Below are 144179 nucleotides of genomic sequence, written 5' to 3' on the forward strand. Positions count from 1 at the left end.
GCAGCTCAACACCTATCACGTTCTGTCAGCTCAAACGACGGTGTGGCTTTGAATCATGGACAAAGACACAAAATAGTATTGGATTTATGTAGCCACTTGGTCCTTCTCAAAGAATATTTATTTTGAACGTGCGATGAGCACTGTTAAGAAAACAGTGTTTGCAGTTTTAATGAAGGGCAGTGTTGGCTGGAGCCCAGGTGGTGTTTAAGATCACACAGTGGCAGCTGTGGTTTTGGGGCAGCAGCTGGGAGCACAGAGGGAAATCTTGGCAGGCCAAACTGGAGGTGGGGGGTTTATGGGGGTGTGGGGTGGGGGGTAGTCAGAGACCTGGAGTGGACACTCCTCCAAAAGGATTCCGTTATTTCTTGGATAACCCACAACATACTGGTCTCTGACCTTTCGTTCCCAGTGAGAGATAAGGACTTTTTCTTCCCCTAGTCACAAAACTGTATAGTTTTTTTCTGTAATATTTAAATTGCCTGATCAATGACCATTATGCTGAGCTGTCTTTAGTCACTAAAGCCAACACACTGGACTTTTGTGCCATGGTATCCATCTGTCGGTTGGTTTTCTCAGCCCCTTTCCCAGAATTTTCATATCTTTCTTGCGACAAAGTCATAAAGAAACTTTTTGTCAAATAATGATACTTTAAATCCTTCTGATGGAAATTCCTCATTGGAATAATCCAGTCTTGTATCCTATATGTAATCCATCTCTTGGATAAACTGATCCTTCTGTTTTGTTTTTATCTGTAGCCTACATGAGATGATTAATGACTATCTGAGTCTTTGACATAGCGACTCACAGTGACATGAATTGCCTGGTAATACTATCCCACAGAGATGGAATTTCAGCATAAAATTAGCAACATCACGTACCAAAAATAAAAAGAGAGACAACAGAGATAAACCTTAGGGACGACAGCTTTCAACAGAGCCTTTACAACACAGGCTGCGAATACTACACGTTCTACCAGGGGGCAGTTCCACTTTTTATGGAAATCCCTCACATGTCCACCAGAGACACACACACACACACACACACACATATTCCCATCATCTCTGTGTGGAACCTTCACTGCACATATGCCCATGCATGCACGTGCACACTCACACACACACACACACACAGATATATTCCCATCGACTGTGTGGAACCTTCACTGCACACATGCCCATGCATGCGCGTACACACTCACACACACACACACACACACACACACACACACATTCCCATCACCTGTGTGTGGAACCATTGCACGTATGTTTGCGGGCACGTGCACATGCACACGCACACGGACACGGACACGCACACGCACACGCACACGCACACGCACGCACACACATTTTCTTAGAATAATACTCGTCAGGCCGGCTGAACAGCATGAGGCTATGCTAATGACAACAGCTCCACAGGCATGGGCAAGTCCCAGAGAGTAATCCCAGAGTGTGGAAAAAACGATGCGTTAATGGATCATGGTTGGGGTCAAATGATCATAGGTAATAGTGCAGTGCAGCTGTGAGGTTATTGTCTGTGGAGTAGATACAGATAGAGAGTGGCCACACCGATGATTACATGAACTGTATCAGTAAACGGTGAAAATGAGCTTTTAAAAAACACAAACAGGGAGATTGTGTTTCACGGGGCTGTAGGAATGCACCCATTCATTTGTTTGGTTTCCCTTTCTAAGGTTTGGTGAATGCGGGTACCTTGGAAAAAGTATTTTCAGACACATGACTTAAAGTGATGAATGATTATCTCTAAGCAGTCTTAATTCAACAGTAGCGCACTGAAGGTTATGGAGAGGAATCAAACAAACAAACAAAAAAGAAAGAAAAAGATAACTCGATGTGCGTGTGAACTCACACTGAAGAAACAACAAAAAGGAAAAAGAAAGAATATAATCTGTTCGTTTTACATACAGTGCCACAATTGTCAGGATTACTTTCAAATTTGCAAATTATTCAAATATATCATCAGCAGTTCTGGCTGCAGGGGAGAGTTGTGTTAAAGAATTACTGTATGTGTGGCTGGACCCATTGTCTCCAGTGTTCCCTTTCCTTCTGACCTCACTCCCTTAATTAACAGGATAAAAGTCTGTTTCCATGGAGATTCTGTAGGACGTTCGTCTAGTGTTTGGCTGGCATTTCTGCAACATATGCAGTTTTCACATTTTAGTTTAGTAAATGTTCTAGTAAAAGGCACAAAAGCCAAGGCAAAAGCTCCATTCTTGACGTGTTTCAGATGCGTGTTTCAGACCCAGGTGTACATTCCTAAACTACTTTCACATCGAAATTATGAGGGGGGGGGGTTGTTAAAGTTAGAGATTTATTGAATTCAGTGAGCAATACCAATGTTCTCCAGGACTCAGAGTGCCTCATTAATGCCTGCTCATTCATGTTTCGATAACTAACAGCCTAGCTTACCTTCACAAACAGACCTCACAGTTCACATTCAGCATCACATCTGATAGAGATTAAAAAGACAAACATACACTCCTGGGCAGGAAGAAAAAGATATGAATGCTAAATGAATCGTAATACCTGTTGATACATTCATAATGAGAGAGAGAGGGAGAGAAAGGGGGTGGGGAGTGGGAGAGAGGGGGGAAGAGAGGGATAGAGAGAGAGAGAGAGAGAGAGAGAGGGAGTTGGAGAGAGGGGGAGTCCGCTCAGAGACTTTGGGCCTGATATATAATCAAACCAAATTATGACAAACTACCGGAGTGCCGATGCATTTTAATAAGCACCACTGTTTAAAATGTGGACCAAGCACATTTTTTCTCATTCCAACAAATATAAGATGAAGAAGAAAACAGCTTTGTTTTTACAACTGCCTTTTTTTCTCTCACATTTCTCCACATGATTTTTCACAAGTCTTTTTAGAGAAGATTCTGGATCCAGTGCCGGTCCCGGCCTCTGTCTTGGACCTGCCTTGGACTCAGTATCTTGTGAGAAAATATTCAGATGCGTTGATAAATTTATCAGCTATTATGAGCTTAACTGTCACTTTCTCAGTTCCAGAGAGAAAAGCAAGAGGAAAAATATTATAATCTGGGTCATACCATACTGTAAATCTATCACATCCATGGCCTCATCCCATTGCAGACGCAAATCCACCAAATATTCAAAGAATTTGGCATACTCATATTCAAGGGCTTATTCATATGTCTGAGGACACTATTAGCATTAGTAAAGATTGTCACCTCTCCTCTGTTCTGTGAGACAGGAAATTGTTCCCTCAAGTCCTTCACTATGAAATTAAAAAATCAAACAAACAAAAATCAAGCAGAACAGTGTATCTGAGCCACTCATCTGAATTGTGCTGATAGATTAAGGTAAATATTGACTGTTTTCTGTTGTCACAGTGAGGAGAATGCATGTCTCTTTAAATGAATAATTTTCTCTGGATCTGAGTGAACTCCTGTCAGTTAAAATGCAGTGATAAGTGTGATATAACTGTAACATTAACCCTGGCTTTCTACGGAGACTACAATTGACATTTCTGAGAAACTTTTTTTTTTTAAGGTTTTCCCTTTTTGAGTCAGGATTGGTGTGATTTATTTCTGGAATCAACCAGCTAAATTATGAAAGCTGTCATCTTCTATAAGCATGTAATTTAGTCAGAGAGACTGGGAACTATCACCCAAAGCACTCATTCTTTAAGACTACTTTGGTTCACGGAAATGGGAAAAAATATGAGAGCATTTCTTGTGAAAATAGCAAAAATAGACTGAAATTGCAATCACACATGTAATCCAATCAGTGTCTTACAGGGCTACTATGTGTCACAGCCTGCACCTCACGTTTGGACTCTTATTTTGATATGTCTTTGTGTGCCTGTTCTGTGTCTGTCTCCGCCCCTCACCTGTTCCTGTTTGTCCCAATTATTAACCTTGTTAATTTGAACCAATCCTGTTTTGCCCTGTTTAGTTTCCCTCTGTATTTACGCCCTAGTGTTTGCCTTGTCCTTTGTCTATCGTTGTTTGTGTTTTGAGCACACTGTTATGCTGCACCTTTTTTGTTATCGGTTTTGTTCCTGTTTTGCACTTGTGTTTTCATCTTTATTTTGTCAGTAAAGTCCTCCTTTTGTCACATTCATCATCGTGTCTTGCGCATGGGTCCTGCACCACACCGCCAGTGTGACACTATGAGATAACACACATATGGATCCAGACCTTCACTCCCATTATGGAAAAAATGCTTGAGTATTCTCAATAAATGATTATTTTACTTTGGCTGTTTTTTCATCTGGAACCCTTATACAGTAGTCTTAACTGTATACATCTCAGATCTTTGGACTATTTGGATAAATTTGACAACCTGCAGGGAGATGCCTGTGATACTGTGGGCAGAGAAGACCTGGGGCAGGGTAAGAGTGTAGAAGACCAGGGTTAAGCAGAGGGTGAAAGGGGAATATATGACTCATTTCCACCTTCTCTGTTCCTGTGTCTGTCGGTCTCTAGTCAAACACGACAAACAAACACAGAGCCACTCAGACTGTACACTACACTGCTTCAAATATGCAGTCAGCACTAATAAACAGACAGCTACTACAAGCATTTAGCTTGAGACACTTTATTGTGCAAAACTGCTCTAAAGGCTTGCGATTGGCCAAAGTTTCTGTAAGAGCCCAACCATAGGTCCTCTCATTGGTCTATAACATTCTATGAACACAGATGAATCCTAGGTAATCACTTCCTTTATTTCATGTATACTCATATACATAACTCCTGTTTGTTTAACATAACTCTTGTTTGTGTTTAATATTTACATATTAACAATAACATTACACTATTGTTACCATGCTGTTACTTACAGTTCTGCTAAGAACAACTGTAAAATTCAGACTTCAGGATACACATTTAAGATTATTAGAATTCTTTCTTTCTTCTCATGGGAGAGACTGTTCTATTTCCATTAACCTTTTAAATGGCTGTAAATGGCACAAACAGCATGTTGTGTTAGATAATTAAACAGCAGGGAAAGTGATATGGTGAGAAGAGTCTGACCTCCAGTGTCAGAGAACCCACACAGAAGCCTTAGCATGTTGTTTTCTTGGTCAAAATGGTAATTATAGATATGCTGAAGTGTATTTTAAAACCACACACACTTTGATGGGTGTAATGACCAAGGGTTGCGTGTTTTTTGAAATAGATGATGCCTTGCAGATAAGAGTTTAAAGGACAACAACATGCTATCTGTTTCTGAGGGGTGTATGATCACACTGAACCAGATAGGAAAATTACACCCACATTCCGCCTGCCACCAACACACTTATTCTCTCTCTCTCTCTCTCTGTTTCTCTTTCTCACATTCTCTCTCACTCTCTCTCTCTACTTGATCTGCTAGACATACATACACGCACACACAAATATAAAAACATAGAGAACAGTCAGATCCATGCTACCCCACACCAGTGCCCAGTATTATTAAATTCACACACACACACACACACACACACGCACACACACAAACACACACACACACATACACACACACACACACATACACACACACACGCACACACTCCCACTACAGCACAGGATCCTTTGGCAGTGTTGTTTTTGGCACGCTGAACGGATAGCAGCACATCCTCCGTGTGGGAAAAAAAGACACATTTACTTGGAATTTTACGACCAGTCAAGCGTTGAGAGGTCCATCTTGTTTACTCGGAAAATTTTGCTTTCTTTGTTCTGTGTAAAAGTGCTGCTCCAATAGAACAACGCAATTAAAACTATTTCATGAATGACACAAAATGACTGTTTGGATAATGACATCATATTTGGGAGAAATCAATATTCACAGATCAAATGAAAGCCAAATTACAACTTCCTTTCCATGTGTTCAATTATATAGCTATCAACTTAGCCGTTCTTAATGAAGATTTGGTTTAAATTGAGTTTGAAGTGATAACATATGTTTTATAAACAGGAATATAAAAAATGTAAAACAATAAATATGCAAACAACAGCATATGCCATAGTTTTGTGTTCTACTCATGGCATTGGCTTTGATAATCAGAGAAGTGATATCATGCTCTGTGCATAATAGAGATGTTATAAAGGTATTCATTCAATCTGAGTGTTTAGATTAAAGTTCAGTTGTTTTGGTGGCAAAATTTAAAAAGAAAAAAAAAACCCTATCTGCCTTCACTTAAGATACTATTTCTCAGCTTCTTTTTTAGCCTGTCTTTTCCTGCAACGTTAGTTTATCTATTAGTCAGTGAAATGCACTCGAATAGACTAACTGTAAACTTGGGGGTGGGTCTTATTAGTTCGGAGAAATAATAAGGTCACAAAACATCCATTTTTTAGCAGATGTACAGACTATTGTGCGTTTGAGTGTAAAGTAAAGGTTCCTACTCCTTTGAAAGCAGCTCCTTAACACCGTGTCTGAAAAGGCATTCAGGCCGTACATTCAGGGTTTACAGCGATCTGTTTGGTATGCCATTTCAAAAGGATGTTTGGTTAAAACACAGGGGAATACTTCAGTGTTATTGCCTCAGCTCTGTGTATACAGTACAACTGAACGAAACCTGAAATGCGGCAGATTTTGAAGGAAATGTAGTTTTTGAAATGAATGGGTGCACTTAAGATGTGGAGAATATGAACAGTTGGGACTTTGATGTTTTACACCTGTAAAATAAACAAATCGTGTATCAGAGAAGATTGCCCAACCCCTGTGCACTAGCTTTTCAGGACTTATATAGGCTGAAAAAGGAAACATATATCTCTCCACCTGAGGTTTTTCTTATGATAGGTGAATGAATGTTGTCATGTTGGTCATGAGTCATATCTCTGACCTACTTTGTTTCTCAGAGGTCACGGCGCTCAAGAAAAAAAAAAGAATGAAAGAAAACTGCAGACAGGCTTCAGTGATACACAGAACGTTCTGGCATGGGGTCCATTTCTGTAGAGAAGAGTGTCACAGATCAGATTGGGTGTTAGTATGGCAGTAGGTCTTTGGTTTAACTGCTTTTGTTCCACACGGTTTCAGACACATCTTTTTTTTTTTCCCACTGCACGCTATCGACATCATTGTTATCACTCCCAGCAGCATATGCAGCAGTGAAAGCTACTTATAAAGGAAACATCAGTTTGACAATGGTGCGCAATGTATTATAAAATTATGTTCCCCTATTTTCTCTAATTGTTTGAGTGTAACACTGATTTTGCAGTGGTTCCTGCCCAAAATAGACACTGCAAAGCCCAAGCAGAAGCTGAATCTTTTCCCCTGGAGTATGTGACCCATACACAAGTTTAATTCGATTAAAATGGCACAAGTGAACAAACAAACAAAAAAAGTAATTAATTCAAACTGAAGGGAAAAAACCCTCAGCTATGTACTATGTAGTCAAAAGAAAACAACACTTATATGTGCCAAGAGCCTCAACTAGCCTGTCACAGCCACGATTTTAGCCACGAAAATGTGAATTTCATTTTTGCTTTTATTCAAACCACCCACAAACACCTCCAAACTGTATTTTCCATGACAGTTAGAAAGTAAGATGAGCATTCACCCTGTATGGAAGATCTGTTTTAACTGTGGGATCTTCACTGAGTCATCTGAGCACATGATGCCCAATGAGCAGGCTTTTCACTGACTCTGACAGCTGGAGAAACCCTCAGACCATGTCCTCTCTGAGTGCCACGGTACCTCATGTCACATTAATACATAATTTACACCTGTCTAGACTCACATTCATAATTCATATCTGACTCAAGCATTAAATAGAGTAAAATTACGGAACTGGGGATATTTATTTTAATGGATGTAGCAATTTATTCAAACTTCAGTCTGTTCATTTGCACTGTTGATGAGGATGGTAGGTGTTTATTAATGTAAATAAAGAAAGAGAGGAGAAGAAGAAGAAGAAGAAGAAGAAGAAGAAGAAGAAGAAGAAGAAGAAGAAGAAGAAAAGGGAGCTATCAGATCCAAATGAGGCAGTTAAATTAAAATTAAAATTAAAATTAAAATGTTAAGGCAACCCACTACAAAGCCTTCTGAGGTATATTCAGTTTTATTCAGGATTACTGTCTTGCACAATCTGCCCTCATGTTGAGTAAAACCAAAATGACAAGGAAGTGGGGTTCTGTTGGGTTGGGGTGAAGTTTGTTGTTGTTGTGGTTGCTTTACATTGCCAGTGTATCTGTAATGAAAGGACAACGTTTACTGAGCAGAGGTACAATCTGAAATAACCTAACATGACAAAACACTTCAATTTGAGGGGACTCACACATTGTTTTTGTGATAATTACAGCACCCTCTTTTGACCTATATGATTTGTATATAAGATGCTGTCTTGCAGCCCTGACCTTACAAAGAATGTCAAATTAGCATATAAAGTACATAGGCCCATCCATCCACACATGCTTTTACCTCCTCTGTCAAACAGGTCATTACATTGTCATTAGTGAGAATGTGTAGGACGAGACAGATATTTAACCACTACGCAAGTCCTCATACCATGAGTAAGACTTCAGTCAGGAAACAGACCGTGAATGTGAACAGTCTTTTCTCAGAAAATGGTCTTTTGTTTCTCTGGTTCTTAGGAGCACTGCTGAGACATGGTGGAATAAATCAGCATTCTGAATAATTGAGAGCAAAAGAAACACACACACACACACACGCGCGGTGGAAGGATGATGGATGTAGGTGGATGAGGGGTTTGTGGAGTTAGCCTGCAGTCACGAGGCGAGTCACAGTCTCTGGTGCCCTCTGTCTGTAGTGACTCATGACTTTACAGGCCTCCTCACTGCAGAAGCCTTGAAAACATAAACTAGAAAAATTGGCCGTACCTCCTGTGTGTGTGTGTGTGTGTGTGTGTGTGTGTGTGTGTGTGTGCACGTGTGTGCACGTGTGTGTGTGTTTATCTGTTTAAGTGTATGTGTGTTTGTGTTTATTTGTTCGTGTGTGTGTGTGTGTGCATGTTTGTTCATACATTCCTGTAGCTGCAAAGAGATAAATAAGTTATTTAATTTCAACATCAATATATCAATATGTCATCATCAGCAGAATTAATTTTTTCTACTTCAGGATCTGAATTTGTATGTCAGATATTCTCTCGCAGGTAGTCTTTGTTTTACAGAGAAAAGATGAACTGCTTCATGAGTGTGATCAAAGGCAAATGTAGAAATTGTAGCTTGATGTGTTTATTCAGAGATTACTGAGAAGGATGGCGGTGCACATCTAAAACTAGAGTCATTAGCATACTTCATGTTGTTAGAAATTAACATTGTGTTTTGTGTCTATGGTATACTCTGATTCATCTGATAGTCAACTGTACCAGATCCACCCAATAAGTTGTTATTAAAGATTAACAAAATTGAAATGTTTTGTGGAAATAGCTGGAGCTACCAACTGCCTCAAAGGCACATCTCTCTCTCTCTCTCTCTCTCTCTCTCTCTCTCTCTCTGTCATCCAGGAAAAATCACAGTTGACACACCAAAGAACATCGATCTCTCCGCAGAGACCAAACAGACGTCAGCATGAGGTTAAGGGGACTGTGTGGGGAGGCTTCATTCTCTGCTGTCATTAGAATGTCTTCTTTTGGCCAACTTACACATAGCCCTCCTGGTGCTCATTCTGTGACACTGCATCTAATTCAAATGGAGAACATAACCATTACTGGTAGCAAAGCTTTTGAAGGTGTACTTTAGACTGCAGTAGAGTCGTTTAGTTGTATAAAAGCACAACGGCACATCTCAGTGGGAAAGTTGACAAATGTTGAAGACAAATACGTGTGTATGCTGAATTCTTTCAGGTCCTTCACTGACGTGTGTATAAAGTCAAGCCCAGAATCTCTTCCGATATTCAACCGCAGCACCACTAAAACGGCCTCCAAATCCCCCTGTGGAGCGTCACAGCAGGCTATGCATAGAAAACCCAATAATTTGGTTGTGTGTCAAAGTACAATAGCTAAAAACAGACACACTCAGCCCATAAAAAAAAAAAAATTACAGAGCCAAATGTCATGCGTTAGAAATGTATTAGTGTCAGTGGGGTACATTTGCTCTCCTCTTCACAGTGCAAACAAAATTAAAGTTTATTTCAGACAATAAAAACTCTCTGATATTACAGCCTGTTTATGCATAGGCGTGTCACACTCTGTTAGCATAGGCTGGGATATATGGGCAAGTGTATAAAGTGAGGTGTGTCTGGTGTGTGTTTTCTGAGGTACTGTGCTTATGGGCATCATCCATACACAGGAATGGATAAACTGCAGATTCCACTATCCACAATACACTGCTGTCCATATCACGTAGATTTTACTAATGCATTTTCCTATAGTTTTCAAACCAGAATCACCAAATTTAGCTAGCAAAATTCATTGCTGTTACTTTTCACCCTAATGTTCCAAACATTTTCTGAGATATTAACAGTTTCATACCTAAAAATATCCCATGGATCTACGATGGTGAAATGTTCATAAATTCAAACTTCCTACAATCTCACCAGCCGTTGATGATGTCACAATGACCCCACAGCTCAGTCCATAGATAGGCTGGTTCCAGCAGGACATACGAGGCTGTGTGCCTGAAACTGGCTATGCCCAATGTCTACATTTTATTTTATTTGCTTTGCTTTCTTCTCTCAGAAGTACAAATTTACCCACTATCATTTCATTTATGCCTCAGTCTAATATAATGTTAAGGACTAGTTTAATTAAACAAGCAAATAGAACTGCTACTGTTAATAATACTGTTGGCTTACCTCCATATTATGATTTATTGATGAAAGCTGTTATGTTATCCTTTCTTTTCTCCATCCATCCATCCATCCATCCATTCATCCATCCATCAGCATGTTCACTTTTGAATTTGCTTACATTATTTTGCTTGTTACTATGAAGGTAACCCACACCTTTTTTCTGTACCCTCCCTCTTTCCTTTCATATTACACTTATTACACTTTTAATCCATTCCTTCTTTTCAGTATTTTCAGTCATCCATCCATGCTTAGTATAACTTCATCAATGTTACTTATTACTCCAAAGCAGCAAACAAGCAACAAGTTTTACCTTTACTACCAAGAGACTTTGAAGACTGGTGTCACTTCCATAGGCTTAGTTTTACCAAATTTGAGATCAAAATTTCATTCCTAGCTCTATTTGCTGCTTGTATGAAGTTAGTCTCTGTGATGTATACTGAATTAATGACGGATTACACCATTTTCTCATACTGGTTATTTTAAGACATCGTTTAAAGCTGCATTTCCACCCTGAACACTTGGCAGGTTCAGTAGATTTTTACAGAGGAACAATCTTTAGCTGAATGGCTGATTAAAACTTTATTGTCCTCATTTTTGCCATAAATGCCTGATCTGAAGTCAGTTCTTAGCCAATGCACCTGGGCTGTTCTAGTCCAGCATGACCAGATGGTGAAAAATTGCATGTACTCCGCATTTGGAGGCTTCTGAGTCCTGAAAATACAGAGTCCTGGAGATTACAGCGACTTTCGTATAGAAAAAATTTGCAACCCATCCAGCAACCCTTAAAGACAGAATAGGCTTTTATTTTGCAGTGTATTGTTCCTCTCAAAAATTACCTACTTAACTCTTCTTCTTAAAAATTCTTCATCTTACCATTCTGTGTTTTTAAAAAAAATGCTGTTTGTAAGCAAATCTGAGAGAATTTAAGAGACCACACTTTTCAAATGCATTCACACAGAGGTAGGTGAATTTTAGCTGTAAAAAGATTCAAAATTACCACTCACCTGCCAAGACAGCAAATGTAAAGGCAGTCAAGCTTTAGCACGGTGCATAACACTATGTTTCATTGAGAGCTGTTGACAGTGGTCCTGCCTAACCTGCTCCACTAGCTTGCTTACATCCACCCACCACTTCACTTTCTCCCATTATCACCCCTACTGCTCCATGCTATGAGCAAATAATATCTGGCCCACGACGCCAACTTAACAATAACTGCTGAAAGACACAACAGCATCTTGTTCCTAAGGTACAACCAACGAGCACTTTGACCTGGTTTCACTCCTACAGCCCTGGTTACTCATGTGTATGTAATGACAATTTCCATCACTCCTGGGACCACTCAAAGTATGCTGAGAGTTATTGATGAGAGATGTCTCTACCAAAGATAAAATTATAATTATAAATTAATTAAGCATTTTGTGTGTGAGGGACGGCGGGGAGGATAGGATAGAATTAGTCTGTATGCTACCCGACAAATTTGACTGTTTTGTTGCAGTTTCAAACTTTAGGTGTCTCAACAGATTCAGCTGCTTGATGGTCTGTGTGTAAAAAGAAAACAAGCGCTTGCAGGAAGACAAGACCAACTGGCCTGATACGCCACATCTTATAAACATGAGGTGACCGTGTGACCAAAGACAACGACAGCAGTTTGAAAAGTATCAGTGTCACCTGTTCCTTCTAGAGACATTCATCTACTTAAGGTCACTACTAACTCAGGAAGGCTTGGGGACTCTGGCATGCCTGTTTACACTGGAACCCTAGTATACAGCTATAACCAGAAGCTTCTGGGAAGACACTGCCCAAGTCTTAGTCTTCCCAAAGACTCCCTGCTTCCTTTAAGCTACCATCTGTCACTTTCATGCCTACCCAAGCTTCCTTTCAATTCCCTCTTTAGCTTTGTCCTGTCCCTATTCATGTATACATGAATGAATTGACTCTGTTGAATCATGCAGACATCTGTGTCCAATACAGCGAATCATATTCTTATGATTTTACACAGAAGATAAAAGGGTCTTGATTTTATGCATGAGAACACTGGGGCTGATCAAATGGGAAAGATCACAGGGAAAGAAAGAGAGAATGAAATAAGCATAAGAAAAAGAGAGAGAGATTACATCCACACTCTCCCCTCTGATAAAAGATGAATCCATTTCATAACCGCCAGTAAAATGAGCTTAAACGACACAAAACAGGCTTTCACAAGATATGTTGTGTATAACAGAGAAGAAGTTATGACATTCTTATTTTTTGGCTGATGTGTTAAGGGTTCTGAAATCACATGTTATAATGTCATTTATGTGCATAAATGCATCATACAGCTGTCAGGTGCTGTTGTGACTAAATTTTATATTTTTGTTTTGCACATTTTCATTCGCTTACACAGCAAGTCTTGTTGTCCCACTCAGTGCCATTACATGTCTGTACTAATACAGGGGTGGTCTAAACCACTGCCTACATTCCATTCAGTCCCCACAAGGGTGCCCGAAGGCCTGCCCATCCACAAAGGGCAAGAGAAAACTCATTTCAGACTCTGGAAAACAGATTAGTCACGTTCATAATTTAAGGATGATGAGTGGATTGGCTTGTGTGAGTTTTTCAGTGCTATGTTGGAGAAATACCAATTGAATCAAAGCAGAGAACCCAAACATTAAATATTTATCAGAATCTGATTAGAGGAGAGGCAGCAATATTGGACCGTACAGTAGGTCAGAGCGTTCCAGAAAAGAAGGATGACTCAGATGAAAGATTAGTAAACCCTGATACTCACTTGAACTGCAGTCCTACATTCTAACACAATGGATTTTGCCAAGGCCATGTTCTTGCTATTTCACAAAGCCAAGGGCATCAGATTGATAATGCCATCAATTATCCTTCGACAGATTTCATTTTCTCATTTGTCTCTCTCTCTCTCTCTCTCTCTCTCTCTCTCTCTCTCTTTCTCGTTTTGTTTTGTTTGTTTTGAAATTGAATGTTTTCAGATTGCATGGTTAATGGTTAATTAGTGAACCGTACCTAGGGAAAACTGCTCTAAAATTTGCATTACACACTTGTCTCAACTGTTTTGTAAAAAGTCTAATTATCATTGGGATGTTTTAAGGAATTCCACACTGCATTATAAATAATAAGGGAAAAATACAGCTAAACAAACACAAGTTCTTCATTTCGTCAACACCTGACATGGATGTTTACAGCTCTTCTCAGTCAGAGAGAGGTGTCTTTAATGATAAACTGGATACCTTATCAACAGCCATCCAGTACACATTTAGTCTGCATTTATTCACACTGATATGTCAGTTAGGGGAAGAATCTGCAGGTTTTGCTCAAGACATGAAAAAGATTTTTCTTTTTCTTTTTTGGCAAACTAGATGAGATCTTCTTTTAAGAGACATCATGTTTTCCATTGGCACTTTTGGCATTAACACTTTCAACTACCAACAACTACCAGACAACTGCCTGAATGTTTTTTGGACATAGAGCAGCTACATTTACATCTTGCGGATGACAACTCTGGTTAACCAGCGGAGTCTGAAATTGGAGGCTTCATTGCGGCCTGTGGAGCGAGTGTAGCATCTGGGAGCAGTGTCCAGAGGACATGCTCCTTGCTTCACTGACTTTATCTGGACTTGGATCCACCAAGTGTTGACCAGCAGATTGAGAGTCATAGGTAACTACTCCTCACAACAGCACTCAAGTTTAATGATCTCCTTGCTTTCTGGCAACTAAAGTTCTTAAATGAGGTGACATTCTGGCAGTACTGGCATTTTGGATCTTCAAACCAAAGTTATGCAACAGATTTAGTCATGAATTGAATGAAAATTAAATTTAGACAAAAAAAAGAATTGTTCTTGGTCTTAGAAGCCAGGAAAAGTTTTTAAAATAGTATCAAAATACCTAATTTCTGAAGAAAATAAATCGTAATTTGTGCATGACGTTACATTCATGGCCTTTAACAAACACAACTGTTTCAACCTTTATCTGTCTACACAATTCATCTAACCAGAACCTTTAAACCTAACTGGAGAAAACCTGACAGAGGATGTCCTCTGTACAATGAAGCAATATCATTGTGCATGGTTTGTGGACAATGGTGGGTGATTAAGCTAAATTAATTGCACAATGCTAACTGATTAATGGTTACACTGAATGCTACTGCACTATTGCCTGATAGGTAGCTGGTGTATTGGAGCCTTAGACTCGGAGCCTGGGTTTGCTGGTTTAACTGGGAATCCACTGGTTTCTGCAGTACTGAGGAGCCACGGTCCTAGTGAAGAGAGCAGTCATTGTGCTCCTGAGGAAGACTCCTGTCTCATTCTCCTGAGGATGAGCCGCAATATGGCACTGCTGTCCTGTCCAGTCACCACACAGCATACTTTCAAAAGAGCAATCTGTTCAAAGTGGACCTCCTCTATTAAAATAAACAATCAAATAAAAAGAAAAGAAAATCTACAAGAAAATATATATCAGATTTAATGGTACTGATGGATCCTGCATTTCTGGAGGGGCCAAAATAACATAGATTTCCAATATAACCCCCCTCAAATTTGAAATCTAGTGATCATGCATTATCTGCATGAGACAATGTATTATTTACAAGGTAGAAGGAATCGGGTTTGGTAACAGAAGAAAATATGGAAAAAGTTCGTTTCATTGCAAGTCAGTCTATTTATATAATGCATTGCAGAAGTCTATTTAACTGAAAGAAAAAAACCCCTCATAGATCAGATATACAAGCACGCGAGACGCTTTTCTCTGAAGCCTCAAACTTGCTACAAGTTTCGCATTTTCACCTCCTCATGGCTCACACCTGTTTCGACCCCCTGTCAAATATTTAATTTTGCCTCCAGTAGAGGGCTGTGTTTGAGCATGCGCACAAGCAGATTGAGGGAACCCTATTTCTCCTGTCACAACGTTGAGGGGCATAAGCGACTGTCGAGTGGGTAAGGAATTAATAATTTCATACAACCAATGAGTTACTGCACTTTGTGTTTTTTAAACGATGATGAAACACACACACACTTTAGGAAAACTCCAGTATTTGGCGCGAGAGCCATGCGAATGTGAAGTCGTGTTTTTACCCCATCGTATTTAAAATGCGTTGAGATGGCTATCCTTGCTAATCTCTCATGTTTTCTCTTGTTAAGCAACCTAACATGAAATGAGATGCCCTTTCCCCAGAAGATATTGACCCAGCAGATATCAAGAACACTAAACAACGTCGTTTAAACTCGTCAGTTTCTCTACAAGATACGTTTTCCAAATAGAGACCGTTTAGAAGGGGGTAAACAATACGCTGCTAAGCTGTCTAGCCAAGTGAAACTATAAATTTCAGCACTCGGAAATGTTTCCTTTTCATATTTTTGGACGTTCGTAAATTCGGTTTGCCTCAATTACAACTCTTCCTGATGTTTGTTTTCTTTTCGTGAAGGGACTTGGCAGTACACTAGTTAGCCTAGCTTACTGTGCTGTTTTATTTTCTATTTTGCTTGACTTCTGCCCTCAATTTCAGTTTTCCCACTTTGTGTGAAGCATTTCCTCTTCTATTTAAAAATATTTGTTTGCATTAAGTTTCATGTGCTCTTGCTCTATGATTAGTAAACTGGATATTTTAATTAGTGGAGTATTTAACGTGTAGTTCCTCGCCGAAAGAACATTATCTGATTTATTTTCATAGCATTGCCTACATAAATGTACGGTATATACGAATTATTTTTATCACTGTGTGTTTATTCGAAGTTACTGTATCTGTGACAATGCATGAACAATTATTTTTAATAAACCCTGGAGTTCCAGTTGAAACTCAAAACAGTTTTAAAAATTTAACGGTAAAACAGACAAACCAAAAACAAGCTATAAATAGCTTTTGTTACTTTGTTGTTACTGTTATTAGTGCAAAAACACAAAAAGTTCATCTTAGTTAATGAGAAGATGAGAATTGGAAATGTAAGGTTGGCATTACACCTGTTGAGTTCAGTCACCAGAACTGCTAGGACAAAAACTCACTATGAGTTTAATTGAAGTCATTTAGAAATGTCTTGGTACCAGTAACAAACAGAAATGAGACATGATGCTTTACTATTGAACATTCATTGTTTAAGTATTCATTAATGTTGTGTTTATTTAGTAAACCTGCACTAACTAAAGTGCCAAACACCCTCCAACTCTGAACCTGCTAGCTTTTCCCCCTCTTTCTTTCTTTCTTTCTTTCTTTCTTTCTTTCTTTCTTTCTTTCTTTCTTTCTTTCTTTCTCTCTTTCTTTCTTTCTTTCTTTCTTTCTTCTGTCACTTCATTTGGCTGGCATCACTCTGAGGAATCATTTGATCAGCATTCTGTGATGTAATACTGAATTTCTGCTCCAGTCCAACATGTGTTTTCTTCTTTTACCTTATTGGGTAAAGGAGGGGTTTTTTTGTCTTTTAATTGTTTTCTAATGGTTATTCTTCAGAAATGATAAGAGCAGATCACAAGACTTGGTAAGAATTTTATATTAATCATCTTTGTCGGAAAGTCTCTCACATGCTTCCTGCTCCCTGCACCAAGTATGGCTGCCTCACAGCACTTCCTGTTCAGCGTGATCTTTTCAGATTAGTGCAAATTTTATGGTTTTGTGAAAAGGGAGAGTCCCATTTTTATGACGTTTATTCCTTTATTTTACTGGTTGTTGCTTATTGTTAGGGGTTTTTTTTGTTCCTCAGACATAACCTAAACAGTTTAATCTATTGTTCTGGAATAGACTTGGAACTGCTCTTTTCAGCTTAAATTTATCTACACATTACTTTTTCCATTTTGTCCTTCCAGAGCAGTTGGAAAAAAAGAGAATGTCTTTATTGGTTCTTGTTTGGCTGTTTTGTTGGATTTGACTGAAAAAAGCTCTGCTCGCAGTGGTGCTCAATTGATTTAGGGGTTTGAAAGAAGGCTACTGTTAAAACGACTCAATTATCAAGCTTCTCTGCTGCATGCCATCAAGATCAATTGTAATTGGCGGTTACAGTCAGGACTTCAAGCATGTACAGTTTTAGAAGTTGATGCCAGTCTGACTTTGAAAGAAAGTGTGTGTGTGTGTGTGTGTGTGTGTGTGTGTTTTAAATCCACAAAAACTAGTGAGGATCAGTTGTCTCTGTTCTGAGGTCTAGCAGACTGCATTAATTTGAACTCTGAACTCTGTAGATCAGAGGAACGTGAAGTAAATCAATTTCTCTTTGTATCACAATGAAAGGCTGATGTAGAAAGAAATTCCTAGACACACGCACAGACACACATGCACACCTGTTCTGTATGTGCTGTTTCTCTATTTCAGTCTTAAAAGTTTTCATAATCTGGGATTCCATCTGAATTCACCACACATACAAGTAAACTTGAACTGAATTTAAAACAAGATCATGGCTCTCAGGGTTTAACTTTGTCTGTAAGGTGAATTTGCCTGTTTTTGTTCCTTATTAAATAATGTGACTTTTTTTCATAGTTTAGTAGTTGGCTGTGAAAGATTAGATGACCTTATAATACAGAATACACAGGGGAAGTTGTATTCATTTGTACAACACATCACATGACTGATTTAAGATCAGTTTTGTTGCCAAACCTGATAGTGGTAGGAAATACAGCAGTTTAACTTTGTCATTTTTGTCTTAATCCTGCAGTTTTGTTATCTTGTTCTCACCATTGGTTTTGTCGTTCACTTGATAAATTACTGAATCCTGCTTTACCAAGCCATCATATTGGGCAGCTCCTCTGTTGACTAGTCAAGTTTTTGTTACTGTTCAGCAGAAGACAGGTAAACACTTCAGGTCTAGCTTTTTGTTTTTTTGTGAGTGCTTCACCGCCATAAAAAATATTAAAGATAAAGATTAAAAATATTAATCGTAAAAAACAACTTATTGTTTGGAAGAGACCTGGGTTTAGAATGTAGGGTAACTAGACAGCCAATAGTGTGGAATAGAACCAAGCTGAGGAATTCTAACTGAGACTAAAACAACCCATAGTTTGGAACAGGACTGGGTGTAGAGGTGGGAATAAAAACAAAAACAGCCCATGGTGTGAGGACCAGAATCAGGTTCAGGTGTGGCACCTGAACCAGTGTGAACCAGAATCAGTTTCAGGTGTGGCACTTTGCTGTATGTAGTTATGAGTATCACTTCACTTAATTTCAAAAGTGTGTTCTGTTCTTAGAGAAGGAGATAAAAACCAAACATGCTGATGCATTTACACATTTCATCAGAAAGGCATCAGAGCATGAGTGTTTTTGTTTGTTTGTTAGTTTTTAAAGAAGAGAATAAACATTTGGATATGTTTTGAAGTTTTACATGTCTCAGTTAAACTCCTCTTGATTTGAAAAGTGGAAGAATTGTTTTGTTTTGTTTTTTTATGTTCAAGTTTTCTTTGAGGACTGTAAATGATGAACCTTGGTTAAATCAGCCAACAGTGTTAGTTTGTGTAGGACTGGGTTGCAGGGGAGGACAGTTAGCCTTGTCGTCACTGATTGATTTGTTTTGGTTTTACACACGTCAGTTCTGTGTGGACGCCACACTTCGCAGGCACACTGACCACATTCGTTTGCCTCTGCTGGGCCGTACCTGACCAGTTTATTTCCTTTAACCTCCCTGACTACATCAGGATGAAAGATGGTTATGTCTGGTACAATTAGCAGTCACGGTTTTGCCTGGGACTTTGGTTGTGAGTCCAGAGTTTTTTCATTATGTTTGCTGCTTGATTGAGAGTGGTAAACTGCCTGTGTACTCTCCTCTGAGGGAAAAGGGGTGGTTTCCAGAGAAACAGTGCAATGTGATTGAGACAGTTAGGAAGCTACTGATTTGAGCTATAATCTAAGGTGTTGAATTTAGAAAAAAAAAAAAAAAAACTCTTTTGTTAGGTGTTTTTTTTTGTTTGTTTGTTTGTTTTTTTAAACTCCAAGTGAGGAGTTTCGTTCAGATCTTACGTTTTGACTTGGTGTCCTGATTTTGAAGTTCAGAGTAGACCACCTTTTTTTTGGTGTGTTCACCACGTTCTTCAGACACTAACAGTTGGGCTGAAAGGAGTTGTTCCAGGTGGTAGCACAGGTTACTGTGTTGAATAGTTGAATGAATGATGAATGGGGGATAGGATATGACCTTTTTTGTTGTTGTTGTTAGCCTGCTTGATTTTTTTTTTCTTTCCTACATTGTTCTGCATTTCAATAGGAGGAAAGCAAATCACACATTACAGGGGCCAAACTTTTTCTCTGTAACAACAACAAAAAAAAAATGACTTCAGCTGTCAGAACCAGAATACTTTAGGTCCTACGCTGAATTCCACTTGTAACCACAAAGATTTAAGTAGAGCGCTGTGCTCCTTTTCCAAGCACAAACCTTTGTTCAGAAGAGAAAAAAGGGTAGCAATGCTCAGACATCTAATGAATTCACTTAAACTCATCAAAGGATCGATGAGTTTAAGGGAGTCCTTGAGTCTCTTAGTTGGCAGACGAAGCATCCGTCTTCACAAATACACATAAATAAGGAGAAACATTACTCAGAAAATACTGGAATTGAGAGGAAATTTTATAGCCAAATTTAGGAATTCTAACTTGAAAATATTCTTTCACCTCTTAAGGGGTTGCCTTTGACCTTCTCTGTGTCCTGCTTAGAATTGTGGGGTTTTGGGTTTGTATTTAGTATGTTTATGGGTTATAAAACTTGTCTGTATGCAAATCAGGGATCTGTTAATGTAGTCATCCTGATCTCTACTCTCCCTCTCTACATGTCTGTCTTTCTTTCGCTGACAACAGAAAGTGGTCGATAATGCATACATGCAAGAATTCGGGATGTTTTCTTTAAGTGACCTGTTAAAGGGTAGGCAGCTGTCAGAGGAAAAAAAATATCAGACTACATTTTATCTGATATGCATTCAGAAGAACCCTTCTGAGAGACAGTGTTTGGAATAAATGTGTGGACATTCCAATAGTAGTGGAACTGGAAGTGTCTCTGTGTTATGAGGCATAGAAGTAACTTGTCTACTATATAAACTATGCTAAATTATACATGCTGAAATGTGGCTGAAGCAACAATTGATGTAAGATGAATTGAGGCCACAATTGTAAGATTAGCAGAAACTTGGACAACACGATGTGTAGCTACACAATTTCTCTTCTCTCCTTGTGTCTGTCCATCTCTCTCTCTCTCTCTCCCTCTCTCCCTCTCTCCATTTCTTTATGTCTTTCTCTTCCCTTGTTTCTTTTGCAACCACTCCCCCTCCATGCTGTCTCGCTCTCAGTCCTTTCTCTTTCCTCTGTATGAAGAGAGGGAGAGGTGATGAGGTTTGTTTGATCACACAAGTATGTCTTTTCTAAGCCATCTTGAAAATGTTACAGCCCAAAAATTGCCTAGAGTTTTGTGAGCTCTTGTTTGGAGACTGTTAGTTAGAACTTAAAGCCCATGTTATAAAAGCATAGCAGTAACACATCCGCTTTAATAATTATGTTCAAGAAGTGAAAAAGGACACCTCAAGTTTAGCACACCTAAACTTAGCCCTGCTGAGTGGCAGTCAGTCCTCTAAATACCCCTCTTTTCTTCAGCATGAGCGTAAATAGCCAAACATGGAAAAAGTCATAATAGGACAATAAAACCCATGACGTCCATTCCCACCGTAAACCCAGTCACACGCACGAGACATACTGACTCGGATCAGCAGGTGCATTTGATTTCACTATTACGTCAATATTGATGTTATAGTGCATAGTAAGTTTACGTCATCCATCCCATTCTGACGTTCCAGACTGAGAACAGATAGAGATTTATTATCCTGTTTGAAGCACCTGAAGGTTTTGTTTCACTTGAAGCCAGGAGTTATTAGAAAGAATTCAACAGACCAGACTTCATTAAGAAAAAAAAAAAAAAAAAAAACATTAAACAACAGTCAGGAGCCTAAAGCCACATGGAAAAGGAAATATAGTAAGATTCAACAGAAAACCACAACATTGACACAGTTGGTTAATTTGTCCTCTGTTTGACTGGCTTCATACTACATAGGGTTTCTTTAGCCTATGTCTTTGGTTAAGACAGTGCAGCGACTATCTCTGATTAAGACATTCATTTGTTTGGCCCCATTGTTCCTGTAGAAAACTTCACCAGATGACCTTTTGCCCGATACCCTATGCAGCAAGTTAAGGGCTTATCTTTCCTTTTCTTTTTTTTCTCTCTCTCTCTCTTTTTTTTTTTTTTGATTTAGGAATATCTTTTGTGGTTTGTGGTCAGAGTGAATTTTGTGCCCTAAATGAAGAGCATGGCTGCATTAGAATGTGTGATCCCCGATACAGATGTGACTGGTAAATGTGTGACTGAGTCAGAGGCTTTAAGATCCCGTACACAGTATCAGCCAATGCAAAACTCAAAGAGATGCAGCAGTGAGATATCAGACATTTCACTCTTACAACCTTTAGGTGTCTGGTGACACCCGCTAACACACACACACTCACTCTGTTTCACTGACACAACACGCCTACAGTAGAGCTGTCATAGGGGACTTTACTACTACTACTATGTAAAGACTTGCAGTTTTATTAGCAGGTTTTACTAATCATTTGCCCCTCTTAATTTGAACATTCTAAGTAGCTACGTCCTTTCTTTTTTAACAGATCAAATAAACTGCCTTTTTTCTTGGTTCAGTTATCCTGGAGTGCTTAAGTGAAGGTTTTAATGATGTCCAGTGGACAATTTGTGATGAAAACAGAGAGAGCAGCAGGTCTTCACTTCCTGGAAACAGAAGATATGTTTCAGCCAATTCAAAAACATTCTAGTAATTTTTCATTAATCCAGGGGAAGTGGAGTATTGAATATTAATTGTGTAGTTTTCAACATTGACGCATTCCAGTAATCTGACTCTGAATTATGTTTTATTAATCCGTATTGATGGGTCTCAGCACGTCTCATAATCTGCAAGTCACGTCTCAGCTTTGTTCGAAGCGGAAAGAACATCACACACGCTTTTTTTTGGTCTCATTTCTGAGCAGAACTGCGCCAGATTATAATAATAATATAAGTTTATTTAGAGCCCTATATCACTATTTATAGTCTCGATGGGCTTTACATGTCTATAACAAAGTAAAATAAAAATTATAATGCATAAGTTCAAGAAAATAGATAAGTCTTTAGTCTGGTTTTAAAGGTATGGGGAGAGTTTGCCTCCCTAACTTCTGTAGGTAAACCATTCCAGAGGAAGGGAGAGCGGTAGGAAAAGGCTCGATTGCCAGACTTTGATCGACATCAGATCTACAATTTTTGTGGATACGCATTTTATAGCCAAAAATTATTCAACAGACTCAGCAGACTTCCATTTGTTTAGACTGAAATTGTCTAGCCTACCTGCTACACCTTGTAAACGGTGCCGGAGAAGGAAGCAGGGCAAGAGAGCTGGAGCACTGGTCAGACAGAGACAATAGAGGCAACGAGAAAACCGTTGCCCTCTTCGAAGTATCCTTTTAACGAATAATGTTCATTGTAATGAACATCATAATGTTAAGACTAATATGACTGTGTATATAGCTGGTAGTGGAATTTTTCCCATTAGTGTACTTTCATGAGCACGTAACTCATTTTGGTCTAGAGTCAGACAGACCATATTTCGTAGCAATGTAGTTCCAATTCAACTGACTCCCTCCTCCGATATGATCACTGTAAGCCTGGTAACGCTGTGTAGAGATCCAGTTACTGTGTTTGGTCCAGTTTGCTAGAGACGGTCAGAGTGTGGAGTGTCTGTGAGCCCAGCTCTCTCCCTGATGAATAAGTCCCCCTCAGCTCTGGCTTTTCATTGAGCTTTCTCTCTCCATCCCAAAGCCCAAGAACACCCTTCACTGCCCGACTCGTCAGTGAGGCAGGGTATGAAAATGTGTGGTTTGTAACAGTCTCCCCTCCCGTTTCATTGAGGAGTGAGGAGGTGGTTCTCAGGGAGATGTCAACTCCATGCGTGAGAGTATTTGTACGTTTCGAAAGAGAGAGAGAGAGAGGGGGGAGAAAATTAGGCTTAAGGTAAATACTCAGACATATGTAGAATAAGAAAACTGTACTGCTGGGTGGAGTTTGGTCTACAACAGCTACAGCACACAATACTTCTCTCCCCACACAGTAGCATTAAAAGCAATGATTAATAGAAAATCTTTGTGAGATACCATTTCTCTGTCGGTACCATTTGTGTTCAGTATTTAGAAGGGCAGGTTCTTGTTTTGACGATCAATGCAGAATGATGTTGATTCTGACAGCCTCTCACTTTGTCACAGCCATGTTTAGTCTAGATGTTCATTTAGTCAGTGAGTCTAAATATAATAGTCCAAATATAACATTGCTTCCATTTATCTTTGCACAAGCCCCGGAATAGCCGAAACCTTGTTTCTCAGAAAGGTTAGCTTGTTCCAGCGGCCCGGTTCCCAAGTAGCCAGAATTCACTTCACTTAAGATGAAGGAATGACCCCTGAGCTGGTTCTCTAAAAGTTTGGAAGAACGTTCTTCTCATATGATTTGGAGATGAGGCCAGCGTTGCCTCTAAAGGGAGTGACTGAGTGCAGGGCTTCCCAGCACGTTAGAGAGAAACTGTAACCCCATCTCTCCAGCTGGATGGGTGTACTTGAACCAGCATAGTGAGATTAAGACAGATTACGGTGTATCTCTCTCTGGTCCCACTGAGACTTATGGTATTTAATTCAATCTGCCCTGCCAATGGGCTGGATTAAACGACTGCAGAGACTGTATAAAGGAGCAGAGAGGAGAGGTTAACGAGGCTATGGGTCGACTCCTCTGAAATGTTGGAGAGGCTTTTACTTGGCGCATTGGTTTAGACGTTGGCTTTGGTGAGGAGATGTTTCAGAGGCATTGTGAGATGTAAACAGGGGAACTGATGTTAGTTGTTTTGTTTTTCAGGGGTGGGAGCCGGTATCACAATAAAATAAGAGTAACTGTTTTTTTTGTTGTTTGTTTTTTTTTTTGGCTCTTAAAAATCTCTGTGGTGAAACTATCTTAAAGCTGTCACAGTGAATGAGCATCATTAGCCAAATAGACAATAAGGATCAAATGTAGGGACTGGAGCTCAGAGGAAAAGCATTTGAATTATTCAGTGGCTATCTCTCCCTGCGTGTTTCACAACTTAGCCCAGAATGGTTCATCCAGTCTGGATTTACAGCCCTTCTCCACATCACTGTTAGTCATTTATAAATCAGTGTGTGAGGGTGTTTGTTTTGTCCTTTAGAAGAAAAACCCCATGGTCTTCACTAAGATTAGGATAATATAAGTGTCCAGAGAGACAGAGAGATGAGAAATGATCCACTAATAGTGGATTGTGTCCTCCAGTGTGGACCATTCCATTAAGTCAGAAGGTAAATTCTGGACAGTGTATCCCCCTCCCTTATCATAAAGTATGATTAGCATAGCGTGCTATCCCTTGACTTGGGGGGGGGGGGGCTCTGATAGGAAAAGGGGCATAGGAGGATAAGAAGAATGGAAATTTGAAAACATATTTTGATGAGACTTGGTGTAGTCATGCAGTGAACTGTCCTGTGAACTACTTTGGTCTTACTTTTTTTTTGTATAATGAAAGTGGTGAATCTGGCATCCAAAATAATTCTTATGAAGCTGAAATCATAATGCTTTTATTTAACATTGATGTCCCAGTCTTTTTCCCCAGATCAATCGATTGATTGATTGATTTTAACAGGACCTTCCCTACCACTGCTCTGACTTAATGTAATGATGTTACAGTGGCCATCATTTCTAATAACACTCATAACTGAAAGCTGTGCAGGTCAGAGAGGTTCTGACAACACTGCATGTTTAAGTAGAGACGGACACATCTTATGGCTCCTTAATGGTCCTTATCCAGATTAAATGGAGAGAGAGAGAGAGTGTGTGTGTGTGTGTGTGTGTGTGGTTTGTGTGTATAACAGGGCCTGTTTTTGATGAGTGAAAAATACTGAAACTCTAGATCTCTTCGTTAGGCTATTAGATAAATTGAACTGATTTGCTGTCTGGTGATGGCATGAGCTGCTTGGTCTCTTGACAATGATGTTTAAAGAGTGTCTTTCATCCACACAGTTCATCTCTCTGAACCTGACCTTTTCCCACTTATTAACCTGACTGGCCGCAAAATGAGCGGCTCTTTTTGCTAATAAGCAACACACCACAAGAGAACTGCTGAGGTGTTACTTAAGTTTTTTTTCCATTTTTTATGGGACTCCACAGGTTGGGAAAATGAAAGGGAATGTGTTTTTATCTGTTTTCTGATTCATTCAATGCTATTAGTTTATGTAGACCAATATTTTATTTAGAATTCTTTAAGTTTATTTAGAATAGTTGTAATAATGGTCATAAAACATTTAAATTGTGAAATGTTAGCTGTGAAATGTTACCATAACAGCACCTCATTGATTTTTCAGTTTCATCTGCTGTAAATGGCTTAATAGAAGTTGGCTCTTGCTTAAAGAATCATGACTGCGTCTCCTGCTCCTTGACTCTGGTTTTAATATTATGTGGGTGATCAAAACTGAAAATCAAAATGACCTGTTTCTGAGCTTTGTTGAGTCAGGCACACCAATATTTGCATGTTTCTGAGGTCAAACAGAGAAACAGTGAAGAAACAGTGTTTCAGTGTGTATGTAAATGAAGACAGTACTCTTTGAGTTTTGGTCAGAAGTCTTAGCATTCCACCTGTGTGCATTCATGTGAAGACTTTGATTTAGTCAGTCTAAATATAGGTTAATAGCTCAAATGTGAAACTGAAAATGAAAGCAATGTGTTTCGTCTGCATAATCGTCCCTGCAGAAGTTCCCTCTGCGCTCACTTTAGCCTACAGCTGTAACTTCTCTGCTGTTAAGAATCATTAGACCTGTCATTTCTCTGTTTAAACCTCTTTCCTTAAGGTCCTGCATATCAAAGGGCTTTGATAGCTATTTACAGTCAGGTAAAACCGTCTGCTGAATGTTACTGTGTGAAAAGAGGCAAAAGTAGCTCTGAAACCATGTGAATCAAGAACTGGAGGTTTAACATATCTGAATGATCGTTCTCTCTGTCTGTATATCCCACCAGAGGAGAGAATGGTTCTTTTGCATTAATTCAAATAAGCAGATATAGACTGAGAGGAGATGGGTTTTTAGAAGAAGCAGTTTTAAAACAGTACCTTTTCCCCTGTGTCTCTTGCAGGCTGTGGATTAATCCAGTGAAGACACAGGGAGTGTGATTGGAATGGCTTCTCAGAGGGTGAATGCCTGAGACGGAGGACTGGGTTGGCGCCGATACCGAGAGGTGAGTCTGAACGGCGTCAGTGCTGGGCCACGTTCGGTCTCACCTCAGACAGAGGGACTCTCGCTGGGCTGTTGGCATAGTTACGCTTTACCAGACTTTCCAATGTCATAAACCTGCCAGAACAGACAACGTGATCCGTCAGCGCGTCTTACAGCAGCGTACAACTGTAGCTGTCTATCTTACCATTGGCATTTCTCCTGGCACTGTCAGGTTAGAGGTTCTTAATGCCATCCAGGCTTCAGCAATAGCTCTGTTAGGGCGCAGGACTTTTGAACAATGTGATTGTACATTTTCTGTACTGTGGCTTCACAGCCTAATTCAATGCCGTAATTTACGATATGCTTTAATTATGACAAACTCCTGCAGAGGCTTTCAGCTCAGTTACAAAATTTATGACAAGTTGTTTGAATGTAGCGTCTTGGTAATGGTTAATTTAAATGCCCTCATTAGTGCAGACACACGGGCACTGAGGCTTTAAGGAAATTAAAAACTGCCCTGTTTCCCAGTCACTAACATAACATAAAGCATTAGTGGTGGGAAAAAAAACCCATCTGTGTCTGAGCGAGAGTCTTAATTTATTAATTTAATAAAAAAAAAAAAAAAAGCTTACAGTCAGATCCAGATGCTTTCTGGGAAATGCGGTTCCTCCAGGTCAGCCCCTACAGCCATTCTCTTTTATTTCATTCTGTAATGAATTCTGTATTCGCCAAGATCAGGTTATGTCAGACATTCATTTTCTAACTGATGTAATTAATCAATCCAGTGTTTCAAACATTCAGCTTTCATGCACTTAACGTACAATAACAGTAAGCTAACAGGCCAGGCTCTCATACGTATTCTGAAGAGCTCGAGGTTTTTCCCTAGGCTGTAGAGCTTTTATGTAACCGCTAACTGCTGGAAGGTACATTGACTGTCTTAGTGTCTGAATGGCATTTGCCTAATGACTGGGACTGAATAGAATGTTCTGAGGCTGTGAATACAAATGCTCTTGAGCAGAAGAGAAGGTGTTTGGTAGATCTGATGAGCAACGGCCAGATAACTGACTTCAGTCGCATTATGTAAGTTGTTGATGTGAAAAGGACTGACACTGGGTTAAAGAAAACTGGAATGATCTTACCTCACAGCTTGTCTTGCAAGTCTTTATTTTCCCTAAACTTCGTCACTGAGTGGATTTATTTATTTATTTGGTTATTTATTTATTCATCTGTTTCATTCTAGAACCAATCCTTTCTCTAATGATGCAGGGAGAGGACAGAAAGAAAAGGAAGCAGAGTTTGAATTCCCGAGGAGTGACAGACGAATATTGTCTTAGAGTGAGTACCACAGAGAAATCTCTCTCTCTCTTTCAAATAACATTTAGAAAGTGGCTTTTCAGTCATTTGTAAGAGTGGGTTTCAGATGTCATGCCCTTTTACAGGAGAGACCAAAAGAAGATCCAGCAAAGATGAAGAATAAAGTGTCCACATCACAAGGTAGGAGTGTGTCCAGATTCAGCCTATTCAACAAGACCATAAAGTGAATGTACTGTGTGTGTGTGTGTGTGTGTGTGTACGTTTGTGAGATGCTGGGGTTATGTTTGTTTATTAGCTTGTTTGTTTGTTTGCTGTATTTCAGCGGTAAACAATAAGAAGAAGCCATGGTCGTGGGACCATTATTTGGATGAGGAGAGAGCTATGGCAGCCCCTCTCAGACTGTTTACTGAGGTAAAGATCATCTCCCCACGCAGTTCACTCACAGACGACTGGTCGGGCACTCAACAGGCACCACACACGTACGCACGCGCTCACGTACGCACGTGTTGGAGAGCCTTGAATAGAAGTGTGAATTACTGCCCTTGGTCTGGCTGATAGTTTACATAAAGCTTGGATGGCTTACCTTAACATGTGGAGCTGCCTTTTGTCTGAGATAAAATAGCTTGTGTTTTCATTGTTTCTTTGTCAGCAATTGAGAATATTGGTGGTACACTAAATTTGCTGTAGGGTCTTTAGCTGTTTTGTGCTTTATTATGTTTGTTTGCTTGGCATTGTAAATCCTCACTGAAGCGGAGACTCAGTTCTAAGTTCTCAGTTAACTAGCCAAGTTTGCTCAAAGCTGAACTTTGCAATATATTTGCATAAACATACTCCATCCTGTACAGCTCTCAAAGAAGCTCATTTCATAGCATCAACAACAACAAAAAAACCCTCTGGACCAGATTTGCAGAGGATGAATAAAGTGTTCTGTCTCCTACCTTTTTTTTTTTTTTTAAAAGATAATTTTGTTATCCTGGAAATGGCAAACAGTCCAAAACAATATAAATCAATATTTCATACATAGTACAGCGCTGCTATTGCTCTGCTTTTGAGATTTTCTCAGCAGGAGGTGCAAAAAAAGGTGCTAAATCAGCAGGTTTTCTCACCTTCTCTTTCTCTCTCCTTGCTTTTTCTCCTTCTTTTTTTTTTCTCCTTAACATTTTGTCTCCTTTTCCTGGGCAGGCCATTGTCGTAGCAGTGTGCAGTGGCTGTCGCTGGTGCAGTGTGATGAAAGTGTGCAAATGGTCATGTTTTTCCCTGGATCTCTAATGTTCTCACAGCAGCAAACACAACCCACAAGCTTACTCTGTGGTTTTCTGAGTCAGCCGCAATGCAGTGTATTTCTTTTTACTATAACTTTGCCCAGGACTGTTCAGTTCTATTCATTGTTGCAGAGTTTGAAACGTTGATTAGTGAATTAACTCAGTCTGCACTGCAGTAACTTCATGCTCAGTAATGTTTGTCTCCAGAGAAATTCTCCCCTCATACTGTGTTAGAGTTCATGTCAGCAATGACTCTAGTCTGGAATAGCTTTTAAATGGCTAACAGCTACTTGGAGACTGTTCAGTAATGGCCTTATACCCAACAGAAAACAGGAACTGATTTTCTGTGCCTTGTGGAGCCTGGTGCCTTATCTTTCTGCTGACTGTGGCATTTTGGCTGTGAGGCAGTAGCTCTCAGATAACTGTGCCGTGGTGCAGAAACGCTCCCGCTGCAGGTGCTTAGTGAAAGCATCCCTGAATCGGGCAGATATAAATAAAACAAGCACGCCACATCTCTCATCACCTGAGCCATCAGAACCGTAGACCCACTGTGGGAGCATTTAAAAGAGGTGAACTGTAGTATTATGGTACTGACTCAGGGGAAAGGTGCGACGTGTGGTCGTGACTGCCTGGCCTCTTTGCCTCACTGTGACTCACGAAGGGCCCAAATCCTCTCCTCGCGCACCACACGCAGATGAATTTCTCTACAAGAGGATTTGACGGGACATCTGTTCCATTCCAAGGCACGAGCGGCCGTCTCTATGACAACCGGCGGGGTTCGCGGCGGAATCGCTCGCTTCAGAAGAAGTTGTGTTGCCTGGCGGCGAAAACAAACGGAAATGTTTAATTGAGTTATTGTATGTTTGTGTCGTTTTGTTTCAAAGGCTTTTAATCATTTTGATTGTTTATCTGTTTCTCCATGTCTTCTCTCCTACAGTACCAGTCTTTCCCTCAGGGTCGGAATGGCTTTAAAGTGGGTATGAGACTGGAAGGAATCGACCCACTGCATCCTTCCATGTTCTGCGTGCTCTCTGTGGCTGAGGTAAGCCCCTCAGCGCTTTGGTAGACGTAATGCTTTTACTCTGATAAAACCTGAGGCTGCTATTAAAATCATGTTCTGATCCCAGCATGTGGCCAGGATAAGGGAACATTGTGACATAGTTTGGAGAACTTTGACATTCTTTCAAAGCACTATGCATTTTACCACACTTGTAATATTGAAGGTTTTTTTAACGGATTTCAAAGGATAATACATTAAAGGTCAATCTTTTGATTTATTCATTTGTTTTTGTGGTGTGTTTTTACCATAAAACAGATCTTTAGTGTTTTAATGAAGTTCACTGGCTTTCATAGCTGAGTTTTAAGTAGTGTTATTATAGCTGGAGACAAAGGGTAAATGGGTCCATGAACATGTGAGTCTGTGAACTGGAACCACCCAGACTGTGGCCACATGGTCTCCCTTTGTTTCCCAGGCAAGGATGGCAACTGTTAAAATTGCTGAAACTCATCCATCACAGCCTGGGAAATGCATCAAATCCTCATTCACAGAGAAGCAACCCAATGGTTTATATAAAATCAACAAGAAAACAGTGGAATCTTTTATTTTCGATTGGTTCCAAAGTGCTAGGTTGCTGAGGAAAGGCATGTTTAGATTTGCTAAAGTGTAAATGGGATTTTACCATTTATCGTGGACCTAAATGGTCCAGACCAATGGGTAGTGCTTTATTCACTGAATTTTCTTTCTGGCTGTTGCACCTTGAATTGTTTTCTTCAAAGTGAATGTGTGATTTGTTTCCTAAAAGGTGATTGGGTTCCGGATGCGTCTGCACATTGATGGTTATTCGGAATGTTATGATTTCTGGGTAAACGCTGATTCCCCTGATATCAGGCCGGCAGGATGGTGTGAGGCAACAGGACGCAAACTGTACCCTCCAAAAGGTGAGTGGACACTTCCTTTGCCTTTCCACAAACACGCACTGTTCTCATTTGTACACTGCAGTCTCTATTATGGTGTATGTTTAGCACTGTAATTATCTAATGGTTAATTACACTCACACAGGATATACACATTCAGTAATCCAGACGTTACCGTGTGCGCACCGTGTATTACATATGAGTTAGGCGTGATTAATTATTTTTAAGGGAAGAATTCTCATCATATAAAAACTAACTGCAGTTAGGTTTTTTGTCCTTGAATAAAGTACTTTGAATTCAGTGCTAGGTTTTTTTTTCTTCTTTGTAATTTTTCTCTCTCTCTCTCTTTCTTTCTCTCTCTGTTTCTCTCTCCCCTCCCCCCACTCTCTCTTTCTGTCTTTCTGTTTGCAGGTTACAAGGCAAATGAGTTTAACTGGGAGAAATACCTGGAGGCTTGCAGTGCTCAGGCCGCACCAAAGAATCTGTTTAAATCCCAAAACAGTGTAAGTGTTCTCTCCACTGCTGACTCAACACACACACACTAAGAGCAAAATGCTGACCCTCATTCTCACCAGAGAACAATGCTTTTTATTGGCTCTTTTACAGCTATAAGGAGAAACCATGGTGGGAGCCTGTACATTTGGCTGTAACTGGTCACAAGAGACACATAAGAGGGCGAAAATGAATTGGGGCTCAAACATACAGATTAGGAAAACAATCACAACTCCCTGAAAAAAATGTTTACTTTTGAGTTCTGTGTATGACGTGCTTATCAAGTGCAAATAAATAAAAAAACATGAAGACCAAATGACTTCTCCTGATTCCCACAATGCACAACATCAGTGTCACATGTTAGCTTCATGTGACTTTTGCAAAACCAATAATATGACTAGTGAGAGCTGTATTACTATGCTTTATACAGTTACAGTTCCATTCCTCTGGTCTGGTCTTTGATCTGTGTGTTAATCTGCGTTTGATATAATGAACAGCTTCTCTAATGGTACATCTCAATTCAGGGTCATGTTAAAAGCATAGTCTAAAGCTTTTATTGGCCTTTTTTTTTTTTTTACACTTATTGTTAGCTAATGAGTCACATCTGTTTTGTCTTGTAGTGGTGTAATTTTTTTCTTTTTCTTTTGGGGGGTGGTGGGGGGCCGTAATATTTCCACGTTGTGATTTTTCTGTTGTTAGCTCTCTTTTTAAGACAGTTTTCTGTCTTCTAAACAGACCACAACCACCTCGAAATTCAGAGTAGGAATGAAACTGGAGGCGGTGGACAGAAAGAACCCCTGTCTGGTGTGTGTGGCTACAGTCGCAGACATCGTGGATAATCGCTTCCTCGTTCACTTTGACAACTGGGACGACACATACGACTACTGGTGAGGCTCAGAAAACTTCCCTTTATGCTTCAACTACAAGCTTGTTCCCATTAAAGCAATCACACTCTCACTACTCTGCAAACATAGTTTAGAGTAAAGGGATGTTCTCGCCGCTTTACATGTTAGGAAAAAGAGTAAACCTGTGGTTATTCTACAGTTGAACAGGTGCCTTACTTCTGATGGTTTTCATTAACACCACTTAAAATGAGAGATGTGTGTACTGCTTAGGGAGACAGGTGGTCTTAATGAAAGAGTGACGTGTGGCATATGCTGTGTTTAAATTACTGCTTCATTAGTTTTCTGTGTCTCTCAATGTAACATTATGAAATTCACAAACACAGCCATCTGTTTAGAGTAAAATCATTTTATTCTCGCTCTCGAGTCTCGACAGGGAGAGCACACCTCCCTATTCCTCAAACAATTTCCCATTGTTTACTGAATCATTTCACAGGTCTTGCGTCCAAGCTAATTTTGTTGTGCAAATCAAGGTCTACTTTTTTCAAATGTTTTCGGTGGGTTTACAGCAGTTTGAAATGGCACTTTTAAAACAGCTGGATAAAATGGGGCAAAGACATTGTCATTAAACTGTTGTAAATGTGCTGCGGTTTTGCACATTTTACACGTACTAAATTTGTAAGTTTTGAAAATGATTGGCAAATTCAAGTTTTATCAGGGAGACAAGCTAAGTTTGAGCTCTTTCTTTAATTATGTTGTTTTAACCTGTCTGTCTTGTGACAACCTGTTGGTTTGGGTATTTTTTGTTTGGCTGTTTGTGTTGTTGACATGTCTGCAAATTCAGTAGAGTTTTGATTACTGGTGTGTTATTTAATCGAAGCTTAAGTTCTTGTAAACCAGAACAGAAAAGACATTTCACTGTCTGAGGTTTGCATCCGTTTTAAATATGAGCTCGAAAAAGTCAGCTTGAAAACACAGTTTCAGCGAATCAGAGACAACGATGAATGAATGCTTAAGGCTGAGTAGCTGCATGCCTTCTGTAACATTATCTTGTATGTTACAGATATCCTGGTTATGGGATGTCTGTTTTTTAAATGGAGCGTTTTTAAGAGGATGCAAATGGCTGTTTTGAATGTTTTTGGGTGTTATATCTCATTAAGTCTGACTCCTGCAGAGCTCACTATTTAAAGAAAAGTGACACTTAAAGATCTGCCTTTTGCTTAGGTTTCAGTCCCCCCCCCCCCCCCCCCCCCCCACCATCAAAGAATGAAGAGACTCGCCCTGTAGTATTCTTAGAGACGCGGTTTCACTTTCGCCTCAACATCTTCATTGTTCACTCTGAATTCAAACCAAAGTCATTTTGTGTGTTAGTCTCCAGTCTGGTCAGATAAAGGCCTAAATGAATTCTCAATGCATGTCAGGGCTGATCACTAGCATTCTGGAAAATCCCATGAAAGTTCTTGTTTTTGTCTTTGAAACTTCAAGGGCAGTCATTTTTTATGAAATCCTCTCCTCTGAAGCAGTCACTCAAACAACATGACATCGGACATTTATGCTGTTCATATGCTTTCAACTCATCAGTCTCTAGGGAAATTCACATATGATCAGTCTCTAAAAAGACTGCTTGTATAACAGACACATTTCTGTTACACTGTTTTGGAACAGGAGGTTGAAGCTGTGGTTTATAAATGACTGCTGATTGATTCAAACGGCTATTTTTAGTTTACACACAAGCAGGAAAAAGCCAATGATTCATGTCTTTGCTTTACATAATCTGACACACAGTGCCTGAATTAGCTAATGAAAAGCCCCCTGAGAATGGAGCTGGTAAAATTTGACGTCGTCCAATTGAACAAGAGGCCACTCCACACAAAATGGACCCCTCAGGAAAGCATTTAGATTGCTGAGTCTCCTGTTAAGTGGACAGAGTCTCTGTCCACGACTCCTCCTCCTCACTCTGTTATACTGATGATTTCCAGCAGGAGAAGCTCCGAGTCTGTCTGCCTACTTGCAGATTTTAGGATTATCTCACTCAGGAGGACTGCAGAGATGAACACTCATACACATACTTGTTTTTCTTGCCTCCTGGGAACATACAAGCAGACATTGCCTATTAGGATACTGCTTTCTCTACATGCTACTGCCTAGCTCATAACATGCTTGAGTTTCTTGCACTATTGATATTCCTCTTAATACAAAAATCAATGTGAGCATGAAGAGTAAGTTAAAACAAGTTTATTGTTTGTTTTTTTCTCTTCCACACCCGAAAAGGAAGAGAGCATAGCTTTGGGGTGTGCCTAGGCCAAAATAATAAACAAAACAAAACTAACTAGTGAGAGACCCTACCTATCCTAAACAAAAAAGACAAAGCTCTACCCTGGCTCCCTAACTAACCAAAAACAGGAGAAAAAGATGACAGCAAAAAAAAGTGGCGGCTCACCCCTACAGCTCCTAGGCTGAAACGGTATACAGATTTACAGACACACAATCTTACACCCATTCTTGGACACGAACTCGTACAATTTAGGATGGGTTTGACAATCGGCTAAAGTTTGGACATGGAGGAACACTTAAACAAGTACAACACAAACTACTCCTCTCTGAGGTGCAGTGTCTCCTTCTCTCTGAGTCCGTCCCACTCTCTCTGCTGGTCGTCCATCTCTTAAACCCTTACCCTGCAGCCCAAAGGAACCAACGGAGTCCCACGTGGCTTTGTGGATCCAGTCCCGTCACCGCACATCTGCAGAATTTTGGGGAGACACACACCCACACAACGAAACAACAGCAGGATATACAAGAACTGACAACCGAGGGTCTTTGATGAAAGGGCCAGACAGCAGAGACCTCATGTCAGCAGAGAGAGTTCTGGGAAATTTGATCTCCTCCATCAGAGTCAACTCAAATAATTTTTCATGGTCCTGATTATAGAGGGTTGACCGCACATCATTTCGTACATGACCACACCCAGTCCCCACCAGTCCACTGCACGTCCGTAATTGTTGACCTCCAACACCTCAGGGGCCATGTGCTCAGGCGTACCACAGAATGTCTTCATGGTGGCTGCGTTGGTGATGCCCTCTTTGCACAGTCTGAAGTCAGTGATCTTGATGTGGCCGTCTTTGTCCAGCATCAGGTTTTCCAGCTTCAGATTACCATAAACAATTTTAGCAGAGTGCAAGTAGTCCAATGCAGAAATGATCTCGGCACCATAAAAACGTGTGCGGTTCTCAAAGAACGTTTGCTCTTGTGACAAATGGAAAAAAAAAAGCTCACCCCCATTGATATATTCCATCATAAACCACAAGCGGTCCTTCGTCTGAAATGAATACTTCAGTGAAGTTAAAAATGGATGTCTAGTGCTTTTCAGTACTCAGCTTTCAGTAAGAGTAATGGATCAGTGAAAATTGCTTATCATGAATTTTGAGGAAACTTTAAAAAATATACTGATTTCCCATTGTTCAACTCAAAATTAATAATACTGACATTACCCAGACATAATTCTGTTGTAATAGTAAAATTACATCCGGGATGCCCATGACAAGCAGTCCAGGGAAATAGTACTGTCTGTTTTCCCTTGGTTAGATGTGTTGGCCTTGGTCATGCTCTCTTTCACTAGTGATGGTCAGGCACCTACATGGTTACAGGATTATGAAAATAAATGACAGTGTCCTCAGAGCACGCTATGTAACTGGACAGTGCTGTATAACTCACAGTTTAAAAAACACTGTAACAGCCTCACATCTGCTGGAGGAAGCTAGAGAGAACCACCAAACACAAAAGATTTACAAGAAAAATGGCCAGCCTGTACTGGTGAGAAAAACAGTTTCATAAAAGAACAGTGCTGTTTACCAGACTCCATCCTGCCACTGCAGGAGAGGACACAAGTGGAGTAAGTAGTGATGCTTTCTCAGGAGGGGCAGCTACCTGCGAGTTATCCTCACTGCCTGATAGATCAGTGTTTGCGAAGACTGGCTTTCAATTAAGAGTGCTCAAGTTATCAAGACAGTTTCCCAGGCAATATGGCATAGATGGATAATATTGGACAAATCCACTGTACACAAATATCCCAGGCATATTACAATTTTACTATCACCAGTATTATGATTTGGTGGGGAACTGTTAATGCACAGGATGGGTTCTAGACAGCTCAAAGCAATATTTGTTTTTTTTTAATGTACTATAGTACTAACCTCAAAGGGCAATACCAATTTGCTCCAGATTCTTTCCTCTGCATTCCGATAGATTTCCTTGTTCCTTTGCCAGCTGCAGAGTGTCCGCTGGTAAATGGTAATATTTCCTATGAACTCTTGTATCATGTCCCAGGTAACTGGCAAGTTGATCCACATCAGTACCAAACAGATTTAGAACCTTTGATAAGGATGGCTATATGCTTCCTCTGTGTTGTCGTCAACAACAACAACAACAACCCAGGGTGTCTTGCTCTACATTCTTGAGTATAAGACCAAATGCTGTCAGACCCTCTGAAGTAGGATTTTCCTGGTTATGCAGACATGGCATGATTTGTCAAGAATGGCTCAACAGTAGAGACAACATCATAGCTGGTGTGAGGAAGACAGGCACCTTTCTTCCACACATTCCCCTTATCTCAGGCCTTTTGAAGTGTTTGCACAGTTTCTTCTTTGTCAAAGCATCAGTAATCTCAGCATCTCACTCTGTTGTGTGTCTTGAGGTGAATGCTGTCAAAGGCATTAATGAAACTACGTTCTTCTGTCTCCTGTTAAAAAAAAAATGATCTTGGAAAGGGTTACTTTGATAAGATTAGCCCAGTGTGTTGGGAGTGGTTCTTTTAAAAGGCAGCTAATGTACTCTTTCTGCTTTTCCTCCAAATGTAAATGCATCTTCTTAATGTGTTGAGCAAAGGGTAGGAGTTTGATTCTTGAAGTGCCTTTAGGGCAATAGAGATCATTTTATTCCATCTAGTATTATAAATTTGTTTAAACCTTCTGGCACGGTGTGTAACTTCCTCTTCCGTTGAAATCACAGTGTCACATTCAATAATGCTGGCAAACTTTTTAAGACTATGGCCTAGTTTCAGTGCCAATGATGGCACTCTTAAAGTCTGGGCTTCTTCGCAGGATCCAGCAACATGCTTGACAGTGTTCACAATGTGACAAACTTGCCCCCCCCCCCCCCCCCCCCCCCCCCCAAAATAACATGCTGATCTGCAACATACTGATTTCACTGGTTTTCCTTTGTGAGATCCCACGTTACTGTAGAGGTGCTTACCTAACTTAATTGTACCCTGGTCTTGCTTTATCTGTCTTTTTATCCTGATGCATCTTACTCATGATTTTTTCGAGATTCTGGGTGCACCCATCTGGAACAGACTGTGCGTAGACACATACTGCCAGCACTCTAGTTTGGCATGGCCACTGTGTGCTGCATTTACGAGTCAAATGACATAGGGACATGTGCTTTCTTTTGAAAAGGGACTGACAGTTTACACGGTCCATGTAATCTCTTTAATCTCCCTTCAATTCAAAAACCTGTTTACATGGAACTATAACTCCTTTTGTATCTTTGAAGATTCACCCCTTTTCCCAAAGTAATCTAACTGTATTCTTCTTTCCTTTGTACATTTGTCATTTTTCAATATGGCTTTGAACAAAATAGGCTATAATACTTTTATATTTTTGCTCTTTATACTTTTGCTTCCACAGTCCTCTTTCTTTGAAACTTCCATGACTGATATAGAGGAAGAGTCAGGCTCACCAACAGCACTGACTTCAGTTTGAGCCTTTAACTTTTTTGTCTGGGTCCCATGAGCAGTGTTTTGGGTCTCCACTTAGATATTTTTTAGTTTTGTCAGTTGAATCTCCTTCTCTGATGCAAGGACATGCCCGTCATAACTGCTCTCCAAACTGCTCTCTGACCCATGGAACAGAGCACTGGAAGAGCGTCTCTCTTTGGCTTGAACCACAAAAGAGGTGGTGTTACATGATGAGTTGGCATTAACTGTACTATATCCTAAAGTTGGACAAAATATTTCAACATATGTTAAGCAGCTCTGCAGTTAAAATTCAGTATAACCAGTTGTACAAGATGTGTAGGAGATACTAGTCAAAATGATTTATTTTTCTTGGTCAGAATCAGAGGGATTTCAAGACAGACAGATCTATTCCATAAATCTGTAAATGTCCAGATACTGCTGGACCTTTGGCACACAACAAGCAAAGTAGCTGACATTTGTATTACATTTTGTAAGAGGCACTATCATGGGAGATACCCTGTCTTATGCCACAACAACTTGCCATTTATTCATCCATTTTATAGAGATGTATTTATTAAAAATAGCATTCAACACTTAGATCTATGCTGAGCACTAACTGTAATTAGCTTTATCAGGTTAATATACCTTTTAATATACCTTTCCATGTAGAGGACACATGCATTTGACACAAGCATGATTAAAATATTTGTAATCTTAGCACTTTTCAGGGAACTGCATCAGCGAAGATTTCAATGGCAAGAGGACTGAATCTGCCCAAAGCAGTTCAAAGGCTTGTTAGTTTCTTAGGATTCAGCTTTAAAATAAAATAAAATAAAAAAATACTTTGTTTTTAAATAACGCTACATTTGTTCATTTTTCAGTGTGTTAAGATCACTGATTTAAAGCTTCATCATTGCATAACTTTGTTACAGCACAAGGGTGTATGGGCAAGGCATAGCCTATCGGAATTAGCTAGCAATGCTAGTCGATCATGTTGAAAATCGCTTAGATACATTACATCATTGGTATTTCATTTCTGACTACACGTGTAAACGATTATCAGAACTCTTTAAAAAGTATTTTAAAAAAAGCATTTTTAAAATATATTTTAAGATAATATTATTGCCATCTTTTAAATTTAATTTAATAAGTTATTTTTAAATACTTAGTTCCAAGTTCAGTTGTTCTGACTAGCACAGTTGTTTACTGTAATGTCTGTCCTGTGCTTGACATATTTTCCTTAAAGATAGGTCACTTGGTGAACCCGTTCCGTTTTTCACACAACACTGGCTAACAAATCTATTCACATGGTTTAAGCTTTCCATGCTAATCACTGAAAGCTAATGTGGCTAACAACACACAAAATGCTGGTTTATATGTCAATATCAAGGCCATGAGTCATTTTTGGAGGGAACTGTTGTTGAACAAAACTGCACAAAATGTTGGCTGTGTCTGAAATGGCATACTAGCGTACTGCACACTACTCCACACGCTAGCATACAGTATGGTATGCAATTATGAGAACTTTCGTTTGCTATCGGTTGGGCTATCTGTTCTGTTAAAATCGAACAACACACGACTACCACAAATATGTATCAAAAGTACCCCTATAAGAAAGCGTATGAAGACTTATTACACCAAAATATGCAACTGATACATTTATATTCGAAACTGCAGCTACAGTTGAAGCTGCTTCGGTCGCTGTCCGCCATGTTTTTAAAAATTTTTGACAGTTGGAAATCACCGCGTTGCTTCATGGGATGCAGTACTCAACGAAGTGAGCTCCGGTTGTATACTGCAAATTTTCGCCAGAGTAGTACATCATCCGGGTAACTGTCGTATACTGCAAAATTTTTATTTGTCACATACTGCATACTACTTACTACTTTTACGTCAAAATTAGTATGCGAGTAGTATGTAGTATGCCATTTCGGACACAGCCGTTGAGTGGTTTTTAACATTGTTTTTATCTCCATCATGCCAATTAGTCACATAAGACTGCTTGTTAGCCTAGTCCATCATGTTCAGTTACAAGAAATAAGATCTGTTGAGCTTTCATGCATACTGAGATTTGTGCTGTTTTATGCATTTTAAAAATGGTAATGTTTACAAAAGCATGTAGAAATCTAGAAAATGTGACCCTGATCACCTCATCAGCATAAGCTGTTGAATGCAGTGAGTGCTCTGTTTATCATAAAGTGTAAACTATAGCTCTAAATTTCACAGCTGCAAACTGAACACATATACTGTTAATTTTTACTTACCAATAATTAACTTGAAATACTTTTTCAACCATTACACAAAAGATACCAGATCTTCTCTGTCAAAAATGAACTAACGTGATCTGTTGCTCCCAGTCCTTCTCCAGACTAGCATTAGGCTATCGCTGTTGCTCCTGCATGTCTATCTAATTTGAGGCCCTTGATTATACGTTGAAGGAGGGAGGGGATGGTTTGTATGGGCATGGTTTATTTAGGGACAAACACACCAGACAGTGTATGAGACCAGTGCCTCACTTCATTAGCAGTGGACGGAAACTCCTTGATGGGAATGATGTTGGGAGGGGGGAGGCTAAATGTGAGGAGTGCATTCGAGATATACAGTGTTTTTTCCACAGAGTTGGTGGATGTGTCCAGAGATGTTTTAATGGATTGTGCTATGTGACTTTAGGATTGTATTTTTGCAGTTTGCCTTCACTCGAAAGGCAAGCAGATTGCTGCCGTTCAAAACTAAATTTCTATACTATAATATTGCGAATTATAAAACAATGCTTTGTTTATATTCTTGTCTATTGGAAAAACAGTTTATTTAAGCAGAAAACTTCTCGTAATTAAAGAGTTTACTGCCTGCTTAGCAACATTTTATGGCAAAGCTTTGGTGGGACAAAGATATTAAACATATAAGTAAATTTTAATCTATACTTGCGTAGATATGAATGCACACTCATGACTGTATTTCTTTTTTTTATTCAAATTTAAGTTGAACTGTAATGTTAATTTGTGGTACTGCAGAGGAGGATGACAGGAAGGACATGACAGTTTAGCAAAGCTTCTTGAACAGGAGAGAGAGAGAGAGAGCCTGTGAAGGCAAGATGCAACTAAAGGGTTTTTACACAGTGGCTGTAGCTAGAGCTGTAACAATTCCAAATGTTGCTGTACAATTAATTGTCTCAGAAATAATTGCGATTAACAACATAAATGTCTCTTTCAGTCAAATTTAAAAAAATATTTATTCATTGATTTATTTGTTTATTATTTTTCAAACAAATTAAAGTTTTGAATGAATTCCAGGATCCATCTTTTGGTTATTTCACTGTTACGTGACCCGGATAATGTAATTAATCTCCACTGTATTGCATGGCCGCATCTCTTTTGCGATTAAACGATTAAAACTTTGTCTGTGAATGTGCACCATTTGAAACTTTCTCGTTTATATTTCGTCTGTCAGCTGAACGACTCAGCAGTGCCCAGTTGCTGGGATGGACCAGCCACTGTTGCAGCGGCACTGATCAATTTGTTTAATTTTACAAATTGGATGGGATGGTGATTTTTGAGGTGTTGTTTTAAATTGGTTGTGTTGGCATTTTTGACAGCGACCATTTTCTTACACAGCCGGCAAACCGCCTCTTCCAAATTTGCAGGTTCTCCCTTCTGGTTTGGCTTGAATTCAACATGACCCCAAAGCGGTGAAGTTGTACTACATTTTGAGACAAGTTCCATCTCATGTCACTTTTTCTGCCCCTCTCTCTACCCAATGTAGGCTACTGTCCATTTGCCGAATCCAGTGTCAGACTGATGCTCTAACTAACAGCAGGCTGACAGTCTAATCCCTCCACAAATGCTCCTAGTTTAGCTGCACTCAGTCGGGCTTCCAGACTACCCAAATTTGACGGCACTAACAGGAGAGTGTCAAGCGACTTTTTTATGCCAACACTACTAAATGAAAATGCCAGTGAAAATTGTGATCAGTTTAACGTTGTGGGCATTCTTCAAAGTACAACACCACCTCTCAAGAAAGTACCCAATTCTGTTTGGATTTTTAACTTTCAAAAGCCGACCTGACTTCGCAACTGTAAATCAATGTGAGTGGGGCGTCCTCTGATAGAATAGCCACCATTCTGTCGCTTTACAGGGTGCACGCGGGCGTTGGAAACGTGTTTAATGGATGCAAACAAAAGTGTGACCATGCCTCGACCCATCTCATAAAAAAAAGTTTTAACGCGGTTCAACAAACTGCAAAAAATTCAAAATTGTTACAGGCCTAGCTTTAGCCCTTGATGGCTTCCTATGTTTTTGTGCTTTTTGTCAACAAGCCGAGGGGCCATTGAATTGCACCAATGTTGCATTTCAGGCTCACTCGTAAAATACCAGTATACAGCGACGTTTGGGAAACACACTTTGATGTTTTTGGTATGTTCTCTACATTCATCATAAACTCATTCATTACTCTGTGTACTCTCTGGCTTTGCTGTTTGACAGATATGAAAGTTCCACCTATCGCAAGCATTTTGCTTAAGGGCAGCTCAAGGCACTATCTAATGCTATTCTCAGTAAAATACAATATGTATATTTAAATAAGTGGCAATTCAAAGTTGTTAATTTTGCATCAGTGTCAAGTTTTGACACTTTCTTATTATCCCTAATTATTTTTTAAGTTACTATGTTTTCTTAAAAGAGATACATTTTAAGAGGCATTTAAAACATGTCTTAGCTTCTCTTGACATGCTACTGTAGCTGAAAAATTCATTTACTGCTTGACAAGTCAAGCTGAAAAGAGAACCAAGCAATCTTATTTCAATACAGAGTCTTTCTCTCAGCTTGAAAAGGTTGCTACATAGTTCCCATATGATTTCAGTGGCAGTAGTGTAAGGGCTTTGCTATGTACAGAACAAATAGTCTTTCTTGAGTCATTATAACATGTATAAAAGAGAGATGAATGGTCTTTGCACTGTAGCTTTGTGGTCACATGATGCACACGTTACTGACATCATGCATGTGAGAAAGCCTTGTGACATTATAGACACTGTAGTTCCATAATTTGACCAGAGGGGGAGTTTTTCAAAAATCCTGTACTCACACCCTCCCATATTCTAAAAAGCCTTCTCATAGGGACAGTCTTGTTTTTTAGCCTAGACATGATGACATGACATTTTCTATTCACTCTAATTGTCCTTCAGTGGGGATCAGGCTTTTTGTTCCCACAAGGTCAGAGGTCCCCTTTTGGTTGGTGTGCAAACATACCAATAAACCCTGGATTTAAGTAAAAGAAGTGCACGCACACACACACACACACACACACACACATATGCTGTCACACATGCTCTCAGTCTCCTTCCCCGTCTCCCTCCACCACACACACAAACACAGAGGCAGACCGTGGTCCCGCTGCACTCGCATCATTGAGTGAATTTGATCCTCTCTGATGGCTGGAGATTATAGAGCAGATCAGACGTCAGTCTGGCTGTCCATTGTTCTGTGATCACATATTTGTATTCAGACTGACTTTCTACACACAGACAAACACAAAGTGACTGGTATGCAGAGTGTTTATCTGTGTGTGTGTGTGTGTGTGTGTGTGTGTGTGTTCATGCTTGCTTGATTTCAGGCCAGATGGAGAACATGGTCAGCATGTTACCTGTGATTAACAACTGTCTTTTTGAACTTTAACAAAAATTATAACGTTTAAAATGGTAACAGCTGTTTTTTTGTTTAATTTTATTGCCTGCGCCTCCACATTTGAAATGAAATGTCAAGTCACCCCTGAATGAACCCTTCCCCACTCTCGCAAAGCAGTTCATCTGTACAGTAGGGTTAGTCTAATGCTCTCCTCCCCTGAAACATGTAGACCTGACCACTCCATCTCTTCACTCTACACACTGCTTAACTTCACCAGCAAAACTCTTACATCCTGTAAAAGTCAACACTGCTCAGCTGTTCACATAACGGTAGCGCAGGCACCTACTCACTGGAGATTACTTCCGAACACACCCACTAAAGGGAAACAACCTCTGACTATGTTTCCTTGTGACACTGACCACAACAACTGACAAAAACATTTTTGTTTTTGCTCATAAATGTCCTCTGAAACTCATGATCCCTGAATTTCACAGAAGTTGGTTTTTGTTTATGACTTGGTTAATGTGTTTTGTGTGTGTGTTTGAGCTTTTATGTGCTTTACATCAAAACAAACCTGTGGAAAATAGTTTCCGTTGATAAACCTGCTCTGAGCTTTGGAAGGGTTCGTGCAAAGCTGTATTGCTCAGTTGTATGGAGGAAGCATCCTTACTAACAATTACACAGACTCGCTGATCCTAACTGAGCATTGGACTGAATCCTATTCATCTTCCCTGCTGTCTTTGTTCTTGTTTGCACTGTGGAAGGTCAGTTGGGTGTGAAACAGTTTTTTTGTAGGTTTTTCTCTGTTGTGTGGGTCAGAAAACCAATAAATAATCTAAAATATCATCAACAGTAGGAGCACTTTGAGGTCTTGGGTGCAGTTTGTGGGTCTCTTCATTCACTGCGTTCTCCGTAGTCCAGTTACCTCTGGACTGGTTTTGAATGTACGGCGAGGTCAATCGCATTAGGGATGCTCCGGTCAGGGTCTTTGGGGCTGATGCCGATCGCAGGGTGGTGGTGTGGGAGGGGTGTTCTTAGTGTTCCATTTTATGAGTAGCATTATTTATTTATTATTCATAGCAACAAAAGTGACTATTCTTAACAGTATTACAGAAATATTATAATTAAGAGCTGAGAAAGTATCATAAATTGACAACTGTTTATTTATTGGAAGGCAACATATTCCATTCTCTTATTAGGTCATGTAGATTATGAAGAAACTGAAACCAGGATAATTGCCTATGCTCGGCTAAAGAGCAGTTTAGCAAATAGTTGAGCCTTCCTATGGAGTAAAATGGAAATGTGCTCAACACTATGCACTGTGTTTCAAAGCATAAGAAACCATTATAGCCTATATAAGGCAATACATTTCACTGAATCCAGTGAATTCCGTTATCTTGGCTGATATTTCTTTTGACGACTTTTGATTTCTTTTGGTTCCTGCTGTTGAAATGTCTCCCTAACTGACAACTGAGTGACGGACGACTGAGTTGCTAAAGGGTCAACTTGTTTTACTGACTTTGCACTGGCTTGCCTTCCATACTCGCCTTATTCTTTGACGTGACAAATTCTCAAATGTCTAATGAGGTTCGTGGTATTAATGTCATTGTTGCATTCTACCACGAGGGATTTCTGTGTCACACATATTGCAAATAGTGATTTTATTGTCTTATTTAGACACCTTGTAGAACTTCCAGACCAGCGCAGTCATTGTAGCGAGCGTCTTTTGCCGCGCACAGAGAAATGTCATCTGATCGGCTCTTCTGGTCGGCCCTCATAGAGAACCCCCATCAAATCAGCCGATCGATCGAAGGATCCCTAAATCATATACATCCATAACTTCATCTGAAGTCAAGAGCAGCCAGTTGGAGTGTTCTTTTTTCTAGTCCAACTGACCAGTGTTGATTTTCAGCTTTAGTTATAAGACTAACTAGCGAGTGGTTTGAATAGCTTAGCCTTCCTTGGTCATTACATACGTTTGTGGATCCAGACATCAGTGGTCAAATAAAACTCCTGGTGCTGGTCCTGATATCTCAAATTCTGCGCTTCTGTCATCTGTTGTATCATATATCTCGTTTTTAGTAGATAACTTGTTTTTTTTGCTGGCTTTCTGAAATGGGTGGCTGATTTTTTTTTTTTTGTCATCTTTTCCTGTGTGTTTGTGTTTTTTATGTAACAGGTGTGATGCCAGTAGCCCCCATATACACCCTGTGGGATGGTGCCAGGACCATGGACGACCTCTCACAGCGCCTCAGGGTAAGGACCATACTCTGACTCTGACCTCTGTCCTGTTCTTCACCCCATATTTTATGATACAGATTTTATTACAAAGGAGGTGTTGTCTAAGGAGGAGCAGTCTAGTCACAGACCACACATAGTTCAAACCTTAACCATGTCTTTTCCCAGTAGAGGACCACAGGCTTCTAACAGCAGGAGTTTCGCAATAAAGTGTCGCCAATCATGTTTTGATTTGGGTTTTTTTTACATTAAGAACTTGTATAACCTCTGTACTTTAATTATTCCTGCATACTGGACTGTAGTGTAGTGCAGTAAAGATACACAGACTAATATTGTTCCATGTTTATCGTTTACATTGTTATTGTTAGTATGAACTTGAGGTTTGGTGTAAATACACAGAAGTTCTGGACGTTGATATTTTTTTGTTTATTTTGTTGTTTTTGTTTTGTTAAATACTTAAACATTATGGTATGTTACGGGCTCATTATAAAGCCCAACTCTGGAGTGTCCTGAGATTACGTTAAACCGAGACTGAAAGTGGCTGGCCATGCTGTGGGCTGCAGCCAAGTCTGGAGGCTGAAGTCACTTGGTTTTCTTGTTTAAGTAAGATCGATGGAGCCACGTCTTATTCTCTGGGGTCGTAAGTGTGCCCTCCACCTCTCGTGTCCTTGTGCAAAACCATTAAAACAGACATTACTCATATTCCCCAGCAAAGTAGCATCACAAACCTCATCTTGCACTAGAACCTGCTTGGCCAGAGCCTTCGTGCATGCCAACTTTAATATGACCAAATTTCATATGATGAATGAGTGCAATTAGCCACATGAAAATAGAGAATCACAATACAGAAATGATTCTTCCTGTTCAATAGCAGTGATCTGTATAAAATAACTAAGAGCAGAGAGGACCATAAATGTGTTAGTGTGATTTCTGTGACCTTGTTCAGTTTTGGTTAACACATGGGTTAAACAAATCTCACATAAAAAAAATGAATAAATAAAAAGGGAGAATTATTCATTCTGATCGTAAAGGAAAAATATTATCAAGCTAAGAATAATTTTGAGAAAATGGGTTCAACTTGACAGAAGTTACTCGAATTCATGGTTCAGTCAACAGAATTCTCTTTGTGGCAGTCTGTCAGCCTCTTCACATTGGGCCATATATCTTACACTGAACTTGTTTTTGATTTTTCTGGAGCGTTTTCATTTGTGTCCTAGAGAGAATTACAAAGCATATTTCCTCTGAAGAGAACCCTTGGCAATCTTTGTTTCTTTCAGGATAAAGCTGCCACAAGTCCTCTGTGTGTGTTTGTTGTGTGTTGGACTAGTGCCAGTGTATAAGACTGGATGATTGTGCTCTTTAATGTAATAGAGAGTCACCTCAGCATGGCCCCGGGGCTTTGACACCGACACTGACAAATCTTAACGCAGCTGCTTCCTCTTTTGTCACAGCTCTCATTTCTGCTGCCCTGTCACCCTCTCAGGAGCTCTCAACCAGCTTCTCCAACTCACACACAGCATTTCACACAGATGGGATATAATACCACATATAACCTTGCGTTGTGTAAATTCATTCGTAATACTAAGTGTAAAGGGAGTACTGATATAAAGTGTTGTACAACAGCGCTAGGTCAAAGTCACAGTCATCAAAACAACTTTGCTCTGCCTACGTGTAGATTGTAGAAGTTTCTAGAACTCAAGTGGAACGATACAGGCATTGAAAAATATTATAACAATGCTTAACCCATGGGAAAAAAGCTGATGGCTTAGAATAGTTTGTGTTTACTGGTGTTTGTCTTGCCCTTTGCGGTTTGAAGTGGAAAATGCCCCACGCATGAACTTGTTTGCTTGTTAAAATCAAATGGAGAGATCATTCAATCCCCCCCCCCCAAACACACACACACACACACGCACTACTCTGTAGACCACATGCCAAGCCCTTTGTGTCATTAAACATGCAGATTGGCTTTTTAGATGTAAGAAGAAGTTGTTTATGTGTGAAGCCAGAGCACAGTAGCCCTTTCTGTAAAGTTTCCAGTGGACAGTTGATGATGAGCCTGCCTCTACATGCTGCAGATTAACAGTCAGCTGCCTGAGCCTCTTTTGACTAGCGTCTCGATACAGTGCACACACATCTCAGTGGAGGAGTGTGTGTGTAGTCAGATGCAGCCAGCTCAGTGTCTTCCCCTCAGACCTCCACAGTTGGGCTGTCTTTGACTGTCTTTACTCCAAGCAAAGACAACTTAAAAGAAAAAAGAGATGTTCTCCTCCAGCCAACTGTAGCTAAAATACCAGCCACAAATCCTGCCATGCCCAGCCTTTTCATATATGACCCAAGATATGATTGGCTGTTCACTGCATTCGTCGCTCTCTCTGTTCCTCATTAACTGCAGAGGTTCTTTTATTTTGGTAGCTAGCTGTGGGTGTTGTGTTCAGGGGAAGGTGACATTTACATGCTGCACAATTTTTCCCTCCATTGATTTCTGCTGCAGCATCACAGCAAAGCAAAATATTCGTATTTTAGAAATATGTAAACCCATGTTTATGGAATTGAATGTTTGTGTGGCCTGAGTTGCTTGTTTGGTCTTTATCGTTTTAACTAAATGTTAACAGAAAAATTCCCGTTACAGCACTGGCAGTATTGTAGGGGAGATTTTTGTGAGTCACCAAAACAGTACCATAAAGTTTTATGGCCTTAATTCAAAACTACTGCACCCACAATGAAAACGATGGTTTGCTCCCAGCCAGAGTGGGAAGAATTCACAGCATTGCAGCTGGACACTGTCTTTTTGAATTAAGACTTTTCGGTTACATGTCTATTGCACCTGCAAACTAATAATTTAATGGATCAATAGAGGAGTCCACATCCAGCATCGTCAGGATCATACTAATATTTCTGGATGTCTTATGGATGGAGAGCTCTCTCTTAAAGTCAGTTTGACTGAGAATTAGCTAGTTTTGAAGATTGCATTTGTCTTGTGATGTCCACTTTCTCAAAATTGAAAGTACAGTACATACCCTCATAAAGATATTGCTATTTGGTTATTTTTGGTATAGTAATGTAGAATTGTAACTATGTAATGTTACAATTCTACATTTGCTAATGTTTCAGATGTATTTTCATTTTGGAATAAAAATCCATCTGAATTCATCTGGATGTTGGGGGGGAGGTGTTTTTGGGTTTGTCTTGTTTTGGGGTTTTTGTTTTTTGGGTTTTTTTTTTTTTTTTAGAAAACAAAGATAATAGTATTGAGCATTGGGAAGATGATTTAATGCCATGCTATTGTGAAACAGCAGAGCCTGTGAGGACTTTTCAGACTTCTGCTATAGATTGATGGTGTCCATCTAAACAGTGACAAACTCACTGCTCACAGATGACACAGAAAATAAGTTTCTGCCTAGTGGCGGTCCTGATGGTGTCCTTAATCAGTCGTCACGGCGATAAGAGCTGGAGGAATCACTATGCTTAGATTGGCAAATCCGCGACTGGTTAAGAATCCAGGGAAGTGTATCTGCAGCAGGGCCATTGCTGTGGGCTTTTCAGTCTTTTGCTGTCTCCTCCAATCTGCCATGTGGTGCTGCAGCTTCCCCTCCACTGCGCGTGCCTCTGACTCCTCAGCTAAAGTGCATCTCACATCACTTCTGTGCTTAAGAGCAGGAAGCAGTCAGGGTGTGGGGTTTTAATCCTGGAGCACAGTCATTACACATCAGATCATTTGCTCAGTGCCGTATGTCTGAGGAGGGAAAACACACACACACACACACACACACACACACACACATACACACAGCGTACTGATCCCTGTAATCACATCTGTTTTGTGTGTAATAATGTGGAAGCTGTGGGACCACGGTTGGCCCAGAGTGCAGGAGATAAGGGAGGCTGTGGACCCTGTGAATTTGGCGTGGGGAAATATGGGCATGACTGATAGCAGCTTGTGCAGCTGAGTCTCCGGAGCTGGAGCTTAGCTGACTTAGGCAGAGCGAGAATGAACGCGATTATATCAGCCGCTGTTCGGAGCACATTTTGAGTCTGCATTGATTATGTGTGTGTCTACATGAACCGTGTCTGACACATATGACTGTCTGAATACACAGACCACAAAAAACGAGACTGTGAAGTGTATGGGACTAGCCAACACTTGTAAAAATCATTAGAGTACAGAGATATCCTCATGCAAATATTGATTTAACTCTCTCCTAAGCACACATGAGAGTTATATTATGTAAATATAGTGAGTCTTGTGCTGATTATAGCCGTTCTCTGGTAGAGTTATGGGTGTTTTCACAGGAATGGTGGAGATGCCAGTGCTTAACATTGGAGAGAGACTTCTCGCTGTAACAGAGCTGAAAGATGAAATACACTGGCCATAATCGCTTCCAGATGCTAGTTAAATTAAACTGCCGTTGTATTAGGCATGCTCTCTAGTGCACAGTTCAGTGCAAGCATCTTATCTGGAAGGAAATAATTTTCTCTTCTTGAGTTTGGAGGGACTCTGAAGGATATGCAGTCCAGTACGCTGGTGTGGTGCTTAGGCAGTCCAGTACGCTGGTGTGGTGCTTAGGCAGTCCAGTACGCTGGTGTGGTGCTTAGGCAGTCCAGTACGCTGGTGTGGTGTTTAGGCAGTCCAGTACGCTGGTGTGGTGTTTACGCAGTCCAGTTCGTTGGTATGCAGGCGTAGACTATTAGTCTCTGGCTGTATTTGTACTCAGTCATCTAATCAAGTCATTCTGCTCTCACTCAGAGGTGCCATTGTCATTTTTAGTAATCTAACGTCAGAGGGTTTTAATTCAACGCGCTTCTGTTACTGTCAGCATCTGTTCATGCTGAATATGTCATACTTCCAAGACTAAACAACCTCAGAGAGACACAATAACCCAGGGACACCTGTTTCAACAATACCCAGCTCTGTATCTGCTCTTCTCACCCCCCTCCATCTCTGCAGTCACTGAAAACATGTTTAATCTTCCAAAGCGGTGCAGTATGGTTGTGCACAGTGCTTCACAGTAATTACAAGAGCCGAATGCCATAGAGAATATCAGCACAGTGGCTATGTCCCACCCTATAACTCCACAAAAACAGCACACATATGGCTGAGAGTGTGAGTAAACAGGGTCCCAGGCCTCAACAGTCCACAAACCCCCCCCCACAACCATTTTCCGTGTTCTCTTCTCCCATGTGGTTTACACTGTACTGAGGGTTGTGACATGCAGTCTTTGTACAGTAGTTTAATGCTCCCTAGTTTGTTTATCTGCGTTCCTATGTCATTGGTATATTAATAAATATGATCCACGAATAGGAGCATTTGGAGTCTCTGTAGGTGGTGTGTTTTATTTCCGAGAAGGGACAGTGTGTGCGATTGTACAGAATTGACATTGCGTCTGCTTTATTAGTGCACTCTGTCTGTTTATATTCAGTTAATCTGTCCAGAGATGCTGTAGGTCTTTGTCCTTTAGTTTTCTATGATTCGTGCTCCTGTTCAGATCTCTTCCAACTCTGTCGCAGCAAATCCTGACCTCTTTCTTTCTTTCTTTTAACTAATTTTAAATGGTGCTTATTAGAAAATGTGATTTGTCTTTTTATAGTCACAGCCTTTTTGTCTGTTGTTTTTTGTTAATTTGTTTTTAACTGTACTCAAGGACACCCAAATCCAGAACATTTTGTATGGGAGGAGTACTTGGAAGACAATGGTGCATCTGCTGTTCCAAGCCAAGCCTTTTGTATGGTAAGCGCTCTCTACAACACCGCCACATTTATCATCTGTATGTGTGTGTGTGTGCGCGCGCGCGTGCATGCGTGCGTGTGTGTGCGTGCAGCAACCACTGATGTGAAACAGTTTCTCCGCTGTGCTGCATTCCTCTGAAAGCTTAAATGTTCAGTAATGTCTTTGCATTATTGAAAAATTCTAAATGCACACACACCATTTGAAATGACGGCTCTCTGAACCCAGACCTGCTGTGTGAGTATAATGAAACTGCAGGCACATGGTGCATGTGTGCTTGTGTGTGTGTGTGTGTTCGTGAGAAAGCGTTTGGTGATGGTTCTGTCACATTTTCTCCATTGTCAGAGAGCCCCACACGGTTTCCAGGTGAATATGAAATTGGAGGCAGTGGACCGGAGGAACCCCATGCTGATTCGAGTGGCCACTGTAGTTGACACTGAAGACTACAGAGTGAAGGTGAGAAGACAATACATTACAGAACAGAAAATAAAATTTTTTCTGATTTCTGAGTTCAGTCCGACATCTCTGGAGTCCGCGTCTCTGGGTGCCTGTGAGAAATGTCAGGTTTGGCATAATTGTGACCTCTTTTAACCTGGCATTTTTGTCTACAGTACAAAAGAATTCAGTTCAAGTCACCTGGGTGAGGACATCGGCTGAATTTCAATTAAACTCATAACTAATACAGTTAAACAAAGTGAATTTCAGTGTTCCTTTACCTGCCTGAGCTGTCGCACAGTAGGCCTCAGTTTTTTTCTGGTGTTTATTCACCCTGTGTTTGGATTGGACGAGCCGTGGTACTTTGCTCTACTGTCATTGGCCAGTGGAATAGAGCTGTGCTGATATGTGAGAGCCTCTTCCTGGCCTTATTAATAGCTGATTGCATGATGAGACAAGCTGTTACACATGAACGGGTTGAACGTTCTGCCTGCCGTCCTTTAAAAAAAGCAAAACAAAACAAAGCAAAACAAAAAAGCCATCTCTCTTAATGAGCTGTGCTCTTGGGTGTGTCTGCAAATGATGATGATGGTGGTCTCCAATGGGGCAGGAAATTATCAGGAGACTTGAGAAACTCCTTCAGTCCTCCTCTGTTCGTGCCTCATTTAAAAAGATCTATCTGATAGGGATTTGTTCTTTTGAGGTTCCTCTGGAAAAGGAACCATGATCCTCCCTTTGTAAACAGATGTCATCGTGTTAAATTTGATGCTGTGTCAGAGTATAGACAGTTCAGACAGGTTCTTTTCACATATTTCTCACGGCCAATCTGAAAAACGGGGTGTGACAGCAGGCAGAAAACAGGCGAAGAATACAGCGACTGCATTAGTGTCAGCGCTGACAGGACAGAGCGGAGCCTTCGAATGACTCAGCTTGTACACTGTGTGTCCAGTGACGCTTAAAGTACATCAGTCATTCTGAGGAAATCAGCACAGAGACGCTGAATTAATACGTCGTTAAACAAGGCTGTTCGTTTTGACCCGAGATACTGGTGCTGAAGAATCACTCTTTTCACCTTTAGAGGACAGAGTTCTCTACATTGTTCAGACCATTTGGAATAAAAGCTATCTTTAATGAGTCAGGGACAAATCGCCCATTACAGCACCAGTTCATGAGAGAACCAGTAACCTTGAAGCTGCATGACTCCAAAATCAGCTCCAGGCTCTATGTGCCCTGTGGTAATTACTGGTTTTGGTTGACTTGTCCAGTATTGAACTGCCATGCGGTACAGATCTTAAGTGTTCTAAAATTCTGTTTTGAAGGTGGTGTGATTCCTTTTGTTTATCACAGTCAGAATGGATGGAACCTTAATTTCACTGTGGTCCGTGTGTTGTTGGCGTTTGACTTTACGGCTGCGCAATTTGTAATTGTGGACTTTTCTTTGTGTAACAGGTGCATTTCGATGGCTGGCATGAGAAATTTGATTTCTGGGTGGATTCAGACTGGTCGGACCTTCACCCTGTGGGCTGGTGCTCCAGGACAGGGCATCCTCTGGAACCACCACTCAGTGAGTCTGCAAATCCACCACCTCTCCCATCTCTCTCTCCTCTGATCTGTGTTTTCTCCCTCTGTCTTTGTCTGTCTCTCTACCCACTCAACACACACATGTAACATACTTGAAAAAACAATAGAAGAACAATCGAATACAAAAGTGTTTGAGATCAAACTGTAGCTGCCAAAGCTTTCATCCCTCTCTCTCTCTCTCTTCACTGTAAGGTACGGAAGCTTCTTTTTGATGGTAAATTACAGGAACTCAAGAGGATGCATCCTGTTTTTTAGGACACATTGTTCATTAATGAGTTTGTATTTACTAGTGGTTTGCTCTCTAATTGCTCTCTCTCTCTCTCTCTTTCTTTCTCTCTCTCTCTGTATATGTATCTCAGTTTCTCCTTCTCTTTCTTTTTCTCTCCCTCCAACTCAATCTCTCTCTTTTTTCTCTTTCACCCCCTCCCTCTGATTTCTTCTCTCTCCTCACAGAGGCCTGTCTGTTCATTGAAGCTGAGTCACGGTTGTGCCTCTATGTAGGGGAAAATCATTTCAGAGCAATTTCAGTTGTACCTAATGTTTTGCTGACAGACATTTGTGTGAACCAGGACCCTCAGACAAAAAGGCCTCACAAAGAAAAAGTACACTATCTAATCTGCCGTCCATCTAGCTCTTTATCAGAGCCGCCGTGTTACAGCACACAACCAAAAAACACATTCGCTTTTCATTTCTCTGAGTTTTCCGCAGTAGAGTGTTCAAACATCAAGGCTTCAAAGCAGTTCAATTGACTTTCCAGTCTCCACATAATGAGTCAAAGCATGCAATCAGTTTTTAAAAAAGGAACAAAAATAAAACTCTCATTAACTGTCAGTGGCAAGCTTTTTTTTTTTTTTTTTTTTTTGTCTATTTCTGTTTCCCAGCAGTGGCACACTATCACTGTCATTTTCTTTTAATGTTTTTGTTTCATTCAGTTCTCCATGATTCTCAGTGTTCACTGGTTTTATAATGGAGTCATTCAGAGCTGAACCTGCCCTTTATAAACCCAGTCTTACTCTCCGCGATTAATATTCATAACCTGGTGTTGTAGGAGAGCAGTGCATTGTAAACGGGTGACACGTGAAAGAAGCTGATGGGAGTAACACAGCTCTAATGTAATTTCACCTGTTACGACCAAACAGACAGAACCACACAGGCAGCCCATCTCTCTAATTTACCTCACATTTGTAGGTTTGAATAAAGACAAGCCACATTAAGCCAGTGTTGTGTTAACTGTGGTTGTTTTTCGGAAGACAGGCCCGAATGAAAAGGCCGTGAGAGTACAGGAAATCAAGACAACGCTCAGTGTAAATGTTTTATACGCAGGTCTGTAAACACAGAGGCCGCTTCTGATGGATGTACTGTATTTCTTGTTTGTTGGTTTGTCTTTTGTTTCAGCACATGTAGGACTGTCCGACCTCAAGAGCTCCGTCACCCAGGGCGTGTGCCCCACCCCAGGCTGCAGGGGGGTCGGCCACATCAAAGGGGCGAAATATACAGGACACCACAGGTATGTCAGATGTCTCGACTGACGCCTGTCTTCTTTTCTTTTATACATTTTCATTACTGTTTCTACACTCATTTCCTTCCTCTGGTTTTGGCCATGCAGAAAATAAAGACCAGCGTTATTTCCTGTTGGTTGGTTTGCGTGTGTGTGTGTCAGTTAAGAGAACAAGTTCAGAGGTGTCCTTAAACTTCCTAAAGCTGCAGTGGCTGATTGAGCATGAGGGAAGACTATATAACTCTATAAAACTCCAAGGTATCCTTTTGTTCCATAGACATTTACCTGACAGAGCTGTTGGCCCTGACCCTCTCTGTGAAAGTCTGATAGGTCTAGCTATATCCATCAGTGACAAAGAGCACCGGCCAAAGTTCCCTCCCGAGATAGCTTTGATCCTGGGGGAGGGGACTAGGAACAAGGGTGTGGAGACCTGAAGGTCATTTATGCCACAGAGGCTTCAGGGGGAAGCTCTCCCTCGGGTATGATTCAGAGATGAGGGGAGGGGAACGCTGCTCTCTTTCCTGTAACTGGCCAAGATTGTGCCTGACCAGGTCCCAGCAGGCAGTACATCAGCCGCTCTCGTGTGATGAACGCTTTGGCCCGAACAAAGCATTCATTTCGCCCGTTAAGCTTTGTGCACCTGCCAAAAAAGCCTCTCTCCTGACAGGCTCTATTAACGGGTGGGCTGTCTCTCCGCTGGGCCGCTGCACCTCTTCACTGGATGCCCCGCCCTCTGCACACACTCCACACTCTCAAATCAGCACTAATCACACGTCAGAGAATATGAAACTTCAAACTGACATATGTGGAGAAAAAACAGAAAACAGCAATGAATACCAAGGACAACTGGCTTTTTTTTTTTTTTTTTGGGTGGGGGTTGGAGGGGGGTGTGTTTTGTGAAAAGCAGGTCGCACTGGTTGACCTGTCATCTAAAGCTTTTATCCCCCACTGCACTCAAAAGCCTGAAAGTAATCATCTGCTTTTCTATTTTTGCCATTCACCTTTTTCCAGGGATGTAATCACTGGCGAATCAGTTCAGAGTGGAGTGTGCATTTTTTCCTCCCCGTATTCAGAATGTGCTGTAGAGCCCCTTCAAAAAGACATTTCTGATTACGCCAACTCAGTCCCTGTAAAGGAGCGCTTTTTTTGTAAGTCGCGCTGCAATGAAAAATCCTTCCCTCCTCAGAGATGAGATGGGGCTCAGCTTCATTTGTGAATAATTTAAATCTTATTTGCATGATTTAACATGTCATTATCTCAACAAAAAAAAAGGGCTTCTTTAAGGGGAGAAATGTCACCCCTCCGTTACGAAGAAGACTGCTGGAGTGAAAAGTGCCAATTTCAAAGTTGCAAGGCACTGCAACAGTTTTTTTTTTTTGGTTTGTTTGTTTTTATGGGGGTTTTTTTTGGGGGAGGGGGGCAGTAATGAACGGCAGCCACTGTCAACAGCATGAAGATGTGTTTTCATTACTCTGATAGCCTGCCTGTGGAAGTGAATTATTGTTAAGACTAGAGGACTGTTTATATGAAGAGCCCTGAAGCAAGATTATTACTATAAGGCGTTTCACCCTGAGCTGCCCAGCCACTCCAAAACACAGCGTAATAAAATCAGCATTCAACATGCCTATTAAAGCACGTAATCAGAGTAGGTGGAATGAATTCTAATCTCAGATGGGATATATTGCAGTTTAGTGATGCGGGGTATGATTTAAAAAAAAAAAAAAAAAAAAAAAAACTCCTCCAAGCTTTTACTTTTTTATTTATTTATTTTTATATGTATTATCAGAGTGAGTGTTGTCAGAGACAGTGAGACTTGTAGTGCTTTGATAAGCATAGGAAAAGTGTAGAAGGTCTTTGAAAGTACTTCATGCAAGGATGTTAGCTTTTGATTGAAAACTTTCCATTGTCTTTTTGGAGAGAGGCTTTGTCATTGTGTAGCGTGTTCTCTTGAGAGTTGTGAAATACAGTAGCAGTTAAGTTATATGGCCATAATTTTATATTTGTACTTTTGATTTTGATTGGCACCTTAAACTTGTCCCTGTGTATTGACTAAATTTTGTATAGGCATTCACGCTGTGATACAGACAGTCTACAGTAGTGTTTGGTATCCTTTAATGTGTAGGGGTCTTTCAGCACTTAAGTGGGAACAATGTGCAGGTAACTGCCAAATGAAAGGAAATGCCAAGTGTCTGAACAGGGCACTGGGCCAACATACCCGCCAGAGCACGTTCAGCTGCTCTGTTGACCAGAGAGAGAGAAAGATGAAAAAAGAGAGCAGGTTTCCTGCTTGTCTTCACCCTTGTCACTACAGTTAAGCAGCGTACATGATTTTCACAACTGTCATAATGTACTTCAGCTTGCTCTCACGATCAGTGATCTGAGATGTTGTTTAAATAGTTTTGTCACTTTTCAAGTCAGTTATGAATGGTCTAGGGGTGTCCAATTTAAAAACTTGAGGTGTTTTTCTGGTTCTCCTGGGTTTGGCAGATGGTGAGGTCTTATAGATTTGTGAAAACTTTGCAGTGGTGATGTGGGCGGGTAAGCGATGGCTGTGACAGCTCCTCCACTCAAACGTTATTCTACATGATCACCCCAGAGAACGATCCTATTTCACCGACAGAAAACAAACAAACAAAAAAAAAGATCTTCTACTTTGTGTTTTTTTTTTAATTCCCTCTATGCCTGGTAATTATGAATATGAAGCTTTTAAGAACTGGATACTGTGCTACCAGTGGGCTTGTCTGTGGTGACTGCACCTTACTATAGGTTCTACCAGTGTCTAGACCTGTACTGGAGGGGTTGAGTGAACTGCAGTCACACCAGGGCAACACACTGCACACCGTACACAGCACGGCAGGGCTGTTTGAGCTTGGCGGCTTAGAAAACGGGCGCTCTGGTTCATTGGTTGCGCTTTGGCATTTGTCACAGTTAGACTCGTCCGCTTGTTGAGAACAGAGTAAAGGATGACTCATATCATCACGTGATTTTTTTTTTATTTTCCACTACTGGGTAGACTGCTGCTTGTGTTCTCTGCACTGCTTGTCTTGCAGACACACGTCCGTGTTGGGTGTAAGGAGGCGGTTCTAGACTGCAGCCCAATCGCAGCATACCTCTCCATGAAGTGTCTCAGTAGATTGTTTGTGATGAAAGTATCTGCTCAGACTGTGGACTGGTATTGGTAGTTCGACATGAATACGTTTATGTGTAGCTACTGATGATGATGCTGTCTTTGCCTGAGACAACCACACCCATATCCCCTGATTCAATGTTTCTTTTTTCCTGAAAAAAATAAAATAAAAACAAAACAAAGCAAAAAAAAAAAAACAAGAAAACTGCAACTTCAGCAGTCCTAGTCACCAAAATGCCTGTCAGAACATGTCACCCCTTTACAAAGTCAATGAAAAGTCCGAATCCACCTGTGGGTGACTGGGCCCTGCCTGGCATTTTTCCTATAGGATCCCAATCATGAGGGGGATGTTAACTGACGCAAACACACACCTGTAGGAGTGCACATGCTCTCAGCCTGGGCTTTATCTTTAATTTAAGTGTTTCCTTTATTTTGACAGTGTCCTGTATTCCAGCACTGTTTTTGTCCTCCTTTTGAACACTGTACTTTTTAATCTGTTGGCAAACGCATTGTTGTGCACCTAATGTGACAATAATAAACAACATGCAATGAAACACCCCCCCCCCCCCCCCACCCCCCCCCCCCCCCCCCCCCCGAAGACTCAGTGACCTCTGAAAACCCTGATGCGTATATATCAGGTCGCGATAATACCAGCTGTCATGTGTGAACTGTTCCTCTCACTGTTTTACTGAAGCACTCCTAAAAAGGACTTCCTGTTCTTGACTCTGTCTATGCTCAGGCTTTTGTTTATACTAAAGTGCTTTCAGATTTCACTTTGTGTCTCTTCATGTCTCTGACTTCTCCAAAAATACCCCTTTGACCCTCTCCTTGAAAACACATCGATTTTTTCTTTTTTGTTGTTTTTTTTCCTTTTTTCCTTTTTTTAGAAACTCTGAACCGTGTAAGTACGGTAAGAAAGGGCCATGTGAGGAGAGATGCAGTCTGTTTGACTACAGTCATTTTTAGCCTTTTCCCACTCATGTACCTCAGTCTATTTTTGAGTTTCCCTGAACTCCTCTCAGCTTCTCTCTCTCTCTCTCCACTCTTCCACCATCCCATCATGCATCATACTGGTTTTAATGAATATCAGAGTGGCAGTGCGATCCAGCAGTCCTGTCAACAGAAATTCCCCGGCCTGGAACCTAACTCACTGAAGACACGGTTTGAGCCTGCATTGTGGATTTGTACCATGTGTGGAGACATGCATTATATGTGGATACATTGTGTGTGTTTTTCTTTCATATGAGGAGATTTCATGTACAGGCCCCTGTTTCCCCCCTATCAAAATCATGTTTCATACCCTGATTTGAATAAGAGAGCCTATCAATATTGCGCTGTATATTGTCTCTGACCCTGGCTCTTATTGTCTTATGGCTGAAGCACAAGTGTTTAAAGGTTGCTGAACTAAAAGAGGACACCTCAGGAGGGTTTATCATTTCCTGTTAAATCACGATGTGCCATTTAACACTCTCGTGCAAACGCTGTGAAATCCGACAGTGTAAAAATTCATGAGCTGGTCTCACGGGGCATTTCCACAAGAACAGGGAGCTTATAGACTCAGGTTTAGCCCTTTTTTGTTTTTTGTTTTTTTTGTTTTGTTTTTTTTTTGAAGAGTTTACTCGCCAGCGATTTCAGTGTGGCCTCGTCTCTTCTTGCTGAGATGGGACACACCACACATACGCACACACACGCACACACACACACTCTCCTCTTTAAGGGCCCACGTGTGTGGTGGATGGAGGTTTGTCCACGGCGAGCTGAGTGCCGATTACGGACATTAACACGCCTGGGTGGGCTCTCACCGTGATATCCTGGCTATAATCCACGGCCTGAGGAAAGGCTCAAATTAAAGCTGTTGTGGAATGATTCGCTCTGGTTTTGTGCTCCAACTGCCCTCCGGTTCCCTGCCCATACCGAAGAACTGTTTATCTTGGCCACTCTTTCTGAAAAGGTTGTGAAATTGTGAGCTGAAGTCCACATGCCGTTAGCTGTAGAGGAGTCTCTTGTTTTTGCAAGCAGACTGAATGCTAGCCGAGACAAAGGCTAACATGTTGCCTAACCATTTCACTGGCAATTCATTTGGCATTTCACTTCCTCTGGGTTTGGAGCCCATAGCCTGAAGTCACTGGTTCACTGACGGGTTAGCTATCCATTTCAACTGAACACTTCTGGTTTATTTTTAAACGTCTTCAGTTAGCTAAGAGTCTAGACAATACATTTATACAGTGAAACTCAGAGCCCAAAAAAAAAGAAAGTCCATTACTATCCAAATACTTAAGATGGGTCTCCTTTACACTAATCATTTGGAGAACCTAGTCTCACCATTGCTTTAAAACAAAAGCATGAATTATTAGCATGAACTGTTTGAGGCTGATGAGTAGAGTGCTGCGTATGCGATCGAAGGCGTTTTCCTCTGGCGCTGGAGCCATATGTTTGTGTTGTCGGTGCTGTTGTGTTCTAATGAGGACATGGCTCTTCCATCACTCTGTGAAGGACGCAAGCCTCTGAAACCAGATGGCCAGGCAGATGTGAACGAGTTAAACCTTCAGATAAAAAGTGTTCTTTTTCCACAAAGACATCTCATCTAAACTGAGCATTCACAGGTTGTCTAGGGGCCCCAACGCGTGATTTATGTACGGGGCTTTTCTTCCCATCTTCATCAAAATCCTTTTGCCGTTGTCTTAGCTGCACTGATTTACATATCGTTTTCACTGGTCACAAAGGGAAACTGGGTTTGGAAGAGATCTCTACATGAACTGTTGTTTTGTTTGTGGGATAACAGAACGTACTGAGAGAGGCATAGCATTGTGCAATAATGAATTTAACAACACAACAGTGATTTTCAGCTACATTCTCCCCTCTGTGCTTTCAGCATAGCATTACACTGTGAACTTATGATTGATTCTGTCAGACAGGCCTGGTATTAAGTGGTGCATATTTACGTGTTCTTAGCGGTGTGTTTGAGTCCTGTGATCTTGTAAATCATGAGTACAGACTTCAGAAACATGTTAAAATATTCAGTAACTCACAGACCCTTAAAAGAAACTACCCACAAACACAGATGATTTCTTAAAATCCAAGACATCGCTGGAACAGTATGGCCTCCATTCATTTACCAACCACTGCTTATTCTCATTCACTCTCTTTTCATCCTTTTTCCCCTGCTCTCTCTCTCTCTCCATAGTGCCTTTGGTTGTCCCTACTCAGACATTAACATGAAGAAGGAGGCCGTTCTTCCGGACAGACTGGGAGGAGAGAAGCAGATCACCTTTGTCCCCGTACACTTTGTCCAGAAGACCAAGCGGCTTTGCGCTGAGGATGAGGAGGAGCTGAAGGAGGAAGATGACAGCCACATGGAGACCAGGTGCGATAGTGTTTTGCTGGTGCATTGTATAGTCGGCACGATTTTGTGGCTGTTTTATTCAAAGTCTGTTTCCCTGATTTTTGATTTTGTTTCCCTGTTGATTTTCTTTTTTTTTGTTTCATTTCCACCTCTGTCAGTCTCAGATTGGACTGTTTACAGCAGCTCCTCTGCTCACTTTGTGTCTTCAGTGAATATGAATGGTTGCCATGGCAGTGAAAATTTATTGAACTAAGTGATGTTATTTCGATCGACTGTCTTGTTTTGGAGTCCCTCAAGCAGAATTTGATGTCAGAGAATATTTTCTTCAAACAGTTTCATTTCTGATCAGCAAGGGTGAGATTCAGACAGTCCACAATGAAATCACTATTACTCTACCACGACTTGATCAGCCTTTATTACACAGTAACCAGCGAACCCAGCCCAGCTGGAGGTCTGATGTGTCTCTGACTAATCTTTTCACTCTATATGATCAATCAGAAACTTTAACACACTGAAGTTGTGCTTTTAGGGTTTTTTTGTTTTTGTTTTTGTTTTTTTAAGTAATAAATCAGGTTAGCAAACCTGGAGTGTCACTTTCAAAATGACATGAGTGGCTGTTCAGGCCCTGTGGATATTTACCACAGACACAAATACTTAGGAGCGAGTTAGCAGCCACTGTAAAGTCTCTCCAATGCAACTCTGAAGTCTCGACCAAGCGGAGGACAAGTCTCTTAAATCTCAATCAAGGAACAATTAAACTGTCGTTTTGCCTCATCAGTCAGGCACTGGAGAAGGGGCCCCGCACTGGAGAAGGGGCCGGGGCGTGGAATTGGATTTCAGCGTCTCCACGCAGACACGTTAAGGTTTGCTTACTTAAGCGTTGACTCAGCACAGAGCCACAGGCATACACGAATGCTCAGAGGTTTTTTTTTTGTCTGAAATTGCATTTGTTCACCCTGCTGAGAGACTGAACCGATGGCAGAGAGCCAGGAGTTTGGGCGGCTTGTCAAAAGCAATGCAGTAGCAACCGCGTCAACGGACATCTCTAATATGAAACAAACTGAATTACCGTCGTGACTTTTAATTCAGCCAGAGCAAAGCCAAAAGCAGCGTCTCCCCTCTCAGGAGGTGCCGTCCCTAACGCTGGTGTCTGACTAATAAACAACGGTTCTACACTTGTAATATCAGGCTTAAATCATCTCTGAAGAGAAGCTAGTCAGTCGTACAGAGCTGTTGGAGTGATGTCAAATTGAGGCACCTGCCAAATAACACAACGCTCCCCCGACACTGTTTGGAAAACCCTGTGTAACTGGACTGGGGTGTTTATGCAGTCTGAAGAACGAGGCTCACACACATACACGTGGGACCTGGAGCATGTCCGTTTATGAAGAATTCAAGACCAAGTCACGGAAAGCGTCTGTCCGCGCAGATCTGTTCATTATCTAGTCTTAAGAGCAGTGACTCAGAGCAGGGCAGTCAGGGATACTTTTAACGTCCTGAATGGAAATAGACCTTGTTTGAACCTGGTTAAGCGAGTACAAAACTATCGATCTTGGGGATTCATTTGAGCATAAGTGGCATTGTATAGCCTCTCTGATGTGGTTTCCTAGGAGAATAGATCTCCTAACTTTTTGTGTGTTCATCTGTCTTGTCAGGGCTGTGCTGTCCACATACGAAGGCACCGGCCGTTTGAGGGGACGGCACATGTCCAGCCCCCGACCCCCCACCCACGCTATGGTCAAGAGGGAGCACAAAGACGACACTTCTGCTCAGGGACAAAAAATGCTTTCACCCCTCGGGAAAAGAGGCCGGGTGCCCAACAGGTAAGGCCCGCCCGTCCCCTGTACGGTCGTCAACCCTCCCTCCCCACCACCAATTATAATTTGGATGTCCAATGTAAGCCCAACTGTGTCAACCAAAGGATGTGTAAACATGAAGATATTGAGTGTTGTATGGTTAGAAACCACACAGTAGTGATGCGCTGTTGCTACATCATGCTACGTCATTTGATTCAAATTTGATTCGAATCAGATGTGGACCCACAAAAACACTGCAGTCATGGTTTGAACAAAATGAAAGAAAAGATTCTGAGTTTTCCTAAAGTAAATTACACTACTTTTTTAATCAGTGAGTTTGGTACACATTGTCTAAAATGGAATGTAAATCTTTTTTTTCTTTTTAATCAGTACCCGTAGAACAAGAGAGTTACAGCAATCTTTGCTGTAATTCTAATTAGAGGTCTTCTGCAGCTCTCGTATAGCTCTAACAGGAGTCTAATAAAAGTCTTGGTGTATTGTTCTTGAATTTGTATTTAATAAGCAGAAAGGTATTTTGAGGGAAAAAGGGTGAAGATTAGACACTAGCAAAAAAAAAAAAAAAAAAAACAAACAAAAAAAACAAAACAAGAACAACAAAAAAGAAAAAACGTTGATTGAATATTCACGTCGACAGTGTCGTGTGCATCTCCCTCAGTGACAGAATGTAAGTGTGTGTGTGTGTGTGTTGTGATGATGGAATAAGTTAGGCCTGTAACTGAACACACAGTGCTTAGCTCTTGAGCCATACACATTCCTCTTGCCGTGACTGACTCATTTAAATTATGCTTGGTTAGAGTTTCTCTTTCACGCCCTTAAAGGGATTTTTTGCTTTTCTTTGTGTTGCGGCTGATTTATGACTTCATAAGAGGTTGCAAAGCCCCACACACTTCTCTTCGTTTCGTAGAACTGTGTTGCCATCACCAGGCCCAAAGGTATTTTATTGAGCCAAAAATCTGTAGGTAAGCTTGTGTAACCAGTTCATTGGACAGCAACCAGCTCACCTTATACTCACCAAAGGAAATCAATACAATCATTAGAAGTGCATTTCTGTTTGTTTCACAGAAGTTTGACCTCCCCTCTGTATGCTCCTGCCCTTATTGTCTTTTCTGTCATGCTGCTTTTACACTGAGCCCCCACCTGTTCCCCCTCACAGGGACACATTCACAGCCTGTCTCTGCTCTGCCCCTTTATACAGCCGTTTGTTTCGCTGCCGACCGTTATTGTCCCCATGGGGCTTCCGTCCAGCGGCAGGGTGGTGTTTTAGTGCAGGGGACCGGATTGAGATGGCCCACCAAGGCCACATTGCCATTGTGTCAGCAGTGTCATATCTCATTCTGTCATCTCCGGCTTTCACTGCCAGTGAAAACCACGTCACTGTGTAGGAGTAGTACTTCAATTTCAAGACTTCTGGATATCTTGCTAGCATCTTCAGGTGTAGTTTGGTATTTGTTCTTCTCTTGGCATTAGAGACTGAGGCTTATGCAGTAATGCCTTTGTGGAAAGTTGAAGTAGATTCTGTGTGTTTCCTGGGCGGTTGATATTGAACGGCTCTGTGTATCTGGTGGGCTGTGTTAATACCATGTAGGTGTGTGGAGAAGATGGCTAAGCCCTTTTGTAAAAGCTGAGAAGCATGTATATGCCATAAGGATTATGTAAGCTTGCTGCCGATCATGTAGAGAGACTGGTATTGGCCAAAAAGAATGAAAAATTAAGCTTGTGAATCTTTCTGGAGCTGTTTGAGAGTTGATTTATTTATCATGAAAGGATGTTTTTCTTCCTGCAATGTTCAAGGGATTTGGGGGAAATAATCGTATCCCACAGATGTCCTATATTGCATTCCTATTCCACCCCATAATACTCTCCCTGTGTGTCATCCTTGGTGATTTGCCAGGTTCCAGCCACAGTCAATGTGGCTTCTTACACCGGCGTTTGAATTCATTCTCACAAATTATACCCTGTCTATGAAATTGTTTCAAAATAGTAAATATGTCAGCGTGATGATGAAGGGTTTGTTCATTCATGAAATTATAAGTTTGCCTTTCTTAGATCACATTTGTTCTCTGTCGTTTCGCTCTATAGAGTGTTTCTCCCATCTTCCTCTTCTTGGACTCCACTAGTCATTATTAATGTTTGTTCAGTTGAGTTGTAATTATAAAAAGAGAGAGAGAGAATGCCATGGAGCTGTTTTCCCTTGCTCTTCTGATCCGTAAACCAGAGAATTCCTGAGAGAACGGAGCGATCTGTCTCCAAGCTTGGCGGCTCCCTTGGGTTAGCCGCAGAATCGATGCAGTGACCCTCTCTGTGCTGTGAGAAGGAGTCTGCATTCCCCCCTCTCTCCGACTGCTCGTGCTCTCTCCCACAGAGCGTCATACACCACCGCCTCATTCGCCGTGCTTACTCGCCCAAGGAAGAAGGCATTACCTACTCGTGTTTACAGAACTACTTCTTGCTTAAAAGCATCTTGCGGAAGCCAAGGGTGCGCCTGAGATTGGCCTTTCATTGCAGTGGAGACAGAATGTTTTTGTTTTGTTTTGTTTTTCAGAGGAGAATCGACGTAATGAAAGATAAAATGGGTCAGCCTTGAATCAGTTTTAGGTGGGGAACAAAATCTGTCAGAACTTGAATGTCCTTGGGTTTGGGGTCAGTTAAGTGTCTCCTGCCTTGTAATGTTTTTTTTTTTTTTTGTCATGTTGAAAGCTGAATCTAGATCAGTTTAACTGCTCATTGTTTAGCCAACAGGAAACAGGTGGTTTTTCACACAGCTTGTGCGAGGCTGCCATGTCATGTGTGCAGCTGGCCCTGACGGTGGTACACCCAAGGCCATTGTTATGACAATAGACTGAGCGTGCTCCAGGGGGAGGGGGCGTGACATCCGGCGTGTTGGTTATGAAGCCTCTGATACTTAAACAGTATTGAAACCATGCCGTTCCGTGAAGATTTGTATACGAGAGCAGAAAGCAGAGCAGGGTTTGACTTTTGATTTTGTTTGGGTGATTTGGGTAAGTACTATGAAGTTATACTGTGTTGCAACTGAAATTTGACACTAGGATTGCTGTCTCTGAAGGACTGATGTCTTTAATGGGCCCTTCAGTGTGTGTGAATGATGGTAAAGCTGTAGTCTTTGGTCATACTGTTGACTGGACACATTTAAATAAAGTGAGGTAACGTGTTTAAAGTCTGTCAGGAAATATGTCCTAATAGCTCATGAATACAGATGACCGTACAGACAGTTTACTATCACTAATCTGATGTTTTATTCCCCAATACATATCAGTGCATTAAGTCAGCTTATACATTATATGCTATATCTGTGACATGATGTGGCAACTATGACAGAGGCCAGTATGGGAGCTGTGCCATAATATGATAGATACAGAATGTGATTTATGGTAATATTATGGTAAGATATGCCAATGATGGCCTACTTTGGCTATGCTAGTGATGATGCAGTAATGATATGTTGTGACTGTGTTAGTGCTGGTGATGTAATGAAGGTCTGTTGTGACTGTGTTAGTGCTGGTGATGTAATGATGGTCTATTGTGACTGTGTTAGTGCTGGTGATGTAATGATGGTCTATTGTGACTGTGTTAGCAACAGTGATGTAATGAAGGTCTGTTGTGACTGTGTTAGTGCTGGTGATGTAATGATGGTCTGTTGTGACTGTGCTAGTGCTGGTGATGTAATGAAGGTCTGTTGTGACTGTGTTAGTGATGGTGATGTAATGAAGGTCTATTGTGACTGTGTTAGTAATGGTGATGGTGTGTTATGAATATGTTAGTGATGGTGATGTAATGAAGGTCTGTTATGACTGTGTTAGTGATGGTGATGGTCTGTTATGAATATGTTAGTGCTGGTGATGTAATGAAGGTCTGTTGTGACTGTGTTAGTGCTGGTGATGTAATGAAGGTCTGTTGTGACTGTGTTAGTGAAGGTGATGTAATGATGGTCTATTGTGACTGTGTTAGTGATGGTGATGTAATGATGGTCTATTGTGACTGTGTTACTGCTGGTGATGTAATGAAGGTCTGTTGTGACTGTGTTAGTGAAGGTGATGTAATGATGGTCTATTGTGACTGTGTTAGCAACAGTGATGTAATGAAGGTCTGTTGTGACTGTGTTAGTGCTGGTGATGTAATGATGGTCTATTGTGACTGTGTTACTGCTGGTGATGTAATGAAGGTCTGTTGTGACTGTGTTAGTGATGGTGATGTAATGATGGTCTATTGTGACTGTGTTAGTGATGGTAATGTAATGAAGGTCTGTTGTGACTGTGGTAGTGATGGTGATGGTCTGTTATGAATATGTTAGTGATGGTGATGTAATGAAGGTCTGTTGTGACTGTGTTAGTGCTGGTGATGTAATGAAGGTCTGTTGTGACTGTGTTAGTGAAGGTGATGTAATGATGGTCTATTGTGACTGTGTTAGTGATGGTGATGTAATGAAGGTCTATTGTGACTGTGTTAGTGATGGTGATGTAATAATGGTCTATTGTGACTGTGTTAGTGAAGGTGATGTAATGATGGTCTATTGTGACTGTGTCAGTGATGGTGATGTAATGAAGGTCTGTTGTGACTGTGTTAGTGATGGTGATGTAATGATGGTCTATTGTGACTGTATTACTGCTGGTGATGTAATGAAGGTCTGTTGTGACTGTGTTAGTGATGGTGATGTAATGAAGGTCTATTGTGACTGTGTTAGTGCTGGTGATGGTCTGTTATGAATATGTTAGTGATGGTGATGTAATGAAGGTCTGTTGTGACTGTGCTAGTGCTGGTGATGTAATGAAGGTCTGTTGTGACTGTGTTAGTGCTGGTGATGTAATGATGGTCTATTGTGACTGTGTTAGTGATGGTGATGTAATGAAGGTCTATTGTGACTGTGTTAGTGATGGTGATGTAATGATGGTCTGTTGTGACTGTGTTAGTGATGGTGATGGTCTGTTATGAATATGTTAGTGATGGTGATGTAATGAAGGTCTGTTGTGACTGTGCTAGTGCTGGTGATGTAATGAAGGCCTGTTGTGACTGTGTTAGTGCTGATGATGTAATGATGGTCTATTGTGACTGTGTTAGTGATGATGTAATGAAGGTCTGTTGTGACTGTGTTAGTGCTGGTGATGCAATGAAGGTCTGTTGTGACTGTGTTAGTGCTGGTGATGTAATGAAGGTCTGTTGTGACTGTGTTAGTGAAGGTGATGTAATGATGGTCTATTGTGACTGTGTTAGTGATGGTGATGTAATGATGGTCTATTGTGACTGTGTTAGTGCTGGTGATGTAATGATGGTCTATTGTGACTGTGTTACTGCTGGTGATGTAATGAAGGTCTGTTGTGACTGTGTTAGTGATGGTGATGTAATGATGGTCTATTGTGACTGTATTAGTGATGGTGATGTAATGAAGGTCTGTTATGACTGTGTTAGTGATGGTGATGGTCTGTTATGAATATGTTAGTGATGGCGATGTAATGAAGGTCTGTTGTGACTGTGTTAGTGCTGGTGATGTAATGAAGGTCTGTTGTGACTGTGTTAGTGAAGGTGATGTAATGATGGTCTATTGTGACTGTGTTAGTGATGGTGATGTAATGAAGGTCTGTTGTGACTGTGTTAGTGAAGGTGATGTAATGATGGTCTATTGTGACTGTGTTAGTGAAGGTGATGTAATGATGGTCTATTGTGACTGTGTTAGTGATGGTGATGTAATGAAGGTCTATTGTGACTGTATTACTGCTGGTGATGTAATGAAGGTCTGTTGTGACTGTGTTAGTGATGGTGATGTAATGAAGGTCTGTTGTGACTGTGTTAGTGATGGTGATGTAATGAAGGTCTATTGTGACTGTATTACTGCTGGTGATGTAATGAAGGTCTGTTGTGACTGTGTTAGTGATGGTGATGTAATGAAGGTCTATTGTGACTGTGTTAGTGATGGTGATGTAATGATGGTCTGTTGTGACTGTGTTAGTGCTGGTGATGGTCTGTTATGAATATGTTAGTGATGGTGATGTAATGAAGGTCTGTTGTGACTGTGCTAGTGCTGGTGATGTAATGAAGGTCTGTTGTGACTGTGTTAGTGCTGGTGATGTAATGATGGTCTATTGTGACTGTGTTAGTGATGGTGATGGTCTGTTATGAATATGTTAGTGATGGTGATGTAATGAAGGTCTGTTGTGACTGTGTTAGTGCTGGTGATGGTCTGTTATGAATATGTTAGTGATGGTGATGTAATGAAGGTCTGTTGTGACTGTGTTAGCAACAGTGATGTAATGAAGGTCTGTTGTGACTGTGTTAGTGATGGTGATGTAATGAAGGTCTGTTGTGACTGTGTTAGTGATGGTGATGTAATGATGGTCTGTTGTGACTGTGTTAGTGCTGGTGATGTAATGAAGGTCTACTGTGACTGTGTTAGTGATGGTGATGTAATGATGGTCTGTTATGACTGTGTTAGTGATGGTGATGTAATGATGGTCTGTTATGACTGTGTTAGTGATGGTGATGTAATGATGGTCTTTTATGAATATGTTAGTGAAGGTGATGTAATGTAATGAAGGTCTGTTGAGAAAATATTTCTGATGGTAATGTAATGAGGTAGCACTCTTTGTAGATTAATGTGCGCAGAATTCAGCTCCCAAAACTCATTTACACTGAAATGTGTGTTTGTCCTCTAGCCACCAAAAGATCATTTGCTTTTTCATGTACAATATAATCACTTGTTTTCTCCCATTCTGCCCCCTCTTCTCTTCTTCTCTCTCTCTCTCTTCCTCTCTCTCTCTCTCTTTCTCTCTCTCTCTCTCTCTCTCTCTGTGTCCAGACTTGCCCAGTCAACAAAATATCTAAGAATCAAGGATGAAGAGGAGGAGATTGACTTGAACAGTGTGATCACAGGTACTTGTTTATCAGCTCATCTTCACCAGTCAATGTGCATCATGTGTCCACAAAGCACTCTGTCTCAGCAGGCTTCCTGGTCTCGTCTGGTTTCAGGTGTGTTTTGTTGTTTGTTGTTTTGTTGTCCTTTAAAAAACATTTTTGAAACGGACTCTCTGAGGACCACACAACTCTCTCTGTGAATGTCTGGCTCTCTCTTCCATCTACTCTCTGTTCTGTTTTTTGTCTTGGCACCTCAGTAACAATGCCTTACCCTGAGGTTTCCTTCTCTGCTCATATAAATCTCATTTCACTTTGTCTTCCATTTGGATTCTCTGAAGGTTCTTGTACATGTCTTTTGTTTAGAAGATAAAAATACCAAATGCCAGTGTTAGTCTAAATCCCATTTTTGGTTTATGGACGTCTGTAATTAATGATTTGTGTTCAAAGCAGGCTCAAAAGACAAGCAACTGAGCACTGACTGTTAAAAAACAAATATGGTTGTATTTTCAGATATCTTTTAAATAGTAGAATGTTCTCCTGCTGATCATCTGTGCTGTAGTGATCTATAAGCTGTGAGACTGAGTTTTATGAAGCCAGATCACTTGTGTTATTATCCCTTTGCATGCTGAAATGACCATGTTAGCTCTTTTTTAAATGGGTGTCAAGCTCTCTAGACCAGTAACCATTAAGTTTTTATGTTAGGGCCTGTTCCTGCTGGCCAGGAGCAGAGAGCACTAAGCTCAGTATTTGGGCTGATTGTATCTTGAAGAGCAGAACCAGGCCACGGTGGAAAGTGCTTGAGAATCTCTCTGACTTCACATTTGTGCGCTCTTTCATTTGTGGAGGCAGACCTCTAAACCAGTTTTTCTGTCTCTATCTGTGAAATGTGTACTGGGCAGATTTGAGAGAGCAAGTGAATTTCATGCTCATTTTATTGATTTGAATTGTTGAGTTGATTTTGAAATAGTTGTTGAATTCATTGAAGACTCGTCTTGTCTTGCAGCAGTAAAATAACCTGTAGTCTCGATTCATTTATCTGATGGTGGTAAGGAATAGGCCTGCAGTTGAAGTGTGATTTGTAATGATGTCCAAATGAAATGAAGCGAAGCTTCTTTCATATGAATAAATGCTTTGTTGTCATGACCATTCATCTAGTTTATTGAGCTACTCTGGTGTGTAATGACAATTTGGATTAGAGGGAATCTAGATTTAATCTAAATTAACCTGTTTACTCTAGTATGCCAGAGATATGACATCAGCCGTTTATGTGCCGTTAAGTCATTGATTGCTTTAATTTCCTTACTGTTTCCATGGATACACAAGCACCCTCTGGTGTTTTTTTGTTTTTTTTTTCTTTTCAATATTTCATTTCTGTTGGAGGAAAGAGAGAGTGAGAGATGATGGTTCTAATCTGTGTGTTGTTTAGAGCGACCTGTCTATTGCTCACCTTTGTGTGTTTGATTACAGAAAAGTGAGTACATGGATGTGTGTGTGCGTAATCCGTGTGAGTGAATGTGGTTGTTCTGAGGTTTTACAGAATTGAGTATATGGTTGCTTTCCTTTGTGTGTGGCTTGATGTGTTTACATGAATGCAAGCGTGCGTGTGTGTGTGTGTGGCTGGGTGGATAGGTAGTTATGCAGATTTGTTTACATGAATGCAAAATTGTAATTGTGTTTGTGCGTGTGTTTGTGTGCGTGCGTGCCTGCATTTGTGTGTTATCTTGGTTTGTGAAAAGTGTGTGTGGTGTGCATAGTTTGAGGAGTGGAGCTGAGAGAGAGGGACTGATATTTTAGCCTGCCGTCTGTAGAGGATGATAAGCTGAGGTGAAACAGCCCTGGACGCCATGACAGAATGTATTACCACCATCAGCCTCTTCTCTGCCCAACCACGCGCAAACCCCACACTCATGAAGCTCGCCCCTCTCTTTCTGGCTCTCTTTCTCTCTTTTTCTCTCTCTCTGTTGGTCTGTTTCTCTCTGTCAGAGCCCTAACGGTTTGGCCTCTGTCGTCTTTACAGGGAGTCATGATGTGTACGGACCGGAGTGTTAACTGTAACTTCTGGCTTTCATTATTTATGTTCATCACCCAAATGACAAGAGACTGGACACTGTTGCTGCCTTTTGTTGTGCTAAGACCAAGGGATCAGTTCTGCAAAAGCTTGAATTTAGTTAAGTGAATTAAAATCACAAAATGTTTATGGACAGTGATGTCTTTATTTGCAGTCAGTGAACAGAATTTGCGGTCGAAGTACACTAAATACAAAACCCTTTGGAAACCCTTGAGTGCACCTTTAAAAAAAGAAGAAAATCGTCACTTAATCATTAGCTCAGCTCAGTATAAAATGAAAAACTACGGTTTCCTGGCAGAGCGAGTGTTGTTGCGTGTGTTGCGTTGCAAATTCAGCTTGTTAAAGTTTCAGAGGCATCCTGCTGTCCTCCTGAAGAATTGCAAATGCCAGCTAAACAGCCATGCACATTTTTTCAGGAACACTGTCATTCTCCAGCAGAATTGGGCTTATCGGACGGTTTCTCTTCGCTCGCCCTGTGTGTTTTAAAAATTCACTCTAAACTCCCCATCTACCCTTAAAAATGTATCAATGCTCGGAATTTGGCTAATATGCATAGCTAAAAACAGTCTCCTCTGAGACATGAATACATTGCTCTCAAAAAATATAGTCATCTGAGTGTCTTTGAGAGTCTGAGTCATGTTGTTTCCGCGGTGAGGAGTGGGAGTGGGCGTGGAGTTGGCGAGGAGCGGTGTGCTTAGCTCCAGGGAGGACGTTTTTTTATGGTTCAAATGTTTTTAAGCCTTCTCTTCGTAACCTGCTGTGGTTCCACAGGTAATTGTCAGCTAATTAACAGCGTCCCGCCTTTGACAGGTTTGTGCTTGTGAGTAGTTTTTGTGTGTGTGTGTGTGTATATCCCCTGCTGTCTTTTTTTTTTTTTAGTTACTGCACTGTGACTAAGCGTCACATTTGAGCCCAGTGCTCCAGCCCTGTCTCTCAGCAGCCTGCAGTACCCTCTGCCTTTACAGCTCAGTCAGGTCTCCAGCACTCATATTCTCACATTGCTCATCTCCAGTTTGGCACCCTCTGTGTGTGACAGACGTGACACCCTGGCACGCGCGCCAACCTGACAGCACTGCTAGGTGGGACTGACCCACAGCTGTGACCTGACTCCCGATCATAATAACATGCAGAGAGAGAGAGAGAGAGAGAGAGAGAGAGAGAGAGAAAGATGGCTGGAGAGGGACCCAGGTTTGGAAACAGATTGGATTTTTGGAAGAGCAGGCTTGTCCTGCGGGGTAGATGACCGGTTTGACCTTGACGGACAAAACCAATAGGAGAGGGCATGAAACTGCCAATCAATCTGCTCTCCCCTGGGCAGGCTGTAAGAGACGCCCAGGTCGTCTGTCTCTCCCTGACCTTTGGTAGTCATCCTACAGTATCTGTGATTATGGAGCGTCAGTGGTGCTGTTGGGTGGAGTGCCTTCTGTTTTCTGACAGTGTTTTCTGGAACACGATGAGAAATCCTTTAGTCTGACGTACGGTTTAAGTTGCCCAGTGTAACAAAATGATCCGAGACAGCCTTTTTCTTTTTTTTTCCTTCTCTTTCTTTCTCTTTTCTTTTCTCTAAGTTTCATTTTTATTTTACGTCAAAGAAGCAACACCAACATAAACAAAAGGACGCAGGCATATTTTTCATCCAGACCTTATTTGTGAACTCCAAATCTAAAATTTGAACAGATGTCCTTGCCTGGAAAAGCAAGTGCAAGAGATGACCTGCAAATCTGCTGAAGTGGATTTTCCTTGCCTTTCGCCGCCCCCCCCCCCCCCCCCCCCCCCCTCCCATCCCCAAAAAGGGGGCTGCACCTTACATGGATATCTCCATAGCAAAGCGCTCGTATCTTGTACTGTTAACTAACTATGTTTTAAGAGATGGTATAATTGCCACAAATCCCTGTGACAACTGAGAGGTAGGTTTTAGGGAAGCTTTTGGGATCGTTAGAGACAATAATTCTCATTTTAAAAAGTGCTTGTTAAAGGGTCCTGTCCTGAGTGAAATGTCTTACACCCTGAGTCACTCTTCTCCCACCGTCTGACATGAAACCCCACTATTCTCATAGCCATCCATGTCCAGAGCATCCCAGCTATTCTCCTCTTCTCTCTGCCTCTCCTCTGTCAGTCCTACTGCCAATCTACTGCCCCAGTCTCTCTCTCTATCGCTGTCTCTATCTCTCTCTCTGAATCACTGCTAGTCTTCTGACTTCTGAGAGACAGATGGCCTTGTCCTGTCTCATACAGACGAGAGAGAGAGAGAGAGAAACTCTTCAGGCCCTATCATTGTCAAACACACCAGTGGGTCTGCTCTGTCCAGAGGCCTGAAGAGTCGTGACAGTTTTCAGTTCTGAGAAGGTGGAAATGTTCCAGTAGGAGTCCAGTCTTTTTTTATTTTTCAGTGTCTGACATGACAGTGATGTTTATCCCTTGTTTGTGTCTGAGTGCTTTTGGATAGTTATGAAGACAATGTCATGTGATTGGATCAGAACCATTGTCTCTTTAATGATCTTTGATGAACAGGGGCCCAGTGGCCAAGGCACCGCTTCGGCGTATGGTCTGTGCGTTGCCATGGCAGCAGAAGAGCGCTTGGCTGCCAGCTGGAGTGAGAATCGGGGCAAAGCCACACTGCATTGAGCCTTCCACCAGTGGTTTGCCCATGCACGTAAACCAGCACTTACTGACAGCCCAACAATAAAGGTGTCGGTCTAAACACGGGTCGCTTTGGAACTGATCTTGTGCAGGGGTTTTTGTGTGCGCATGTGTGTTGTGTGTGTGCACATGTGTGTGTAGGTATGTGTGTGTTTGTGTGTGTATATGGCTGGTGTGGGTAGTTTGAAGGACATTCATGGTTTTTCATGTTGGCCCTGACTCGGCCCGTGTAATTGTTTTCCCTCTGGTTTTTTGGATTGTTGTCGTAACTGTGAGTGCCTGGAGTCTGACAGCATGTCAACACTGCGGTGTATTCTGGCTCTGTGCTAACACCAGATTGTCAGAAAATAGAGCTCCGGTGAAAGTCGGTAAAAACCCAACGCATAACCCTCTCCTCTGTCCCCCCGCCCCCCTCGCTTTCTCTCTGTCTTTCTTTGTCTTTCTCTTTCTCTCTTTCTTTCTTTATCTGTCACTCTCTCTCTACATCACTCTCTCTCTACATCACTCTCTCTCTGTCACTCTGTTTTTCTCTCTCTCTCTCTGTCTCATGCACACAGACCACACTTTGGCTGTGTCTGTGTATCAGACTATCAGTCTGGCCTTGGCAGGTAGACGTTTCTGTGAAAGCCTTCAGTGTTCTGTAGAGGCATCAGGAGCATTTTTTAAACATTATACACTACGCCAAAGCTCTAGGAACATATCCACCTCCTATAAATAACACTTCCATTACCACACACAGAGGAGCCTCACATGTTTGTGTGTGTGTGTGTGTGCATGTGTTGTTTCTGCAGATTCAGAGTTATGCTGAATTAGAGCTAGCCGCCCTTTTCCTGCTGAAATCCGTGCGCATGTATGTGCGCATGTGTGTGCGCATGTGTGTGCGCACGCGTGTGTGTGGAGCAGATCAGGTTAGCTCTGTCTTGTTGGTACTCATATGGGAAGTGATGATCTGGAGTTTGGCTTTTGCTCAGTCATCTGACCTGACTCAGTCAGGTATGGTTGATGGGGAAGTTCCCAGTTCACTCCACGCCCAATGGCTCATCTGTCTCAGGGAACCAGAGGGCACTCCTGCTGGACACTGGCTGCAGCGGGCAGTTCGGCTTCGGAACTTCCTTGCCTCTGAAATTGTCCATTCTCCAACTATGAAAAGGAGGCGCTTTGGGTAATTCTTATTAATGGCTGATTGGCCGTGACACAACAGCTTTGTTTCATGTGTAGCTGAGAGGTGCAGGTTCCTGTCTCAGTCTCTCTCTTCTGTACTGCAGAAAGACCACGTAGTAAAGACATGCGCTTATCAGCATCACGGGACATCACCACATGCAGCAGGATGAATATGAAGAGTTATTCCAGTCATTGAAATGTAGCCTGATTGGAAATTCACAGTGGAGGACATGCTGCTGCTGGGCATCCCATGACGTGTGGGTTGTGTGCTTTTTCTGTGAAGATTACGTAAAGTCATTTCGTGGCAGACCATTAGAGAGCTCACAGAATAGCACTCTGCGTTGCAAGAAGTCAAGAATTTCAGAAATAGCATCAGGAATCTTGTTACGAACCATTGAAGGAGATGTGAGTGTGTGAATAACCACTAGTGTGACCACAATTCTGTTACTGGCAGAGACCTCCAATCCTGTATACGGTAATGTGAGGACAGGGGTAATTGTGGTCTGTTTTAATGAGTGTTTTGACCGTTGACTGTGTGCGGTTCTAAGGACCATTACAGTAATGGATGTTAAAGGTGTGTGGGGCTGGCATGATGAAGTCAGCATGTCAAAAATGTGTCCAAAATGAGTCTCGGTAATGTGGTGAGTCAGAGCTGTGGTTGTTGTTTGAGTCATAGTGGCATTATTTGGTGAAGAGAGTGGGCCAGACCTGAGCCCCACAGAGTCATATACACACACTACTCTTCTCCCCCTAATGACAGCCAATCAAAAACAATCTTATAGTACTGCCTGACTCTCATTATGGCCTTTATGTAATTAAACCATCTATATGTAGCTGACGAATGGTGAATTGATATGCTTGCAGTCACAAGGTCTTTTTGTTTTTTGGGATTGGGGGGGGGGGGGCTGAAGACAGTGGATCTGGGCTTTGTCTTATAAAAGCTCTCTAGTCATACTCATCATTAAGCTCACCATAGCCCAAATGTACATAAACAGACGACATTCAGCCTGTTTCAGTTTCAGAGCTAGGCGCTGATGAGAGCTGTCATTCAGCTGGGTCTAGAGGTGAATGTGGCAATTTCACAGAAATCCTTAAGATATCATTTCATCATACTCAAAAATCTCTGTCCCAATTCATTTCTTGTGTTGAGTTATTTTACTCCTAAGCTTTTTTTTCTTTCTCTCTTTTTGAATCTTTTTTTTTAGTTTGAGGGTGAGAGCACGAAAGAGAAGTGTCTGTCTTTGCTGAATGCTGACTGATGAGAAGCAGGAGTTAATTGTATCAGTGTAATGGGCTCAACCTCTTTACCAGAGGTCTGTGGCTGAGAGGTCTTTGCCCTTCCTTAGGCCCAGGAATACATTAAGCTCATCTGTGTCACAGTACGACCCATCACTGAGGCAAAGCCACCTGGGTATGGTCAGGCTGCTCTCAGTAAAAAACATCACATCACTGCACGCTGACGTTTAATTGCCAGCATGTAAAAACAGAGAGAAGAAAAGCTTTGCGTGTCTCTGTTATTTAAGGCTGCTCTTTAAGTCTCAGGGTTTTTAGGAGCCGGGAAGAGTCTCCTTTGCCCTGTTTAGCGACTCAGAATGGCTTCAAACAATGTGAAAGTCCATGTCATAGTGTCCTTTTTTGTCTCTGTTTTGGTAAGACCTTAAACACAGAGTCAGTCTGGTCCTCTGTTTTGGTGAACACAGAATCAGTCTCATCCTTCGACACCCTCTGGTTAGTGTTCACATATCTCATCCATGATGCTGGATTCTCACAGAAGCCAAGGCAGCAAACCTCTCACAGTCATTAGATGTCTCATCCGCTCATTTCAAATGACCCAGGTTCTGCTGACAGATTATATAGAGATGGTTATAGTGATTTTATTTGAGTAGGTATAGATACTTGTTATTTCAGTGCATTTTGAGGCCTCGAATGTAACGGATGAGGTTTCACAATGCTGATGTTCAGCACAATCTTAAAAAGCCCAAAATGTTTTTTAAAGGAAATTACCACCACCTCCTAAAACCACTGCCTTCACTATTAGACCGTTGCAAATCATGGGAAGTAAATTTAAAAGAAAACACACACACGCACACACACACACACATTTGTTATGAGGGTGCTGATTGAGTTGCTGAGCTGTAACTCTGGTGTGTGTGGTTATGGTACAGTAACTCAGAGTGTCATTCCTGGCACTCTTTAGAGGATGTAATTTCTTAATGGACTCACAGATTTCACTCAAGATGTTTTATCAGCCTGTTCATGGCTTTCCGTCTGTTTGCACTGGATTACTCTCTATCCAGCTGCCACGTTCAGTCTCCACGTTCAGACTCAGACTTCTTCTCATTCCTTTGTGGACCAGTCATATTTTTCACCTTGTCACTCTCCTTTGACGCAGGGTCTTTAAGTAGCATCTACTACAGAGTCTGAAATTGCTGGGTATGAAAAACCTGTCAACAGCTCCGTTATCCATCAGCATCGATAGGAAGACTTTGACAGATTGGTGGATTTTGAGCTCACTGCAGTGTATGTGTGTGTTTTGTGTGTGTGTGTGTGAGAAAGCATCAGCTTGAGGTTCTGAAACTGTGGTCACTGTTTTGTCCAGTTGAACGGATAGAGAAATCCTGAAAGTGGAAAACAACAGCATTCAACCATGAAGAGGTGCAGAAAATTGGCTTGACTCTGTAGAGTCCAATTTACAGATAAATGTGGGTGTGAGATTTTTGCTCTGAATTTATGAGTGGAGGCCACTAGTCTTAGAGGCTTAATCTCCACTGTAGCCTCCAGTGAGGCACTTTTAATTGGACCTGTGACAGCCTGGACTGGCTCCTTCTCTCTGAGATAAGTGTTAGTCAGCGCCAGACGCTCCTCCAGCCGAACGTCATTGCTTTATATGCCGTAACTAGGACTGTGAAGAGGAGTGAAGACACCATTGAATTTTCAACAGTTTTGACTGGAAAAAAAGCCTGTTATGGTTTGTCTGAAACCTTCCAGAACCTTCTGCGTGTTAGCTGAATGTTCCAAAAGCCTGGGTCTCTGTGACCTTACCCTGTGCTTTTGCATGCTGTTAAATCTAAGACTGAGCCTGCTGTGGAAAGAGCGGTCCCCTGAGTGGCCAAATAAAAGGTTCGCATTTTTTATTTGTGGTGTTAAGCGCTGAAAGACTGTTGCGTGCAGGTCTCTTTATGTCCCAGCTTTTGTGTAAAGCGAATAAAGAGCAGTTTTTCTGTGACTCTCGGAGGAATCGTTATAATCAGCCCTCAGCGTTCTCATTCTGCCACTCCTCTTTGAGTTTCCGTCACTCTCTCGTCAAGCCCCTGTCGGTGCCGAATACTTAGGCGTCATAGAGTGACTTGTGGGACTGTTGCGTGAAAGGACAGTGACAAAAGTGTGTGTCGTGGCTGATTTGCATGAACTAAAACTTGTTTTGAAATGCCAGCAGTGGCTGAAGTAGAGGAGATCAGACAGTGCGTTCAAGCTCACAGAGGTGAGCAGGTTTCAACCGTTAAAATAAAGCCTGACGTTATCCCGCCACGCTCCTTAATGTAGAGGGAGAAAAACGATTGTCTGTGTGCTGAATGGTTTAGTTACTCCCATGAGCCTTAAAATGTCAAATAAATAAGTAAGTAAATAAATAAATACAATGGTGAGGAGCAGAGAAGCAAATGGTATAAAAGATGAGGCAGTGAGTATGCACACTAAATCAGCATCATGGACTGAGTTTTAGCCCTGCAGACTAATTAGAGGAGTAGCTCTGGTGTCACCATACTTCCGCTACGCTTGTTTGTTTAAAAGAGTCCTCATCATCTGCCTACCCCTCCTGTTCTGCGTGGAGAGAACGCTGCCTCAAGATTCACCCTCTCAAGGGCTTTTTCACTCTTTGCTTTTTGTGTGTGAAAGGGCACTTTTATTTTACAGACCTTTATTTAGCCATGGAGGATCTATTAAAAATCCATTTTCTCTTGTACGGGAGTTCTCTCCTGGTGCTGGGCTTGCGTTGTCGTATTTGCTGAGTGGCCTGTCTGAATACGTCATCATCTCTGTTGTCACCGTCCAACTGAAGCTCTGAGACGTGTATGTAGCCTGCATGTTAGCATGTGACTTTCATTCTGTGCGTTTCCCAGGCAAGACTATGTGTATTTTGGTGCAAGGGACTGTGAAAGTATTTGGGTTGGAAACCATAAACTCCAGGGATTTTTATCGGGGAGTTCCTAACACATGTCCCCAGGGAGGAGGAGGTGGGTGGGGTGGGGGGGTGGTATGCTGTATACATGCTGAAAGACATGTCAACTGCTGTGGGCTTCCTTCAGGCCTGCCTGCCAGCTCCTCCAACAGACCACTGCACAATCCTCAGTTTAGAGAGAGAGAGAGAGAGGAGGAGATGGGAGGGCCCGAGGGGAAGAAGAAAGAAAGGAAGAAATACATACATATATTGAGAGAGCTGTGAGGCGAGGCAGGGATGGTGGGGAGTGTGTGAATATATTTCACTAATGTTGGCACATTAAACGCCCCTGACCTTGGACGACCTTCAGTCTCAGCTCAATTCGTCATGTCATCCTTGTGTCATACTGATATCGCGTTCAATGATGTCACTTGGCAGCACTTTTTTGTTCACCTTAAATGACACACTGTGAGACTGAAAGAAAAACTCAAGAAAGCATGGTCAACGCCTTGTCATTTCTATGCATTGTTCATCCTATGTAGCTCAGTTTGAATGTGTAAATTGATGAATTAGTTTTTGTTCATAGCGATGACACGCCGTTATAGCACTTCTGTAAGTCGCTATTGTTCATGTGACCTATTCAGCTCATCGTAAACTCTCACTGAGATCTATTGATTGATATTTCCTTGAAAAGCAGCGGTGTGTGAGGTTCTCAGTCCTTCTGTGAAGGCGCTCAGGCGACTAACAGAAATGCCATAGCTTGAACGTGGAGTCCCCAGAGTCAGGCAACTGCATGAAACCGGACTCTTCAGGATCTGAAAAAAAATTATGTTTTTGGCCCCCTAAGCTGTGTTAATGAACCATCATTATAAATCTGTGTTTTCCAGACCTCTGCTCCAGTGCCCTCGGTCAGTTCCTGTGACTGGATGGTTTTGATGATAAATAGTTAATATGACTGAAGGGTTGCAGAATGGTTTAATGAAGCAAATGTGTGACGTCTGGTCTACTGTCCTTAATTAATATATGTTTGTCAAAAGAATACCTACCTACCTAAGTATTTTAAACCTCTACCCTGCCTCCAGCCAAAACTGCAGTGCAAATTCTGTGACCATGGAGACAATACCATAACGGTACTTGTTGCCATCAAGGGGGTTTATTGGCCTGTATCAGTGTGGCGTTAGTGCGACCTGTCAACTCTGCTTTCTCTGCCCATGAGTAGCCCCTGCATGCAGCACCCAGCACAAATAACAAAACAATCGGCTCGGCAATGCGTTGTGACTGTTTCCGCAGTAACCACGCCCGTAACGGGGGCAGCCGTGTCTTCGGCCCCAGTCCTGTCTGGACTCCTGTCACCTCCTCCCTAAGCCGAGAAACTCACCTCGGCTGTCAACAACACAGACAACCCAGCCATGCTCCCACTCTGCCCAGCGGCAGCCTTCGTCTGCTATTTGTGTCTCTCTCCCTCTCTCACCCTGCTCTGTCGCCCATTGGCTCTCAGGAAGGCTGCCAGGAGACCACCTAGTCTTGTCTTCAGCCCTAAGCCCCCTACCTCCTTCCCTCTCCCTCGCTGTGTGTCTGCTCCTCTCACGCAGTCAGAGACCCCAACACCTCTGTGCTGCATTCAGCCTTTCCTCTCGACAGTACTTAGACATGACTCATGTCACTCCCCCTGGAGCAGCCTCCAAAATCAGCCTCTTTTAGCTCATCATCAACACCCTGCCACTCCACCACAGGCAAAACTCACAGTTCCTCCATTTTTTTTTTTATTTCTTCGCCACAATGCGGCTTTAGCCACGTGCGCATTGTCACATTAGGAGTTCTTTTTGCAACTCCTTTGTTTCGTGCTATATGAAGCTTGTGATGGATGTGTCTACTAACACACTGTACTGACTCAATTTATCAAATCATATTCTTTTTACACGATATGCCTCTGTGTCGTTTAGCAGCGCAAACTCATTCAGATAGAATATATTATCTGAAATCAACTCTCAGCTAAACTTTGGAGGTTATCTGCAGCACATCTTTGGATTGGTTCCCACTAACACGTGCTTTACGTTGACACTGATTGATGATTAAGACGATTACGATGACAGACGTGTTCAATGCCCCAGTGGCGGAGTCAGCCGATCCTCGTTTGGCAACACACATTCATTCCCCTTAAAGGCATTATGGGAAAAGATCCTAACAGCTGTTTTACAGTATGTGATCTAGGATGTGGCATGTTGTCATGGCGATCTTCTCTGTCCTTCTGTGTCACATTGTGAAAAGATCATTATTGTAGTGCTTGATGCTGATAATGAGACAATAACAGTAATGAGATTATAATGAATCAGATAATGATAATGACAATGGGTTGACATGTTCATTTTATAGATTTTCTTTCACTCACACACACACACACACACACACACACACTCACACACACACATATATATACATATATACATAGATAGATAGATAGATAGATAGATAGATATACACACGTGTGTGTGTGTGTGTGTGTGTATACATATGTGTGTGTGTGTGTGTGTGTGTGTGTGTGTGTGTGTATATGTATATACACACACACACATACATAGAGAGATGGGTGGATAGATGGATTGAAGAGAGATGCACACACTGCATTTTCCAATAACCTTCTTTTCTTTTTTTATTTATTTGCGTCTCACTAGTTCTAGTTGTGTCCTTGTTCTTACAAAGCACACAAACAAAACAAAATTTGCATACAGAGCATAAAGACTTTGTATCTGGAGGGCTATCTGTGCAGGTTTGGGTGATTTGGAGATGAGTTTTCTGTCATTTGGACTTGGCGTAAGCTGTTGACATTTTGTGATGTGCTCCAGCCTGGAGCAAAGGAACCTGCATCTGCATTTGTCTGTATGATGTACAACAGCTTGTCATTTCACCAGCACCATCATCACTGTTTCCTCCCCCAGATTTTCATAGAAACACCTCCATATGAACAATAGACAAAGCCATTTTTCCGGACGTCATGGAGCACTCTTATGTTCTAGCAATGGGTCAGAGAACACTGTTAGTGTGTCTGTTTTTGAATTGCCAGTTAGCATTTTAATTGAAATAAACAGGCTCGGACAGCCAAACAGGATGTGATGAATTGGCAGTGTATTGGTTCAATAAGGGCAGTGTAAGTAAGAGACTGGCATCTGCTGGAAATACTGCCGGCTTCTCTCTCTCTCCCTCCCTCTCTCTCTCTCTCTCCTGTGTAGATATCATGATGATTAATATTTTAACATTTAAGATCATGCATTATTCAAACACTCATTAAAATTATGAGTTTGATATATGTACACACGGCTTCCAATAAGAGTTAATAAAAGACTGACACAATTGATTAGAGTGAGTTAGCCAGTCAACATTTTAGCAGCTGTTCTCCATAATTTGGCTGTTAGCGTTTGTGATGCTAACAGTATGTATTCAAATGCTGATTTTTACACAGAGGTAAGCTAATAAAACTTATTTATCTGTCGGTTTCTATAAAAATCCCCAGACTGGCAGATTGAGACCAAAGAAACACAGACGTGCGCACACACATTTTTCAAAAACTGGTCAGTCCAACATTCCGCTAACTTTCAGTGGAACGTGCGATTCCCTGTGCCAGTGGAGCTTTTATACAATCGCACCAAATAATCACTTAGTCGCTCAAATCAGACACTGACTAATCGACCATGAAAAATTAGACTTGTGTACACCCCAAGCTCTGATATAACCATCTTATTGCATTTATCCTGAATATTTGTCCCAGTCTTTAGGGACACGTGATGTAAAATTCATGAATACATTGACAACACAAGGGCCAGTCAGACTCTTTTTGCGCAGAGCAAATAGCGCGCAGCACACGGATTTGGTTGTTTACAAAGCAACATCTTTCATCCTAAAAAGACTTTGACACGTGCAACTTTTCTGAGCCTTGTTCTTTTTGACAACACCCTGCCGCGGTGCTCTGCATTTCTCTTTCTCTCCCTCTGTCTCTGCAGCTCTCGTCATTGCTTATTTATTGTGGCTTCGTTAGGTTAATGTTTAAAGAGGAGAACGCATGAAGTGTTTACAGTCGTGAGGGAGGGGTGGCATTGAACCCATCTGCTTAAAGAACAAAACATACGCTTAAGCGCCACTCATTACAGCTACCGTGTTAAAACTGTTTTTTGTTCTGCCACGTTTTATTTCCCTCTGCCCTGCTATAGCATATCAGCCCCTCTAGAAATTATTGCAAGGACAACAGTTTTAAGACAGAGTACAAACCAATGGAGTCCATCGGTTTGCTTGAGTGGCGTCTCGTGTCTCTGAAGTGTGATTCTCGCAGAAACCCTCAAAGGCCGTGTTTCTTCACACACTGTTGTTATAAAGATCAATGCCCATATAATGGGCCTGGAGTGCGAGGAGTAAATGGACAATGTAGTTCCCATAAACATTCCTCCCACACTGTGTGCCATGGACAGCCTTACGTAACCCAGGCCCTCTGAGCTTTTAAAGGTGAAGGTGAATAGCCCCTTCATCTAAAGGCATTGTGCATGAGTAAACTAGGGAATTGCGCAAGTTTGTATTTTTACGGCCGATTAATCGGTGGCTGGTATGAACATGTAATCGATTATTCGAGGTGTGTTCGTGTGTGCCAAAGCTTTTATGGTTTTGAAAAGAATAATGCATTTTATCACAAAAACAGCCCCATGTATACTGTTTTCTGGAAAAAGACGTGTTCTGCATTAAACATCATACCCCATTCATTTTGGGATTTTTATAGACATTGGCTGATAAGTGTTTTTTTTCCCCCTTTTTTTTTTCTTTTTGCATTGTAAGACATACAGCAGAGGTGGACAAAGTACACAACCCCATTACTTGAGTCAAAGTATAGATACTCCTGGTCAAATATTACTCCAATACAAGTAAAAGTTGTTCAGTTAAATTTTTACTTGAGGTTAAGTACTGGAGTACTTGCTTTTAAAAATACTTAAGTATTCAAAAGTACATTTTCTTTTTAATGTCAACACATTGTTGTATTGTTGCCACAATGCATTTACAGAGCCTAATGACTGAAACAACCTACTGAACACACTGACTTGCTTGTAGAACCTTTAGAATAAAAACTTGTGGAGTATTCTACAAAGCCTACAGAAACACAGTTGAGTTGAATGCTTCCTCTATAAAAGATACTCTATAGCCTCAGCTAAATAGGCCCTGGCCTTAAAAGGATAAACACGTCATAATGTTGTAGGATAGGTTAATTTTACTTCTACTACATAACATTGTCTGAAATGTGAAACAGCTGGATGACCCTCGTCACCGCTTGATTCCTGCCTCCCTTCCCCTTATTGAGACCGGGTCTTACGTGAATCCACTGCCTTCGCGTGACCTTACTAATAGTGCTTAGTTTATCTGACAAGATTAAAACATATTTCTGAAAAGACTTTTGTCAATAATGTTAACTCGGCATTTTCGCTAGCTAACTAATAGTATGTGTCAGCAGTGGATTCACACAGGACGCAGTGTTATGCCCCAAATGGTTATGAAGCTAACTGGTTTCCATATGTGTTCACACGCTGTGTTAATAGTAGCAGTTGTGATCTGCCTTTGTGACCAGATTTGTGACACACTCACAAACATAGGCTATTAATTGCGATTTTCAAGTCGCATCTCATATCAACTGCGCCGAATATGACTGAAAGAGAGCAGTGAGCACTACATCAAAGCCACCTACGAAAAAGTTAAGCGATTACAGTACGTGAACACGTACGGCAAGCAGTTAGCTTGAAAACCAGTTGATTTCAAAAATCTCAAACATAGACTTAAGATATGGCCATGGGTGCTCTGGTGAGGAACCTTCTTAATCATCTTGATCTGCCCCAGTAGCAGCCATCAGTAAAACCACCAAATTCAACTGTTCAAAAAATGTGGCACGCATTTGTATCCATATCTGTGGACAGCATTGGAGGAGTTTACTGTGATTGGTTTTCTCCTGTGATGAACACAATATGGTCTATCACATTGTAGAAAAGAAAATTCATCCGCTGACTTCAAAGCTGTGCTTCAAAGTAATGAGTAACGAGTAGTGATGGGAAGTTCAGATCTTTTTACTGACTCGGATCTTTGAATTTCGTTCAGTAAAATGAGCGAATCTTTTTTTCAACTCATTCGTTCATTGGAACTAGTGTGGTGTTGTTGCTGTCATCTGAGTGATGACAGAAAGAGCAAGAGCATGGTTCTCAAACACTAAGAGCAACATGGTTTGCTTCACTTGGTAAAGTATAATACACAAGTTCACTTTTGTTAAGCTCTTAAGTAACCTTTTGGACCGTACCCAGTTGAGTTATTCAGCTGAAATGACTGATTACCTCAATTCAGAAGTCAAAGTCAAAATGTTTATTGTAATATGCACAGTTTAAACAAGTTCCCCCATACAATGAAATTCTTACTTTGCCTTAAGGCAGTCTGAACGCTGCTTATCAAATAAACATGAGGTATAAAAAAAGGAGAGATAAAGGAAAACAATAAAAATCTCAAAAGAGCACTATGTACAATATGTTCAATTGCCCATGCGAGAGCGCTGCGCTTATCAGTAAAAAAGATCATTCTGTTCATTCAATAATAGCTATTCACTTTAGCTAACCTGGTCATTGAGGACACGTGCATAAACTTGTTCCAACGGAAAGGCAAATTTAACCTACATTCAGTATCTACATTACACGCAGCTAGCTAGCTAGCTACGGAAATGTTCTGGTTGACCAGCTAACATTAGCAAGCCCTCCTTACCAGTAATAATACCACTGGTCATGTTACTGCTCTAACCACATGAATAATGAATGAAAGATTCAGATCCGAAGACCCGTAGTTATGAGCCGTGAACGAATCACTCGTTCCTACACTGAGCCTGCACAGTGGTGTGACAAGTGAATGGAAGACGCAGACCCAAAAGACCTGTTCCTGAACAAAGCTGAGCTTGAGTGGCACGCATGCGCGGCCTAGGTAAAAAAAATTAAACGAATTTCTCACTTAGACGACCTGTTACTCCCAAGTCATACAAAAGATTAGTTCAGAATGAACGAATCGTTCACGAATGACACATAACTAGTAACAAGAACCTTCACAGAAATGTAGTGGAGTGAAAAGTACAATATTTGTCTTTCATATGTAATGGAGTAAAGTCATGAGTTTCCCAAAAAACGTGCAAGTTTCCCAAAAAACTTGTTACTATCCACCCCTGACATACAGCTACAGATAGCAGCATGACTAGCTGCTTGTTAGAGTGCAAGCTAACTATATACAGTAGGCTATAGTTATACTATTAATCAATACACGTGAGGGGTGGGAGTAAAACAAAACGATAAACCGAAGTAACAGAAGTTGCCTGCTGTAAACGATAAATGTCAGTCGAATTTATCAAATCTATTGACAATTTATCAATATATTTTTTTAGTTCACATACATTTTTACACCGCAACTTTTCAATTCACATGCATTTTCATCACCTCCATTTTTATCAGTTAATTTTTGTTACTTCCACCCTTGAGGCTACTTTCCTTGAATGATAAATGGCAATTTTGTGTTGTGAATGATGAACAATGAATGAAAATGATGAAACACAGCTGTGTTTTCATCATATCACGACTGTTTTAATCAAATTAGCTTTAAATTAATCAAATCACTTGATAATTTATCAATCTGTTTTTCATTTCACATCCATTTTTACCGCTTTATATTTCATCACCTCCATTTTTATCAGTTAATTGTTGTTACTTCCACCCCTCATAAATACATCATATTCATTCAGTTATTAACCCTTGTGCTGGACAAGGTGAGTGTCAGGCAATACTGACCAATGACCTCAGTCCCTTGCTTATCATCATCCCAAATGAACCAATGCAGTGCCAGTTAGTTCCACTCCGTTTAGGTCAGTTTCATTTGTTTGTTTCAGCTTAACTCAACAATTCAAAAATACTCACCTCAGAACCTTAGATTCTGCACATCAGTTGCTCAGCAGTTAATTCCTCTGACTTGTCATTATCTGGTCACTAGTGGCTGTAAATAAACACAAACGCACATACTCTCATATCCATATCTCTCTCACTCTCTGTCTCTGTCTTCCTTCCCTCCCTCCCTACCTCTTTCTTTCTCTCCCTCTCTCTCTAGCTATATCTCAGTTGTAAGCCCAGGTGTGTGTAGACTGACATATTGTTAATGATTGGAGGGAAATGCAAATGGAATCTCATGAGTCATGGCCAGTGGCCAACATCATTAATCTGATGGCCCCACTTTCACTTTAAATCCCTGTAACTGTTTCACCAGCTACTGCTCCTCTATTGGAAGTTCATCTGCCCAGTCAACTGAACAATAAATACACTATACTGCGTAATAAATACTCAAGGAAGTGTTGATTCCTCTAGTTAATGCTCTTACTAAATCAGTTCAGAGGCAGCTGAATACACTGTAGACATGTGTGATTGAGCTGAATACACTGTAGACATGTGTGCATATTGGTTTTCATTCTGTGTACTGGTAAACACAGCAGTAAGGAATAAGCTTTGATTTGCCAAGTGTTAGATTGTTCTTGTTTTGGCAGAAAAGTCTGCTGTTTGATTGACAGGTGGCTGGTGTTCTCTGAAGGATAAGAAATACTTGTTTCCATCCTGCAGGCCATTCCTGAATGTTTTCACAGAGTGTTGGAAAAAGCCAAGAACTTCTCTCTGGTTTGTGCCACACGTCAGCTCCTATGACAGGTCCTCAATGTGCATTACTCTGGGAACAAGCTGACCCCAAATATCCTTTATTGCAGTTTTTTATTTTTCATGGTTTTACATTGGATGGATGGATGGATGGATGGATGGATGGATGGATGGATGAATTCCCTCACATTTTATGGACTGTTTGGACATGAAACAAAAAGACAAGACAATCAATCCTAAAGATTGCAATAATCATCACATGTTCACTTCTGCAATCTTATTACAACGTTAACTAAATATCTGTGTTTAAGGTTTATAAATCCCCTTCACTGTCGTTTACATTTACATGGCAAGACCAGTAGCTCTGCCATGTATTGCACTGAGGAAGCAAAACATGTTCCTGTCCAGGTCAACACTAGGCAACTAGGCTTTGTTTTTTTGTTTGTCTATCTATTTATCTATCTGCCTGTGTGTGTCTATCTGTCTATCTATCTCTCTACTGCTGATACAGTCATCTCTCTGTGCTTCAGGTTGTCATCCATGAATGTCTTTTCCTCCTCATTGGGAGGAGATATTTCTGAAGTGTGATGCGACGTTGATTCTCTGACAGTGGCCCCTCCCACCCCAGACTCTCTGGCCTGGCGGGCATGAACATGCCAGCCTGTTTGGCACCTCCTCCCTGGGCTCCTGTAATTTAGCACCATTGGCCAGGAGCGTCTCAGGGAGCCAGGTGCCAAGCGGGGTCCCAGAGGGGAACAGAGGAGATGTTCTCTGAAAGCCCTTCATGTTCCCCACTCTACACCTCTCTATACCCACCTCCTCCTCCTTTTCCTCCTGTTCTCTGAGAGCAGGGGAATGGCATTTTTGGCTCAAAAACAATGAGGTGTGTGCCCTTTTTGTCATTGAGGCAGGCATGGGTGAAAAGTGCTGCATTTGCAAAACAGAACACTGTGGGTGACATGTTGCTAGGATCTGTCATATAACTGTGTGAATAAAATATAAGCTTATTTGTTCTTACAGATGTAAATTACCAACCACACACAGCGAACAGAGTCAGGAAAGCCAGCACCTCGATTCCTCACCTGTTGCAATTGCGCATGCTTATTTTATTAATTAATTAGGTCATTATATTATGTTGCAGTTGTTGTAAGTCAAGACAGGGGAAATTATATGATTTGTCATTTAATGTAAGCTTTCAATGCCCGCTAAATTACACGTGTTGAAAGGGCTGCTTTGAGCATGACAGTTGGGCATGTCATTGTGTTTTTGATTTCAGTCTGATGGTTTGTCTCTCACAGCTGTTAACATTACAGTGCTAATGCTCTCTCATTGTGCTCTTAAGAATCAAGATTTCAGCTTCAGTTTCCTAGCCACAGTCATCTTAGAGCACAGATTATGAATCAGTGTAGGAACTGAACATGATCCTGGAGGAATAAAATGGTGTCACACCACCGTCTCCATTTCCTAATGTGTGTCTGCACTCACCCGTAATTGGTCCGCTCCCCCGAACAGATGGGGGAGCTCTTTCTGTGGCTTCCCCCCTACCCTACCCCCTATCAACACGGTTCCCCCTGCAAACATCACCATCAAAGTCTGATCAAAGTGACTTTACCTCATAATGGCACTCAAACTTCTTGCTGTGTTGTTGTCGGCGCTTCACAAACAGGAAAGAGAGCAGCGCCCATCTCGCAGTCAGGAAGCTCAGAAGACCTTGAAAAAGTGGAGGGGGGCAGGGCACAGTTTAATTTGCTCTTTAATTTGCTGCGGTTTATATTTCACACCTGCCAGTCAAATGCCTTTAGTGTCAGTTGGAGGGGCTTATCTTTGAGCTAGCTCAGATGCTAAAAGGTTTTGGCATTAGGTGAAACCAGCATGGCTAAGTGCTAATGCCATCCCTCTAGCATGGAAAGAAAGAGAGCATTGATGCGACGTTTTCAGTCAACAATTGCACCGTAAATTTTGTGGTGTTTTTAGACCTGATTTAGGCCATTGTTTAAGGTATGATATGTAATTGAGTAACCTATTGGTTGGTAGCAGTAAGGCGTTATCCTGGCTGTGGTAAGGAAGATTTTTCTCAGTAGCCAGTATTGTCAGAGCTGTTCTGTATTCTGAGTCTGTGCTGGTCAGTTTGTCCGCCTTTATCTGGCCTCTCTCGGCTCCGCCTGTGTCTGCCCTCTCTGGACTGCCACCAGGACTCTGCCGCTGTTGTGTGGGTTGTTCACAGCGCAGTGAAAAGTGAGGGTGGAGAACCTTGTGTCTCTTAGGTCTGTGTTAACACCACATCTCATTAATGCAGGTCTACGCTGTTCTCAGTCTTACAGTAAAATCTTCATGGAATGAGTCTGAACTAGGCCAGGGTCAGCATGCCTTGTTCCGCCAGCTGGTCCCTCCTTAACATCGCTCTGTAAGACTCTGTATAACACAGCAATATAAAAGAGATTGGTCCCAACACTTTTTCCAGTGATTACTGGTATGAGTGGGTATCCCAGAGAAACTGCTTCACAGCTATTCAAGGAATAATCATTATTACTTCTCATCTCTGGGCTGTGTTTAAACGTTATCACTGTCTTAAAGTATTACTGTCTTACCTTAGTCTACACAATCTTTAAAGACTGTCTCTTAAAATGTAAACAGTCTCTCTTAATGCATTTTAATGTGTGTGTATGTATGTTTACTCTCACACGCACTGCTCCCCTTCAGGCCAGTGCATCTTAACGGTGTGTGCGTATGTGTATGTGTGTCTTTCTGCCTCTACAGAGCGTAATGTGGACAGTCTCCAGCAAGCCCTGCATCAGTCCGTCTTCCTGTCAGCCATGTCTGCCCATCCCAGCAGGGATTTGCCGCTATGCTGGGAGCAGCACTGTAAGCTCCTGCCCGGGGTGGCCGGGGTGCAGGCTAGCCGCGTGGCCCACTGGACCGTGGAGGAGGTACAGCCTCTTTTCTCCGTCCAACACTCATCTGTCAGCCCTTCAATCATTACACTATCATCTAGGGAAATGTTTCTCTATTTATCCTATCTGTCCGTCTGTCTGTCTGTCTGTCTATCCATCTGTCTGTCTGTCTGGATAACTAGATAGATAGATAGATAGATAGATAGACAGACTGATTGATTGACTGATTGATTGATTGATTGATTAATTGACTGTATATGGTACCTGTAATTTTGATTTAATTTAAGTTTCATTTTAATTCACTTTTTTAATAAAAGAGATTAGCAGCATGCTAGTATACAGTGTTTTATCTGTGTTTTTGCTAAATTGATAACCATTGTATAGTCATAAACATCATCTGAAATAATAACAGTTTTGAACACACACAAATGCATATACACAAGTTTTGTGTTATCATGTATGAAGGAGATATGAGGTGTTTTTCTTACATGACTGTAGATATTCTGATTAACCTTATTCCAAACAATGTCTGTTGGATCAGGCTCTTTATTGAATTGAATTAAGCTATTTTAAGCAAGGTTTTTAGTTTTCAGTGCACGCGCACACATGCATGCACGCATGCACACAAGCACACACAAATCAAAGTGTATGTATACAAGTCATGTAGTAGTAATGAAAGTCAGTACAGAACATTATGTTGTGTTGAGTAGTCTGTTTACAGTAGTGAAACTCAGTAAAGAATGGTGTGGTGTTGTGTTGACTAGTTTGTGTTTACAGTAATGTAATTGGGTGTAGAACACTGTGTTGTGCTGAGCGGTCTGTGTTTACAGTAATGAAATTGGGTGTAGAACATTGTGCTGTTGTGCTGAGCGGTCTGTGTTTACAGTAATGAAATTGGGTGTGGAAAATTGAGTTGTGTTGAGCGGTCTATGTTTACAGTAATGAAATTGGGTGTAGAACATTGCGTTGCAGTGTTGAGTGGTCTGTGTTTACAGTAATGAAATTGGGCATAGAACATTGTGTTGATGCTCGTCAGTTTTGTTTCACTACTGTCAGAACAGCAGTGCCTCCAATGGAAATGTGACCAAGCAGCGTTGCTATGGTAACTAGGCATAACTCAAACTCTGACCCCTGTGCGGAGTCGGCAACAAACTGGGGTTGTAAATAGACAGTGTGTGTGTGTGTGTGTGTAAAGACAAGCTGTGTAAACATCAGGACATCAGGTCCACACGTCTTGCGGCGTGTTCATCACAGATATAACTGACTGACAGGGCGTACACTGAAAACCAGGGGATCATTGAATTGCAGATGTGTTGGTTACTAGCTGCAGCTACTTAGCATCATGTTCCATTAATTTTTCGCAGATTTATGACTTATTCAGATCAGCAAGGCTTGAAACTGTGGTGCAGTTGTGTATTATTAAGCCAGATACAGAATGGTTCAGCCACAACTCTGCTATTGATTATGTTACATCATCTTCGCTCATGTACCAATATACCTCAAACATTATTATAGTTGGAAGAGCAAGATTACACTACTTATGTTTCAGTGTAAAACACAAATGAAACAAGTAAAACAAGAAAAGTGCCATTTCACCATTGTGGAGTTGAAGTGCACACACAGTGCACCTCACTATAGAGATTAGTTCATCACTGCTGTAGACGTGACAGAAGAGGCTGGTTTTCTGTACACAGATTAAGCCGAACCAAAGGATTTTCAGTGGAGAACCATGAATGAGCCGTGAAATTTTAGTCCACAAAAATGCTTAATCTGTGTCTAGAAAAGTAGAAAGTTGTGTTTACAGCTGAAGTTTTCTGTGAAGGAAATATTATGGGTCTACTTGTCTTTTAATGAGGGCAAACTCAGCCTCTGAAACTGAAAAAAGAAAAAATGAGAAAAGAACTTTGAGTTTATCCCTCTCTCTTTAAAAAACGTAAGGCACAAACCCCTGTCCTCTTAAATAGGATAAAACTGAAATATGAACATACATCTCCTGCTCTATTGCCTTTAATAATTCATTCCCATTCAAACATCTTAGGAACATTACACTAAATTCCCTCACCCATGCAGTCGGCTCTGACCTCACGTGCCTAACTCTCTGTGCGTCTGCTAGCGGCCTGGTGTCAAGAACACTGGGCTCGTGGTAATTATCTGCCACTTCAGTTCTCCCGAACTACAAAGAGAACACTGACTTGCACACACGCAGTAATAATGTATAAAGTTAAACTCTGTCATACCATGCAACAGAAGTGAATTTGTGGCTTCGCAGAGAGAGAGAGAGAAAGAGAGAGAGGAAGAGATAAACAAACACATCTGAAAAGGAGAGCAATGGCCAAGCCTTAACAGCTGGGAATTACATCAAGACATCGATATAAATCTGCTTATTCTATGTGATCACACTGTAATTCGCCTAAGGAAAGAAAAAAAAAAAGAACCCTGTGATAGTGAAATTTTCTGTATGCCATGAATGTGAATATTCTCCCCCTGAATTCACAACACATAAACCTCACATGGCGGGCATGTCAGTTCCTGTTTATGTTCGGCTGAATACATTCATATCCATAATTAATGCAATAATTTATTTCTTTATTGATTGGCTGTGCCCAAGACCTGGATCAGTTTTATATTAAAATGTATCTTTTCCAGGTGAGTGTTGGAGCAGGAGGCCTTGGTCCAGTTCTGCAAGGGTTTTCTCTGAGCTCTCAGGTTCAGAAGCTTATGCCCGAAACCCGTAGTGCCAAATTACCGCCTGTGTCATTTTTTCCATGGATGTTGTCATATAAAGAGAAGTGTTGTGTTTGGAGATGAGGGGGATCTTTTTGGAGTCTCACTGGGAATCTACGCAAATGGGATGTGCATTCACCCTTACATGGCTCTGTTTGCTTTTAGCACGTCAGGCTAATTTTAGCCTTAGAGACGTAACATGCTTAATGCTCACAGGACAGCAGTATTCAGCTTTGGGTGGCTCTCACATGAGGTCTGAATGTTTTTTGTAATGTATTTTGGAGAAACCTTATCCTAAATTTCATTTTTTAATGGGGGAGGTCATGCTGCACTCCTTTATACCCATGGGATATAGGCAATCTTCAAAACATCGTTCTCAGAGAGGTAATTACATTACCTCATCAGCCAGTTTTCATGAAACAAGAGCTAATGTAAATGTGCTTCCCCACACACACATGCACACATACGCGCACACACACACACACACCATCCGTAGCCCCCTGGGTTTGGATCCAAATGAAATCTCCAGAATACAAATCAGGGGGAAGAGCTCTGAAAAGCATCAAGGATCATCAAGGAGCCTGGTGTATGTCTTCATTATCACTGTAAAACACGGCTCACAGGGTTAGTTTCCACATCAGGTTATTACCGGACAGACTTTCATCTCTCTTTTCTGAGAAAAGCCTTCCAGAGCTTTCTCCAGGTCCTCCTAAGAGAATAGCTGGGACGTCCACCCCCTAGAGAGCACGCTCACTGTGTTTCCAGCCTAATAAAGGCACCCCACCATGATGTACTCATTCACATGACATGGTCAGCGTCAGTTGAGGAGACATTTTGCGTTTGGCTCAGATAAAACGCTTCGGCGTCAATTAAAGCCAGCCGAACAGGACAAGTCTAGGCACATTGCCAAAGCCCCCTCCCCCCCCCCCCCGACTCTCTCCTTTAACCTCGCGTTTCTTTGTATCTCTCCTTCTTCCCTGTTAGCGAGAGAGCTGTGTGGTACAAGGCTCTCGGTGGTCTTTCTGTCAGGGCAATGTGAGGGCGCTAATGATGCGTGTCTCTCCAGCTAAATCCAGCACACACTGCCAGCAGCCCAGATCCCGATTCGCACAGGTTTTCTGAGTTGCATTGACTTAATAGATTTTGGAAGTGCTTGTGCAGATTGATGTGGGTGTTGGTGTGGGTGTGGGTGTGTGTGTGGATGGGGGTTTTGTCTGAGCCTTGGGCAGAGCAGGGCCAAATCTCAGTGTTCTGGTGAATCAAATTGATCTCTTGTGTCCCCAGAATGCCTGACATAACAGCTATGATTCAGCTCACACACTACACCCTACACAGCTAGGACGTTGTTCCGCTGTGTCAGAGTGGGAGTGTGTGTGTATGTGTGTATGTATGTAAGTAGCTTACACAATATAAAAATGTTTTCACCTCATTGCCTACACGTCTCCATGTGTCAGTGCTCTTCCAGTGACAGTGTGGTTTCCCCACCCCCATTTTTATCCTCAGTTTAGATTGGCCCACTGCCTTTGATCTGTTTTGCCTTTGTAAGTTTTCCCCTCACTTTTCCCCCTTTTCTACTGATATGGTGCCTAATCTAGCGTGGGGCCGCGCTTTTCCACTGAAAAAATACGGGTGCCAGTGCCAGAAAGCTGGCACCGGCATGGCACTGCAGAATTGCTGGTCCTAAAAGTTGGAACCACTGACATCAGTGGCTATGCAAATAAAAACCACGTTAGAACCAATCAGTTTAGCGTTTGATATGTTTGGTACGTGACATTCTCTAGTGAGGCAGGAGTAACAAAAGAAGGCTGACCAGGATAGTGGTAGGCTAAAGGCAATGTGCAGCATGAAAATATGTATATGATTCATGTAAGGGCAACCATTTGTGACTACATCAACATGGGCTGTTGTTTACATGTTACATGAATATAGTCGGACCCAGAGCGGCAGAAAAAACTCTCTCTCTCTCTCGGCTCTGGTTGGTGCAAATAGACCACTGCAGACCTTCATTTAAACACTTAAGCTAGGTGATAGGCTTAATATTTTCGTGAATTTCGCCTCCAGAGCAAAAAGTTTAAGGGCAGAATTCGTGACGTGTTTTGCTGTGTGGAAGCCTAGCGTAAAAGTAAATTTATAAAAAGCAAGCAGATGCATTCTGTCCAACATTATTTTTCCCCACGGAAAGTACGCAAACTCACTACGTAGCGTTCAGTTCCCAAACCTGTGGAATTATGGGCCGGTTCTCAGAAGGCACCGGCACCAGCACCATCCTAGTGGAAAAGATCTGGCTATCTGGCTCACCCATGGTTTTGGTTCCACAGCACATCCTCAGAATGCGTTGTTCTGCCCTGTTAGACTGTCTCTGATTGGTGCTTCAGACACCCCCCCCCAAGGGGAATATTAAGGTATTTGTGGGTTGCTGACTCTTGTCTGACCTGCTGTGGTGGAAGGTTTCTTGAGTTACTCTCGTAAAAAACTTTTGCTCACTTTTTGGTTTCTTTGCCGTCAGAGAGAGGCTGAGTGTTTATTTTGACCTGAAGGTCATTGTACTGAATTGTTAATGTCTTTGCCTCTCCATTGCTTCCATGGCTCCCACGCTGAGACTGAGAACTCACATGCACCGCTATCTAGGCCATCCATAGCACATATCTATATATGTACTTGATAAATATTGAAGACTTTTTACAGGAAATGTCAGTGTTGGAGTCATGTGATTGGTAAACACAGAACTCTGCTTGTTTGGGCTGTGAGCGAGGGATAATGAGGTTTGGAACCAGAATGTGTCGGAATGGTACAGATGGTAAACAGTGTAAGACGAGACTTTTGCACATAATGGCAGATGCATGTGTAGTGCGCAACTTATTCTGCAGTTTACTGTTCATGTACTACCACAGTGGTTTTCACTGGAATCAGAAAACACTGTCACAGAACAAGTTTAAGCTGCCATAGTACTTCATAAATTCAAGTGCGTATTATTTTGACTAGACAAAACAAAACCCCTCTTTTTGACTCGCCTGAGCCATCTGAACAAAAACAACACAAAACAAACAAACAAAAATGATCTGAACTTCTTGGGAGGATGTTATCTAACTGTTCTCTGTTCTCTCTTCCCTCTTTGTTGGCATGGATTGTTTAGGTAGCCGACTTCATCCACTCTCTGCCGGGATGCGAGGAGCAGGCCAAGCAGTTCAGAGAAGAGGTAAGCAGAGCCAAGATGGCCACAGGTCTCCTCCCCTCTCCTCTCCTCTCCTCTCTCTCTCCTGTAGTATGCTTAGTTTAATAAGGTGGAACCGATAACAGAGCCCCTCGTCTCTGCACGCCTCCACTGCCGCTGACGGAGCCCATGAGGAGTACAGCCTCTGTCTCACGCAGGAGCCGCATCACTGTTTCTTTCCTCTGGATACAGATTAACTGACATTTGGATCAGAGGCTAAATCTAAAATAATTACTATTCAAAAGCAGGCAGGGCAGTTAAAGACAGCGACACTTATTACATGGCCACGGCCCCTTTCACATTCACGTAGCTGAAAATCGCCCCTGGCAGCGCTCTCATATACACTCATTTTTTATTCTCAGCTCCAGTATGCTAACAGTCTTTTGGGGGAAAAACACAGATCCCGCAGACGTTGGTGTGCAGTGATCTGATTGGTTATGCCGTTTTAGATGGGTTGACTGGGGTCTGTGTGGCGCCGTACAGTGCGCACAGACTGTTTTGTTGTCTCTGATTGTATTCTGATGTGTGCCTGCCCTCTCGGTATTTAACGTGTTCGTTCTCTTCTCCAGCAAATTGATGGGAAAGCGTTCTTACTGCTGACTCAGAGGGACATCGTGAAGATCATGAGTGTTAAACTGGGCCCCGCCCTCAAGATCTACAACTCCATCCTGATGTTCAAACATGCCGAGGACAAACAGACCACAAGCCAAGATGCCAACACTTGAAGCCCTGCCCGGTTCTCTTGGCTCCGCCCCTGACCCTGCCCTTTCCCCTCCCTCCCTTTCAAGGTGTATGTGAAACACATATAGCTACTGTATCGATGCATTCCAAGGCCTCCCGAACCCTGCCCCGTGCCCCGCCCCGGCAGGCCCCCTCCTTTGACAAACAGGTACTCCGATCTAAGGCTCAGAGACTTTTGGTCCACATGTCTTTCAGGTTCCAGCATCCCCCCTCCTCAGGCACAGCTCCCAGTTTGCCTTTCAGAACATCTCTACGTATTGTAGAGCTGAAGGTCAACTCACTCGCTCACAAACGAAAGCAGCTCCGTTTTCTACTCCCAGTGATGCTGTACCCACTCAGATACATCAGAAACACAAACACCAAACAAAAACAGTCGGCTGGGTGGGATTCTTTGTTTTTTTTGTTTTGTTTTTGTTTTTTATGGGTCACGGTGCTATTTGTATTGAAAATACGAGCATACCAACAGCATACTGTGTAGACCCCAGTCTACGGAACAGCATCTGAGCTCACCTGTTGACTGGGACATGCCATTCTGCTTGGTCAACCCTGATTTTATGCTATTTTGTATAAACGTTGTATAATTTCACTGTTCCTACTGATTCACCTTTATTTATTGTGCAAATGTCAAAAGTGTTTGCACAGAGGAAGGAAATTTATATATATATATATATATATATATATATATATATATATATATATATATATATATATGAGATACAATTTTGAAAATGCCAAAAGGGTTTGTCTCAAATTTTTTGAAAGTGTTTATTTTGTGACATGTTGCACATTAGCGTAGAGAGGTCTTAAAAAAAAATCTGATGGTATTGGATAGCTGTTCCAAATCAATCCAAATTTCTGTTTTGTCAGGCTATAATTTAAAAAGTCAATGAAATAGTTTATGGAGTGGTGCTTTTTTTTTCTGTGGTAAATACGACTTTAGTCTGGAAACCTTTACTTTAATAATCTGTAGAGCAGGATCTGTATTCAGTTCTGCTAGATGGAATGCTTAGTCATTTCTAGGTCTTTAATATTCGCCAGTTATGATAGAACACACCTCAACTTGATACCTGTTCAATTTCAGGGGGCTTTATTTAAAACCTTGTTATAATGCACAATCAAGAAGACGTCTATATACATAAAATATATAAATATATAAATATATATATATATATTTGCTATAAATATTGAATCTTCAGTGTGAGAAAATGCGTTCATTTGCCTGAGCTGTCCTTTAAAATGGAGTCTGATATTCAGTGAGACACCAATGAATCTTCAGGAATGTGAATCTCTTTAATATTCCTTTCTTTGTCTTTTTTTTTTTAAATTTCTCTCTCCCCTTCTTTTCTTGGGGCCATCTATATTCCAAAATGAAGAGCATCAAGATATATTTTATTTGGATGCATATATTTTTCACTGCTGTGCTGTGCAAAACTGCTGTAAAATGCATGGAAACGACCAGAATATGCCGGTACCTTCTCTCCCCTGTCTCCGTCTGAAAATGTCTCCCCACTGAAGAGTGGACAGTACTGTACATATTTGTAGAATCACTTTTCTTACACCCACTTTACACTTTGTAAAATGACAAAAAAAAAAACTGCGTTCAAACCCACAACTTCACAACCCATAAATAAACAGTACAAACTCCCTCTCGTGTTTCTACTGACTTTACTCCACACACACACAGGAAACAAAAACATCTCCTGTAACTCAACCTTGTCACGTTAGAATGTGAGAGCCCTACATTTCTGCTCTTTGCGTCATCTGAAACCAAATAAGCTGTTTTCAAGTACCCACAACGTCACCTCTTTGATTGGATGAATCTATTTGGCGTCTCTCAGCCTAGTGTAAAGGACTCCCTCAGATTGGCTTGCACTTTGTATTTTACACCTCCTCCTTTTGGAGCATAGGAAACAGCAGGAGCATTGAATATCTCCCGCTGTGTGGTGTAGGAGATTGGCTGTCTCCAGTTCTCCAGGCCTCGGCTTGTTCTGCCGTGACAGAGACATCCAGCAGTGCCAGCCTCTCACCAACCGCCAAGGCTGTCCACCCTCTTCCCCCGAAAATACAAGACTGCTCACGTCCCCTTCAGCACAGGGCATGCAGGCTCTCTGATGTTTCAGTCAGCTATTTAATAATTCTTCATTGTTTCATCATTGATAGCTCTCTCTATGTGGCATCAGTAGTGCTCCTGCATAAGTCGCCCTGTTTGAGAGGAGAGAGCTGCGTACTCTAGGCCTGCTGTATGACCTTGTGTTCATTTAGATGATTTCTGTGTCTCCTAAAAGCCCTAGATATCATGGATATGGCCAAGACCTCGTTACAATGGCCACCCATCTTGTTGAGAGATTTGACAGATGTTTGTATTTTCTTCTATTGGTGTTCTATGTTGTTGGTGTTATAAAAAAAAGAGAGAGAGAGAATGAGTGTTCATATAAGTCCTGAGGTCATTGCAGAGAAGTTTTTATTTCATTCACACTACACAGCAGTTTTACTAAAATGGTGATTTGCTTTTTAAATATCCCTGAAGAATAACAAGAATCGTTACAAACGTTGCCGCATTATCCAAAGGAGAGAATGCTCAGTACACGCTCGCGCACTCTAAACTACACATTACACTAACAGCTTAACCAATGTGTGTGTGTGTGTGTGTGTGTGTGTGTACCAAAGCCTCCCCCCTTGCTATGCCTCCTCTTCCAACACTGCAAATTAAATATGAAAGGGATTAAACATTTGTCAAATTTGTTGTGTAACGTATGATTTTGTCTGTCCTAAAACATGTTTTATTAGTGTTTGGATTGTCCAGGCTCATCTGCATTTTCTCTCCCCGCAACAAGGCAACAGCGGAAGTGGGATCTGAGGAATTACCCTCTTCTTTCGGCTTTCTAATTAAAGGATTCCTTAGGGCTTTAGCTCAAACTTCCTGCTATTCTTGTAATGGCAGCCAGGAATAACGCTGGCAACAGCTACTGTCCTACTAGTTCATATGAAAAAGAAACCAAAGACACACAGTTTTTTAAATTTAGCAAACATTTAATTACAGTCTTCTGTTAAAAAAAAAAAGAAAAATTGCTCCGTATATTCCATTTAGTGGCTAGCGAAACAGAGGTTTTAGTAGGGAATTCACGCATAAGGCTAAGCATGAGGGGAAACAAATTACAAATTGGTATATATATATATATATATATGTCTGTGTGCGTGTTTTCTTTCATTTTTGATCCATTTGCGATGTCTTTGCAAACACAATCGCACACACACCAACACTTATCTGTAAATTTAACACTGGAGAATCTGCAGTAAAATAGCCTGGTGTGCAAAGCAAACGGACTCGTTTCCCATGCGCTCTTTCAAATCCTTTAATGCTTTGAAGTGCTGCACTGCCTGTTAGAAAGTCTTGATGATTCAGCTCTTACCCCAAATGTTCAGGGAATACTCTGGTCACCAGACCTTTCGTGTGTGTATGTGTGTGTCTGTGTGAGAGAGAGAGAGTGAGAGATAGAGAAGGAGAGATTGTGGTTGTGTAAGAGCGCGGGAAGAGAAAATCTCCAGACCTTGTGGTCGAATAGGAGCCGTGTGCTTTTTTGGAGATGAGATACGCATTTGACAAAGCTCCTTAGAGACAACGAGGCCGTAACAGGGTTGGGAATTGGAAGTGCACTCTAGCGTTGGTAAGCCGTTCAGGGGGAGAGGGGAGGAGGCAGAGCAGGAAAGATGAAGGGGAGCAGTCTTCCTGTTCTAACTATATATTGTATCTCAGGGCGAGATTCAGTGCTGCGGTTCAGCTGCACATCAAAGGCCATGGACGCTTGCCGTAATGAGAACTGTTCTGTTATGAGAACAAGCTCTGGCATCAGCAAGGGGCTGCTTCAGCAATATGCACCTCTCAACCTTGTCTGCTTTACCTATAAGCAGTGCTGACCCTGTGGAAGAGAGCTTTGTGTAAACGACTGAGGTTGCGAAGCAGAGCCTGGTGGATTTGAACCCTCACTGGAGCTGTAATCTACAATTCCTGTGGGTTTGTTTCTTAAATTGTCAGATATGGAAATATTGTCCCTGAATTTATCGGTTTGAAATGTGAATTCTCTGTGTCATATTAGTCATGCTAGTAAAGCATACAAAAAGTAGAGAACAAATTACATCAATGAGCCGTCAACCCTCACAGACAGAGCTTGGGTAATTACATTGGTTTGCGACCCCTCTTGTTCCATGTTAACTGTAAGTGTTTGCTTTACTGCAATGGACTTCAAATAGTTGCCCTTATTTAAACTGTCACTTCCAATTTGATTATTTTAACTACACGTCTTTGTTTCAACAAAAAAAGAACCCCAGTGAGGTTAGACTGCAACATCCCACATATCAGCCCTCAAGTGCTGACTTAGGCCAAATCTATTGTGAAATTATCTCAGATCTGATGCTAATGGAGGGCCTTTCCTTTTCAGTTTGGGATATCGATACTTATTAAAAATCTCTGAAATATAGCGGTAAGGCAGCGAGCCGGCTAATTTCTAAAAAAATTTCATTGGATACAGTGCAATCAATTGAAAAATCTTGCGTGGATCGTGTATGGATTCCCTGCTAAAGTCAATCGTCTCAAAAGTATTTTCATATACGAGAAGAGATACAAGAACACTGTATGATTTAACGTAATGACAGCTGTGACGGTAATAAATGTGAGAGGGTTGTAGAGGGCGCCAGGTACTGTGCACACTTTTATTTTCATCCATGTCTCCACGAGACACTGGAGACATTTCTCTGCATGCGCTCTGACCATCACAGTTTTCTGCTGCTCACTGTCAGAGGGTGTTCGCTGCGCACTTGGACATGGACAAAGCTTGTTACGGAAGAAAACACTTAAGAAGGCAATTATTCAAATCCTGCAGCAATTTCAGTCATTGACTGTTTTGGTATCATAGCAACAGCACCCAAGAATCATCCTAACATCAGCAATACCCCTCAGAACCCGTGCCTGCCAGCCACAAAACTCTCCATTGCAAACTCGGCGCACAGCCTCAACTGACAGACACTCCCTGGAGAACGAGTGCGAGCGCGTCGAATAAAAAGAGAGCCGTAAAGAGAGCCGAGTTTCAGCAAGCGATGGAGGCGCGATGAGTGCTAACGTTTTGCCGTGGAGCGATGGATCCTCGCCGAGCTAGACTGACTAATTCGTATCCTAAAATTGGAATTACATGGAAAACGCCTGAAGTCTTTCGCTTCGACATGAAATTCCCGCCTCTAAGAGGAGAAACTTTCTGCTTAATGGTCTAATATGAGATTGATATTCATCCGTTTCTATGGTAAGCAACGTTTTTAGCTTGATTGTAGATATACATGCCACAGTTACAGGAAGAAACACATGAAATATTTTTTTTTCACTCTCCTGGTTTGTATTATTGCCGTTTTTACAGTGTTCGAGAACGGAACAGTAGCATATGTCACGACCGAAGCTGCTACGCATTATATTCCCTTTCTCCAAACATTACTAATTCATCTCATTTTGAGTTTGAGAGCCATCAGCATCGACTCAAAACCTCTCAACATTGCCATCATAATTAGTTATTCAAAAACCATAGAACAATTAGAGACAAGTATCATAGTATACTTTCTAGAAACTGTGAAAAATAAAATAACCATAAACATACTCAAGAATAGCATTATTTGCATGCTACAACAGATAACAGTGAAACATTTTATTATGACATGTAGAATGATAAATGTACATTTCCCAGTCAGTTCCCATTCAGTCTATTCTTTCTCTCAAAGACAGTGGTTATGAATCGAAACTGTGTCTGTTTCTATTATGTGCAGGTACTATATGTTGCTATTAATATGAAAATGACATAGCAAATACTGTACGTTATCAGTATGATACTCATTATCGTCCATCATTCAGCCATGTCACTGAAATAGACATATTGTAAAACGAAATGCCTCCAAAGCCAAAAAATCATTAGTGAACCATTTTACCTGGAGGCGACTGGTCTGCTTGTTGTAATAGCCGTGTCACTGGATGGCAAATCGATGACCGAAGTTTATATCATTACTATAAAATGGAGCTGACATTATAAGGGTTTTTCTGCATGTAATTTCCTTTTTTTGTCCTCAAACGTGTTATAAAAAAAAATGTTGTCGGGTGGCATAGCATCATTTTCCTGTAACGTTCCTTTTGCAAAAACACCCTTGGTAGATGACAGTTATGCAATTTAATTCTGACTTAGACTTAATACACTGGTATCTGTGTTCATGCATTAAGATTTGTTGTGGGGGGGGGGAAAGCTAAGCTGGTAGGTGGAGAGTTATTGATTGGGTTTATCCATGGTCTGTGACCCTGGCACAGAAATCCTTTAAGAGATGCCGATGGAGATCTCATGACTGCCAGTCATGCTGATCCCAGTGACCCCTGAGCTCCAGGCAAAGTGATACTAGGTTCACTGTTCTTCTCAAACGAACTGGACCAATATGTCCTATACCTGATATATTCAGAGCAATTCACCAACAGGCATTTGAATCCCCTTAGAGACAATTAAACCAAAGACTGCACATGGGGAAAACTCAGTGGGCTGCTAAATGAAGTCTGCGAATCGGAATGTATTGGAAATCATGATAGGATCTATTTAAATGACCTTCTTGCAAAAAAAAAAGAAGAAAAGAAAGGAAAGAAAAAAAATCAATCACATAGCTAGTGTAGGTAAGGCTGAGAACAGAGGGCAAAACTGCAAATGTGTTATATAACGAAGTTAGAAAAGGCAAAGGCAGAGGAACATGGTGCCTTGAAACTCATTTTAATATCTAAACACTGACATGTCATGTTTTGGGGCTGTTTCCATTTAAAGACATACGGAATTTCAGCCCAGATTTATCTAAATGGAAAAGACCCGCGGACCTACCTGGGGTCCAGAGGACCCAGCGGTAATAAGGCTAACCAGTCAGAGCCTGTTTTCTTAACCTCAGGATCACATGTCTTTGATGAAACAGATCCTAAGAACAATTCAGGTTGTCACTGCATTGTCTTAGATTGCACTGTCTGTCACATTGGCTGCCACTGGATCCACGGTGTGCGTGTGTGCGTGTGTGTGTGTGTGTGTGTGTGTGTGCATGCGTGCATGCATGCATGCATTTGTGTGTGTGTGTGTGTGTGTGTGCATGTGTGTTTTAGAACTGTGAAGAGGAGCCACAGAACAGAGACCAGCACATGGTCATAGAGAGTGAATGTTTGTCACCCAGGGATACATTTGGGACACATGCCAATCTGTGGCAATCAGCTTAATGAATCTCAGTCCTGCTCTATTGTGTATGGGAACTGGGTTTGAATCCAGCTTAGAATTCCCCATATGTTGCCTTCACTGCCAGAGCAGATGTGTGCAGCCTGGTTTCATATCTGCTCGAGATCAATAATCGAAATATCAGTACTGTTAAGGTTGTAAAATCACAGTTCTACAAAAAACTGACTTTTCTTCCAATGATGTGTAAAATAATACATCAATGTTTGCACTGAAATTGGTCTCATTTGTTAATACTCAAATGAAACAGAATTGTTAAAAAAAAAAAAAAAAGACAAAATATTTGAGAAACTGTAACAAGTGAACCAGCAGGTTAGGAGGCAGAACAAAGCAACATCAATGTCATATCTTCTCAATATTTTGATATTGCCGTTGTCATAAACATAATCTCTCTCCCTGTCATAATCTAAACTTCATGCTACAGGAGAATTTGTTGGGAGGTGACTCTAGAGTGAAGACTTTAGCTGAATAGACGGGTCTTCAGAGTTTGTTCGGCCGTAGGCTGAAGATGGCTCCTGTGTGTGACCTTTCACCCAGCAAAGCTTCTAGAAAAGACTAGATTATTCCAAGGGAGTAGCTGAATATTATTGATTGGTTTAGTCAGGGCATGCTGTCAGAGAGAGTGCTGAGGTTTTTTAAGAAACCAATGGCTTTTGAAAATTATCCAGTCGGATTGTCGTCAATCTGATTCTGCGTAATGGACGGTGTTTCCTGACCAAGGAAGCCGGAGGGGAGCGGCTGGAGTCATACTGTTGTGTTTGATTCATACAGTGCTTGAAAGCGGCCAGTGTACCAGCATCAGGGAGTGTGATGTCTGAGCCAGCACAGCCACATCTTTGATTTCCAGTTAGAAACAGTGATTAATACACCTTGGTAAACACAGGGAACGTGTACTTCAAAAGCGTTTGAACTGCATTTAAAATACATGAGTCATTCTTTGTGAGGTACACAACAACAATAAAAAAATGTTCTGAAATAGTTACGATAGCCGTGAAAAACAGCTTGGATTTTGCTTCGTGCAATGCATTTTTTTGATTTTTTGACGTGGACACTTTTCAAACCAACCCTGAAAGGTTTCTTTTGAAACAAATGGTAATTCAGCCATTTCAGGAAGGGATTTTGAGTCTTGAAGTGGGCAGATGTGTCCAACCTTCTAATTAGATGACATTTCCAAGAGAGCTTTAGCCACCAGGGGTCTGGACTGCCTGTGCACACTGAGCTGGATTTTTAAGCGTCTCATTGTTCCCACAAGGGTGTTTATCTAAAAAACTGAACCATTCCACATGTAATTATGCAGAAAAAATCAGTAATTATCCAGTTAACCTTTCCTTTATTCTTCTTTTGATGGAGCTCACATCACAGTCCAACCATACGACACTAACTCACTAGTTTCTGGTGTGTGTGTGTATGTGTGTGTGTGGTTGTTTTTTTTTATGTTTTGTTTTTTGGGGGTTTGTTCTCTTGCCAGTATTTTCCTCTTTTTAGCAAGAAGGCTTACCGCCCCCCCCCCCCCCCCCCCCCCCGCCCCTAAAAAAGAATTATCAGCCACAGTTTGTGTGATCACAATGATTAAGCAGTGAGGGGGTAGTTGATATGGATAGACTGACAGTGCTCTAAAATTATACCAATATCTTGCCCATATTTGTATACCAACGCTCTATTTCATTGTTGATATTAAAAATAAACAGGGTCAATATATCATAAAATTTGCCCCAGGAGACGTTAATCAGACATCACAGCTTTCTGATTGGGGCGATGTAGAGCGTGGAGACTTCCATTAGCAGACTTAGAGCCAGAGTAATTCTTAGCTTAATGCGCTTGTTCTTCACTCCAGCTTGTTTTACTGGTCATTAAACCCAGAATAAGAACCTCAACAGGGTGTACATGTGGCCTTTTACTAAGGCATTTCAGCATTCAATGAATGGTTTAAAGGTGCGCACTTTTTTCACTTATCATCTCATTAAGCTGATCAAGACTGTGTGTGCTGTAACGGAAAACCTGATCCAGGGTCAGCTGGAGCCTACTCAGCTGAATAGAGTGTTGAAACATTGTATTGTCTTTCACGGTGAGTCCATATCAACTGCCTTACCAGATGGGTACGAGAGGTCTCGGTTGTTACGCGTTTGTATTTTGCTTTTATTACAGTTTGTTAGGGACACCAGATAAGATCGTCTGACTGATATCGCTCAGTTACCCTTTAAGTGTGAATGCACTGAAGGCTAGTTTTGTTGCGTGTGAAAAGAGCTCACAGATAAGATCTTGTTGTATTTAGTGGGTGATAAGACAGAGCCCTGTGTCGTGACAGCACTAGCCCTGCCCTGTCGGAGCCCTGACATGTTCATTTTCCGTCTTTTAAACTCGTTTATTTTTGTGGACTGTCATGTTTCCCGGTCATCATCTCTCTCTTTCCTCACACAGAGCTCTGGACAGGTGCGGAAAGGTCAGTCTTTGATCTGGAAAATTCTCCCATCGACTGCATCGCTGAGATGTCAGGTCACATCTCCGCTGTCTTCGCAGGCTTTTAATAATCACAACAGCCATTTCCTTGTTTACAGCTTTCTCTCCACTGTTTGCTTTGATGAAGGAGGGATCTCCAAGAAAAAAAAAATCTTTGAACCTCTGTACTCCAGATTTATCCAAAAGTCAAAGATGTCAAAGACATTCATCTTTGCTGGCAGTCTTTCTTTTTCTTTTTCTTTTTTTTTCCTAAAGACGGATGCAAGACTCATATTTGCAAGCTTCATACATCTTTCTCTAGTCACAGCATGGCGGGTCGTCATATGATTTCAATCACATGCAGGCTCCACACAGAGCATCAAAGACAGTAAAAATCATTAAGCATTGTCAGTGCTCCCATGTGCTTTGTCTTGTCTGTATCAGTATAGACAGACAGGTCCATGAAAACCACATGACTTGATGTCAGTGTGGCAGGAAAAATGTGAATTAGCCAGGGGACTGGGGCCCAGGCCAACAGATCGATGTAAATACCAGCACTTCATTATACCCCAATGATGATTTCAAATATGTTTTGAAATACAGTCGTGTAAAAGGACAACAGGTTAATGAATCTTTAGATTTACTAGGGCCATCCCATTTTATAACAGTTAAATGAAAATCATAAGGGATATTCCATTATTAAAGGCATACAAATATTTCATTTAAAGTGTTCAATGAACTGTTGGAGACTGCAGAGATTGTGCTTGAATAAACAGTTTTGAAATGACTCCTGATACAATTAACCTCCAAAAGTTAAAAGACTTTTTCTCTTTCTCTCTCTCTCTCTCTCTCTCTCTCTCTCTCTCTTCTCTCTCTCTCTCGGTCGGCAGCAAAGAAAGAAAAAGAAAAGAAAAGTTAACTCACAACATGTTTCACATCCATCAGCATAAGACAGAAAAGGGGATTCTTCTCATATTTTTCAGTACTGGACAGTGATCTCATTGGATACCGGGAGCAATAAATTGCAGAGAAAATAAACCTGTTCCATAACTCTTCTAGCACTAAACCACCCATCTCAGTAGCCCATGGATGTCTCTTTCTTGCCAGGAGCTTCTTAATCTCAGCTGTCCTATCTGTGCATTTTGCACCAAGGCCAAACGCCAACAGTTTTCAAAGAATGCAGAAAAAATAAAGGGGAAAAAAAAACGAAAGCCAAGACTTCACATCACAGAGAAAGTGTGCTGCTGTTATCTGTGAGTCCAGAGAGGCATGTGATGGACAGAAGACAAATGATATGATGTGAGAATGAAGAGGAAAGTGGACCAACAGGGCATGAGTGTTAACAGACAGCAGCAAAAGTGTTAGGAGATAGAGGTAGAGTTTTTTGCATTACTGTTTACTTCCATATCCTTAATAATGCTTTAACTACATGACTTAAACACGAATATCACATTTCATGATGCTTTTGACTCATTACTTTGTGTTGTCTGAGCCATATTCTGTGTGAAAACATTTGGGCTGAATGGTGAAGAGACTGGTACTGTTCAGCTGAGTCATGCCCGCACTGCATGGACTCTGAAGTAAAGACTGTCGGGGCTCGTCAGAGGGAGTGTTAATTAAGGGCTGAGATCTCCTCATGAAGGCATGACGATGACCTGTGTCCTCAGACCGTTACACTCTTCACAATGTGCTCAGGTAACTTCCATACTGGTTTCACCCCTCCACACTCCAGTCACTGGAGTGGAGCCATCAGCCCGGCAACGGTCGAGTAATGAGCCCTGAGATGTGACAGTCCATTAGTCATTAGAAATGAAGAAAAACGACTGCCGTATTTCCAGGGGGGGTGTAAAATCCAGTTCTGCCTGTGGAAAGCTCCCTGCTGATTGAGAATTGATGAACCCAAGTTGTGGAAACTCAAATATGTGTTTTCCCTCTAGAACTCCCCTATCGGAAGACGATATGAAGGTTTAATTGGTGTAATACATTATCAAGCAATAACAACTACAGTATCTTTCAAGAATTTAAAAAGGGGGCGAGCAACTATACACATGAACTGGCTACCTAATCCTGGAAGTTGTAGATTAAATACTTGAGTGCAGAAAAATATCATCAGTTTCATGAATATTGTATTTTTACTGAAATTACAGCCTCAAGTGCTGGTTTCAGCATCAATCAAAACTGGGGAAATAGGCTTTAAAATAAAGCCCCAGGACGGATAATTTTTTTACATGTGAATATTAAAAGCTCGTATTTTGAGACGTAAATTGAGCCACAGCAAAGGATCAGTCAACCTGTACTTTGACACAAGGTCAGGAGACTTGACAAAAATTAATGTCACCACCATGCCTATTTTTCTTTCTTTTTCTTTCTTTTTTTTACTAGAAAAGGTGCTTGCTCCCGTTAGATTACAGCTCTTGTACATATATCAGCAGCAAGAGAGCAAAACTGAGAGAGAGAGAGAGAGAGCGAGAGAGAGAGAAGGAAAGATAAAATTGCTCCTGTGGGTCTGTGCAGGATCAGACTCGTCCGTTATCATTAACTCAAGCACCAGGTGTTTTGTGTTCCATCTGTTTGCCAGCCAGATGCCATTTAACACACTCTGTTTTTTGTGTGGGAAAATGAACAGCCTATTTAATTTTATTGGATTCATTTTGAATATTTAAATTGATTTTAAAATGACAACTGTTTTACTAAATCAACAGAACCATAGGAAGTCCATTTTGAATCTCTAATTGTATTTCGCTTTGTTGTTTGTTTATTGATGATGAGTTGCCAGATATAACACAGGGGTTTACCTTTAATACTGTATTAGATCAATAACATGTCAGTTTGAACCATCATGACTCACATCAGAAATATATGGCAACATCGCTGCTACTGTATTAATTTAGAGGTCTCACTCTGCTGAACGCTGTGATCTGACAGTATGAACCAGTGTCATAGTGTCTTTGCTTCCCCTCAGGGTCACTGCTGTCATATCAGCAAGTGTCTGTCATACAAGCTAACAACTACTCATCTGGCAACTCTGATCAAAAGACTTCCTTTTGATTCCAACAGCAAAGAAGCCACATCTCCCATAGAAACTCAAAGACTGGCCAGTCACAGAGGCTCCTGTCTTAGATCTTCAAAGCGTTGCATTTTTTACCTGGAGATTTTCTCTCTAGATTCTTGGAAAATAACCTCCAGACCTCTTTTCTTCTTCCTCTGTGGAGATGTTAAGTCTGTGTTAACTTTGAGTTCAAACTGAACAGCTGGTTTCTGTGCTTTTCTCTTTTCCTATGTCTGTCATCGTCCTGTCTCCCTGTGCGTCACTGTCATCAGGGGCTTAAGTTACCTGATTCATACTCTGTCGACCGTCTTTCTGACTGTAGACCAGCATGTTTTGGTACAGCTGTATCTATAAGAATGTTCTGGTGCAGCTGTATCTGTAAGAGCATTTTGGTACAGCTGTATCTATAAGAATGTTCTGGTGCAGCTGTATCTGTAAGAGCATTTTGGTACAGCTGTATCTATAAGAGCATTTTGGTGCAGCTGTATCTATAAGAGCGTTTTGGTACAGCTGTATCTATAAGAGCGGTTTGGTACAGCTGTATCTATAAGAGCGGTTTGGTACAGCTGTATCTATAAGAGCGTTTTGGTACAGCTGTATCTATAAGAGCATTTTGGTGCAGCTGTATCTATAAGAGCGTTTTGGTACAGCTGTATCTATAAGAGCGGTTTGGTACAGCTGTATCTATAAGAGCGTTTTGGTACAGCTGTATCTATAAGAGCATTTTGGTGCAGCTGTATCTATAAGAGCGTTTTGGTACAGCTGTATTTATAAGAGCGGTTTGGTACAGCTGTATCTATAAGAGCATTTTGCTACAGCTGTATCTATAAGAGCGTTTTGGTACAGCTGTATCTATAAAAGCGGTTTGGTACAGCTGTATCTATAAGAGCATTTTGGTACAGCTGTATTTATAAGAGCGTTTTGGTACAGCTGTATCTATAAGAGCGGTTTGGTACAGCTGTATCTATAAGAGCGTTTTGGTACAGCTGTATCTATAAGAGCGTTTTGGTACAGCTGTATCTATAAGAGCGTTTTGGTACAGCTGTATCTATAAGAGCGGTTTAGTACAGCTGTATCTATAAGAGCGTTTTGGTACAGCTGTATCTATAAGAGCGTTTTGGTACAGCTGTATTTATAAGAGTGTTTTGGTGCAGCTGTATCTGTAAGAGCGTTTTGGTTCAGCTGTATCTATAAGATCGGTTTGGTACGGCTGTATCTATAAGAGCATTTTGGTGCAGCTGTATCTATAAGAGCATTTTGGTACAGCTGTATCTATAAGAGCATTTTGGTACAGCTGTATCTATAAGAGCATTTTGCTACAGCTGTATCTATAAGAGCGTTTTGGTACAGCTGTATCTATAAGAGCATTTTGGTGCAGCTGTATCTATAAGAGCGTTTTGGTACAGCTGTATTTATAAGAGCGTTTTGGTACAGCTGTATCTATAAGAGCGTTTTGGTACAGCTGTATCTATAAGAGCGTTTTGCTACAGCTGTATCTATAAGAGCGTTTTGGTACAGCTGTATCTATAAAAGCATTTTGGTACAGCTGTATCTATAAGAGCGTTTTGGTACAGCTGTATCTATAAGAGCGTTTTGGTACAGCTGTATCTATAAGAGCGTTTTGGTACAGCTGTATTTATAAGAGCGTTTTGGTACAGCTGTATCTATAAGAGCATTTTGCTACAGCTGTATCTATAAGAGCGTTTTGGTACAGCTGTATCTAGAAGAGCGTTTTGGTACAGCTGTATTTATAAGAGCATTTTGGTACAGCTGTATCTATAAGAGCGTTTTGGTACAGCTGTATCTATAAGAGCATTTTGCTACAGCTGTATCTATAAGAGCGGTTTGGTACAGCTGTATCTATAAGAGCGGTTTGGTACAGCTGTATCTATAAGAGCATTTTGGTGCAGCTGTATCTATAAGAGCGGTTTGGTACAGCTGTATCTATAAGAGCGTTTTGGTACAGCTGTATCTATAAGAGCATTTTGGTACAGCTGTATCTATAAGAACGTTTTGGTGCAGCTGTATCTATAGGAATAGCACTCTCCTGAAGCCTTAATAGGTGCTTTGATTCATGTCCCGGTGTATTGGGGCTTCGTCTTGCTGTGATGTGTATCTTTCTCATGTCCTGTTGGTCATTTAGTGTCATTCTTGACTATTACTTATCAGCTGCGCTATGGTGATGGACAACTCTCCACTAACCACTAACATACATTTTGTTTGTTCTACTCGAATTGTTGGCTCCACAGGAAGTGCCTGAATGCGTTCTTCCTCGTTGCCTCTTAACAGTTCAGAATCTGACTGTGTGTGTGTGTGGTCATATCTATCTCAGGCGCCAAGCATGGCTGTATTCCTCCACACTCCCACGCCCTGTTGATAATCAAGCCTGCATCTTCAGCCTTTGAGTGCACTCGTGTCATTTCAGTGTGTTCACCCAGATCATCTGGGTGCTACGCTGAGCAATGTGTTCCAGCAGCAGCGCTTTACTCCCACTCATAGCGACCCCAGCATCAACTGAGCAAACACCCGGGGACACAGAGAGAGAGAGAGAGCTTTCAGTTTTCTTTTGCATGTTGTGTTTCACTGTCTGGACTGGATATCTAATGAGCATTTGTCATAGAAAGAGCTGTCATTTATGAAAATAGATGTGGCGAATGGCTGAGAATAATTTAGAATACAGATTGGATGTACCATTTCCAGATATGTTGTGGATATGTTGTTATATAATGTGTAGATTTAGCAAGGAAATTACAGCAAACCATCTATCAGTGAATTATATAGAATGTAAATTATGAACATGAGTTACTAAAAGATTAAAATGAAGAGTTCAACATTGCACAGTATATTATGCTAAACATGTAGGGGATGTTTTTGAAATGAATCCAAAAGTCAAAGTAACAAAGTGGGTTTTTTTGTCTTTTTTTCCCTGTGTTAGGGTGAGTAGCTGACCAACCATTTAATCCCTAAGATGATTGCCACCGGTGGTCTGCTTAGAATATCAGCCAGGAGACAGGACTCCCTTCGTGCAAAAAACCGAGCGGAGAACAAGCGCAAGCGGAAAGCCAAGAAGAAGAGGAAGAACGAAGTGGTGGTAGTGAAGGGAAAGCTCAAACTGTGCTCCATATCAGGGCTGGTGGCAGCAGTTGGTGTCCTCATTCTGCTGGTGGGTGTTGCCATGGCTGTGTTGGGATACTGGCCCAAAGAGAGCCCACTGTACCCAGGACTACAGGCTGACAGGACAAACAAGAGGGTACCAGCGTCAGCTAACAGGACGAATGGCGGAAAACTGGTCCATCTGTTAGAGAATGACCTAACCAGCTCTAATCATTCCAACAGCACTAAAGAAGAGACACCAAAGTTAGGCTTCTTTGCTGAGTTTCTGAGTAGGCACTTGTATTCGGACAAACTGAAGGTGTTTGGACCCCTTATAATGGGCATTGGTATCTTCCTGTTCATTTGCGCCAATGCAGTTCTTCATGAAAATAGGGACAAAAAGACCAAAATCATCAACCTTAGAGATATCTACTCAACTGTAATTGATATTCACAATTTGCGGACTAAGGACAATGCTCCGCTAAACGGTTTTGTGAACTATGTGCAGTCAAAGGGAGTGGAGGGCAAACCAAGCCCTCTGTACAGTTCTGCCATGTTAGCAAAGGGCTCTTGGCCACCCATTGGTTCCAGCAAGCAGGACCACGGAGGCTTATCAAGGCAATCATCCATTAGCAAGTTACGAGATTCGTCTCGGGAAAGACAAACCTTCACTGACACGGTGTACAGCATCTACAGGGAGCAGAACAGAACAACCAAGCCAGCGCCAGAGCCCAGGCAATGGGAAACCAGAACCATAGTGACATCGTCAGTGAACGCTTTCACTCTTCCCATGGTCAAACTCAACAGCAGGGGTACAGAGGACAGGAGAGGATCAGATAAAACCGGGGAAGTGAAAGCATGCACGGACATGGACGTAATCCGCAGCCAACTGGAGTCTCTCGTGGCCTACAGGGCAGAGAGCACCACCCAGGCCAAAGTGGAGACTGCTCAGACCTGCACAGTGCTTTCCCAGGACTCAGTGGAGGTGTACAAGAGCAGCGGCAGCCTGCAGGGTGCCCCTCGTATTTCCCTACAGGGCTCAGAGGTTCAGCTGCTCCCCCCCTCACCCGGCCCTAAGGTAACAGGCTCACATTTGTCCCTGAGCGCCCTCTCAGACTATTCCAGATCCATCGACCTGGGCATCTGCCCATCCTCCCCCACCGATCGACCCGCGGAGAGGTCCCGACGCCTCAGCTGCCCGCGGCTGGAGGTACTGAGCAGTGGGGGTTATGTCAAACTTGGGACCTTGGGCGGGGAGTCTTTTGAGTCCTCAGAAGCGGCGCCCTTCAGCCGGGCGTCGTCCCTGGAGGCTCTAACCAAGGGTCAAATCCAAAAAGCTCCCACTCATCAAGAAGAAAACACCTCTGCCGAAACAGAGGATGGGACAAACAGGCACTACTCCAACAGGGAAAAACTACTGATGGTCTCCCAGACAGACGCCACTTTGGATGACGCAGATTTGGAAAGCACAGGCATTTAATTGTACCCAAAGTTTTCAGTGGGTCCAAATAGAGAGTTGCATTCAATACATTATGAATAAATGACTCATTAAGGCTATGGATACACAATTATGCTCAGCGATTCTGAAAAGGGGTTGCAATTAAGGTTCCATCACCAAAAGACTGTCTTTAGCAGGCAATTAAAGCATAATTAATACTGTATGTATCCATTTTTTTTACTGCCTTCACAAATTGAGTTTGCAATTCCCTGTCTTGCAGTACGGCAAAGTGTCATTTAAAGCATATTAGCTGGTCATGTCCAAAGCCTCTCCTGATGATGCAGCCACCGTGGCTGTGGACTTAAGGAGTTTAAAAGCAAAAACATGTAGAGAGGGAATGGCTCAGTTTTTAATTGCTATAGCACAGGTATGTTTCCTCTAGATTTATATTTACAGTAGAGGTGCGTGGCTGTCACACCTGCGTTACTATGGTTACTCTAGTTTATCAATGGGGATTCACCGTCCCAGAGGCATGTGTTTTATACTGTTAGTGTCCTTGCACTTTTTTAAAAAATACCGAATTAAGAATTTTTTAAAAGTATGACTTGATACATAGCAATATCTTATTTTACTTTGTTGATTGCTTGTGAGGAAAACATTTTGTTTGCATTTTGGCACAACAAAATATGTTATTGTTGTTGTTGTTGTTGTTGCTGTTGTTGTTATTATTATAATTGTTGATGTTATAACACTTATATGTTACTATTCTTTTGTCTTGCTTGTTTAGAAATATCTGGAATGGCTGTAGCCTGAACTAAACTGAAACAAGATCCTAGCACAGCACAATAGTCTGCTCTGTTGAAATATGTCTTAATCTGTGTTCATTCATTCACAGCATCTTGTAAAGACAGAGCAAGGGGTGTTTCCATACTAGAATATACATGTGGGCAATTCCACTTCATGCTATTGGTATTCACTGGACACACAGTAATGTCCCTTGTATTAATGGTCATCCTAATTCCTTTGTACGACATGACACAGCCCATCGTCATGTATAAATTAGTGACTTCCACACTCTCTGTGAAACTGTCCAATTCAGTGTGGAGTTAAATCACAAGGTGAGAAAAAATGCAATACACTGGGTCACTGCATCTGATGCAAGTCTTTGTGGTGCAATAAAGGAAACGTGAAAGGGGATTTCAGTGAAAGTCTTGTATACTTTTACCACTCAGTAAGTAAACCAGTACAGTTACAAGGTACATGTAAAGAACCTTTAACAGTAAAGGTGACAGATGGGGGAAAATGCATGTCATTGTCCGTTTCAGTTAAGACTGCATAGTTTCCTTTCAGCCTACAAAAATAGGACTTGGAAGAGAATCCTGGAATGGTATCAGGCAGGGAAAAGAGATTTCCATCTGGTCATTGGGGGCATGGGCTTTATTTAGCTGTCTGAAATATGTACAGTAGCAAAAAAGGATTTCCTGTCTTTCACTCAAGTTGGAAATTAGCATTATTCTGTTTGAAAACAACTGTTTTTTCTTTGCACGACTTTTGTTAGTCTTTATACTGATGATAAAATATTGTCAAATTATTCATATTACTTATCCTACCCACTCCCTCTCAGGTCGTTGTGATCCTTAAGAGTCCAGTACATATGCTTAATTGTGTGTAATTCAGAAAGTTTTCAGTCTTTTAGCTTACATTCTTCAGGCTAATAGATGTTTGCTTTTTTCCCCCCTCTTCTAACAGGTGATGTATTCAGTCACAGTGCAGTGGTATTCAGCTGACTCTTCTGCTCTGTTTTTGTTTTTTTTAATGTCTGTCTGACCTTTTATCCCTGCCAAAGACGTGTGATGGTTTCGCCTTCCCCACAGAGCAGCTTTGAATCTTTTAACATCTTCCTCAGCACCACAGCACAGTCAAATGCCAGGAAGGGACATTCTGGAGGGTCTCCATGTTCCATAAGCGTCTCCGTCTTTTGAAATCTCAGGAAATGAGCACCTCCAGAAATTTTAATTAATTCGACCAATTAATGGTGAGACGCTGCGTGTGGCAAACAGGTCTGAGTTTCGTGCCGTCTGTCACTGACACACTGATTTCCCACTAGTCTCCGCAAAGTCTCTCTCAGGACTCCGAGACACCCTGCCCTAAAGTTTTGCTAAAGTTTAACTGATATTGTTTGCTTTACTCTCATTAAGGTAATGAGCCATCTCTCCTCCTGACAACTGTTACTAGGGGAGAGATTAATTACACAGGATAAAATATTACCACATTATCAAAATATTACCATATATTACCATCTATCATAAGATGGGAGGAGTTGTAAAAATATCCATGGGGCAGATTCTCAGTCTAAACTCCTCAGTTATTGCATTTAACAGAGAGGTTGAGGCTGAAAGGAGGAAGAAGAAGAAGAAAGAGTGTTTCAGTTACTTTCTCCTCTTGGGAACCTTTGGGACTCGATTCCAAGAAATTATCAAAAATTGTTTTAGACTAAATTGCATTTTGATTAAATTTCAGTCTCCTCTCAGACTGTGGTTTTAATCCAGGATTTGGTTTAATTCCAGTATAGAGCCTGCCTCTCATAGCCAAATTGCAATGACTCAGATTAAATTTATAGCTATGCAATCCTATCTAAGGCCAAATCTTATAATTATGAACTGCACACTGTAGTTTTTAATAGTAAATTACAGTTCAGTGTGGCAAAGAATGGCCACAATGGTATCAGGAAGTTTGTATTGTTTACATATATTGTGCTATATACCAATGTACCTTTTTATGAGTGTGTCCTTTGTTAAATGTTTAAAACAGGATTATATCTAGAACATATTAAGGTACTATCATCTTTCAGAAGATTTTTTTTTTTTTTTGCACATTAGCGAGGGATATGCTAACCATGTTCAGTTCTGGCTCTGTAGTTTTACTTTTGCTTTGTTTGAGAATCAAATTGGTATTTGATGAAGATAAAAGCAGATTTATTGTGTCCTCGTTAACGTAGATTCCCTTTGCGCAAAAGCAGAACTAACTAATGGACATTTAGAGCTTTAGAATTTTAAATCTATATGTCATCATTAGATGTCTGCATACTCCTTTAAAAAAGCTTACAAAAAATCACTGTTAAATTTGATGATCTGGTTGATGGCCTTGTTACAGTAATCTGATGATTGTATGGTCTGATTCCACGGCTGCTCCTTCATGTCCACAGATACCATGTACGGACGTATATGTTTAATCCCTTCAGCTCCATCACAGCTGACAGCGCTGATGTGACAGGAAATGATGTCATGGACAGAGTCAAACGGAAATTTAGGATTGAAACAGCATCTCAGGATTAATATCCAGAGAGGTCAGCTCGAATCAGCTCAGTGAGGCCCTCACTCAGGGGCTGTCATATTTTCATCAAAAATGAACTCAAAGCATACTCCACACAGAGGTGAGTTTTTAGTCTGACCACAGTTGCACTAAAGAAAGCTTTCTCTGAGAATTCTCTGAGGAGGCATTTTTTCCCCTGAAGTTTGGTTGTAATGATGACAGATGAATTGCTGTTGAAACAATGCAGCGAGGGTCCAATATTTGAAATCAGATGAGTGACACAGAGCCCCGGGCAATGTCACATGATCAGGGTGGGTCGCATCATGCCTGTCTCATTGCAGCGTGACGTATTCTGTTTGACAGACAGAGTGTGGCCAGTTTAAGATTATTACCCTGAGGGATTAATAAGACAGCACAAAACCTTATTATGAGTGACTCTGCTCCACACAGTAGAGAGGTGGAGAGGGACACACGTTACAACAGAGAGACAAAGACACCAGGCAAAGCTCAAATTCTGACATGAACAGGGGAATGCTATCATTCATGTCTACAAACCTTCCCCACAACCACACACAGACATACACACACAAAGAGAGACAGACAGATAGACAGATACACGCACACACACACACGCACACACACACACATACAAGCTCACACACACACACAAACACATACACAAACAGACACACACATGTACGAACACACACACACACGCAAACACACGTATACATGCATTCTGCCCCCCATCTGTTGACGGTAAGAGAAAAATTGAGAGGTCAAAATCTTATTCAGGATTTGCCTTATTTAGAGTCAGAGTTGGATACTGGCCTGAAGTCTCTTAGTTGAGAGATTTAAAAGAGGAAGCAAATCTAAAGTACGAAGTCCTATGGGACCTGTTAATGAGGCTTGCCAGAGAAGAGAGGAGCTGAGTGGAAAGACTCAGAAAAAGTGGAGAGAGGGGATGAATGAGTAGCTGCTCATTTTCATCATCACAACCACTGCTAGTAAATTAGTAGTCATTGTCACGCCAGCACAATGAAATGGAAGAACAGAGCAGATCCTCTGAGACAATGAAAGGACAAGTAGACGATGAGTGCTTTTATGTTGTTTGTTTGTTTTAAGATGATTGAGAAGTCAGTTACCTGCATTTTGAGATATTCTGGCTTTAAAAGCTAAATCCGTAGTCCTGAAAAGCTACCTAAGATGTCATGCTTCATTAACAAGTGGACTGGTAAAATAATGGTATTTTATACCATTATACCATACGTCTTACATCTCATATAATCAGTAAATCTGAGATACTGACATGTTCTACTGACACTGACAGCTCTGTTAAACACATAAAATTTAAAAGCTAAAGTTATTCTTGCTGTAAAATCAGTTTTACCTGTTCAAGCTGGAAAGATCTTACCAGGTGGTTTCCAGCTGTGTTGTGGTGGTGGTTGTGTCATGATTGTGGGCTGGGTCAATGCTGGTCACATTGGTTCACCATATACCTGCTGGTTTTCCCTGCTACCAGGTCTAACTGGTTTGATGCTAGTCATAAACTGGACTGGGCCTAAATGGTTGTCAAGCTAGTTCCTACCAGTTCTGTATTCAAACAATACAGTTCTATACGATGCAAATAAAACCATCACTCAAAACCGAGACATAATGCTCTCTATTCACTTTATTACATTGAAGCTGCTACAGTCAGAATAACAGAAGCAAGTATCATATCATTTGAAAGTCTTTATCAAAGCAGCTGATTAACCAACCTGGTGTACCAACTAATCATGACCAGCAGAGCAAAACTGGTTTACAAATTTGGCCAAACTGCCTTACCAGGTAACTATGCAATCAGCACCCTAAACGCACTGATCTGCAGGCTTGACCAAGGTGCTCCAACAGTTCTCTCTGTACATATCGGTTTGATGTACACCAGGTGTACCAGGTTGACTGAGATGGTCAGCCACTTCAACCAGTGCATTACCAGCTGGACCAGCAGTAGACCGGTAACAGCAGTTACCAGTAACCAGGCTGGATTTTTAGCTTTAGTTGGTAAATGCTAGTTTGTTGCATTTTACAGCGGGGCTTTGATCAGCATGCTGTAAATGTAGTTTACCCAACAACAGCTGTGTCTGATTACAATATACTAGCACTCAGTCACCACACACACACACACACACGCACACATATATATATGGGGTTATGTATACAGCAGATACATAACACACATACACTGGCAGCTTACTCATACCATGAAGACTAACTGATAGGCTTAGATTCTAATCAGTAAAAAATACTCAACACTGAAAACATACTCTAATCAATGAAAAAAAATATTCAACACTAAATACATACTCTAATCAGTAAAAGAAAAAAAAAATACTTAACACTGAAAACATACTCTCATCAGTATAAAATACTCAACACTGACAACATAAACTTGTGTAGCACGCTTTATTTTTTACACAGACATCCGCTACTAGTAGTCACAGTCACTTTGGTGATGTTAAATTAAATTCATTGCACTGCTCATTTTAACAAGATTAAGCTCTGTTCATTAACATTAGAACATATGATATAGATCATATCGTACAGGAATTATATTCCACATCTCATAGAATGGATCAGGCAGAGCTCACAACAAGATTTGGATTGTATTATGTAATGGTTGTGCATGACTAAGATTACATAACAGAGCCCAAATGTAAAAACATCCAGAATTTTCCATCATTCCCTTCATATCCCCACAGCCACGCACCACATAACACAGTAGTCCAGCCATGTTACATGCTGCCTAAATCTTCATTCAACACAGAAACAGCCTGTCTCCTTCCCACTCGTCTTATTTAAATAACAATAAGAAAAGACATGCGTGCACTCGCCAAACACGGAGGGAATTTATGTCCTGTATTGTGTGGCTATAATCCATTATTATGCGTGTGAATGGCATTGAAAGCATGTAGTGTCAGGTGAAACGGGAACGCAGGACGCATGAGTCACATGAAATAAGTAAAGGGAGGGACTATAGAGAGGGACGCTGGCCTCGTATTAAATGGCTGAATTCTATAAATACTTCAAAAGACAGGCATATCTATGAGCGCCATCTAGTGGTCATTTTAAAGGGTGAAAGAAAAGGCAGAGGGATGCATTTATGTGTTTAGCCTACGCACACACAAACACACACAGAAAGAAAGAAAGAAAGAAAGAAAGAAAGAAAGAAAGCATTCTTAATAAAAGTCAAGTCATTATTGTAAATAGTCCTTCATTCAGAGGCTATATCAAAGTAAGTTACCGATTTAAATGACTGAAAAACAAGTCATGCTGAAGATGTTTTTATACGTATTCTACATTCTCCTGGTGTACTGTGTATCTTTTTATGACTGTGGTGCCGCCCCTTCATCTCCTTAGTCCTGTCTACAATTCAGGAGCATAACTCCATGTCTGTCTTGATTCTGATAAACAGTCTTTGATCCTAGCAGCTCGTTTGAACCTTACTGAGGAAGAGGATTACATTAGCTCTGCTCTATCTGTGTGAACTGATCCCGTAATTATCACGCACCTCCTTGTGACACAATATTTATGTTTACTAAACATGGCAGTAGCTGAAGCACAGAAAAACCTCTGTCTTTGGAAACGCTCCCTCCTACTACAGTACAGAAGCCTGTCTTGCGAGAATACACAGAGAAATTAAAACATCTGACACACCCATCCCTAAAGAGACAAAAGTCAACCTGGCAAACATGACTTTGACATATGACAGACAACAGCACACATGAGTCAGCAGCGTGTTGTATTCTGAAATATTGGAATGGTCAGGCCTAACGCAATACTTTAAGCAAATTGCTTTTTATTTATCTTTAAAGTTGAGTTGGTCCTGGGCTTGACAAGGCAACTCAAAACATTGATCCCATGGTCCCTTAAGATCTGTGGGCAGGAAAGCAAGGAGGTGGATGGTTTTCAAGTTGACTGAAGTGAAGCTGTATTTGACCCACTTTCACCCATTCACATCGGTCAAAGAGATGAACATAGTGATTCCTGAATATAGTCCATGCACTCAGCCATACATACCGTGCGGTCTGATTAAACTCGCTCTTACTCTGTACACCTCTTAAGGTAATTACTCCTTAAATACCTTACGCACGGGATACAGCGCTCCTATTGTGAATTCATCTACTTAAATTAAACTTGTTCAACAACACTGTGTTTGTTCAGGTTTCACGCTTGAGCATCGATCAAATATTTTGTTAGACCCTGAATATATTCTGATATTTTCAAAATGACAAAAGCACGACTTAAATAAGTTCTGCTAATTCCTGATTTAATTTGTATTTTTGTGTGTTTCATCAAAAAAAGGCGTAAGTTTTGCTGTTATAACCTTGTTTTGCAGTGATGTGCCTCAAAATATCCACACGTTCAAGAATGATCTTTAATCTTGAGAAAAATGAATTCTCCCATCCGGTATACCACAAACACCCAACCCCACTTGTTACCCCCTTTGACCACTAGGCGTCACGTTTTTCACACTTTTAGTGAGACGTGTTACTACACAGTTCACAGCATACTGCTATGAATGATCGCTCACATGAAATTTAGACTTATGTCTAGACATTCCATGTAACAGTGAGGGGGAAGGCTCAGACAACCCCAGGATCTTCTCAGTAGGTTTAAAGAGACAAATAATAATAATAATAAAATGCAGAGCTCGTGCTATAGGTGTGTTTGACGGCCACGAGCTGTACTGACTACTGACCAGTTCACTGTCGTTTTTCCCCAGTGCAACCCCACAGCTCATCCCAAAACACGTTTGGGTAATCGAGGCTAACTGAAATGCCGTATCTTGTCTTTGCAGTTGGATGACATTATGACTTCAGAAATCAGCTGACAGCGACCAGAGAGTTTAGTCTGTTTAGTGTCCATTATGATACATCTCATACTTGAAAACTTCTCTATAAAAAACAAAAACACTTTTTGGTTGAAATTTCACAGATTTTTTCTTATGAATATCACATGAAGTCTGAACCTTAGTGCATGCAGCTAGCAGATGAGCTGCTGGTGTGGACTTGTTTTTTTAATCTGATATTCAGTTACATAACCCTGTTTCAGTCTGAGGATCCATATCAGCTCATACTACCAGAGACTGAACCTGGAACTGAAACATATTCTCACTTCCCCAATAAGACCTAAACAGAACAGAAAATCAGAATTGTAATAACAGAATGTCAAATCTTCATTTCCAATCCTGTAATACATCCAGATTACAAATGTTCGACACATATCTTTTGCAAGGATAGAGCTCCGTTCTCAGATTAATTAATCAGTTTCAGTTCAAGCAAAGAAACTGAATTTGAGTTGAAAAACCACCGAAGAGATAGAATTGTGTTTGGGTTGGAATACAGGGAGTTGAATTGAGTTTCAGTGCAATTCCACTTTCTGGGCTGTAAACACAGATTCCCTGGAGTCTGAACACTAACAAGCTTTAAACTTCAATTTTTACAAACATCTTTTAAAATGCCAGTTGAATACTTCACACAATATATCATTGCCCAGTAGTGTTTTCCATTATGTTTAAAGAAAAGGACTTATCAGTCTATCGAGCTGTATGGTGTTCTTTTCGGGTTTAGTTTGAATACAGTTACATTGTGACCAATGCAAACAGGGGCTACATACAACATATGGAAAACAAAAAGGTATAATTTCAGATGGAGCAAGCTTAGATTCTTGAGTGCCAATATTCCAGGGAATAGAACTTCTCTTTTATTGTAATTCATTGAAATTTATTGTACTGTAAATCAACCACAAAGAGAATCAGCAAAGAAATGATTTAAACAGAAGGAAAATTCTGCCATTTGTATAAACAAATCAAAACAATCTTTACGAACAATTCCTCTTAGTTTTTTTTTTTTTTTTTTTTTATCTTTGTCTCAGAAACTCGTGACCTTTTGTTTCAGCAAAACTACTTGTCTGGAACACACTGCTAAGTCCATACACAGTTTACACAAGCAGGACAGAAAGAAAAGTCAAAAACTAAACTAAAGAGATTAAAGAAACAGAGAGGGCTTTGAGGACACACACACAAATTTGATAAAGGGCTGTGCTGCAGCCCAAAGTTAGCTCATAATGATGAAGATGAATGACTTTAATGTCAAATGGAAACTTGTTGAAATGAGCTCTGTCAAATCATTGAAAACTGTGGTATTTTGCTGGAAGACTCAGTGGAATACATATTATTATTATTTCTTTAACTCAATAAAAGATTGGAACGAAAAATGTAGAAGTAAAAACATACCAGAGGAGTCTGTTTTGTTTTATGAGAAATTGTTCAGGGTCCAAATTTTAAATCAAATTAATTGGATAACAGTTTCAAAGCTGGGGGATTTCAATTTGCTTTTCTGTTTTTGTTTTTGTTTTTGTTTTTAAAGAAATGTATAATGAGACGATGCATGGACTCCTTTAAAAGTTCACTGAGCAAATATAAATTAAGTTTACTAAAAATCTTCAAGGAAAAAGTCACATCTAAATGGAACCTTCGAATCAAAGTCTCCACAGTATGCCTGCCACCTGTGGTGCCTTATAATTAGAAGATAAAACAGAGATAAAAGCAAGAGAGCCCTGGGAAATGTCTGTACACACACCTGAGAGAGAGAGAGAGAAAAGAAGCTCCAGTGTGTTAGTGAGATAAAAAAAAAAAAAATTGTAATAAGTGAAAAAGACATGAATTGCTAATGTTCATGACACAGGGTCATAATGTTATAAAGCAAAGCTTAGACAGAGACTATACACATGTGCGTGTGTGTGTGTGTGTGTGTGTATATATATATATATATATATATATATATATATATATATGTATGTACATATATATGTGTGCGTGTGTGTGCGTGTCAGGTACTTTAGTATACTGTTCAGACAGTGTACATATAGTAAGGGTAAAAGTCTCATCATACTGGAAAGAGTGTTCTGTGATTGTGTCTCATCACACACACACACACACGCAGACAGAGACAGAGAGAGAAGGAGGGAGATTTTTTTCTGAAAGTGCAAAAACTGTGGAAAGAGACCTTGAGGCTGTGTTGTTTTTAAATAAGGGAAATTCATGAAACTAGAATGATAATTAAAAATAAATCTTCAGGATTCTTGCAGAAATAAAATAAGTATTTGGATGAGGACGATGCAGAACATACAGTATATATGGTAAAGAGAAGTCTGAAAAGTGAACAGAGAAAAAAGACTGTCAGAACACATACATGATGGTGATTTGGGATGGCCAAGTAATTTGGGGGGCTGTGAGGTCAGACCCCAAATGTGACTGCCCGATTGTGGATGTGTCTCTAGTGAAGGTATTCAGCCAAAGGTTTCTCCAGAACCATGTTTGTCCATGAGAGAAATCCACTCATTCTTGAGTAAAAATAAATGGATGTACATTTACACAGGTGTAACAGTGCAGCAGTGCCCCTATCATATTGATACAGAGAGAAGGCACCACTCAGCTGTTAGTGGTGATACTGTTCTTCTGTTTTCAACTGTTTCTTCCCCTCCTTTTTCAGGCTCTGAAGAACCTTAAGTACTTGTGACTGCACTCTATGGCCTTTAACATAGTATGTTTTATTGTATTCTGCCTGATCTACAGGATGCATCACAAAATTCATATGTTCAGCAATTCATATTTTTAGTAATTCATATGTTCAGTAATTCATATTTGTTAGTAATACAATTTTTTAAGTAATTCATATGTTCAGTAATTCATTTGTTTTGTAATTCATATTTGTTAGTAATTCATATGTTCAGTAATCCATATGTTTAGTCATTCATATTTTTTAGTAATTCATGTGTTTAGTAATTCATATAATTGCTGATCATACCACTCTTGTGCATGAAACTTTAGAGAATTTCTTGGAGCTGAGTCCTGTGCCCTGTCTGTCTGTCTGATCCAGTTCACATTCAACATGTTCCAGACTGGTGTCAATTCCAACTACAGTTCAAATTTCAAAAATTTACACTACCTCAGGGCTGTCACCTATCATATGTTTTACCTTATTTGGCAGATGAAACAGGCTTCTAAGAGGACAAACCCACAGGGGGTGAAGAATTTGTGCAATTACAAACAGAATTTAAAAATGTGAATATTATGCAACAGGTCCGGATGATGAAATGCTGTGGAGTGGTTTGATATTCTCTGTGTTCTTAAAACGACGCTGATCTAAAAATTCACAACAAGACTCAGAGCCACCGGTTCTTCCTGGTCTTTCTTTTATTCATCGGTGACTGACATTTTAGCCAAATGTCACCAACCACAATGTGGCATTGTTTCTCCTTACGTCACCTGTGAGTCGTCAAAGTGCTCTACCAGTGGGTTAAAGTGAAGTCACAAAAAAAGAAAGAAAAAGAGAAAACCTGACTCGTCTCGCCTGTCAGTGTCTGTTTGCCTCACATGTTCAGCCAATGTGCGTGGTCTGTCTACTGAAGGTGAAGCTAACATCATAGTGCCGTTACCTTTGAATGCCAGGGGCATCCAAACGATTTCCTGTCATTTCCTAGGGCATTTCTCCCAAACCCTCTGTAACAGGGTCTGTACTTTCAACAGTAATTGATTCCATCTCAATTCAGTACCTTACATATTTGGACTGAACACAAATTTCGTGTCACTCTAAGCACCTGCAAGATGTACACGGCAAAATGTAGCTTATTACCCAATTATTACTATGTATCTGCAAGATTATTACACATGAATTAAGGGTTAAAAACCATTCAGCGTTTAAGTAGCTTTAATGTAAATCTTCTCTGAAGTCCTTTCTTGAGCTTTTTTAGTATAAAAAGAATTATTCATAGTTATGTTTGGAGATTCCAGAAAAAGACAGGCCAGCAGCTACATTAATAACAATGCATTATTCATGAGGCGAGTATCAGATGTAATCATGGCATTCAATCAGTCTTTAGCTGCATGGAGAAGCAGCAGGTAATGCTAAGCGTGCCTTGCGCTAGCTGTCTTTCTTTCCTCCAAGGGTAGCTATGCATTCTAATGGCTATTATTCTTTACTTTGATCAACCGAAGACCCCAGAGAGATGGGAAGCGAAGGGCTCCTAAAGTGAACAGTAAATAAGACGCGGCGGAGGAGAGCAGAAAATGACAGAGACTGGCTCAGAAAAGTGTAAAAACTGCACAGAGAGTATTCACACTGATGGTTTTGGTTCCTTCTCCACTCTCAATGATCATGCTGGAGTCCTCATATGTTTCATTCAATTCTGCTTAAAATAGCAATAATTTTAGAGATGCAAATATTTAAAGAGATGCAGGACTGGACCTAAATTATAGAAAATGGCAAGCATACTATAGATTAATCTCATTTTAGTGCTAAAATTATGCTATTGTTTTGTTTGAATTACAGTTTATTTCTCCATAATCTGTTCAGATTGAACATTTTTGTCCACATTACAAATGTAAAGGGTAAAGAGGTTAAGACAGAGGACCGCTGTGTAAAGGGTAAACAGGTTAAGACACAGGGCCGCTGTGTAAACGGTAAAGAGGTTAAGACACAGGACCGCTGTGTAAAGGGTAAAGAGGTTAAGACAGAGGACCGCTGTGTAAAGGGTAAAGAGGTTAAGACAGAGGACCGCTGTGTAAACGGTAAAGAGGTTCAGACACAGGACCGCTGTGTAAAGGGTAAAGAGGTTAAGACACAGGACCGCTGTGTAAAGGGTAAAGAGGTTAAGACACAGGACCGCTGTGTAAAGGGTAAAGAGGTTAAGACACAGGACCGCTGTGTAAAGGGTAAAGAGGTTAAGACAGAGGACCGCTGTGTAAAGGGTAAAGAGGTTAAGACACAGGACCGCTGTGTAAAGGGTAAAGAGGTTAAGACAGAGGACCGCTGTGTAAAGGGTAAAGAGGTTAAGACACAGGACCGCTGTGTAAAGGGTAAAGAGGTTAAGACACAGGACCGCTGTGTAAAGGGTAAAGAGGTTAAGACACAGGACCGCTGTGTAAAGGGTGAAGAGGTTAAGACACAGGACCGCTGTGTAAAGGGTAAAGAGGTTAAGACACAGGACCGCTGTGTAAACGGTAAAGAGGTTCAGACACAGGACCGCTGTGTAAAGGGTAAAGAGGTTCAGACACAGGACCGCTGTGTAAAGGGTAAAGAGGTTAAGACACAGGACCGCTGTGTAAAGGGTAAAGAGGTTAAGACACAGGACCGCTGTGTAAAGGGTAAAGAGGTTAAGACACAGGACCGCTGTGTAAAGGGTAAAGAGGTTAAGACACAGGACCGCTGTGTAAAGGGTAAAGAGGTTAAGACACAGGACCGCTGTGTAAAGGGTAAAGAGGTCAAGACACAGGACCGCTGTGTAAAGGGTAAAGAGGTTCAGACACAGGACCGCTGTGTAAAGGGTAAAGAGGTCAAGACACAGGACCGCTGTGTAAAGGGTAAAGAGGTTAAGATACAGGACCGCTGTGTAAAGGGTAAAGAGGTTAAGACAGAGGACCGCTGTGTAAATGGTAAAGAGGTTAAGACAGAGGACCGCTGTGTAAAGGGTGAAGAGGTTAAGACACAGGACCGCTGTGTAAAGGGTAAAGAGGTTAAGACACAGGACCGCTGTGTAAAGGGTAAAGAGGTTAAGACACAGGACCGCTGTGTAAACGGTAAAGAGGTTAAGACACAGGACCGCTGTGCCTGTTTGTGTCATCATACTCAGAGAAATGAGCAGGATGCTGTACCTTTGACCTTTTGGTCTTAATTCTCTGACATGTTTGAGATCTGAGTCCGTTTTTACTAAAAAGATATGTATGGGAGGGATAATAAATAATCACTTTGCCTGTATGTCATTCAATGTAAATATAACGCAGAGCAGACGTCGTGGTAATTCATTCTCCAGATCAGCCGAGATGCCAAAGATTCAGAAAATCATCCTCTTTTTACTAGATCCTGCTGCTGCTGCTCAGCTCTCTTAAAAGATTCACTTTAATGAGCAGTGCAGCACAGCCCTTGGATGGGTTGCATGGAAAGACTTGGAGTGCTTGAAAAACATTGCTCTTTATTTCCTTATTGTCAAATTCATTCATTACCCTGCTAGGAGACTTTGCTATACCAGCAGTTTTCCTTCGGGCACTTTCCAAAATCACACTAAAACACAGTAGTATAGTCACTATTCAATGAGAATGCTTAATTATCTTAATTAAGATTAAATAAAAATGTATGCTGGAGAAAATGGGAATGAAATGGCTGATTTTATGGGTGGGCAACTATCACAGATGGAAGAACATTTCTCCCTTATCTGAGGAAATGTCCAAGCTTTTGCTTTCAGACTACACACACACACACGTCTATGTCTATAATTTATGATCTATCTATCTAAATATATAGGCTATGATTAACTTAAACACCAACCTGATTATGCATTGCTCAATGTCCTTTTGCCCCCAAAGAAAATGTAATGACGTTGAAATAAATGAATGAGTGGCTCATTATTGATTTCATGTATAATCAACATTTTAAATGAGTAGTTTATTAATGAATTAATTTAACACTTGGCTGAGATGAAGCTTATGGTTATGTCTCTCATAAATCTGACAGCATGGCTCATTTGTTTCTTTAATCTTCTCTTCTTCTCCTTAAAGATGTTTAATACTGTCCTGACAAACAACAGTGAACATAGCGCTCTTCATTTTATTTTTCCAGTTAAAAATTCCTAAATCCGATCTACACTATTTGAATGTATTGACTGAAAGTTAATTTTCTGGGCTAACGGATAGGAAGATGTTCTATGCAGTCTGCGCTCTTCAGTTCAGGAATGAAGAGGTAACATTCATTTATTCCACATGACAGATTTACCTTGAATAATTAATGCGCGAGTGACGCGAGCACAGGCTCTTCAAAAGAATACAGTGGAAGAACGGTGTGGTCTGATGTTCATTTGCTGTCAGGGAGTTGCCCCAGGTCCGGCTCAAAATGTTGAGCCTACCCACACTTTTTCATTCAACCAACCGGTGCACTGGTGCACTGAATTGCTCACACGCAACAGTCATTTGCGCACCAAGATCACAAGAGGTGCTATCAGAGAGAAGCGCTCTCTCTCTCTCTCCCTCCTTCACTCGTCACAATTACACAGTACTGTTGTCTGAGGAAAGCAGGGAGTTACTATAGGTGTTGGATGACGTAAGATGAAAAGTTTAGTTTATAGTGACCGTGGAGTGGACGGCAAAGGAAACTCGAGGCGTTCTGATCCCCCTGTTCTAGACCACTTTGTGATCGATTTTTATTCAGACGACAGCGAGACAAACATCTTCTCAAAACGAATATGACATTAATGTATAAAATATATTTCACTTATATCATCGCAAGTTGTGACAATACTATTCATCGCCATTTCCAAATTTAAAATTCGCACGTGTCGTTTTCGGTCCATCAGTATTGTTTAGTGGGGTCTTCATAATTGATTGTAACAGGGTTACGTAAAAGTTACAAGGATTTATAGAGACATATGCAAATTAATCACCAGTGATAAAAGACTCCTCAAATGAGACAATTTTATGTAATAGTGACATGAAGGGAAATAACGTTATACGGTTGTACTAACCTAATACAAATTCCATCCGCCTCCAGTGTGAGTGACAGCAGCATTGGCCAATGAGATCCTACTACAGATAGAGTGATTTGGGTGTGTGCTTCGAGTGTCTGACAATGTCTAGCATGGAAGTTAGCCAATTGCGAAAGAGAGGGCGTCATACTAAAGACCTGCGGTTTGGTTGTCCATCTACGCCAGCCGACTACGGGTAGACTACCATGCAGGTGTGAAGCGCTTCTGCTTCTGCTTCTGTCCTGAACTGGAATCTTTGTACAAGTGTTTTCTACTTCGCTGGATTTTATTTGGAATTCGTTTCCATCTATTGGAGGCACGCGAGGGTAAAGGAGGGAAAACAGTTTAAAATAAGGTAGGTGCGTTTTTATGTGTATGACTTCGCTTTGCAGCTTAATTCCCGTCATAAATAACGGTGAGAGCAACATCTGCTTGATATCAGCGCACAGAATACAGGCGATGAGTTCTGCGGGAAAAAAAATAATTTTGCGCTCTTCATTTCGCCCGTTTGCGAAAAGTTGTAAAGCGCAAAATCACTCCACAGACTGCATCTGAATCCTTATTCTTGATTTTGTTTGTTTTTCTGTGGAAAGGGAAAATATATTGAATTATCAAGCCTCCACCTGCAGTGTCCTCTCAAAACAAGAGTGCTTTAAACTGTATTTTGAAAAACATGTTGATTGCTACATGACAGAGTAGCGACTGTACATACAGTTCCCCTCAGAGGCACCAGTTTTAGGGCAAAGAACTGGTTATTCTAAATGATGATTGGTCTATAGCCAGACATTACCTATATTTTGAGCTCCAGAAAATCAGCAAACTGAGGATGTTCATTTTGTTATAGAGAGCTTTTACAGCGTAGTTTTCTCGGACAGATTTCACAGTTTGCTCTAATTCATCCACGCTCCATGTGGGTATCCTCTTGCAACGCAGCAGCGCGCGCTTGATCATACTTTTGTTTCGAAACCACACCGAAAAGGTACGGATAACCTATAACTGTAATCAGTTGGCTCTTTGTTGTTTTGACCGAAGGTTTTCTCAGTTTTTAGGGATATTCTTGCTCACGGTCCATAGTCGTTGAGCGACGAAATCACTGAATGTCACATCTCCCTCAAGTAAGGATATTGCTGTGTGCGGACTATCGACCACAGATGGTCCGCTACTGCTTGTTTATGCCTCCGTCAAAATTATTGTCCCCCATCACGGATTGATTTTTACTACGTAATCGGATTACATCCAGGCATTTTATCAGTTTGGTTTTCAGATAAAGAAGTTAATATATGATGGCAGCACACATGTGGTTTAATTTGACCAAGGTCTTTACATTAAGGCTATGTTTATAATTTCATAAAAAACGACTGCAACATGCTGTTGTTCAGCACATGCTAAATACCTGAAGCTGTTAAAGCATTTTCCAAATTATTATAATGAAACTTTTTTGCTGAATGTCTTCAATGTGTATGTAGCTAAGACGAATATAAACAGCTCTGTCTCATTAATGTAAATTATTGTTGGACTTTGTTATTCAATCTCCTCTCTTCTCTGGTTTTGGATATGCGTGGATGCTGTCGACGTGGTGGATGGAATTTACCTGACTCTTTCGCGACGTATTGGTGAGTACCCATACCGCCTTTGGTTTCATTGGCTTTCGGTGAATGCAATGACATTCCAATGGAATAACTACGGCTGTAATAGACTTGGGTATCTGAAACGCAGATGTAACTGCTGCACTACATCAAAAACGAACTTTGAGGGATAGCGCTCATTCAGTGGCTGGGCGACTTTAGGTAACGCAGTCTTCGTGATTCAACGAACGAATTGTTTCGGTGAGGAAGTTGCCACAGATGAGAGCGGAGGAAATACAGCTGTGCGCTAGTGAGGTTGCCTTTGGGACAGTCTGGCCTGCGCTGGCTTTAACCTATTTGCCTAGTATTTAATCTGCCGACCCCCCCAATCCCCCACCCCTTCCCCCCCCCCCCCCCCCCCCCCCCCGGTGCTGGATTAAGCGCAGCAAATGTCACGGCGTTACACATTCAAAGCGATTAGAACGGAGCGCGAATGTCAGCCACCGAATCGATGTGTTATTTGTTGTCGTTTTTGGACGTAAAAAGGTATTTTCTGTCAATGTCTGATCTTATCCCTCTTTGCACGCGATAAGAGTCTAAGAAGCTGCCCTCTTAAGAGCTTGACTCTTCCTAGTTTTCCTCCTATTTTTTCCACTAAGCATAGCCCACACTGTCTAACAGCAGTGTCTGCACACTACCAAATAATCAATATTGATCTTCTGGAATTTATAAGGCTTGCATTCTCCAAGCAAGACATAAAGAGTCAAATTACAGGAATGACTCACAAAATGAGAATGCATGTTTTTAAGAGACAGGACAGCATAAATTATGGAAGAACAGTGAGCTCTTAAGTGCAATGAAATCTAAAATACAAAATCAGCACCCAGCTGAACTGTAAATATGGCATTACTGACATGTTTTATGTCCGGTGTTCTGGGCCATGTCAATTTCACAAGAATACTTTACCCAACAATAATAAGACACCAGCTACCACACTTATAGAGCTGATAGTTGGAACACACCCTTGACCATTCATTTGTGCAGTAAAGCAGGAGTTTTCATGCAGTGCTAGAGTGGAACTGGTTAGGAATGTAATCGGGAAAACCTGCCCTGGACATCTGTTGAGTAGGACTCACCTATATAGACTCTGCTTGGCATGAATGCCTTACTCCTGTTACTCACAACCAAACTACAGCGTCCCTATGGTGTAACCACAACGTGACCATCAAGTCGTTTTCAGAGGCTCACCAGCATGACAGACAGAGGATGATTCCCATGTGACCCAGCCTCTGTTTTCATATGGTTCCAACATGACACACACAGTAATTAAAGTAACAGCCATATGACAGACTGGAGGATCAGTGCACTCAGCACTGAACAATGCTTTAATCAACAGAAGCATGCCCTGGTCCTCTGCAGTCGATGGGGGCACTGAGGGTCAACTCATTTACACAGAAGTTCTGTGTGTTGTATTCTGTGTTCAGTCTCGTCAGTGTTTGTCAAGGATATCACACTGTATGCATGGTTGTAAACAAGGCACAGATGAATGTAATGTGATGTGTGGCTAGGTCCAGGTCAAGATGCGGAATATACAATAGAAAAAAATGTTTAAATAGCTGCTGGTTTTAAAATGATTCATGCTGTTGAACCAAGGCAGAGTTTGTGCTAACGCTTTCTTTAATCATCGTCTCATCATTATCGTCTCTTCGTTTACCAGTCTGTATAATCTTTGGCCTCTACGGATTTCTGTGTTCACGTGCTTCCCTGGCGTACTGTGAAGTCAAATGCTTTTCTCTCTGAGTCTGCAGTGCCTTGATTCAGGTGGTAAAGTGGACAGTTTTCTGGACCCTGCCTAAGAACCAGCAAAACTATATCAGAGCCACAAGAATCAGACAAACAATGAATTTCCTTGACTTTTTGTCATCGCCTTATAAGAGCATGTCTTTTCCCTGTTTAAAAAAAAGGGAATGTGAAGACACTATCGGTCCAGGTTTAAAAGGAAACCAGGTTAGGCTAATTGGTGTTTTGAGTCCAGGGCAAAGGCTTGATGGTGTATAGAAAGCCAACAGCTTTTCCAAAGCTGTGTCACAGAAACGATTGGTCATGTCTCCTTGCATTTTACAGCTGCATTACAGGCGCTGTTTCACTGGTTGATTGACGGACGGTTCAAGTGTTTGCCATCTCTATTGATGCTCATGTTATGGAGCAGCTCACACTTGACAGTAATGAACTGTTGGAGAATTCATATCTCCTCGCATCTCTCTCCTGATAATGAGCTACAAGCCTCTTCAACGAGGCGCGTGTGGTGGAATGCCCCCCGAATGCAAATACATGCCAAAGGCACGCCGCTGTTCTAGCACAGATATCTCGCCAAAATGATGACAAACACAGGAACGTACGGAACAGCTTCATCCAAACTGCTTATGATCAGCATATTCTGTGAGGAAATACTGAGATAATTATTTTTTTCTCTCTTCAAAGATGCAGACTGTGACATTTCTTTCAGAGCCTGGTTTGAAACCCATTCACCAAAGTGAACTTGGAAGCGTTTCAGTGTAAATCTGGTGTTGGAAAGATGGTGACTGGCCTGACTGTGGCTGTGGGGCCTTGTCTGCCGGTGCTATTTACAGAGGAAGACGATAGGGGTCTGAGCGGTGGCATTAGCGTTATGGTATTTCAAGCATCCCATGTAGGTGTGGCTCATGGGAAACCCAAACAGCGTTCGGCGTGTTTTTCCTCGCTGTGATGGGCTCTTTCTCTCTCTAAACATGTGTTTCATCTCTTCTAGGCTATTTGCGGAGTCATGTAGACCATTGGCAACCGTAGAGCTCTAGCGGAGGGTAGCGCTGGATGGCTGAGCTGAAGGAGATCCTGCGGGTATCACAGATAGTCATGGCCTGGAGTAATACTTATAGTTGTCATGATAAGCATGTCATTTGGCAGGCTGGACACAGAGGTATCGTCATCGCTGTGTAAACTTGAGCTCCATGGGATGACTTCTGTCCTAATGGTCAGACTGACCTGAAATAAACTCTAAACCTAACATAGATTATCATAATCTTTGGAGCATCAGAATGGACATAAATCTGTTTGCCAGGAATTAAGATTTAGGATGATCCATACTTGACACCTTCCTCTTCCTACCCCCTGAAAGCAAAACCATTTAATTAATTGTCACATGTTTGATATGAAACAGCCACTGAGGTCATCAGACAGGACTGTGACAGTTGGTGAAACTGCCGTGGGATATAAAACATTGCGAACCCAGGGAAGCCCAGGTTCTGTGGTCCAAACTCAGCCTGATTCTCTTTCTCAGATTTTGCCAGTATTGGACCTTCATGGGGCCATGTCGCAGCATCCAACCAAAATAAAGCTATCAGTCGTATTTTGATGGAGTTCGAAGCCATCAAATCAAGCTCCTCTCCCTCTCTGTTTGATCTCTGTAAATCATTCAAGTTTGACTCTATTCCCACAGCAGCTGGAGGAAGAGAGATTGAAAGGAAATGGGAAAAAAGAGGAAAAGCACTCTCAGTTGGACGTTAACCTGTTTCTGTAGGAACACATTTACATGCATCTCAGACTCTTTTAAGTGTAATGGTAGCACAAAAATAGATCAGAGACGTGCCTATGTGTTGTTATGGCTCTCTGATATGTTAATGTTGCAGAACTGTATTACTTCTGTGTATTGTTTAAGCCGAACTGTAATGCGACAGAAAGTTCCACATGTTTCGCCACTGATATTACACAGTGTTTTAAATGTTTTTATTTGTTTATTTGTTTACAGGATTTAAAAGAGATTATATACACACACACACACACAAACCACACAAAGAGACACATACGCACAATTGGCCTCTCAGTATAACCATTCGATAACTTTTGCCTTTGTGGCCTTTTTTTTCGGGAGAGGAGACATCTGAAGATGATATAGCACTTTCAACTCTTTTTGGTCTTTTTCAGAGTATTCTGAATTATCTGTGCATCCTCACCCATCAGCACACTGACAGATTACTGGAACAGAGTGTAGATCTTTACTCATCAATGAACAGTAGTCTCTTTGTATCACATCTGTAGGGTATCTCACACACCACACACACACACACACACACACACACACACAGCTCAGACTAGGACACATAGACATGATTAGCTGGCAGCGTATCGAAAATCAGTGTCGGTATAAGAGCGAGCATAGCGGTGACAGTATGTCCCAGAGAGAGACTTTAATGACATCACTGGAATCCCATTGGCTACTCCACCGCATCCTCACACACGGCCGTCCAATATGCATAAAGTGTCTCTCAATGCATAAACTGATTAAAGACTCGTCTGAATTCAAAAAGCCCCTTTATCCTCATTATTGGACCCCGCTCAGACTCCTGTGTGAGGAATTATTCACCAGTGTACAGGAAAATGGTCTTTTTTTATTCCCTGAGGGTTGAGAGAGACGCAGCAGAGCTGGCACGCTGCAGACTGTTCATTTCGAGCGTTTTGAAGAAGTAACTGCCATCTCCTTCAGATTTAATGGTATCTCTGTGTGTCTGAGTCCATCCATAACCACAGGGACTAACTGTGGAAGGGAACAGCAGCAGGCCTGGTCTGATATTGTCAGTCTGGATGGCACTGCTAGACCCTACATGATCTTTAATCATTCCACTCAATCTCAGTGAGAGTCACACTGTCAGAGAGAGAAGTGCCCCCGTGTGTGTGTGTGTGTGTGTGTGTACGCGCATTCATGTATGCATGTGCCACCACTCACTTTTATGTATAAAATGTATTTGTGTGCTTTTAGAAATGGAGGTAAGGCGGTAATGTCATTGTGTCTGTGGGCTTGTGTGTGTGTGTGCGCGCGTGTGTATGGATGTGTGTGGTGTGTGTGCTTATGGCTGTGCTGTGTGTGTATGGTGTGTGTGTCTATGGCTTACTGTAAGTATCTGAAGGTGTCTAACATCATTTAGCTCTGCGTGTGTACATTTTGAGGGGCTTTATTTCTGTAAAGCCACCCCCATCTCTCTCACAGTGTATTCAGTCTGCCTCTCCTGGCCTTGATCACTCTGTTAGACCTCAGCTTCACCCCGGGACACAGAGCCATTCTGAGCTGCTCACCCTGTCTGGGGTTTTTTAACTGGAAATAACTGAGGTAGTGTTTTGCTAGACTGGGTCTTTTCTGAAGGGGTTTAGGGAGATAAGAGGGCCCAGCCTTACACGGAGCCCTCACAGTCCCACTAAGTCCAAGTTGAGCAAAGTGCAGCTGGATCCGTTTGCCGTGTCTGGCAACAGTGCACAATTAGTGTCTCATGTCTGTCTGGCAGCATTGGAGCAATGCTGTCCTCTGCTCTGCCTAGTGTGGGTCAAACTGGGGTTACATATTAGAATGCAGCACCCACTTCCTCTTTGAGGATGCTCTTTCTTTAACAGTGTGAAATACGAAAACAAAAAAGGCTTAAACAACCCATCACGGACTCATATATCAGTGCTATCAGACCATGGCTGGCAACTTTCAGCCGTCATCTTCTGTTTATGGAGCTACCCTACCAACTGTGAGCTTTCTCTGCCTTGACCCTACCTCTCTAACCCTGCCAAGGTTGTTCTGCCTCATACAGAAGATGCATAACTCCCCAACACCTGGGTGCTCTCTCCTCTGTGAAAAAAAAGGCTCTTTTGTGCCAGGTCTAACTCTGCGTTTGCTGAGTGTGTGTGTGTGTGTGTGTGTGTGTGTGTGTGTGTGTGTGTGTGTGTGAATTAGTGGGTGGAGAGACTGGTTGAAGTCCAGCATGAGGGAGAAGAGGCTCTGTGGTAATCAGACATGCAGGGCAGTCAACAGGACATTTAGAGAAGTATGAATAAAACATGGGGAGTGTCGGATATTGGGGGGAACTTAAGGCTGGCCAAGACATCGTTCAGAGGAGTCCTGAGATCATTTCCATGAAAGGGAGGGTGAAGACTAGTGTTGGTCCTGCTCCACCACATCTCGTATAAAAAGTCATTTGGCAACATCACATTGATTTTAATGAAATGCGCTGGATTCTTTCATTATTACCTGGATAGTTTCACTTTCTCTCTCTCTGCCTGTACTCTTAGAGCAAAGGTCTGTCTCTGTCATGTGTAGTAGATTGTCTCCATTTTTTTGTGCACCTAACTGCAGGTTTGTCAATGCCAGTCACAGCACAGATAATATGACACAAAAAATGGAGCTAGATGACTGATAAGCTCTTTGCAAGAGGCAAGGCTGAATAATGCAATTGCAGATTTGTGGTAATCTGGCCTACATTGCATATTTAGCTAAACAATGTGTCGTTCCCGACAGGGTGAATGCAGAGAAGTTGTAGTAATCAGAGAGGGAAGTAAAAAACACAAAGCATGGATAAAGGAGCAAAATCCCAACCACACTCACAGATTCAATCTTTCAGTGCCGGTAAAGCTTCATTTGCAAACACAGGAAGAGATTTGCTGAAGTTTTGTGGGTTTGTTTTGCTGTAATTACTCTATGGACAGTAACACAGCATATGGAGTGTTGAACTTAATCTTCCATAAGACCTCTGCTCCACATCATTTCCTCTGTTACCTTCATTACACAAGCATTCTGTATTATAATTAATCATCCATCCATGAGCAATCCGATAAAAGAAACAATTTTATGTTGAAATAAATGGTGTATGGTGTTGTGTTTTACTGTTTGATGTTTTCTTAGGGGAAAAAAAAAACCCAGCTGTCTCGTTATATAATTTGATGTGAAATTTTGACCCAGCTGTGAGAGATCTGTTACTTTTTCATGATAGTTGCGTGAGTGTCTCACCATAGCCTGTGTTAGCAGAACATATGCAGAGGAGAAGTGAATGATCTCCTACAGTTTGTTGAAGGAGCTGTGGAGGTGTGTCTGATTGCATTTCCTCTCTCTGCCGTGCTGTGCCGTTGAGGGAGAGAGACACACGGACATCTGTGTGACAGATCACTGATAGTGACAAAATTTGGCCATTCTGACCACCGACAGTGTTTACAGACGGAAACCGTTTGCTGTGACATATTCCCAGTGAATAGGCCCTCAATTTGCCGAGATGCATAATCGCTCCAGTGCTGGCGCTCTGGCAAAATTGCATGTCAGGTTATGCCCCGATAAAATGATTCAGTGCTTTGATCATCACTTTTCCTCTTTTTTTTTCTAGCCATAGTCTTAATGTGTGGTCAGTGCTTTCCGTATGCTGACTGACCAGTGGACTACCTGCACAGCAAGACAAGGTCCTCACTGTCAACTGCAGGGATGCTTTTCACCACCTGTTTACCAGCAATATCAATTACATTTTTACACTGATTTTTGCTACAAGTAGATTGCTATTGCTAAACACAGTTGTTCAAAACTGCCTGCCCAGTTTAGCATTACGTTACCGCTGGGAGTAACAATGCGATCTGTAGGTTTTTGTTTTTTTTTAAGTTTATGAGATTTAAGATTGTTATCCCTGCAGTAACAATAAGTACAATGACATTTCTCATACTGATACCTGCGTGTTAGTGCTGTTTGTATCCTAAGCAGTGGTCTGAATTGCCTCCACTCTGCACAGTCACAGTTTTGAATGGATTTTATTCAAATTCACCACAGCTGTGGAGCAAACAGACATCAGAAAGAACTTGAAATAGCAGCCACTTTAATCTGGGATGGTAAATGTGCTGTAGTGATCAGACAGAAAGCATCCGGAAAAAAAAGGTTTTTGTTGTTTCAAAAATTCAGCACAGAAAGATGCATTAACGATGGGCTGTTTGTGGAAATTTCAGTGCATCGCTGCACCCATCACGGCTGGTTATTTCTCTGGAGAGAAAATATTTTCACACTTACACACAAGTCCTTCCAAAGCATTTTTCACATTTTGCTATTAAGAGCCCATATTTAGTAGGGTTGTATAATAAAACACATGAATCTTACTACTTTCAATGGGATGAATTATTTGGTTTTTTTCTGTCTCTGGATGTGTAAGCTGGGTATGCTTTTTTTTCTTTCTGTGTCTTATGCCAGAAAAGATGAAGGTATAGACTGATCCTTGTACATACCATGAAAAAAAAGCGTGTTGTTTCATTTGTGGTGTTTCATTTGATTCTATTGAAGAGCAGATGGAACTGAGACTCTAGTATCATGGCGTCTTTTAATGAGTTAAGCCACTGATTAAAACACCGATTGACCTACCTGGCACATCGTAACAAGATGAGCAGCAAGTAAATTTGCCCTTTTTCTCTCGCTCTCTCTTTCTCTCTCTTTCTGGCTTCCCTTCCTTTTGATGGGGGAAGGTAGGATGGAGGCACAGTTATGGAGTCATGTTAATGACTTATAAAGATAATAACAACAGGATCCCGTTAGAGTGACACAGTAATGTCAGCCAAGAACTTTGATTGATGCCTCTGGTTCCATTTAAAATATTGCAGCCTTGTTGTTTTCTGGATTTTTTTTTTTTTTTTTTTGCCTTTACTGTCACTGTTGTGGTGAAGCTCCAGTGTCCCTTGTTTGTTGGCGCAGTGAGACGTCACTTAACTAGCGCAGTATTACAGCAGCCATGCAGACGCCAGCTCTGCTCATCTACATGCAGAGCGGAGCGCGCACTGGGGTGAGGGGCCACAAACGTTAAAGGAATGGCAGGAGAACAGAGGGAAGGAAGCCTGGGCCTCCATGTTTTCTCTCAGGAGAGGGGAGCGCTGTAACGGTGCCGCTTCTTTTTTTATGGTACAAAAGTGGGATATGTTGCACTACACAGGCACAGAGACATACTGAAACCACAGCAGCAAATTTCTCATTTTAAGACTGATAGAAAATTAGGAACTCACAGCATCTTAAAATCTATATGATAGCAAAAAAAAAAAAAAAGATATAAAAATTATTTATCTAATAGAAACACATGAAGATTTGGTCTGCTAGTCAAAATCCAGTCTCCATGTACCTGCAGGCAGCTTATTCGTTATTTTGTTTTTGTAAATTATAATTCTTTACTAATTATTTCTTGCTTTTTGTCATGCATCTGTGACTCTTTTTTGTAATGAACATAAAGGTAAATAGCTCAAAGTTTCTTGCACAGGAGCTAAATATACAAGGTTAACTTAAACACTTGAAGAGTGTGAGTGCCTACTCAAATGATCTTCGCATCCAGTGTCAGAAATTTGTCACGTTATCACCGCTGTGGCAGAACACACATTGTAGATATTGTTTTTGATTGGTCAGGACCACAGGATAGCTGTCTCTTGTGTACTCTCCTTTTTAGATGAAAATCCACATCATTGTTACTACATTTCTCTCCAAATAAAACAACCTCAGCCTTAATTATAGGAGCATTATTAGGAGTAGCAGTTATAACAGTAATCATAATAGTGTTAGTAATAATAGTAATAGTAGCTGTAATGTGTTCTGAAAAAAAGCCCAAAGCCTTGCTCATAAGACTGGCTTTGACTGAGATTGGAGCGTTGCAGTGGACACCTTCCCATTTATGTCTGATCAGCATCCAAACCATTTCCTCTTCTTCCTCAGTTCACTCTGACATCCTTTTCCAAATACAAAATGTCTAGAGATTAGCATGCACAATACTCAGATAGAAGGGAAGGGAAATTATTTCGATGTTGCGATAAATCTGATGTCTTCTTCAGTCTGTTAATGACATCCTCAGGCAGACACAATCTGTGCGCATTTCGGTCTGTCTCACACCCTTTGTAGAGGAGAGTGTAGAATGTTTGTAGAATGTAGAGTGTTGAGGCGAAGAATGTTTAATGTTTAGAATGTGTAATGTTTGTAGAATGTATAATTCAGGGTGTATATAGAATGTAGAAAGTGGAGTGTAGAATGTTTGTAGAACATAGAATGTTTAATGTAGAATTTAGGATAATCAGTATTAGGAGCCTGATTAACTGAATAAGTCATTTCAAGGTTTAATACTGAAGGTATTATGTACTTCAATCGATATTTACATGTTATGATTAATTATAATGTGTCACCTGTAATTAAAAACAGATTACTTATCCAGTGACATATTTCTCACATTAATCAAGATGATAGGCTGCTTCCAAGATTTTTAAGGACAGAGGCAACCAAGACCTACAAAAGCAAGACATTTTTGATGTTTGATCTTGGATACCTGATCTTTTGAAGTATTGGGTGGTTCAGTGGCAGCAGTAATGTACTTCCTGATTTCCTGAATCTTTTCAGATATTGAAAATCTGATGTCAGATGGAAAACATGACTCGACCTGGCACTTTGACATTCATGCAGTGAATAACAGGCAGTTTGTGCTGGATACAGTCTGTTGGGTACACGCCTTCTCTCAAACTCCAAAGACTAACCTGCCCATTGGCTGTTCCACCTCAATATTTGCTGTGATTGTATCAGCCTAAAGCTCTAATTAGCATGCTCTAATCCCATGTCTTGGGTCAGAGTCTTGGATATGTTTCATAAATCTAATTTAAGGAAGTGATTAATGAAAGCTATATCCTTCAAAT

The 144179-nt window shown here is 41.2% G+C and overlaps 2 protein-coding genes across 2 annotated transcripts; both read left to right on the top strand.

Annotated features, from left to right (window-relative positions):
• The first annotated feature begins 15602 nt into the window (after positions 1-15602).
• l3mbtl4 (L3MBTL histone methyl-lysine binding protein 4) lies at positions 15603-99586 on the top strand. The gene is made up of 20 exons (XM_030767491.1): positions 15603-15649; positions 26858-26959; positions 28178-28272; positions 28377-28431; positions 28574-28662; positions 30451-30555; positions 31316-31451; positions 31839-31930; positions 32655-32806; positions 46287-46363; positions 51985-52070; positions 52413-52523; positions 53952-54066; positions 55479-55590; positions 61893-62072; positions 63707-63874; positions 70674-70747; positions 92187-92356; positions 98178-98240; positions 98825-99586. The coding sequence occupies exons 3-20, from the start codon at positions 28195-28197 to the stop codon at positions 98978-98980; spliced, it is 2019 nt and encodes a 672-aa protein (XP_030623351.1). The 5' UTR covers positions 15603-15649; positions 26858-26959; positions 28178-28194; the 3' UTR covers positions 98981-99586.
• Positions 99587-114723: 15137 nt separating this feature from the next.
• Positions 114724-116328, top strand: tmem200ca (transmembrane protein 200C, genome duplicate a). Its single transcript, XM_030770305.1, has one exon. It carries the CDS (start codon positions 114724-114726, stop codon positions 116326-116328), a length of 1605 nt encoding a protein of 534 aa, XP_030626165.1.
• The last annotated feature ends 27851 nt before the right edge of the window (positions 116329-144179 follow it).

The sequence above is a fragment of the Chanos chanos genome, chromosome 3, assembly GCF_902362185.1.
Source record: "Chanos chanos chromosome 3, fChaCha1.1, whole genome shotgun sequence".
NCBI lineage: Eukaryota > Metazoa > Chordata > Actinopteri > Gonorynchiformes > Chanidae > Chanos > Chanos chanos.

Coding starts and splice junctions, on each gene's coding strand:
- l3mbtl4 (XM_030767491.1), top strand. CDS start 28,195: ATGATGCAGGGAGAGGACAGAAAGAAAAGGAAGCAGAGTTTGAATTCC. Junction 28,432..28,573: donor TAAAGTGTCCACATCACAAG/GTAGGAGTGTGT, acceptor GCTGTATTTCAG/CGGTAAACAATAAGAAGAAG. Junction 31,931..32,654: donor TGTTTAAATCCCAAAACAGT/GTAAGTGTTCTC, acceptor TCTTCTAAACAG/ACCACAACCACCTCGAAATT.
- tmem200ca (XM_030770305.1), top strand. CDS start 114,724: ATGATTGCCACCGGTGGTCTGCTTAGAATATCAGCCAGGAGACAGGAC.